This window comes from Ambystoma mexicanum, chromosome 10 (genome assembly GCF_040938575.1).
Source record: "Ambystoma mexicanum isolate Mex_15411 chromosome 10, UKY_AmexF1_1, whole genome shotgun sequence".
NCBI classification, from domain to species: Eukaryota; Metazoa; Chordata; class Amphibia; order Caudata; family Ambystomatidae; genus Ambystoma; species Ambystoma mexicanum.
In genome coordinates this window covers 1,371,283,935-1,371,428,113 of record NC_090932.1, presented here as the reverse complement: position 1 = coordinate 1,371,428,113, position 144,179 = coordinate 1,371,283,935, and the positions used below count along the sequence as shown (strand labels likewise).

General features: G+C 45.3%; 1 protein-coding gene across 2 annotated transcripts; it reads left to right on the top strand.

The window, feature by feature from the left end:
- The first annotated feature begins 67,826 nt into the window (after window positions 1-67,826).
- Window positions 67,827-115,000, top strand: CRYBB2 (crystallin beta B2). Of its 2 annotated transcripts, none has more exons than XM_069620403.1 (6): window positions 67,827-67,990; window positions 76,645-76,713; window positions 80,599-80,717; window positions 103,916-104,048; window positions 108,977-109,119; window positions 114,662-115,000. In XM_069620403.1, the coding sequence occupies exons 2-6, from the start codon at window positions 76,660-76,662 to the stop codon at window positions 114,828-114,830; spliced, it is 618 nt and encodes a 205-aa protein (XP_069476504.1). In that variant the 5' UTR covers window positions 67,827-67,990; window positions 76,645-76,659; the 3' UTR covers window positions 114,831-115,000. The 2 variants fall into 2 exon arrangements, with proteins under 2 accessions (XP_069476504.1, XP_069476503.1); XM_069620402.1 differs by having other exon boundaries at window positions 67,828-67,990; window positions 76,642-76,713.
- The last annotated feature ends 29,179 nt before the right edge of the window (window positions 115,001-144,179 follow it).

The following is a 144,179-nucleotide window of genomic DNA, read 5'->3' as shown; positions in this document are numbered from 1 at the left end:
CAGAAGCAGCATGTAATCAGGAGTAAGAAACAGAAAATCTGACCTTCCCTCCCCAAATAAGAGAGAAAAACAGATTTTAAACCCCTTGCAATGTTATGAAATGACACTCAGAAATGGACAAATAAATAATGAATGTGTGTTAAAAACCTTGAAGCAGATATAATTCCCCACTAAAGCAACAATGCAAAGACACTAATAATCACAAAGAATGGATTACCAAAAGCATACAGTTCGAAAAAGAGTGGACAGTTAAAAACAGATTGCAGCAAAATGACATGTTGGAAACTTTGCAATTTTTTTTAATTCCCACCTGAAATTACCCAAACGGTTTTTAATAAAAACGGGTGAGATACACTGATTTGGAGAACGGTTGGGGTGTAGAGGTATATCACAGGAACAATGAATATGGAAGTGAAATTAAGACTCTTGCTGGTAAATTGGTTGAGTTATGCAAGGTATAAAAAGGTGCACTTTGAGTAAAATGGAGCTGTGAAATAGGAAAGGAAATCAGTTTTGACAAGAACAGTTTTACTTTAAACTAGAGTTTTCAGACTAGCCCACCAAAGAGGACAGTAAGAGCCAGGGTTGATTTGCGACTTCAACCCCGTCACCCCAGCGCCCAACCCTGGCGGAAACCATTCCGATCACTCGAAATAGGACTAATGGCTTAGGATTACACAAGACAAAATTACTATAGAGGTGGCGCTAGCACTAGAAATCAAGGGCAGAGTTTCAAGAAGGATTCTGACAGTTTTAAAAAGTTAGCAGGGTAAGAATAGGATGACTTAGAGAGTAGGATAAGGACAAATGCAAGACAAGATAGGCAGGGGTTTATATGGGGTGGCGATTATACTTACAGTCCACTTTTTAGTTTTGGGAATTTTGGACCGTCAACGGTTCTGGTCACTACACGGCAGCACGCCTGGCAAACAGCTGGCCAGTTCTGGTCACCGGATGGCACTTCTGCACAGTCAATTCTGGTCACTGGATAGTAAAGGTCAGCTCGATGGCAGGATAGCAACGAGCATGCAGTTAGTGGTATCAGGATGCGTCCCAAAAACACCACAGCTTTCCCCTTTTTAATGGGAGATTAGTGGGTTTTCAGACTGAGGCCTTGCTGGGATAGGTTCAGCACTGCTTTGGCCTGGTAGTTGGGATCTGGAATCTGGATGGATGGAACAGGAATGCAGCGCATGAACGTTAGGACGAGTGTTTGTCTAGAGTCTTGTCAAGGACTCTTATTTATAATACATAGTGACATCATAGACTATATTGCTGGGCCGGCTTAGCTAAGCCCGCTCTAAACAACTGGATTGGACAATCAATGTTGGTTTTCTAGCCTGGGATGTGACTCAGTTCAGGAGGTTGCATTTTATGATGTAAAAAGTCTTCCCACAGACCTTTTTGCCAAGAATCTGTCATACCAGAATTTACACATTTGTAAAGTTGTGGCACCTTAATAAATGACATAGGGCCTCATTACGCGTTCGGTGGCAGCCATGCCGCTATTTGCGGCATGGCTGCTGCCGAAATCACGTCAGTATCCGGGTCCTCGGAATGAGGACTTACCGGGCCATTCCGAGTTCGGATGGCCCGGTAATTCCTCCCTCCAAGGACCCGGACACAGTCCTTCCCCATTCCCATTTCAGCCCCTATTGGGCTGAATGGAAATGGGAGAGGGAGCAAACAATGGGCCATTACGAGATGGCCCATTGTTTGCTCCCTCTTCCCCTCGCGGGACCCAGTAAGCATGGCTGGTTTTCCCAGGCGTGCTTACTGTGTCCCGCGAGGGGACCTCGTAATGTGTCGGAACGGGTTGAACGGCGCCAGCACCTTTTACGGCACCGTTTAACCCGTTCCGCCAGGGTCGTAATGAGGCCCATAGTCTGGTTACATATTTTATGTAGAGCACAGACGTCCAATCCTGCAATCTCTGAGACATTGGGCCTCATTACACGGATGGCGGAGAACCATGGCGCTATTAGCGCCATGGTTCATGCCGGTAAAATACCGGCACCGCCTTGGCAGAAAGGGGAATTACCGCCCCATTCCAAGGTTGGCGGGGCGGTAATTACCCCTTCCACCATTGCCCTTCCCCATTCCCATTTTTGCCCCATAGGGCATAATGGGAATGGGGAAGGTGCTAATTACGGTACCGCAAATTGCGGTACCATAATTATCTCCCTGGGTCCCTTTGCGGGTTTGTTTTTTAACGCCTGCAAAAAGCAGGCGTTAAATTCCCAAACCCGCAAAGGGACCTCGTAGTAAGGCGGTAAGGATTTACCGGTACCGGTAAAATACCGGTACCGGTAAATCCTTACCGCCATCCGTGTAACGAGGCCCATTGTTTTGTCCTTTTAAAATTTTTGGTCATTTTCAGTGTGAAATATTTGTCCTATAATTCCATAACTTTATACATGGGTGTGGATGATAATAAGGGATGTCTGTACAAAACTTTGCATTTGTAAGATGGATGCTTTTCTTGTAATCTGTAATACTTTGCCATTTCTGTCCCCAAAGTGTCAGTGAATTCTACCATGTCTTCAATGAAAGCCCATAAAATCATATTTAAACTATAACGTTTTCACATTTTTACAAATTATTGCTGCAGAGATAAAAGTCTTTAAAGTTTATTTATAAAATAGTCTTTGGAAGCAAATGGCAGTCCTTTGTCTGTCACTGGACCATTGTTTTTTCTTAAACTGTCACCAACTGTCACTTCGCCCTGTGTGGGGTGGAGGTTCTCAGTTTGATTGAAGGTTTTATGGCCCTCTCCACTCCTCTCCCAGGCTGGAGCACAGAGGAATGTCTGACGAGCGTGTGAACTATCTTTGTCTTGGTCCATTCAAAGTTTTTTCAAGCTAGCAATTATCACGTTCGTGTCCTGGAAGTTTATGGTGTGACTCCCTTCCTGGGGAAAACTTTAACTCTGCCAACCGGAATAACCTGTTTTTGACAGTTTACAAATCCAGCCAAGGCGGTTTAAACCTTTATTTTCTGATATTTGGTCCTGAATTAAAACAAATCTGTGGAATAAAATAGCCCATGTATGTATTTTCACCAGCCACAAACCCCTTCACTTTGCTAGGTAATGGCAGGCTTTACTTCAACAGTTTACATTTAAACAGGCATTTTCTCCTTTAGTTTTGCAAAAGCCCATTTTTACACATGTGTTGAAAACTGCTAGCATTTCCTTTCAAATTCGATTTTGCCACCTGACTTCCCAATATTGCCTCGCAGCCATAGTTATTTTCTTCTAGGCAGTAGTTTATTTGGAGCACAGATGCATTGAAACTGACATGGCTCAGATAGCTGGAGTCTCTTTTGAACTACTGAGCTTTGATACAGTTGTAAAGAAATGAACGAGTTTTCCTGTGCGAGTAAAAGTGAAGTTCCTTGTTTATTTCTCTCAAAGTTGGTTTGATAGAGCCTGTCATTCAGAATTCATGCCTTGTTTTGCTGAGGCACAATGAGATACTGGGCATGGCAGGGCCTTATTAATCACAGTGATTTAAGGAAGAACAGATGAAAGTAGCGTCAGCAGCATTATTTCAAAGGTGAAATGTTTCCTTTATAATGGAGATCTTGGGCTTTCAGCAAAGCATTGCTCCTTTTTCACTCCATTTCTTTTGTACAGGTAAGAACACATTGGCACACTCCCTTAGTGTGTCCCCTTGTTCCATCCTTCCCCTGTGTGATTGGCAAGAAGGTGCAGCCATCTTTTTGTTGCTACAAAATGCAGTTTTGAGGCCATAGCGCACACAGGAGCCAGCGCAGCCATTTTGCTGTTTCTGCGCACACGCAGCTTGGTGATGTAGGGGAATACTGTTGAGTGTGTATATATTTCTCACAAGGGCAGCCCTCAGCATTCCCAAGAGAGAGCACATCTCCCAAGCAAGACGAATTGCCCACTGGCTCCCAGTGAAAGAGTGCATTCTTTTCAAATCACTCTCCATCACACACGCATGCCTATCTCAATCGGCCCACCTTAACTGTCTGAAGTTATCCATAGAGATACCTCAACCAGACCTAAATGCACCCAACACTGAGACCAACTCATGGTCCCTACCTACAGAAGACTCAAAGCAGGAGGATCCAGCTTTGCCATCCTAGCACCCAAGAACTGGAATGTGCTACAACCCTCTCTCAGGAAAGAACCCTCAATCTCCTCCTTCCGTAAGGCATTCAAAACACAACTCCTTCAGTAGCCCTCATGATGCTCAGCCTAAGTTGCAACCGGCTTACTAACATCAAATAAGCCTGCTACTTCTCGCTTTGCTAACTGTTATTATGTAACTAGGCCTGACTATACGTACATACTGTAATGTTTACATTGATGTAAATGTAAACTTATCTCCTGCACAAGATTAGTATCCGTGTAACTACATGTACATACTATAATGTATATATTGATGTAAATGTAAACCTATCTGTAATGTATATATTGATGTAAATGTAAACCTATCTCCTGCACAAGCTAAGTATCCTTGTAACAGCTCCACAATGCCCTCGGGCTGCTGGCGCTTTATAAATCCAAATAAATAAAAGTAAAAATAAATAAAATAAATAAATAAATAGATAGTTTCTTGGGGACGGGGCAGGTCCGCCACCTGACAGGCGAGGACCAGTAGAATTACCTCTATAGGGGATCTCTATATGGGTTACCAGTCTAAGCACCCAATCAGTACCGGGGACAGGTTACTTGGGAAGGGCCCAGGTGTTGATGACATACCACAATGAAAAAGGGGGAGCACGCATTGTAAAGTTGAGATGTACTGGAGAATCCTGATTGTCTTTTAAGAACCCCGTTGGTTTTTTGCAATAAACAACAGTTCTAACTTGCCGTTGGCTCAGTCCTCCGTTTATTCTGGGGAAGGGTGTTGGGCCCTTTGGAGTCAGTCCTCCGTTTATTCTGGGGAAGGGTGTTGGGCCCTTTGGAGTCGGACAGACCCCCAGATGACCTCTTCAATACCAGGGAACCATCCCAACAGAAAACTGGCTATATGAGGGGGTGAGACCCCTCTATAATAGAATCAACTTTTGATCACCAGAAGATAATAATGTAACCTGGAACTTTATTGGGTTACAGTCTGACCAAGATCCTCTGCTGTAGAGGTCAAGATAAAGATTTCAAAGGAAGGAACAAGACACTCCCTTCACCAACTTCAGAGGACCGTTTGACATGACCTACTGCTTTGAAAAGGCCTGTCTGCCTGTCTGGACACTGGTACCCAGGACACTTTGAACTGGAAGTGGCAGCCCCTGTAAGTGTTCTCTGAAAACCATCCTTGCTTAGAAGGGCACATACAGACTTATCTTATATTCTGAGCCCCTGGGGAGGGTCTCATACCAACCCAGAAGCAATAGAGTAGCATGGGCTCTGTTTTCTGCATCAAACTGATTTCTAGCAGACTGAACCGCTTTCAAGTAATTCTAAAGCCATTGAAGGATTCATGAACCTGCCTTTCACACTCGCAACTTTTTTACTGCTCCAGTCATCTTTGAGTCAATTGCCACTGCAGCACTGCATCACATCACTGGTCTTCATCGAACTGACTCGACCATTTTGAATTTCTGACTCATTCCAATGAAAGCACCTTGCTTGACCATCTCAAACTCAACTCGACCATTGGAGAACACCAAGAAGCCCAGCACAATGATGTTGAGCCCCGCCCCTCAAGAAGAAGATAATGGTATTCACAGTGGTTCTAGTCTATCCTCGGCCTGGTTTTAAGGTCCCTAGTGACAAATGAATACCCCACTCCTAACCTTTTAAAAACATATTCATAAACTTGAACATTGTTTCCGAAGCTGTTGCCTGTCAGTCCTGTCCTCAAAGGTCTTCCTATTCCAATATAGGATGTCCTTAATCTATGTATGTCCACTTATGGATTTTCTCTGGTGACTGTTCTATTTACTCCCCTCCACAACTTGGTCAGAATGTCCCTCAAACTCACCCGATTGTAAGAAGCTCACTGCTTCCCTCCAAATCTGCTTTCTTATCTTTTGCATGTTCTTTATTGTTCCTCCTATATATGAATAAATAATGATGAATAAATACATGTTCTGTTTCTTCCTTTACAGGTGTCTGTTATTAGTGCTTTCAGTCTAGTCTTTGTTTTTGTAGTATAGTTTAAGAATCCAATTTTTTTTTATCAAATCTTAATTGGACATTTCTTTTATTTTGGTACCACAATATTATTGCTGTTTTGGATGCTTCATTGCTGGCTCAAACCACTCTTGAAAAGTATAGTCTGCCCTCAGGCCATGCTATCTTAAAGTGGTGAAGGAGGTATAGCATTGCAGTTGTGCCTATTTGATCTTTATAATTGGGATCAGTGCTGCTTTAGTAGTAGTGTGAGGCTGATTAGGAGTTTAGAGACCACTACTCATCCTGTATTCTTGCAGAGCAGTAGTCACAATATGGGTAATAACCAGAAAACCTCACCTGTTTTCCCACACTAAGGAAGGGCACATTTACAGGAAGGTCGTGTGGTGGGGAGGGATAGTCGCAGGGTCTGATACCCTTCCCTTATTCCCCCTGCCCTCAACATTGACGACGACATGGAAATAGGAATAAAAAGACTTCCCCAGACTCTTCAAGATAATCCGCACCACAAGATGAATGCTTGTGGAGAGCCATTCATGCTCCCTAGCCAGACCCAAAACTCCAGTTTTGGAGAGGAAGCATCTTGTGTGAAAGAATCCATGTAACAACTCTAGGCAAACCCAGACGAGTGGGGAGAGATCATTCTTTCTGCAGCACAGGTTCTGGCAACTCAGCTCCTATTATGATTCATGATCAAGCACACTGAGAAAATCCTGTGGTTACAACATTGTGCTGAAACAATACGAGGTTCATAACCGCTGAACACGTGGCAAAAGAGATAACAACTCAGCCCTTACTCCACTCTGCAAGCTACACATCTGCAGGTAGCCCATAACAAAATTGAAACAGATGTAGCAAACAACCTCCCCTGCTTATTGAGTGACATCCTGAATATAAAATCACATGCTGGAAGAACAGAGGGACCAGAGTCACACAAGGAATAACACCACGGCAGGCAAGGGATGAGAGGGACACTCCAGATCTGCCCAAATCTATCTAGAATCTAAGACTGCAGCAGGCCTTCATGTACCGTGGGCCAGCTCCCTTACAAGATACACACCCCTCAAACCGGGGTCTAACCAGGATCAAGCATAGCACTTGGGACACTGGTAACCCTAATACCAGCAAGCAGTGGCGGAGATTAATTATCAGCACAAAAGAGAAAGACAAGACCCAATGGGGTCAATGCTCGTTCTGGATCAGAGGTGGGGAATATTTTATTATTCATTATACTCATTTGAAGACGTTTAAACCTAGCCTAAGGGCATATGATGACATACACAGATATAAGCAGATACAGGGAGAATTCATAAAACACTCAATACAGCAGTGATACCTACAGCAAATAAACAATATGATGCAACAGATGAGGAGGTTCACAAGAGTTTGCTCTCTACCTGGTTTACTTTAACACCCACATGGCCTACCTAATTCCCATGTGTGGATGCTGAAAGGCGTTAACAGGTCGTGGGGCATGTTATGGGGTGCATCAACAAGCTCTGCCTTATGTGACAAGATCAGAACCATGTCAAGACAATACGGGATACAATCTCCTCTCAGCATGGGGTGGGAGGCCTACCATGGCAGAATCCAGTGCCAGTTCTACCCTAGATGTGGATGGTGGCAGTTGAGAGGGCCCCAAATCCTGCCCTTCCCAAATGCCAGTACCCAATTGCATCACCCCATACTTCTAAAACAGAATGCACTCTAGTGTTTTTCTTTGTTTCCCAAGCATGGCAGGAAACACTCGTCAAGTGAGAGGAATTATAAAAGAACCAACATCATGTCAATGCTCCACACCAATCGCACACCATTGCCAGACCTCATGAAATGGCAACCAGAGAGAGAGGCAGAGAAGAGAGAGTGGCAGACCCTATGTTGTCACGGAACATGCTGCACTTGGCTCTAGAGAGCATATGTGCTCTGCAACCACTGCGCAATTGAACCCCTAGACCACCAAACAGGATGCTCGAGCATATAAATCCAGAGTGAAACCTCAGTTACATTGGGGGAAACCATACAAAAGCCCTACAGCAACAAACTAGGACATTGTGCGAACTGAGCTACCATTACCAAAATGCGCCAGACACGTGCAGGGAAAATTGGTGGGGCTTAGACCTACTATGTCCATCCCTAGTCTGTTCAAAGGCTGCTCGACCACTGGTAGTGAAATTAAGGGGCCTTTGTTGCCCTGTCTGACCCACCAGACTCTTGGCAACTGTGGCAGAGGCACAATTCTTTCTTGATTATAACACCCAGCTGAGGCCAATAAAAATGGACAGACAACCTGTTAGCTGTCTTGGTCACTCCTATGTGACATGCCAAAGGAATGTTGTGGATCACGTCCAGTATGAACCTCCTGGGGCATTGGAGATCAACCAATGTCTGGCCACCCCTTGATCAGAACTGTTTGGCTCACTGGCCTCACACTGAACCTGTTCCTCACTATGTAACTTCCATGTTGCCAAACCTCAAAGCAGTTGCTGAGAGGTGTCAGTAGACAAGCTCAGCAGAACTACATGTTTGCACTATACTTTGCAGCATGGACCATTATGAAAACATATGATTAGCAGACCTCATATTCAGAGATCCATTTAACTGCATCATTATATATTAAAAATCAAAAAAGTCCAGGCTATTCCACCCTCACAAATGGGATTCTGCCATATGCACACTCACATGCACACCCATTTTCAAAGTTTACTTTTCTGCCATTGTATGTTACTTTTTTGTATTTTGGTGAAACATAGCAATGAAATGATGTAGCATTGTCCATGCCATGTAGGGTAACATAAGTGACATGGGTTGTTTTGGTCATGGGGGTATTGTGTGATGCAGGAAGGCAAGGAGCCCACATGGGATCTTGGTATTGACTGAAGGGTAAAGTATTGAGTTCCTTTCTGTACCACAAGGGCGTTGGGGTTGTCCATATTGCCACTGGGATTGTGATCCAGTAGGCAAGGGCATAGTAGGAGAGACCTGTTTGTTGTTTTGTCATGATCCTGGCTCCTGGAGGAATTCATCCCACAGACATTTGCAGCTAGATAGGCTGGTGTGCTAGTAGGGTTGCCTTGTATGTAATAAGGGCAATCTTTAAGACTATTCTGGCTAGTATGAGAAGCCAGAACAACTTCCTCAAGATATGAATGCTCATGTTTATCTAGTATATTATCCGATGTTTCGTCATTTCTTCCTATTATCCCCATCTCTTGTGTTCCAAAAGCCATTAGACAACACATCTTGGCTTAATTATTTATAATGTGATATTTTGTGTTTGCTCAAATTGATGGAATTGAAACAATTTGCAAAGTGCAAACCCACTTGATTTCTGTCATACAGATCATTGGTGGATATGGGAGTGTTGAATCCGCTGAACTCATTAACAGCAAGGTTAACATAAAAAATGGAAAATCTTTACAACCTGATCAAGCATTTTTTACCTTTCTCTGGACACCCTGACAATACTAAGTCATCTAACAATACATCTCTTTGTGTGTGTATAGACATGCGATTTATGCGTTGTAGTGATAAATTATCCAACACCACAATTCCTCAATGAGACTATTCCTCTTCACGAGTCTGACGGTAACCCTTAAGAGCGGCGGTAGCGCTATTACTGCCGCATTTAAGGGTCCGCCAGATCATGGCCTTGGCGGATTTCTCCCCAGCTCTGAGCTGGGGGGAAATCCGCCGAAAATTCGCGCTCATACCGCCGGCGGGAAATGCGCCAGCGGTATGAGCGCGAAATTTCCCCATTGAGCCCAATGGGGAATAGGGCATTCCCAAATGGGCTCAATGGGGAATGGGGATTTCCAAATCCGCCAAACCCGTGATCCGGGGCTAATAGCGCCGGTGGGATTGGCGGTAGGGCAGATAGCGCCAGCGCTATTAGCGCCGGCGTTACCGCCCAACTCGTAATGAGGCCCTATGTTCGAATTGTTAGCTTAGTTCTTACACACCTTTCACCAGATGCTTTCATTTCCCTCCCCCTATTATTTTGCATATGGGATAGTGTTATTGGTTAGCTTTCGAAATTCTAACAAGTACTCAACTAAATAAATGAAAGGAAAAAGTGGTATTTGTTCTTATTGCCATTTCATTGGATAGTTGGTAGACTGCAACAATCTCCTCTGTGTGACAAGGTCAGTCATCTGGCCTTGACTATAGGGGATGGGATCCCCTCTCTGCCGGGGGGTTGGAGGCCTACCAGGGAGCAATCCAGAGCTAGTCTTACTCCTGAGGTGAATGGTGGCAGTTGAGAGGGCCCCAATTCCTGCCCACCCCTTGTTCCATAATGATACTATGGAGACCACTGTTATCTTCAGCCTCTCCTCCCAGGCCAGGTTATTTCCAGTATCCTTCTGGTGTTTTCAGTGCTCCAGCATCTAAAGCAGAAGGCAAGAAAAACGAGTGAAATGAAGAAACAGAAGTGAGACTTGACCGTTTAAGTCACACTTCTGTTCCTTCATTTCCAGACTGCCAGTCTGTTTCATTGATTGGCTGCAGATGAAGAGAGAGCCGGCAACAATAATTGAAGCAAAGACCCTGATGCTCCACAGTAGGGTGAGATAAAGATGCACGGGGAAGTCACCCCTCTATTTGGTGGACCAGGAGGAGCTCGCAGAGCAACCAAACAACACTGGCAAGCCTGCACAACAGCCTTGAGGCCTCCTAGATCAAAGGGGACAGAACAGGAGCCATACCCACCCTCCTCCAAAGAACTTACGTTGATACCACTCATAACTTGGGACCGGAACACAAGGTAGGGAAGCCAGGGCTAGATTGTAATGGGAAAGGGACCCAATCCTGGTAAAGAAGTGAGGATTTATTCAGTGGTCAAGGAGGGCGGGAGCGGTTGAGAGCAATGCTGCTCTACTTTAAAAAAAGTTTCCTATACTTTTATTTTAAAAAGATACCATTCTGGAATGATTTTGTTTAAAAAAAAAGTGTAGGAAGAAGTTGATGCTTGTACTGAACATTGCCTTAAACAGCAGGTGGGCTTGTTTGGGGCTTTGGATTGTGCGTGGGTGGGGCGTGGCAATGGGGTTTGTGGGGAGCAGGGGCAGACCAGCAGGGAACATAGTTCCACTATTTCTGTGCGACCACTTCGACCACTGGATATGATCAGGAAAAAGGAAGAAGGAAGTGTGTGTTATTTGGGTGAGGCCAGAGGTAGAGGAGGATGACCAAGAAGCCAGCAGGAAGGAGGAAGGAGCAACAGACTGTGGAGGCAATTTGTGGAGCAGGTGAGGTATTGGATGGAGAGTTGAAGTGGTATTCCAATGTTAGCGTGCATGTTTGTGTGGCGAGTGTGAAGAGAGGTTAGTGTAAGGAGTGATTGTGAAGCGAATGTTACTTGATGACAGGAGGATGTTTGAGTAGGCTGAAGGGAGGAGCAGTGGGAGGAGGGAGTAGCAGTGAGGATGGAGTAGTTGTCTGGAAGAGGAAGTAGCAGTGTGGAGGATGGAGTAGTAATGTGGAGGATGGTATAATAGTGCGGAGGAGAGAGTATTCTTGGGAGGAGGGAGTAGTAGTGAGGAGGAGGGAGACGTAGTGTAGTGGAAGGAGTAACATCAAAGGGTGAAGGTGAGATCTGGGGGGGCTGAGAAAATCGAAGGGATAGAAGATTGGGGGAGTGAGATGGCATGAAAAGAAGAATGATTAGGAAAGGCAGAGGTGAAAGTGGGCCTGTAAGGAGGACCTCAATCAAACAGGGTATTTACAAGGCACCATCCCAACTCCCATTATAACAGCAAACACTGGATAGTGTAGGAAGAGTTAGGAAGTCCCTGGGGAAGTTTGCTGAGATAGAATATACCACCTTTAGGGCCTCACCTGTAGCAGTTGATAGAACTAGACAGCAGGGGTCAATTTCTCTATCTACTAACCTGTGTCAGGGATGCCTGGGTTAGGCTGGAGGTTCTACACTAGATGAGTGACAGAGGGGCAGTCATAGACCCCACACAATCTTCAATAAAAGCCCCTGAACTCTCTGAGACTGGGAGGGATTCTTGAGCCATGTGTGACATTTGCTTTTGTTTGTTTTCATGTAAGGCTCTCTTCTTGAATTTAGATGAATATCGAGATATCTATTCTTCATAGGGCCAGCTGAAACCTCTAATTAGTTAAGGCAGATGTTTCATCCTCTTTAGCTCATTGTGTAGTATGTGTCACTCTTGGCTGGTCTTCTTGCATTGCTGTTGCTAGGCCTTGTTTCCCCTGCCTCTTTCTCATGAGTCATTGGTACTTCCTTTTCAGTAGGTCGCACCTTACATGGAGATCATGTACACCTTGAAGGCTGCAATATTGATGTATCAGTCCATTTCATCTTCCTTTCATATGGGGCCTATGTTATAGCCACTGATGTTAGACGTGGGCTAGATGCAAGCTTCCTCTGTGCTAATCCTAGAATCGGAATGGGAGATGTGGGATTAGTTTGCCTCCATATGTAGGTCAGGATCTCAGTCTTGGGGTTCCAGTGACTCCCTCTCAATTCAGGATCAGAGCCTTTGAGTTTCACTATATGCTGTGTAGCTTCAGACTTGATTGTTGAGATATAAACATCCCCTACCTTCCCTACATGGTGTCCTCCATCATTTTCAAGTTGCAGTTTCTCTTTCACTTGCTGCCGGTTTAAGGGAATATTCTCCGGTGCAGAGATATATTTCTGGGAATCCTTACTTCTCTTTCATATTCATGGAAAATTAGATAATGAGTTTTACCTGAGTTCTACTAACTTCTACTTGCCATTCGTTAGGTCTTTTGTCTTCCTCCGTGATATGAGGTCAACCTCCTTTTGTGTTTAACTTTCACGTAAATACCTGTGACTGTGCATGAATCAGCCTTTTCTTAAGTGTTCAATGTACAATCACCAAATCACTCTTTTTCTTTCTTCTCGAACACTTCTGTCATTCGATGTGCATGTTAACTCTCCTTCCCTATATTTAGTTATGGCTGCTGAAGCTTATGCCAACTTTGCCAACTTGTGAGTAGCTGGGGCTGCTAATGCTTTCAATGGCTCTGACTTCCAGTGCTTGACTGCTGCATACCAATTATTTTCGGCTCCAACTGAGGAATCCCTTGCAATCCTCCTTATGTTATTTTTGTTTAAAATCCTGCCAAAAAATAGCAAACTGAGTGGTTTATAAATACAAACCAACACAAATTCATGGTGATAGTTGTAGCCAAGGATCCACAGAAATCTTGAAAACATGAATCTGTGAATGTAGAGGACCTGTGGGCTTGATGGGGATGAAGAAATTAGGTGGGTACCCTTTGGCTTCAAGGCTTTCATTATGATCTTGAATAAGCACAAAAAAAAAGAATAATCAAAATTATGATCTTACCAGTGATGGTTTATGTGGGTTTTTATTGGGAATATGTGGAACCTTATGGTCTTCCTTTGAGGCCGATTGGGAGTGGCTCTATTTGAAAGAAGTTCTTCTCGCTCCTTACACCTTCTCTGACTGAAAATGTACAGTAAGCATCATAAGGTTGATCTTTTGTTGAAGGCCTCAATGCCTCCAAACACTCCATCCAAATGTTCTTCCTCCAGCCTGATCATTGCTTTGACCCTTAGGTTACTCTGAAACCTGTTTGTCCATAGAATTTCCTCCACCATTATCAAGATGGCTAACAGGTTATAAATGCCCACATAAAAACAAACCCCTCATAAAGGTTGCAGGCTCAACCTACTCTACATGTTTTCCTTTTCTGCTTCCCTGCCTAAGGCTTGCCCTCTACCTTTGTGTGAACTCCTTCTGACATAATACTGTTAGTCAGGCATCTTCATAGTCTACATTGCTGCTCTCTAGGTACCACTGGCAGCCTCTCACCCTTCATTGACAGCTTCGTCAATTAAGTCTCCCACCTTTTCCATTGGTACTCCAATCTCCTCTTTTGTGGTGTCGTTGACATATGGGTGCCAAACACTACTGCCCCATAGCAGGGCCACTCTCTCTTTGTAACTTTGAGACTCTTGGTGTGCAACCGCTCATCTCTGCACACAGAAAGGCTTATACCATTGACATGATTCTTGTTCTGCATGACTTCTGTTTTGAAATGATTTCTGCTCTGCATGAGTACAAGAGTGAGTAGTAGCAAAGCCACTTAGCCTTTACACTTATACAAACCAACAGTAATCCCAATCCTAAAGGTAAAACAGACACAGTTAAGACATATACCTGCGTTGTCTTTTGTGGTAATATGGGCCAAGGGATGGTCTAAACTTTCTAGAGGGGTGTGAATGTGATTCTATATCATGTTACGGTTGAATTTATCATCTGCATCAGCTCCCAATGCGGTTTGTGGAGCCATTTGGCATTTGTTGTTTGTGCTCGTTTGGACTGCTGGAACCATGTATGTGAAGAACATCTCTGTTCTGCTGAACAGCCTGTGCTCTGGTGGTATTACATCCAGGGTCTCCTCTATCTTTGATGATGCATAGTTCCCTCTTTTCACTTTGGTCAACCCTACAGATCTCTTCATTCTTTGGCAAGTATCCATTTTGGGTAATCCGTCTGCTTGTATGTTCTCCCGGGGCACTACCAATGCTGGTGTGTTCAACTGTATGATTGAGCATATTCCTCCCCAGTTGGGTGGCAGTTGCAGGTATGCCCTTGACCCTCAGGCCCATGTCACGACCCATATAAAAAAAACCTGGCCACCCCATGGGCCAGGAGGGGTCTTGGATCGGGTCTCAAACAAACTCAGGCATCCTTTGCTGAGGCCCTCTTGGGGCCAGTCCTGGCGCTGTTGGCGCCAGGCTCATACTTCGTGAGGCTTGTGTTTTGGGACTACTTTATTTCCAGTGCCAGCCAACATGGAGGCACCCACATAGCTTGGTTCCCTTGGAGCAAAGCTATGTGGTATAGTGTTTTGGGTGTGGTAGCCTAGGAACTTCTTTACCTGGTCTACTTTTCTGAGGCTATTTAAACCACACCCGACTTGAAGGACACGCTTCGGCTTACTTTGCAATCCTGCAACGTGACGCTCATCGTGTTCAGCTGCCCCTGCGAACCTCGGGAGAACTGCATCTGAAAAACAAAAGGACATCGTTAATAGCAGCAGCTTACCTGTGATTCCACCGCTAGCTGCCTTCCGCTCCTGCAAACAGCATCCAAGGAACAGCGAGCCTCCCGGACCGACGGATCTGCAAAAAGGAGAGAAAGCGGACATCAGACATTTTACAATTGTGCCGGCAGCTTACCTCACGAGTCGCCCATCGACCAGCATCACCTTGGGCCTTCTTGCTCCGGGTGAGCACCGCAACAACAAGTAAGCAAAGGCAAGGCATCATAGCGCTGCGCATAGCACCTACTTACCGCAGTCCCAACTCAGCCAACGTTCCACAGCGAACATCCGCGCACCTAAGGAGAGAGAAAAAACATTACTTAAACCCAAGAAAGGCATACAAGTACAACAGTAATAAGACCTACCTGAAAGACTCTAAAGGGCCTGCATCAGTGAAGTAACTAGATCGCACTGGCTCACAGAGGACAACGCGCCCCTGCCAAGAAGGCAGGATGGAGAGCACACCAATACCCATAACAAGGTGAGGAAAGGCCCGGGGAGCGGCTGTTGGCATACGGGGTGTTGGGAGGCTCTTACCCCAGTTACCCAGTCTTGAACATTGCCCACCTGTATTCCAGGCAGAACTTTTCCGCTGCTCATACCTGGGAGTGCCTGAGAAGGATACCAGAGTCCCCACAGCTGGGTGGCGTCCCCGTGGATACCAGATGAGCGTTACAGCCCAGTAGTTGTCCATAAGCACTGAAGTTCCTACCCTCATGTCTGGTATCTCTCTGATCTACTTACATCCCTTTTTCTCTCCAACCTTTACTGGACCATCATTCTGAAAAAATAAAGAAGCGCTTTCCAGTGGTATAATAGGCACGGGCCTTCCTTCATTTTCCATCCATGTGAGCAGTTTTTCACTTGATTCCCATTCCTTGAGGCAATTGTCATTTTCTTTTTGCACTACTTCCATTGGAACTGTTAGGAGCATGTGTGCTTTGTTCCCAACCACTCCTTTCTTCCACCCATATGCTGTATACACTTGTCCATACCCTGCATCTGCGGTCGTTGCCAGCATCCTGGCATCTCTCCTACCTCCCTTGCTCCTGTCTTGGGGCACTGTAACTCCTTTTGTGTCAGTACGTTTGTTTCTCCTTTTTGCGGACATTCCGTGACATATTATATGGCCTTGTCTGTACTCCAGTAATAGTCCATAATTTCTTGAGTCTTGATGTATCTATCTTCATAGGAGAATGATTTTCTAGACATCAACCTTAGTGTGGCTTGGCTCCCTTGGAATCGTCCTCTTGTGGTGCAGAGTGATAAATGCATGAGGCATTGTGCTCTGGCCTTTGGAATTTCAGTTGCTACGAATGTCCTGGATGCACTCATGCCACAGGGGATGAGAGAACAGATAGAACAGCTCTATCCAGTGATTTCTTTCCCCACATTGGCCATGTGTTTATACCACATGTTTTTTTAAATACTCGAACAGTCTGTTCTTTCACATTGAATACATATTGTAAAGAAAAGATAATGTGCCTAATCAGGGTGTGTGTTTTGTCCTTCCCTAACTCTTTGGCTCTGGACTGAGTTAGCCGCGGGTATGGTGCTTTTTCTTTGTCTTGTTTTTCTTCTTGCATCAAATTGTCTTCATTTAGGCAGGAAGAGGTCACAACTCGGCAAGGCTTAATGTCTCCAAATTAGTTCCAAATCTTGTTACTGCTCAGTCTAACTGCACAATCTGTGGCCTTCTCTACAACATACGGCCCTTCGGACCAGGGCTTATACCAAGGACAGACAAAGTTTCTGAACAAGACAGTGTCCCCCGGGTAAATTAGTGGTGGATTTAGTAGTCCTTCGTTCATTTCTGGGCTGTTATCGTCCTCGCTCTTCTTCAACCTCTCTTACTGTGCCTGCTGTTGGTGAGAAATAAAAGAGGCTATAGTCATCAAAGAAGCAACATTTTAATGCATTTCCTTTTCAAATATGTCAGAGGTGGCACAGGCATATGTCAATGCCCTAGTGGGAGGAGCCAGGGGGATTTGTATGTGCCATCCGGTTACCACCTCGTGGGGCGTTAAGTGGCGGTCGGATTCAGGCTGGTTGCGCAGTGTGAACAGGACTAAGGACAAACAATGGAGCCATAGGGTGGATTTTATTTTTGTACCTTTTCTTTGTGCAGGCCGTTGAGGCCCTCATACAGCGCGTTTGCTTGCAGGTGATAAGCACAGGAGAATTTGTGCTGTATCCGCAATAGATTTGTGATACACTCAAAAGTCTCATTTACAAAATGAGGTCCATTGTCAGAACGCAGGAACTCACACACCCCCCATTGTGGGAACACCTCTCTAATGAGGGATTTTGCATCTCTGAGAGCGTCAGGGTGTGAGTAGGAACCGGCTTTGATCCATTGGGAAAATGGGCACACAACCACTATCATGTAGCCGTAGCCCTGGCATACCATGTATACTTAGTCTATATGGAAGTGATGGAAAGGCTCGATTGAGCGGGGTATGGCTCCTCTCACTTCAAGTAAAGTATGCTCAGCTGTAAACCTCTTACAGGTAACATTGTTTTGCATGATTTAGGCTATATGCACCACCATATTTGGACAGAACCAGATAAGTAGGATAGTGCAATTGCGTGATTGCAATCTGTAATAGTGCTGTTGGAAATACTAGCTTGCCTGTGCTGTCCTGTCACCACAAAGCGTCTGTGGGGGATACTGAACATCCCCTTCCCAACCATTATTCTTTCTGCTCTACTGGTGCCTTTCCCTGAAATTCCATTATCTGTGTGGCTGGCAAGGTATTATGTCCTTCCTTTAGGATCATATTACGAACATGGATATGTGTGTTCAATGGGGTATCAAAATCAGTTACTTCAGGAAAGTATGCTGCATGCTTAACTTCTGAATCTGTGGATTTGTTGCCTCGGGAGACTAGATCCTCCCTCTCGTGTGGGCCTGCCACTTCATGACCGCTTTGGCTGATGGGGGTTGAAGCATGTCTGTGAACCTGCCCAATAGGGGCACGTGCTGCACCAGTGTGCCGTCAGCCCCTCCTCTGCTATTGTGACAGCCCAGAGTGTACAGTAGATGTACTGTAGATGTCACATAGGCCGAATCGGAATACACCGTCACTTCCCGATCCCTGCATGCTTCTAATGCCATTATGAGAGTCACTAATTCTGCTGTTTGCGCTGAAAAATGTGACAGCAATCTCGCACTTGCTACTACTTTGGTTGTCCCATCCATCTTTATTCTCATCACTGCCATCCACATATGTCATTCTTCCATTGTCTGGTCTATTGTTGTAGACCCATCAATATAAATCACTTCTCCACCTCAAGTGGCTTCTGCCCCACATTTGGAGGGTCATCATACTGATCCATGTACGTAGTACAGTCATGTAAATAGTCTTCCTCCTCCATTGGTTCAGCTAGAAATGTCGCCAGGTTTACAGTTCTGCACCTCACCACCTTTATTGCTGGATATTGACCTCATATCCAGAAGTTCTCTGTGTGGTCAGAGTACTCTTGGGTCTTTCGAGGATTGCAAAGAGGGCATGCAGGCTTCACATAAAGCGTGGTGCTGCACCCCATCGTAATGCTCGCTGACTTTTCTACCATGAATGCGGCAGCAGCCAGAGCTTGTTCGCATGGATAATGTCTTCTCATTACCGGGTCTAAACGTCCACTGTAATGGGCCGGTGGCTTGTGCCCGAGGGTCGTCTTCTGTGTGAGTACCACAGTCTTCACTACTCCATTGGAGTGTGAGAACAAATAGAATTTGTCATGGTAGTCTGGAATGCCTAACACTGGAGCTGCGCATGTTGCTTTCTTCAGCTCCTCCTGTTGCATTTGATATCAAAAACCTCTTCCCCGAGGTGACCCTCATCAACTCCAATGGCCAATAGTTCATATCCCCTCGCCCTGCAGAGTTTCCCTCTGCTATTGGCGGTCTATTGTGTGCATGCTGAGTAACTGCTCCTTCAACACTCATTAGCATTGCCCCTTCCATTATGTACTTGAATAATTTCTTCTGCACTAACTTTGCTTCTTCCTGTTTCCACTCCTCACACTTCTTCCTCACGTTCTCTTGCATTAGCCTACAATAGTGCACTATGGTTAGTTGAATTTCTGACCACGGTTTACCTTCCATCCCCACTATCTTCTTATGCTATTTTTATATCTGCTTGGGAAATCCTTGATATAATATGTGGTAAAATAACTCCACTGCGGCAGCTGAGTTGGCAGACAACGCAGACTGGGACCTTGTGCAGTTTTTCTATGAGCTCTATTGTTGTGAAGTCAGATGTTAGGACTTCAAAACCTCTAGGCGGCCGCGGAGTGGGCCACGGAGTGCGGCAGCTGAGTGGGCAGACAACACAGACTGCGCGAGACAGTTCGGCATGTGGAAGTTACCTTCCTGCGCCTCGCCTCACGGCGGGGACTATATTTCAAAACTGAAAATGGACGATTTGCAACGTGCTACCGAAGAATGAGAATTAAACCTGAACGGTTCTTCGATACCTTCGATACCCGGGTGTAAAGACTGGAGGCGGGTGTCTGTACTTTTGCTCTCTATATGGTAGAGGAGAGGCACAGAGGACCCCAGCCAAGATTCTCTATTGTGGTAGCAATGGACAAGCAATCAAGGCCTAGCTTCTCAGGAGGTGATGCAGGCTGGTTCTTAAGTACAGTGTAGTCCCCAAGCACCCACAAAGGAATGTCCGCGCACTGTATCGGTTAAAACACAGTCTTTATATAATTAATATTCAAGGTTATGTACAATATCGCGATAACTCACTTTGTGCTCAAAAAATCAATAATGGTAAATATATACAGTTTATACAGTTCTAAAGTGGTACCACAAATATGATCAGATCTCATTAAAGTGCATCAACCATACTGTCAAAATGCCACACAGATCAATAAAGAGGAAACCAACAGTAGAGAGGGGAAGGAAAGCAAGATGTTTAAACAATTGGCAGAATACTGGCCTTTACCAACTAGGCACAATTCTGTGTGGAGATCCCCCCACCTGGCAACCTGTAAAGCAAAGATGTATCACAATCCCAGTCCATATATTGTTCTACGAGTCTTATTTCCCTCTACAATAGTTCTACAGCCCCAATGTACCTGGAATTGTAGCGTTCGTTGTCGGGGAATCGACGGCCCTTCTTGAGTGCCCTCCCTTTAAGGCAGGAGTCACGGGTCGTCGAACGTCAGATGGAGAACAGGGTGAACTACGGCTGTGAATTGGCAGCTTCATTCCTAGCAGTGATCGTCGTCAATGGAGCGTTGGCGTCCTGCAAGGAAGAGGCGTGCGGGGCACCTCGGTGATGGTAGTTCTGGACCGCAAAGAGATGTTGAAGAACTATGGCCCAGCAAGGGCGTCAAGTCATCGGCGTCTCTGTGGTCTTTAGGTGGCGGGAAACCCACCGGCGGATGCTCCTCGGCGCGGCAACGGCCGGGCCATTTCCAGCGGGTTAAAGCGGGCGGCAATGCGGACGAGAGCATCCTCGGACCAAATTAAGTTCTTAGGCAAACGGGAGCTTGGCAGCTCCAGTCGGCGACGGCGGTCGTCGACAGTGGCGGACAACAGTTGGGCGCTTCTCTTTGGGGTTCCGTGGCAGTCCCCGTCTCCGGTCGGCAGCCTGTCGTAGGTCTGTCTATCAGGGAGCTTTGGCAAAGATCAGCTGGTGCACGATGGTCCCTCGTAGCTCGGGAAGAGGGCGCCTTACCAGGTCCTCTCTGGGTCAGTTCTTGGAGAAACAGCAGCTTTCAGATTGTGAAGGAGAGCAACAGCAATTCTTCTCTTCCAGCAGGGCTTCAAGGTTAAGCTTCAGTTTCACTCCAGTTACTCTTTAGCTTCTGAACACAAATTCTAGCAGTGAGAGGCCCCCAGATATACTAGTTGATCTCCCATTCAATCTGCTGGGTCACACTCAGGCAACCAATCGGTCAGAAGGGCATTCATGCAGGCAGACAGCCAATCAGGTGCATAGTGCATTCAGGCCATTCACTTCTCTCCAGACACTCACAACAAGTTATGTGTATTGGGACAAGTACCCAGCCATTCAACACTCCACACTGCATTCATACCAGTTTCGGGCAGGGCTGTCTCAGTCATTGTGTCAAACACCAGATACTAGACACCCACAACACAGAATGCGTATTCGTCACACGCTCCATTCACCCAGGTCCCACCCACAGGGCGTACCCACAACATACAGTCACTGGGAAGGCTCTAGCCAGTCTGGCTTGGACTTCACAACAACATCATATATGGAACTTCCACCCAACAGCCGGTCAGGGGGAAGGGAACAGAGTCAGGGCTTCCCAGGACTTTGGGAAAACAAGGTAACAGGCAATAGAAAGCCATCGTGTTTCCTATCAGGAATCAACTGATTCCAATGCCAGGGCCTCAGTATTCCAAAATGGAGGATACTCAGAGCACCTGTCAATTTCAGCATGGAGCTGCCACCAGCCCATACCCTGCTCTGTGGGCTACACACAGGTGCCCAAAAACATACAATAGGGGCACAAGGGTGCCATAAGGGTATCCCATGGGTATGTACACAAAACCAAATAGAGAGCTGCACCGCCAGGAGTCCCACATGAACTCCTGCATGTAACACATGACAGAACACACAATAAAAAGCAGTAAAGGACAAGGATACAGAGGCCCTGTTCCTCCAATGCATTTCCAGCATCCCAGTCGCCCCCCCAGACTGAGGTTAGCGTGCCTAATCTCCCACGAGATAGACACCCTCATCCAGACGGTCAACATACCTTCTGGAGAGGCCATCTGCGTTATCGTGACTCTTCTCTGGTCTATGCTTTATGGTGAAGTCTAGCCCTTGCAGGCTAATGGACCACCTGAGCAGTTTCGGGTTTTCACCCTTTATCTGCATAAGCCACTTCAGGGGCTTATGATCTGTTTGGACCTTGAAGGTAGACCCTGTAAGGTAGGGCCTAAAACACCTAAGGCTCCAGACTATGCTAAAACATTCCTTTTCAATAGTAGCCCACCTAAGTTCTCTACCATGAGTCGTCTACTGATGAATATGATAGGATGTTCCCTCCCTTTGTCATCTAATTGGGACAAGACAGCTCCAATTCTGGTGTCGCAGGGATCCGTATGGACGATAAATCGTCGGCTGTAGTCAGGCGCACACAACACAGGTGCCCTACACAGACTTTTTTTCAAGCCATCTGACAGTCTTCAGTCCAATTAACCTTCCGAGGCTGTTTGGGTGAAGTCAGAGCTGTCAGGGGTGCAGCTATGGTTCCATAGTCTGCCATGAAATTGCGATAATACCCAGTGAGGCCCAGTAGTGAGTAGTGGGAGTCTCCCAGTCTCGTACATTCTGTACTTTACCGGGGAGAGGTTGGATGTGACCCCTTCCTAGCTCATGACCAAGATACGTGACTTTCCCCTGAGCTATCTGGCACTTGGTGGCCTTGATAGTGAGGTTAGCCCTTTTCAAGGCCTGCAACACCTTATCTAGATGTGTCAAATGCTCTTCCCAGATGGAACTGTAGACGGCAATGTTGTCTAAGTAAGCCACACAAAGGCTTCCAGCCCACTGAGTGCATGATTGACCAATCTCTGGAAGGTGGCAGGCGCGTTCTTCAACCCAAAAGGCATGACCCTAAACTGGTACAGTCCCTCAGGTGTTGAGAATGCTATCTTTTCCTTGGCATGATCCGTCAGAGCTATTTGCCAATATTGCCAATTTCTGGGACATTGTTTTGTCCTTTTAAACTTTTTTGGTCATTTTCAGTGTGAAATATTTGTCCTAAAATTCCATAACTTTATACATGGGTGTGGATGATAATAAGGGATTTCTGTACAAAACTTCGCATTTGTAACATGGATGCTTTTCTTGTAATCCGCAATACTTTGCCATTTCTGTCCCTAAAGTGTCACTGAATTCTACCATGTCTTCAATGAAAGCCCATAAAATCATACTTAAACTATAACATTTTCACATTTTTACAAATTCTTGCTGCAGAGATAAAGGTCTTTAATGTTTATTTATAAAATATTCTTTGGAAGCAAATGGCAGTCCTTTGTCTGTGTGAGAAGGGGCCCGGAGTGGAGGGGGTGCCGGGAGGGGTAGCGGGACTCCGCGGGATCGCGGCATGGGGCCGCGATCCAGAGAACGCAGCCCCGTCCCGCCCGCTATCCCCGGGACTCTACGGGATCGCGGCAACGAGCCGCGACACGAAAGGAGCGGCCCCCTCCCGTCCAACCTTACCTGAACCCGTCAAGGGTAACGCAGCCGCGGCCTGCAGCCCGGGAGACGGGTTGGTGACGGCGAACCCGCGGGAGGTGCGGGCGGTCGCGGGGAGCCGGCCCACACGGCCCGCCGAGCGTCTCTCCCCACCAGGAAGGGAGAGAAGGGAGAGACGGCTTGCTCGGCGGGGCGGGCCGCTCTGGGGCGGCCACAGAGACAGACACACATGGCGAGAGGGAGAGACTTCAAAGGGGGGGAGGGACTCGCAGGATAGAGTGGCCTGGGAGCGGGACTCTTCGGGCAGGCAGCAGAAGCAGCCACTCTGGGAAACCACGGCAGCCTTTAAAGGAGGCGGGACATGGCAACACCAGCCAATGAGAAGTCTGATTGACAGGGAAGCTTTCCATTGGGGGGGAAGCAAGTCACTCACATCCTATAAAAGCTCGGGAACTAATCCAGCGTTTGTTGTTGAGTTTCCTAGTCATACGAAGAGGACGAGGAGAGAAGGAACAACTGGTGGGCCTATCCGGACAACAAGGAGACTTAGGAGGGCTTAATCTTAGACCTGGAAGACTGCCTAAGAGTGGAGTAACTCTCAAGGAGTTCATGGACTATATTTTCATTAGTTTAAAATCACCTGAATAAAGTATTATTTCAGCAACCCAACCCTGGTCCGGGTCTTGATTGCTACATTGGCGACGAAGGTGGGATTAGCGACAACGCGATGGATACCCTAATTAAAACCCTGACGGATGGCCAACAGCAGCTGCAGCAATTAATACAGCTACAAACACAACAGGCAGAGGCTGATCGCCAGGCGTTCCAGCAAGCCATCCAGTTACAGGGCGCCCTTCAGACCACGGCCCAGGACAAACAGCATGAGAACATTATCAGGCTCACAGATGCAGTAACCAGCACGAGGAACCAACCCATGGTACCGTCCACCCTGCTCCAGAAGTATAAGGAGGGAGAGGATCCAGCCTTTTTCTTCACAAGTTTTGAGAGGATTGCAAGAAATGCGCAATGGCCGCCTGAACGCTGGGGACAGTATGTGGCTCCCTTGTTATCTGGGGTAATGCAGGGTGCATATCAGGCTGTGAACCCCAATGGTATCACTCCGTATGGGGAAATTAAAGCAGCTGTACTGGACCGTCTAGGCCTGGATGAGGAGGCCTATCGCCTTCAGCTAAGGGACACCAAGTTGAAAAACGGGGAGAGTCCCAGGCAGTTATATTACCGCATTAAAGACCTGACGGAGAAGTGGATGCAATCCCCTAACCCAGCCAACCAACCCCTCCTAGATAAAATAATCCTGGAACAGTTTGTAGAAGCCTTGCCGAGCCCAATGCAAAGATGGGTTAGGCAACACCACAGGCCTACATTGGCGGAAGCCGTGGACATTGCATCGGCTTATCAAAAGGCCGGGTACAGTCGCTTCCCCTCAACAAGTATGCCAGGAAGGATAACATCGCTGAACTTTGAACATCAGATACAAAAGGGCCCAAAAGTGGCACATAACAGATGGAGGCAACCGGAGGAGGTCTTCAGGAAACTAGAAGAAAGGAAGACTGGATATGAGGAGAGACAGCCACCCATAATCCCGGGAGTTCGACAACCCCAGTGCTTTGAGTGTGGTGAATGGGGTCACATTGCCCGGTTTTGCCCCAGAAGGAAGACCACAGAACCTATGGAAATCGGCTACATGAAGCCACACCCGGAAGTACGTAACCCTGGTCCATACATCGTGGATATAAGAGTGGATGGACGACCGACCCGGGCGCTGCTGGATAGCGGAAGTCGACAAACAGCCATATCTCCCACCGTGAGTAATAACCCTGATTTACCTAACCTTTCTGTACCGATAAAGTGTATACATGGGGACATTAAAACATACCCGATGAGAGAGGTACAGATAGAGGTGAACCATGAAACCACTCAATTAAAGGCTGCCGTCCTTCCTACTTTACCCACCCCAGTGGTCCTGGGAACTGACCTACCCCACTTTAGTAAAGCACTGGATGAAGAAAGAGCAAAGAGCAACAGACCCTCGAACATAGGTGACTCTAGAAACCCCCCCGGACATAAAAGAGGGAACAGGCTAGAGTGGTGCCAAGCCAGTTACATGACCCGACCCATTAACTGGCAACCCGAGGATCATGAGGACTCCCTGAGGGGGGAAACCCTAACTGATCCCACCCTTCGGGTAGCCCGTGAGAGAGCAGCCAATGAGAAAGATCCAGACGTAACAAAAGGATCTGGCTTCCTTTTCCGTCATGGACTATTGTACAGAAAATATAAAGCGGACGATGGGACTGTAAAGGAACAATTGATATTACCAAAATCCCATAGAATGGTCATAATGCAACTGGCACACAACCACCCCTAGGGCGGACATATGGCCTCCCTGAAAACGCAGCAGAACATACTGAGACGGTTCTACTGGCCAGGCATATACGGTGAAGTATCCCAGTTCTGTAAGGCGTGTCCCACTTGCCAGCTTACAAGTGGTGTCTTACCAGCAAAAGCCCCTTTGCAGAAAATGCCCCTTATTAACGTTCCTTTCCAGCGGATAGGCATGGACATCGTTGGACCTATAGAACCCGCATCCCGTGGTTACAAGTATCTACTAGTCATTGTTGACTATGCTACGCGGTATCCAGAGGCTTTTCCCTTGAAGGGAACATCAGCCCGACAACTATGCGACCAGCTCATTCCCTTCTTCGCAAGAGTGGGCTTACCCTCGGAAGTTATCACAGACCAAGGGACCAATTTTATGTCCACCTTGCTTCGGCAGGTATGCGAAAGACTGCAGATACATCAGTTACGCACCTCGGTATACCATCCCCAGACCGATGGCCTTGTCGAAAGGTATAACAAAACGATCAAGAAAATGATACGGAGAGTGACCGGGTCCGATGGGAAGAACTGGGACCGTATATTACCCTTGGTCTTGATGGTATTACGCGACACCCCACAGTCGTCTACTGGTTTTTCTCCATTCGAGCTCCTTTTCGGAAGACAACCCCGAACCATCTTGGACCTTGTAAAAGAAGAATGGGAGTCTTCGGATGAGATTTCTTTAACAGAGTACACTGAAGAGTTGAAGGAACATTTGACAGCACTCCGCTCGATGGCCGAGACGAATCTGGGACACGCACAGACAAACCAGGAGAAAAACTATAACAGAGGAAGTCGGATGAGAACTTTCCGAATAGGAGACCAAGTACTAATCCTACTACCCACCAGTACTAACAAGCTATTGGCCAGATGGAGAGGTCCTTATGAGGTTAAGGAGGTACTTAGCCCTGTGACGTATCGGATCCACCAACCCGATCGTGCCACACCAGACAAGGTATACCATGTGAACCTGCTAAAAGCATGGAACGCGCCTGTATTGGTAGCCACAAGGGATACTGGTGAGGATACCTCAGAACAAAACGTGAATCATGAACGGGGCAAGCTAGAAGACGTGCAATGGGGAACCATCTTGACTCCTTCCATGAGGTCAGAACTTTTGAACAGGCTGTCTCCCTTTGGAGAAGCATTCTCGGCCTTACCAGGGAGGACCTATTTAATCGAACACGAGATCAAAACCGATCCCGGACGGATTGTTAGACTAAGACCCTATCGTATTCCAGAAGCACGAAGGATGGTTATCCGAAACGAAGTAGAAGAGATGCTCCGTATGGACATAATTGAACCCTCAACCAGCCCGTGGTCATCCCCGATAGTGTTGGTACCAAAGCCCGATGGTACTGTTAGATTTTGTATGGACTACCGACAGTTAAATACGATCTCCAATTATGAAGCCTATCCTATGCCACGAATGGACGAGCTGTTGGAAAGGCTAGGATCCGCCAACTTCCTAAGCACGCTTGACCTAACTAAGGGTTATTGGCAGATTCCCTTGAAATCCACGGACCGGGAAAAGACTGCCTTTACTACTCCCCAAGGTCTATACCAATTCAAAGTTTTGCCATTCGGGCTACACGGAGCACCAGCCACCTTCCAGAGACTGATGGATGTCATACTACATCCCCATGAGTGTTATGCTGCGGCTTACTTAGACGACATTGTCGTGTATAGCACGACCTGGACAGAACATGTACGCCACTTGGAACAGGTGGTGTCTGAGTTGTTTAAGGCAGGCCTACACATTAATCCGAAGAAAACAGTGATAGGGGCACACGAGACGAAATATCTGGGACACTTGGTAGGCGGAGGCACGATACGACCGCAATTCTCGAAAATCCAGGCCATCCACGAGATACCTACCCCATCCACGAAGAACCAGATCCGTGCCTTTTTGGGTTTCATAGGCTACTACCGTAAATTTATCCCAGATTTCTCCTCGGTGGCAGCTCCACTAACTGACGCTTTAAGGATCAAAGGGTCTCCCGATTTGACCAAAAACACCGCTGCTTTGGAAGCCATCGATGTCCTGAAGCAGAGGATCACCTCAAATCCAATACTTCGATGCCCCGACTTCCATAGACAATTTTTCCTTCAGACGGACGCGTCAAATCAGGGGCTGGGAGCAGTTCTTTCACAGGAACAAGGGGGCGAACTTCAGTCCATCTGTTTCGTGAGCAGGAAGCTCGTACCTCACGAGGAGGCCTATTCCACTATTGAGAAGGAGTGTTTGGCCATCAAATGGGCGGTAGAGACCCTCAGGTATTATCTCTTGGGTCGCTGCTTTACGTTGTATACTGACCATGCCCCCTTACAGTGGCTCGCAAGGCATAAAGATACCAACCAGCGGGTACTCAGATGGTTCCTGTCTCTTCAACCGTTCGATTTCGTTACCTTGCACAGACCTGCGGGTTTCCAGCTGGTGGCCGACTATCTGTCCCGGAATCCTCCCTTGCCCGATCGGCCAGGGTTTGTGATGGGGAGATGTGAGAAGGGGCCCGGAGTGGAGGGGGTGCCGGGAGGGGTAGCGGGACTCCGCGGGATCGCGGCATGGGGCCGCGATCCAGAGAACGCAGCCCCGTCCCGCCCGCTATCCCCGGGACTCTACGGGATCGCGGCAACGAGCCGCGACACGAAAGGAGCGGCCCCCTCCCGTCCAACCTTACCTGAACCCGCCAAGGGTAACGCAGCCGCGGCCTGGAGCCCGGGAGACGGGTTGGTGACGGCAAACCCGCGGGAGGTGCGGGCGGTCGCGGGGAGCCGGCCCACACGGCCCGCCGAGCGTCTCTCCCCACCAGGAAGGGAGAGAAGGGAGAGACGGCTTGCTCGGCGGGGCGGGCCGCTCTGGGGCGGCCACAGAGACAGACACACATGGCGAGAGGGAGAGACTTCAAAGGGGGGGAGGGACTCGCAGGATAGAGTGGCCTGGGAGCGGGACTCTTCGGGCAGGCAGCAGAAGCAGCCACTCTGGGAAACCACGGCAGCCTTTAAAGGAGGCGGGACATGGCAACACCAGCCAATGAGAAGTCTGATTGACAGGGAAGCTTTCCATTGGGGGGGAAGCAAGTCACTCACATCCTATAAAAGCCCGGGAACTAATCCAGCGTTTGTTGTTGATTTTCCTAGTCATACGAAGAGGACGAGGAGAGAAGGAACAACTGGTGGGCCTATCCGGACAACAAGGAGACTTAGGAGGGCTTAATCTTAGACCTGGAAGACTGCCTAAGAGTGGAGTAACTCTCAAGGAGTTCATGGACTATATTTTCATTAGTTTAAAATCACCTGAATAAAGTATTATTTCAGCAACCCAACCCTGGTCCGGGTCTTGATTGCTACAGTCTGTCACTGGACTATTGTTTTTTTTCTTAAGCTGCCACCAACTCTCACTTCGCCCTGTGTGGGGTGGGGGTTCCCAGTTTGATTGAAGGTTTTATGGCCCCCTGCACTTCACAGGTTAGCGTCCCATGACTTATATTGTCCCATGCTGGAGCACAGACGAATGTCTGACGAGCGTGTGAACTTTCTTTGTCTTGGTCCATTGAAAGTTTTTTCAAGCTAGCAATTATCACTTTCGTGTCCTGGAAGTTTATGGTGTGACTCCCTTCCTAGGGGAAAGCTTTAACTCTGCCAACCGGAATAACCTGTTTTTGACAGCTTACAAATCCAGCCAAGGCGGTTTAAACCTTTATTTTCTGATATTTGGTCCTGAATTAAAACAAACCTGTGGAATAAAATAGCCCATGTATGTATTTTCACCAGCCACAAACCCCTTCACATTGCTAGGTAATGGCAGGCTTTCCTTCAACAGTTTACTTTTTAAACAGGCATTTTTCACCTTTAGTTTTGCAAAAGCCCATTTTTACACATGTGTTGAAAACTGCTAGCATTTCCTTTCAAATTTCGATTTTGCCACCTGACTTCCCAATACTGCCTCGCAGCCATAGTTATTTTCTTCTCGGCAGTAGTTTATTTGAAGCACAGATGCATTGAAACTGACATGTCTCAGATAGCTAGAGTCTCTTTTGAACTACTGAGCTTTGATACAGTTGTAAAAAAATGAACGCGTTTTCCTGTGCGAGTAAAAATGAAGTTCCTTGTTGATTTCTCTCAGAGTTGGTTTGACAGGGCCTGTCATTCAGAATTCATGCCTGGTTTTGCTGAGACACAATGAGATACTGGGCATGGCAGGGCCTTATTAATCACAGTGATTTAAGGAAGAACAGATGGAAATAGCGTCAGCAGCATTATTTTAAAGGTGAAATGTTTCCTTTATAATGGAGATCTTTGGCTTTCAGCAAAGCAGTGTTGCCTTTTCACTCTATTTCATTTGTACAGGTAAGAACACACTGGCACACTCCCTTAGTGTGTCCCATTGTTCCATCCTGCCCGTGTGCTTGGCAAGAAGGTGCATCCATCTTTTTGTTGCTACAAAACTGCAGTTTTGAGGCCATAGCGCACACAGGAGCCAGCGCAGCCATTTTGCTATTTCTGTGCACATGCAGCTTGGTGATGTGGGGAAATACTGTTGAGTGGGTCAATATTTCCCACAAGGGCAGCCCTCAGAATTCCCAAGACAGAGCACATTTCCCAAGCAAGACAAATTGCCCACTGGCTCTTAGTGAAAGAGTGCATTCTTTTCAAATCGCTCTCCATCACACATGCATGCCTATCTCAAATGGTTCGCCTTACCTATCTGAAGTTATCCATAGAGATACCTCAACCAGACCTAAATGCACCCAACACTGAGACCAACTCATGGTCCCTACCTACAAAAGACTCAAAGCAGGAGGATCCAGCTTTGCCATCCTAGCCACCAAGAACTGTAATGTGCTACCACCCTCTCTCAGGAAAGAACCCTCAATCTCCTCCTGCCATAAGGCATTCAAAACACAACTCCTTCAGTGGCCCTCACGATGCTCAGCCTAAGTTGCAACCGGCTCACTAACATCAAATAAGCCTGCTACTTCTCGCTTTGCTAACTGTTATGATGTACTAGGCCTGACTATACGTACATACTGTAATGTTTACATAGATGTAAATGTAAACTTATCTCCTGCACAAGATTAGTATCCGTGTAACTACATGTATGTACTATAATGTATATATTGATGTAAATGTAAACCTATCTGTAATGTATATATTGATGTAAATGTAAACCTATCTCCTGCACAAGCTAAGTATCCTTGTAACAGCGCCACAATGCCCTCGGACTGCTGGCGCTTTATAAATCCAAATAAATAGAAGTAAAAATAAATAAAATAAATAAATAAATAGATAGTTTCTTGGGGACGGGGCAGGTCCGCCACCTGACATTCGAGGACCAGTAGAATAACCTCTATAGGCGATCTCTATGTGGGTTACCAGTCTAAGCCCCCAATCAGTACCGGGGATAGGTTACTTGGGAAGGGCCCAGGTGTTGATGACATACCACAATAAAACTGGGGAGCACGCATTGTAAAGTTGAAATGTACTGGAGAATCCTGATTGTCTTGTAAGAACCCTGTTGGTCTTTTGCAATAAACCACAGTTCTAACTTGCCGTTGGCTCAGTCCACCGTTTATTCTGGGGAAGGGTGTTGGGCCCTTTGAAGTCGGGCAGACCCCCAGATGACCTCTTGAACACCAGGGAACCATCCCAACAGCAAACTGGCTATATGAGGGGGTGAGACCCCTCTTTAATAGAATCAACTTTTGATCACCAGAAGATAATAATGTAACCTGGGACTTTATTGGGTTACAGTCTGACCAAGATCCTCTGCTGCAGAGGTCAAGATACATACTTCAAAGGAAGGAACAAGATACTCCCTTCACCAACTTCAGAGGACCGTTTGACATGACCTGCTGCTTTGGAAAGGCCTGTCTGGACACTGGTACCCAGGACACTTTTAACTGGAAGTGGCAGCCCCTGTAAGTGTTCTCTGACAACTCTCCTGGCTTGGAAGGGCACATACAGACTTATCTTATATTCTGAGCCCCTGGGCAGGGTCTCATACCAACCCAGAAGCAATGGAGTAGCATGGGCTCTGTTTAATGCATCAAACTGATTTCTAGCAGACTGAACCACTTTCAAGTAATTTTAAAGCCATTGAAGGATGCATGAACCTGCCTTTCGCACTCACAACTTTTTTACTGCTCCAGTCATCTTTGAGTCAATTGCCACTGCAGCACTGCATCACATTACTGTTCTTCATCGAACTGACTCGACCATTTTGAATTGCTGACTCATTCCAATGGGAGCACCTTGCTTGACCATCTCAAACTCAACTCGACCCATTGGAGAGCACCAAGAAGCCCAGCACAATGATGTTGAGCCCCGCCCCCCAAGAAGAAGATAATGGTATTCACAGTGGTTCTAGTCTATCTTCGGCCTGGTTTTAAGGTCCCTAGTGATAAATGAAGACCCCACTCCTAACCTTTTAAAAACATATTCATAAACTTGAACATTGTTGCCGAAGCTGTTGCCTGTCAGTCCTGTCATCAAAGGTCTTCCTATTCCAATGTTGGATGTCCTTAATCTATGTATGTCCACTTATGTATTTTCTCCGGTGACTGTTCTATTTACTCCCCTCCACAACTTGGTCAGAATGTCCCTCAAACTCACCCCATTGTAAGAAGCTCACTGATTCCCTCCAAATCTGATTTCCTATCTTTTGTATGTTCTTTTGTCATCAAAAGAGCATTGTTCCTCCTATATATGAATAAATAATGATGAATAAATAAATAAATACATATTCTGTTTCTTCCTTTACAGGTGTCGGTTACTAGTGCTTTCAGTCTAGTCTTTGTTTTTGTAGTATAGCTTAAGAATCCTATTTTTATATAAAATCTTAATTGGACATTTCTTTTATTTTGGTACCACAATATTATTTCTGTTTTGGATGATTCATTGCCGGCTCAAGCCACTCTTGAAAAGTATAGTCTGCCCTCAGGCCATGCTATCTTAAAGAGGTGAAGGAGGTATAGCATTGCAGTTGTGCCTATTTGATCTTTGTAATTGGGATCAGTGTTTTAGTAGTAGTGTGAGGCTGATTAGGAGTTTAGAAACCACTACTCATCCTGTATTCTTGCAGAGCAGTAGTCATTTTGTCACAATATGGTTAATACTCAGACAACCTCACCTGTTTTCCCACACTAAGGGAGGGCACATTTACAGGAAGGTCGTGTGGTGGGGAGGGATAGTCACAGGGTCTGATACCCTTCCCTTATTCCGCCTGCCCTCACCATTGATGAGGACATGGAAATAGGAATAAAACGACTTCCCCAGACTCTTCAAGATAATCCTCACCACAAGATGAATGCTTGTGGAGAGCCATTCATGCTCCCTAGCCAGACCCAAAACTCCAGTTTTGGAGAGGAAGCCTCTTGTGTGAAAGAATCAATTTTATAACTCTAGGCACACCCAGACGAGTGGGGAGAGATCATTCTTTCTGCAGCACAGGTTCTGTCAACTCAGCTCCTTTTATGATTCATGATCAAGTAAACTGAGAATATCCTGTGGTTACAACATTGTGCTGAAACAATACGAGGTTCATAACCACTGAACACGTGGCAAAAGAGATAACAACTCAGCCCTTACTCCACTCTGCAAGCTACACATCTGCAGGTAGCCCATAACAAAATTGAAACAGATGTAGCAAACAACCTCCCCTGCTTATTGAGTGACATCCTGAATATAAAATCACATGCTGGAAGAACAGAGGGACCAGAGTCACACAAGGAATAACACCACGGCAGGCAAGGGATGAGAGGGACACTCCAGATCTGCCCAAATCCATCTAGAATCTAAGACTGCAGCAGGCCTTCATGTACAGTGGGCCAGCTCCCTTACAAGATACACAAACCTCAAACCGGGGTCTAACCAGGATCAAGCATAGCACTTGGGACACTGGTAACCCTAATACCAGCAAGCAGTGGAGGAGATTAATTATCAGCACAAAAGAGAAAGACAAGACCCAATGGGGTCAATGCTCTTTCTGGATCAGAGGTGGGGAATATTTTATTACTCGTTATATTCATTTGAAGAAGTTTAAACCTAGCCTGAGGGCATATGATGACATACACAGATATAAGCAGATACAGGCAGAATTCATAAAACACTCAATACAGCAATGATAGCTACAGCAAATAAACAATATGATGCAACAGATGAGGAGGTTCACAAGATTTTGCTCTCTACCTGGTTTACTTTAACACCCACATGGCCTACCTAATTCCATGTTTGGATGCTGGAAGGCATTAACAGGTAGTGGGGCATTTCATGGGGTGCATCAACAAGCTCTGCCTCATGTGACAAGATCAGTACCCTGTCAAGACAAGACAGGATCCAATCTCCTCTCAGCATGGGGTGTCAGGCCTACCAGGGCAGAATGATGTGGATGGTGGCAGTTGAGAGTTCCCCAAATCCTGCCCTTCCCAAATGCCAGTACCCAATTGCACCACCCCATACTTCTAAAACAGAATGCACTCTAGTGTTTTTCTTTCTTTTCCAAACATGGCAGGAAACACTCGTTAAGTGAGAGGAATTATAAAAGAACCAACATCCTGTCAATGCTCCACACCAATCGCACACCATTGCCAGACCTCATGAAATGGCAACCAGAGAGAGAGGCAGAGAAGAGAGAGTGGCAGACCCTATGTTGTCACGGAACATGCTGCACTTGGCTCTACAGAGCATATGTGCTCTGAAACCTCTGCGCAATTGAACCCCTAGACCACCAAACAGGATGCTCGAGCATATAAATCCAGAGTGAAACCTCAGTTACATTGGGGGAAACCATACACAAGCCCTATAGCAACAAACTAGGACATTGTGCGAACTGAGCTACCATTACCAAAATGCGCCAGACACGTGCAGGGAAAATTGGTGGGGCTTAGACCTACTATATCCATCCGTAGTCTGTTGAAAGGCTGCTCGACCACTGGTAGTGAAATTAAGGAGCCTTTGTTGCCCTGTCTGACCCACCAGACTCTTAGCAACTGTGGTAGAGGCACAATTCTTTCTTGATTTTTACACCCCGCTGAGGCCAATAAAAAGGGACAGACAACCTGTTAGCTGTCTTGGTCACTCCTATGTGACATGCCTAAGGAATGTTGTGAGTCACGTTCAGTATGATCCTACTGAGGCATTGGAGATCAACCAATGTCTGGCCACCCCCTGATCAGAACTGTTTGGCTCACTGGCCTCACACTGAAACTGTTCCTCACTTTGTAACTTCCATGTTGCCAAACCGCAAAGCAGTTACTGAGAGGTGTCAGTAGACAAGCTCAGCAGAACTACATGTTTGCACTATATTTTGCAGCATGGACCATTATGAAAGCATATGATTAGCAGACCTCATATTCAGAGATCCATTTAACTGCATCATTATATATTCAAAATCAAAAAAGTCCAGGGTATTCCACCCTCACAAATGGCATTCTGCCATATGCACACTCACATGCACACCTCTTTTCAAAGTTTAAACTTACCAAATGTTTACTTTTCTGCCATTGTATGTTACTTTTTTATATTTTGGTGAAACATAGCTATGAAATGATGTAGCATTGTCCATGCCATGTAGGGTAACATATGTGACATGGGTTGTTTCGGCCATGGGGCTATTATGTGATGCAGGAAGGCAAGGAGCCCACATGGCATCTTGGTATTGACTGAAGGGTAAGGTATTGAGTTCCTTTCTGTACCACAAGGGCGTTGGGGTTGTCCATATTGCCACTGGGATTGTGATCCAGTAGGCAGGGGCATAGTAAGAGAGACCTGTTTGTTGTTTTGTCATGATCCTGGCTCCTGGAGGAATGTATCCCACAGACATTTGCAGCTAGATAGGCTGGTGTGCTAGTAGGGTTGCCTTGTATGTAATAAGGGCAATCTTCAAGACTATTCTGGCTAGTAACGGAAGCCAGAACAACTTCCTCAAGATATGAATGCTCATGTTTATCTAGTATGTTATCTGATGTTTCGTAATTTCTTCCTATTATCCCCATCTATTGTGTTCCAAAAGCCATTAGACAACACATCTTGGCTTAATTATTTATAATGTGATATTTTGTGTTTGCTCAAATTGATTTGATTTCTGTCATACAGATCATTGGTGGATATGGGAGTGTTGAATCCGCTGAACTCATTAACAGCAAGGTAAAAAAATGGAAAATCTTTACAACCTTATCAAGCACTTTTTACCTTTCTCTGGACACCATGGCAATACTAAGTCATCTAATAATACATCTCTTTGTGTATATAGACATGCGATTTATGCGTTGTAGTGATAAATTACCCAACACCACAATTTCTCAACGAGACTATGGGCCCCATCATGAGTCTGGCGGTAACCCTTAAATGCGGTGGTAGCGCTAGATCATGGCCTTGGCGGATTTCTCCCCAGCTCTGAGCTGGGGACAATCCGCAGAAAATTCGCGCTCATACCGCCTGCGGGAATCTGCTGGCCGTATGAGCGCGAAAATTTCCCTATTGAGCCCAATGGGGAATGGGGCATTCTCGAATGAGCTCAATGGGGAATGGGGATTTCCAAATCCGCCAAACCCGTGATAGCGCCAGTGGGTTTGGCGGTAGGGCAGATAGCACCAGTGCTATTAGCGCCGGCGTTACCGCCCAACTCGTGATGAGGCCCATGTCCGAACTGTTGGCTTGGTTCTTACACACCTTTCACCAGATGCTTTCATTTCCCTCCCACTATTATTTTGCATATGGGAGTGTGTTATTGGTTAGTTTTCGAAATTCTAACAAGTACTCAACTAAATAAATGAAAGGAAAAAGTGGTATTTGTTCTTATTGCCATTTCATTGGATAGTTGGTAGACTGCAACAATCTCCTCTGTGTGACAAGGTCAGTAATCTGGCCTTGACTATAGGGTATGGGATCCCCTCTCTGCCGGGGGGTTGGAGGCCTACCAGGGAGAAATCCAGAGCTAGTCATACTCCTGAGGTGAATGGTGGCAGTTGAGAGGGCCCCAATTCCTGCCCACTCCTTGTGCTATAATGATACTATGGAGACCACTGTTATCTTCAACCTCTCCTCCCAGGCCAGGTTATTTCCAGTATCTTTCTGGTGTTTTCCGTGCTCCAGCATCTAAAGCAGAAGGCAAGAAAAACGAGTGAAATGAAGAAACAGAAGTGAGACTTGACCGTTTAAGTCTCACTTCTGTTTCTTCATTTCCAGACTGCCAGTCTGTTTCATTAATTGGCTGCCGACGTAGAGAGAGCCGGCAACAATAATTGAAGCAAAGACCCTGATGCTCCACAGCAGGGTGAGATAAAGATGCACAAGGAAGTCACCCCTGTATTTGGTGGACCAGGAGGAGCTCACAGAGCAACCAAACAACACTGACAAGCCTGCACAATAGCCTTGAGGCCTCCTAGATCAAAGGGGACAGAACAGGAGCCATACCCACCCTCCTCCAAAGGACTTACGTTGATACCACTCATAACTTGGGACCGGAACACAAGGTAGGGAAGCCAGGGCTAGATTGTAATGGGAAAGGGACCCAATCCTGGTAAAGAAGTGAGGATTTATTAATTGGTCAAGGAGGGCGGGAGCGGTTGAGAGCAGTGCTGCTCTACTTTAAAAAAAGTTTACTATTCCTATACTTTTATTTTAAAAAGATACCATTCTGGAATGATTTTGTTTAAAAAAAAAGTGTAGGAAGAAGTTGAAGCTTGTACTGAACATTGCCTTAAACAGCAGGTGTGCTTGTTTGGGGGTTTGGATTGTGCGTGGGTGGGGCGTGGCAATGGTGTTTGTGGGGAGTAGGGGCAGACCAGCAGGGAACATAGTTCCACTATTTATGTGGGACCACTTCGACCACTGGATATGATCAGGAAAAAGGAAGAAGGAAGTGCGGGTTATTTGGGTGAGGCCAGAGGTAGATGAGGTTGACCAAGAGGCCAGCAGGAAGGAGGAAGGAGCAACAGACTGTGGAGGCAATTTGTGGAGCAGGTGAGGTATTGGATGGAGAGTTGAAGTGGTATTCCAATGTTAGCGTGCATGTTTGTGTGGAAAGTGTGAAGAGAGGTTAGTGTAAGGAGTGATTGTGAAGCGAATGTTACTTGATGACAGGAAGATGTTTGAGTAGGCTGAAGGGAGGAGTAGTGGGAGGAGGGAGTAGCAGTGAGGATGGAGTAGTTGTCTGGAAGAGGAAGTAGCAGTGTGGAGGATGGAGTAGGAATGTGGAGGATGGTATAATACTGCGGAGGAGAGAGTATTCTTGGGAGGAGGGAGTAGTAGTGTGGAAGAGGGAGACGTAGTGTAGTGGAAGGAGTAACATCAAAGAGTGAAGGTGAGATCTGGGGAGCTGACAAAATCGAAGGGGCAGAAGATTGGGGGAGTGAGATGGCATGACAAGAAGAATGATTAGGAAAGGAAGAGGTGAAAGTGGGCCTGTTAGGAGGACCTCAATCAAACAGGGTATTTACAAGGCACCATCCCAACTCCCATTATAACAGTAACCACTGGATAGTGTAGAAAGAGTTAGGAAGTCCCTGGGGAAGTTAACTGAGATAGAATATACCGCCTTTAGGGCCTCACCTGTAGTAGTTGATAGAACTAGACAGTAGGAGTCAATCTTCTATATCTACTACTCTGTGTCAGGGATGCCTGGGTTAGGCTGGAGGTTCTACACTAGACGAGTGACAGAGGGGCATTTATACACCCCACACAATCTTCAATAAAAGCCCTTGAACGCTCTCTGAGACTGGGAGGGATTCTTGAGCCATGTGTGACATTTGCTTTTGTTTGCTTTCATGTTAGGCTCTCTTCTTGAACTTAGATGAATATCGAGATATCTATTCTTCATAGGGCCAACTGAAACCTCTAACTAGTTAAGGCAGATGTTTCATCCTCTTTAGCTCATTTGAGTAGTATGTGTCACTCCTGGCTGGTCTTCTTGCATTGCTGTTGCTAGGCCTTGTTTCCCCTGCCTCTTTCTCATGAGTCATTGGTTCTTCCTTTTCAGTAGGTTGCACCTTACATGGAGATCATGTACACCTTGAAGGCTGCAATATTGATGTATCAGTCCATTTCATCTTCCTTTCATATGGGGCCTATGTTATAGCCACTGATGTTAGACGTGGGCTAGATGCAAGCTTCCTCTGTGCTAATCCTAGAATCGGAATGGGAGATGTGGGATTAGTTTGCCTTCATATGTTGGTCAGGATCTAAGTCTTGGGGTTCCAGTGACTCCCCCTCAATTCAGGATGAGAGCCTTTGAGTTTCACTATATGCTGTGTAGCTTCAGACTTGATTGGTGATATATAAACATCCCCTACCTTCCCTACATGGTGTCCTCCATCATTTTCTAGTTGCACTTTCTCTTCCACTTGCTGCCGGTTTAAGGGAATATTCTCCAGAGCAGAGATATATTTCTGGGAATCCTTACTTCTCTTTCATATTCATGGAAAATTAGATAATGAGTTTTTCCTGAGTTCTACTAACTTCTACTTGCCATTCGTTAGGTCTTTTGTCTTCCTCCGTGATATGAGGTCAACCTCCTTTTGTGTTTAACTTTCAAGTAAATACCTGTGACTGTGCATGAATCAGCCTTTTCTTAAGTGTTCAATGTACAATCTCCAAATCACTCTCTTTTTCTTTCTTCTCGAACACTTCTGTCATTCGATGTGCATGTTAACTCTCCTTCCCTATATTTAGCTATGGCTGCTGAAGCTTATGCCAACTTTGCCAAATTGTGAGTAGCTGGGGCTGCTAATGCTTTCAATGGCTCTGACTTCCAGTGCTTGACTGCTGCATACCAATTATTTTCGGCTCCAACTGAGGAATCCCTTGCAATCCTCCTTATGTTATTTTTGTTTAAAATCCTGCCAAAAAATAGCAAACTGAGTGGTTTATAAATACAAACCAACACAAATCCATGGTGATAGTTGTAGCCAAGGATCCACAGAAATCTTGAAAACATATGAATCTGTGAATGTAGAGGACCTGTGGGCTTGAGGGGGATGAAGAGATTAGGTGGGTACCCTTTGGCTTCAAAGCTTTCATTATGATCTTGAATAAGCAAAAAAAAAGAATAATCAAAATTATGATCTTACCAGTGATGGCTTATGTGGGGTTTTATTGGGAATATGTGGAACCTTATGGTTTTCCTTTGAGGCCGATTGGGAGTGGCTCTATTTGAAAGACGTTCTTCTTGTTCCTTACACCTTCTCTGACTGAAAATGTACAGTAAGCATCATGAGGTTGATGTTTTGCTGAAGGCCTCAATGCCTCCAAACGTTCCATCCAAATGTTCTTCCTCCAGCCTGATCATTCCTTTGGCCCTTAGGTTACTCTGAAACCTGTTTGTCTATAGAATTTCCTCCACCATTATCAAGATGGCTACATAAAAACAAACCCCTCATAAAGGTTGCAGGCTCAACCTACTCTACATGTTTTCCTTTTCTGCTTCCCTGCCTAAGGTTTGCCCTCTACCTTTGTGTGAACTCCTTCTGACATAATACTGTTAGTCAGGCATCTTCATAGTCTACACTGCTGCTCTCTAGGCACCACTGGCAGCCTCTCACCCTTCATTGACAGCTTCGTCAATTAAGTCTCCCACCTTTGCCATTGGTACTCCAATCTCCTCTTTTGTGGTGCGTTGACATATGGGTGGCAAACACTACTGCCCCATTGCAGGGCCACTCTCTCTTTCTAACTTTGAGACTCTTGGTGTGCAACCACTCATCTCTGCACACAGAAAGGCTTATACCCTTGACATGATTCTTGTTCTGCATGACTTCTGTTTTGAAATGATTTCTGCTCTGCATGAGTACAAGGGTGAGTAGTAGTAAAGCCACTTAGCCTTTACACTTATACAAACCAACAGTGATCCCAATCCTAAAGGTAAAACAGACACAGTTAAGACATATACCTGCGTTGTCTTTTGTGGTAATGTCGGCCAAGGGATGGTCTAGACTTTCTAGAGGGGTGTGAATGGGATTCTATATCATGTTACGGTTGAATTTATCATCTGCATCAGCTCCCATGCGGTATTTGGAGCCATTTGGCATTTGTTGTTTGTGCTTGTTTGGACTGCTGGAACCATGTATGCGAAGAACATGCTGAACAGCCTGTGCTCTGGTGGTATTACATCCAGGTCCTCTTCTATCTTTGATGATGCATAGTTCCCTCTTTTCACTTTGGTCAACCCTACAGATCTCTTCATTCTTTGGCAAGTATCCATTTTGGGTAATCCGTCTGCTTGTATGTTCTCCCGGGGCACTACCAATGCTGGTGTGTTCAACTGTATGAATGAGCATATTCCTCCCCAGTTGGGCAGTTGGGTGGCAGTTGCAGGTATGCCCCTGACCCTCAGGCCCAATACTGGTCCATAAGCACTGAATTTCCTAACCTCATACCTGGTATCTCTGTGATCTACTTACATCCATTTTTCCTCTCCAACCTTTACTGGACCATCATTCTGAAAAATAAAGAAGCACCCTCGAGTGGTACAATAGGCACAGGCCCTCCTTAATTTTCCATCCATGTGAGCAGTTTTTCACTTGATTCCCATTCCTTGAGGCAATTGTCATTTTCCTTTTGCACTACTTCCATTGGAACTGTTAGGAGCACATGTGCTTTGCTCCCAACCAATCCTTTCTTCCACCCATATGCTGTATACACTTGTCCATTCCCTGCATCTGCGGTCATTTCAAGGATCCTGGCATCCCTCCTACGTCCCTTGCTCCTGTCTTGGGGCACTGTAACTCCTTTTGTGTCAGTACGTTTGTTTCTCCTTTTTGCGGACATTCCGTGACATATTCTATGGCCTCGTCTGTAGTCCAGTAATAGTCCTTAATTTCTTGTGTCTTGATGTATCTATCTTCATGGGAGAACAATTTTCTAAACATCAACCTTGGTGTGGCTTGGCTCACTTGGAATCGTCCTCTTGTGGTGCAGAGTGATAAATGCATGAGGCATTGTGCTTTGGCCTTTGAAATTTCAATTGCTACGAATGTCCTGGATGCACTCATGGCACAGGGCGTGAGAGAACAGATAGAACAGCTCTATACAGTGGTTTCTTTCCCCACCTTGGCCATGTGTTTATACCACATGTTTTTTTAAATACTCGGACAGTCTGTACTTTCACGTTGAATACATATTGTAAAGAAAAGATAATGTGCCTAATCAAGGTGTGCGTTTTGTCATAGCTCTCAACTCACACGCTTTTGGCGGGTGTCACCCGCCTTGTAAAAGGCTGACTCACCCGCCAAGCCTCCAGCACTCCCATTCATTTCAATGGGTGTCTCACCCGCCAAAAACAAAATCGGGTGATTTCACCCGCCTTTGCAACACAAATGGTTGAGAGCTATGGTTTTGTCCTTCCCTAACTCTTTGGTTCTGGACCGAGTTATCTGTGGGTATGGTGCTTCTTCTTTGTCTTGTTTTTCTTCTTGCATCAAATTGTCTTCGTTTGGGCAGGAGGAGGTAACACCTCGGCAAGGCTTAATGTCTCCAATGTAGTTCCAAACCTTCTTACTGCTCAGTCTAACTGCACAATCTGTGGCCTTCTCTACAACATACAGCCCTTTGGACCAGGGCTTCTACCAAGGTCGGACAAAGTTTCTCAACAAGACAGTGTCCCCCGGGTAAATTAGTGGTGGATTTAGGAGTCCTTCGTTCATTTCTGGGCTGTTCTTCAACCTCTCCTACTGTGCCTGCTTTTGGTGAGAAATAAAAAAAAAAGAGGCTATAGTCATCAAAGAAGCAACATTTTAATGCATTTCCTTTGCAAATATGTCAGTGGTGGCACAAGCATCTGTCAATGCCCTAGTGGGAGGAGCCTGGGGATTTGTATGTGCCATCCGGTTACCACCTCGTGGGTCGTTAAGTGGCGGTCGGATTTAGGCTGGTTGCGCAGTGTGAACAGGACTAAGGACAAACAATGGAGCCATCCCTTTTTTAGGGTGGATTTTATTTTTGTATATTTTCTTTGAGCAGGCCGTTGAGGCCCTCGCAGATCGCGTTCGCGGGTGATAAGCACAGGAGAATTTGTGCTGTATCCCCAATAGATTTGTGATGCACTCAAAAGTCTCATTTACAAAATGAGGTCCATTGTCAGAACGCAGGAACTCACACACCCCCCATTGTGGGAACACCTCTCTAATGATGGATTTTGCATCTCTGAGAGCATCGGGGTGTGAGCAGGAACCGGCTTCGATCCATTGGGAAAATGGGCTCACAACCACTATCATGTAGCCGTAGCCCTGGCACACCATGTATATATGGAAGTGTTGGAAAGGCTCGATTGAGCGGGGTATGGCTCCTCTCACTGCACGTAAAGTATGTTCAGCTGTAAACCTCTTACAGGTAACATCGTTTTCCATGATTTAGGCTATATGCGGCACCATATTTGGACAGAACCACTCTTCCTCAATTTGTTTGGCAAGTATGTCCTTACCCAGATAAGTAGGATAGTGCAATTGAGTGATTGCAATCTGTAATAGTGCTGTTGGAAATACTAGCTTGCCTGTGCTGTCCTGTCACCACAAAGCGTCTGTGGGGGATTACTGAACATCCCCTTCCCAACCATAATTCTTTCTCCTCTACTGGTGCCTTTCCCTGAAATTCCATTATCTGTGTGGCTGGCAAGGTATTATGTCCTTCCTTTAGGATCATATTGCGAACATGGATATGTGTGTTCAATGGGGTATCAAAATCAGTTACTTAAGGAAAGTATGCTGCACGCTTAGCTTCTGCATCTGCGCATTGATTGCCTTGGGAGACTAGATCCTCCCCCTCGTGTGGGCCTGGCACTTCATGACCGCTTTGGCTGATGGGGGTTGAAGCATGTCTGTGGGCCTGCCCAATAGGGGCGCGTGCTACACCAGTGTGTCATCAGCCCCTCCTCTGCTATTGTGACAGCCCAGAGTGTACAGTAGATGTACTATAGATGTCACATAGGCTGAATCGGAATACACTGGCACTTCCTGGTCCCAGCATGCTTCTAATGCCATTATGAGAGTCACTAATTATGCTGTTTGTGCTGAAAAATGTGACAGCAATCTCGCACTTGCTATTGCTTTGGTTGTCCCATCCATCTTTATTCTCATCACTGCCATCCACGTATGTCTTTCTCCCGTTGTCTGGTCTATTGTTGTAGACCCGTCAATATAAATCACTTCTCCACCTCAAGTGGCTTCTACCCCACGTTGGAAGGATCATCATACAGATCCATGTTCGTAGTACAGTCATGTACATAGTCTTCCTCCTCCATTGGTTCAGATACAAAATGTCGCCAGGTTTACAGTTCTGCACCTCACCCCCTTTATTGCTGGATAATGACCTCATATCCAGAAGCTCTCTGTGTGGACAGCGTACTCTTGGGTCTTTCGAGGATTGCAAAGAGGGCATGCATGCTTCACATAAAGTGTGGTGCTGCACCCCGTCGTAATACTCGCTGACCTTTCTACCGTGAATGCGGCAGCAGTCAGAGCTTGTTCGCATGGATAATGTCTTCACATTACCGGGTCTAAACTTCCATTGTAATAGGCCTGTGGCTTGTGCCCTAGGGTCGTCTTCTGTGTGAGTACCACAGTCATCACTACTGCATTTGAGTGTGAGAACAAATAGAATTTGTCATGGTAGTCTGGGATGCCTAACACTGGAGCTGTGCATGTTGCTTTCTTCAGCTCCCCCGGTTGCATTTGATATCAAAGCCCTTTTCCCTGAGGTGACCCTCATCAACTCCAATGGCCACTGATTCATATCCACTCGCCCTGCACAGTTTCCCTCTGCTATTTGCGGTCTATTGTGTGCATGCTGAGTAACTGTTCCTTCCCCACTCATTAGCATTGCCCCTTCCATTGTGTACTTGAATAATTTCTTCTGCACTAACTTTGCTTCTTCCTGTTTTCTCTCTCACGCTTCTTTCTCACGTTCTCTTGCATTAGCCTACAATAGTGCACTATGGTTAGTTGAATTTCTGGGCACGGCTTACCTTCCATCCCCACTACCTTCTTATGCTGTTTTTGTATCTGCTCAGGCAACCCTTGACATAATATGTGTTAAAATAACCCCACTGCGGCAGCTGAGTGGGCAGACAACGCAGACTGGGACCTTGTGCAGTTTTTCTACGAGCTCTATTGTTGTGAAGTCAGCTGTCAGGACTTCAAAACCTCTAGGCGGCCACGGAGTGGGCCGCGGAGTGCGGCAGCTGAGTGGGCAGACAACACAGACTGCGCGAGACAGTGCAGCATGTGGAAGTCACCTTCCTGTGCCTCGCCTCACGGCGGGGACTATATTTCAAAACTGAAAATGGATGATTTGCAACGTGCTACCGAAGAATTAGAATTAAACCTGAACGGTTCTTCAATACCTTCGATACCTTCTCCACCGGAGGTCAACGGCCCGGGTGTAAAGACTGGAGGGGGGTGTCTGAACTTCTGCTCTCTATATGGTAGAGGAGAGGCACAGAGGACCCCAGCCAAGATTCTCTATTGTGGCAGCAATGAGCAATCAATGCCTAGCTTCTCAGGAGGTGATGCGGGCTGGTTCTTAAGTACACTGTAGTCCCAAAGCACCCACAAAGGAATGTCCGCACACTGTATCGGTTAAAACACAGTCTTTATATAATTGACATTCAAGGTTATGTACAATATCGCGATAACTCACTTTGTGCTCAGAAAATCAATAATGGTAAATATATACAGTTCTATAGTGGTACCGCAAATATTATCAGATCTCATTAAAGTGCATCAACTATACTGTCAAAATGCCACACAGATCAATGAAGAGGAAATCAGCAGTATAGAGGGGAAGGAAAGCAAGATGGTTGAACAATTGGCAGAATACTGGCCTTTACCAACTAGGCACAATTCTGTGTGGCGATCCCCCCACCTGGGCAACCTGTAAAGCAAAGATGTATCACAAGCCCAGTCCATATATTGTTCTACAAGTCTTATTTCCCTCTACAATAGTTCTACAGCCCAATGTATCTGGAATTGTAGCGTTCGTCCTCGGGGAATCGACAGCCCTTCTTCAGTGCCCTCCCTTTAAGGCAGGAGTCACGGGCCGTCGAACATCCGATGGAGAACAGGGTGAACTACAGCAGTGAAGTGGCAGCTGCGTTCCTAGCGGTGGTTGTCGACAACGGAGCGTTGGCGTCCTGCAAGGAAGAGGCGTGCGGGGCACCTCGGTGATGGTAGTTCTGGACCGCAAAGAGATGTTGAAGAACTGTGGCCCAGCAAGGGTGTCAAGTCATTGGCGTCTCTTTGATCTTTAGGTGGCAGGAAACCCACCAGCGGATGCTCCTCGGCGCGTCGACGGTCGGGCCGTCTCCAGCGGGATAAAGTGGGCGGCGATGCGAATGAGAGCGTCCTCGGATCAAATTAAGTTCTTAGGCAAATGGGAGCACAGCAGCTCCAGTCGGCGACGGCGGTCGTTGATAGTGGCGGACAACAGTCCAGGTGCTTCTCTTTGGGGTTCGGCAGCAGTCCCCGTCTCCGGTCGGCACCCTGTCGTAGGTCTGTATACCAGGGAGCTTTGGCAAAGATCAGCTGGTGCACGATGGTCCCTCGTAGCTCGGGAAGAGGGCTCCTTCCAGGTCCTTTCTAGGTCAGTTCTTGGAGAAACAGCAGCTTTCAGATTGTGAAGGAGAGCAACAGAAATTCTTCTCTTCCAGCAGGGCTTCAAGGTTAAGCTTCAGTTTCACTCCAGTTACTCTTCTGCTTCTGACCACGAATTCTAGCAGTGAGAGGCCCCCGGATATACTAGTTGATCTCCCATTCATTCTGCTGGGTCACACTCAGGCAACCAATCGGTCAGAAGGCCATTCATGCAGGCAGGCAGCCAATCAGGTGCATAGTGCATTCAGGCCATTCACTTCTCTCCAGACACTCACAACAAGTTATGTGTATTGGGAAAAGTACCCAGCCATTCAACACTCCACACTGCATTCATACCAGTTTCGGGCAGGGCTGTCTCAGGTATTGTGTCAAAAACCATATACTAGACACCCACAACACAGAATGCGTATTCGTCACACACTCCATTCACCCAGGTCCCAACCACAGGGCATACCCACAACATGCAGTCACTGGGAAGGCTCCAGCTAGTCTGGCCTGGACTTCACAACAACACCATATATGGAACTTCCACCCAACAGCCGGCCAGGGGGAAGGTAACAGAGTCAAGGTAAAACAAGGTAACAGGCAATAGAAAGCAAGAGGCCACAGGGGCCATCTTGTTTCCTATCAGGAATCAACTGATTCCAATACCAGGGCATGGGTATCCCAAAATGGAGGATACTCAGAGCACCTGTTAAATTCAGCTTGGAGCTGCCACAGCCCATACCCTGCTCTGTGGGCCACACACAGGTGCCCAAAAACATACACTAAGGGCACAGGGTTGTACCCCCACCCATGGGTGCCATAAGCGTATCCCATGGGTCTGTACACCAAACCAAAAGAGAGAGCTGCACCGCCAGGAGCCCCACATGAACTCCTGTGTGGAAAACACGTCAGAACACACGATAAAAAGCAGTAAAGGACAAGGATACGGAGGCCCTGTCCCTCCGATGCATTTCCAGCATCACACCGGGCCTGGGTGCCTTGCCCGCTGACAGAAAGTCGGCGCCGCCAGCAAGGAGCCAGATAGAAGACGTGGAAGATACGGAAGGTAAGAGCTCTTTTGGCACCCCTGTGTCGGACATATCACTACACACTCCAGTTGAACTTTTAGATAAGAGTGTGGACCCTTGCAAGCGAGTGCTCCGATCATTAAAGGAGCTGCTCCAAAGTAAACTAAAATGGGCTGCCACGAAACGATCTGCTTGACTCCCGGCCTCCAAATCCCCCATAGACAGGCCCTTGTATACGGCCCAAGTGAAAAACTCAGAGGCGTGGGGGCAGGGGGACGAAGGGGAACCTAGAACAGTGCCTCCGTGTGGCCCAAAAAGAGGCCCGAAGCAGCGAGAACACGTTGGCAGGGCTGCTTGGAATTAGGAAACCTTCTTTCTGAGCAACCCAACATAGGAAATAAAGGGGCCAGCGGGGAAAAGGAACAGCCAACGGCCACTTCAACCACCTCCCCTCTGATCCACGACCAGTTGGGCGACGTGGGTGGTGGTTCCCATGAAGGCGGTGGCAGTGTCAGTGAGCGCCTTCCTCCCCCGGGATTTGACATGGTCTATTATGAGCTCTCAGAGTCACGTTTGCCCTGTGGGGAGACAGGGTCTGAGGGACGCGAGCGGCTGGGGGGAGGCACGCTCCGGGCTCGCCCAGGGACAGGATCGATTTGAGTTTCAACCATGGAGCGGACTGCCGCATGGGGAGAGAGTAGAGGGGGTTCTCGCGTACATGCGGAGAAGACGGTCATACAGGAAATCCACTCGACCACCAACCAGGAGTTTCTATCAAATGTGTTATTTTGTTATCTCATAATGGATGATCCCAGAGGCAACCCTGTTGCTTTAAAAAAAAGTCACAAGTGAAGAAGAAGCTGATGGAAAGTCAAATCTGCCCTGACCGGCGACATTGAACATCTTATACACAATACACCCAGGGCAGGACTAGGGAAGATGAACTCAGTTCCAAATAACGCGGAAGACGAGCTGCACAATCAGCAAGTCAAGATAAGAGCACCTCACAATATTCCATTCAAGTGGTGGATCTCAATGAGAGGGACCTAAGCCCTAAGCACCAGATAACCAAGATAAAGACAATCTCTAAGGCTAATAAGGGCCATAACACCAAATCCAGATCTAAAGTAAACAAGGCTCACATCGGAAAAGTTGCATAAGTGACCACAGGGAAACTCGAAGGATTAAAAAAATAGTTTTACAAAACAGCATTTACAAACTTGGCAAAGGTGGACTCTATGAACAAACTCTTTGGTCTAATTGACACAACTAAGAGACAAAGACTAGAAGAAATCCTTGACACTGATCTATTAGACAGTGTCCTGCAAGTTGGGGACTTGAATATAGCATCGCCCAAAGATAGCCTGAAAGCTTTGTCTACGCCCCTGGCACTGTCAGCAATAATGAAGGATATCAGCTCAACGCCCATTAGATGGCACTTGCCCAACGCCCCGAATTTACCTAGGGTAGCAAGCGGGAAACAAATATCACCTATTGCCCATAGAGGCCACCAAACCTCACAGTGTGAGAATCACAAAGATCAGACCACTAAACCTCAAAACACAAGGACTAACGACGTGATTTCAAAACATAAAGAGGATGGAGCAGTGCCAAGGGTTGAAACAAGTACAGACCGGAGAGGAGTAGAAAGACTATCTTGAAACAAACCTGTTCAACTGGCACCCAGACAACACAGCATCAATCTGGGTTGCATCTAACAAAAACATTGTCAGTGGATATACAAACAGATGAAATAACAACAAATTATGAAAATAAGGACCAGACTCCTATAAAAACGAACAAAAGTAACATGATGCCTTTGGCTTAAACTTCATCAATTCTTAATACACCAGCAGCAAACAGAAGAATGAGTGAGGCCATGTCAGCGGCGCACAAAGAAACACCACAAAAGAAAACAGACCTAATGTCCATCATGTCTACCGTAACTATAGCTCTAGCTCCATTCAATAAACTTTACGAGGCATTGAACGATACAATGAGGGATCAGACCTCGCTGATTGCGCTGATGCACACAAAGCTAACCCATGTGGAGGGCTACATATTAGCTAAAGAAGAAAACATCACGAAGAACAAAGTGACGCCAATAGAAGATACAGACACAGACTTTCTGTGTTTAAACTGTGAAACAAGCTTGGACAAAGACACTAACAGTCCTCTCACCTACACAGAAGAAAAGAGAGAATAACACATTGGAAACTTGTACACAAACACAAAGGGAACAGCCAAATGAACGAGCAAAGTCAGTAAAAGAAAAAGGCCCAAAACAGCTGATTGACAACAAAAAAAAAAGGTGTGGAAAGCAGTAACGTCTTCACATTCGGCATATTCAATCACCAGAAATCTCTTCTGGATAAACAACCTATACCTTTAAATGTCAAGGCTGCTAGAGAGTTCCCGAAGCTAATAAAGAAAAAAGCCTCAATAGAACCAGACAAGAATTCCACTCAGAAGAAAATAATCAATAACAACTGCAGTCAACCAGCGGACGAATCAATGAATTCAACAGTAGAAACAATGGAGTGGAGTGTATACACATTCGAAGAGTCCGACTCTAAGACTAACCTAACTCGAAGGTACAAAAGAAAAGCAGTGACTTTAAATGGAACGAACCCGGGGATTGAACCAAAGAAGAAGATCCAAATTATGGAGTGTGAACACTCCCCTGATACCCTGCTGCAAATCAACCACATTAATCAAAATGAAAAGACAAGTAAAAGGGGAGGAATCAAGAAGTCCGATGAGAGGAACCCAGTCTGCTGGGGAAACAAAGGGGCTGCCAAGTATGACTCAGTAGAAAGAGGAGATTCCTCGAAAGAACATAAACATTAGGTGAATGTGGCCCATGTCTCACCTAAAAATAAGAACAAGAAAGGGTCAATCAGATAACCACCGTTGAGATGCCGTAGAACACTAAAGAATAAATTGACAGAACTTTCTCCCTGAAGGAAGGAACAAAGAAAGCTCTTGGTACCGAAAATAAAATGTACATGCATTTTCAGACTTCAGTGTAATCATGGGGGTAATGATGACCTGATCTTAAACAGGAACACTATCATAAACTTATTTAAACAGATACCGAGGCTACGTTATATACAGAGCAACGATTTATGGATAGTAGACCCTTGTGACACAGGACGGAAGGATGACAGAAATTCAGCAATCTATAGAGTCATAGAAAGACAAGTTGAAACCCAACTCTAAAAACTTAGAGAGAACATTGAGAGACGTCAACACTCACAGACCAGAGACCATCAGGGAAGAATGAGACCACAAGGGACAAACAATGTTCGGTAAAGCAAAGGAAAACCCAGTAAGACGTAGGTCCGGAGAAGAACAGGAAACCAACCAAGTGCATTGGTCACATTACCCGCAGGGTAACCCCAGAGTCCATAAAAAGAATGGTGCTAGAGATTTAGAGGACGAAAGGATGGAGGCACAATCCAATGTAGACCGACAACCAGAGTGCTTAGCTGAAAAAAGGAAAACTAGTTTGGAACAACAGGCCCTTCTAGGCAAAGACAAGAACCAGTCAGCGCCACGTCTCAATCACCTAGCACCACCATATCTAGCTAATAAATTCACCCTGAAACCTGCCACCAGAACCTCCAACACTCTTTGCTTATCAGTGCCCAGGTTCCACCTAAAAAGAGCTGGAGGGGTAAGCTTCACAGTGCTTGCCCCCCAACTCTGGAACTCCCTACCGCTCAACATCAAAACTGTCGAATCCTTCCAGATCTTTAGGAAGCAGGTCATCAGCTGGCTTCTAAACAAAGAATAACGCCATTAACACCAGACCTGTGCGGTAACTGGCCTAGTCACTGTATTTATATTGAAAACTGTATATTGTACGTACTGCATTTGCTCTTGTTTACTGATCACTGTATATATATATGTATATATTATAAACTTGTACGAAGTATGCAACACTAAGATACTTCTTAACGCTGTAACCAAATTCTGAAGCGCCCTTCTACCTCTGGGTTTGGAGCGCCATACAAATAAAATAAACAAACAAACAAACAAACAAACAAACGTAAAAAGGATAACAGCAAAAGATCGCCAGAGAAGTGGACTTGGAAATATTCCACACTGCATTTAAGGAAGAAGAATTAGCAACCACAAAGGATGGAACGGGACCCCCGGGAGGACTCCACATTAAAATTACGTGCACTGCTGATAATTCAGAAGAACTATATTGATATGGCCTCATGGAATACTAGAGATTTTGGCCACTTAACAGTGAAGAGCGACGTCAACCTTGGCCGATGGGATATCCTCTGCCTCCAGGAGACATGGTTGCTCACTAAACCGGAGATGGATGGATATATGATATATAACACACCAGCTAAGAGGGGACTGGCTGGCCATCCCTCGGCGGGTCTATTGACAGAAATACGCTCAGGTAGTGGTCTGAAAGTGATGGAACAGCTCCATTCAACCTATCTATTCCAGGCTTTTATAATCACCTGGAAGCATTTAGACCTAATATCATTCACGGAAAAGGAAGAGCGGATACTCTTGATGAATACATACTGGAACACCGAAGCCATCTCTGACGAAGCTTATTTAGAATCTGTGGACAATATCCTAAACGAAGCCAGTTTAAACTATTGGTACAACCATACAATAATAACCGGAGACTTTAATGCCATCTGTCCAGATATCGGAAACCAGAGGTCTCACCTGGTTAAAACCTCACCAATTTTGGAGCGAGGAAGGATCCTGGAAAAAACACTGGTGGCAAGAGACCTTCATAACCTGCACTTGCTTAGATCAAAAGCAAACTCTGAGATTCTGTCATGGCAAAGGGGAGATCAAACAGGCAATATTGATCACACATATGTGTCAAAAGAACTCCTAGGGTTGACGGTCAGCATTACAGTAGAAATGACTCTAAATAGCAATCATAATTTGTTACATACAAGATGGGCTGCTCTTTAGAAGCCTCAACAACGTCTAGCTCATGAACTAGAAGTTAACGGGTGGGGCAATTGCCTAAAGCTCATGGAGAACGCTATCGAACAAATCTCAAAAAACTACGCCACAATCAGCAAAAAGAAAACAAACATCTTCGAAAGCAGTGACGGGGGTGTGGACTACATCCCTCTGCTAAATAAAATACATGCAGATAAAATGAAAGATCAAAAATACGCACACCAATCATCAGCATAACTACAACTGCGAAGTAGTAGCACGAAGACGAATACTGAGAAAAATAAAAAGATTGTCAACAACATCAGGCATTCCTGCAAACAAGGCAAGATGGAACCAAGCGCAAAAATAATACAAGTCCTGGATGCTACAAAAAAGACGTCACCTATACCAAATGGACTCAGAAATAATGTTGAAAACATTATGCGGGAGGAAAACTAAAGAATTTTGGTCCCTGATAAAAGGGACAACATCTTCTACTAACAACACACTACAAAACAGCGTTGGTGAAGCTAGGTGGGTGACTGACGTTACGAAACTCTATGGTCCAGTCCACAACGAAAAGTGCAGGAGTATTCCATTGGGTGTACAAAGAGCTTGGAGTGTACAAACTTGGAACATCTCACATAACAAAGACGAGATCCTGGTCAGAATCACAAAACTTAACAACTCAAGGGCTCCCGACCCAGACGGGATTTCTAATAGTTACTTGAAATTACATCCTGAACTATGGTCATTTCTCATCAGTAAAATCTTCAAGAACTGTAACCAGGAACAAATCATACCAGCATCCTGGAGGATGGCCATAGTTGTCCCAATTTATAAGTGAGGAGACAGAGAGGACCCATGTCACTACCGCCCTATATCACTCCTTGACGTCATCAGGAAAATCTTTGGGGGTTTTGCCATGGAAGCATTTAAAAATGGACTGAAATTGGAAAATCACAGCGACCCCTTCCAGACGGGTTTTGTTAAGAACACAGGAAGAACTACGAACATAGTGATGCTCAGCACAATTAAAGCCAAGGTTTTCCAGGGCGGTCAAACAGTTCATATGGCTTATGGTGACCTGGTCCAAGCCTTCAACCAGGTCAACAGACACTTTTTATGGCAAAAAGTGGAACTTATGAATTTCCCTGAACCAGTCTTAGCTCCGATCCAAGCTTTATACAGGTAAACAACGATGAAGGTAAGGCTTGGTCAAGACGTCCTTCTGTCTAAAGAAATCTATATGGCTAGGGGAGTCAAACAGGGCTGCCGTTAGCCCCTGTACTATACAACGCTTACATTGCTGATTACTCAGACTCAGAGGCCGATGTTAGAAGTTTTCTCCCAAAGATTGGAGGAGTAATGGTATCGTGTCTTCTATATGCAGATTATAATATCCTGTTGGATTTGATGCCAATTGGCCTCCAGAGGCAGTTGACGGATTTGGTCACGTACCTGAAGAGCAATAACATGCATTTGAACATAACAAAAACCTAGGTGATGTCATGGGAAGCATCATTGAGAAAGAAACAAAATAAATCAAGTTGGTTTGTAGAAGGTTTGAAACTAGAAAACATCAGCACCTTCAAATACTTGGGAATTATGATGAGCAACAGTCCCGCCGAGACCTCAATGCAGGACTTGTTATGGTAAAAAATGAAGTCTCTAACCAAGCATGGATAGTTAACAAAAATATGGCAGATTTTCTCTTGTCACGGTAATCAATTTTTACAAATCAAAGGTGGTGCCAGCGATTCTATATGGGACGGAGGCTATGTTTTTTCTCCCGGATAGGATCTAGATGAAACTCGAGAGTTTTTTTTTGGAGGAGAGTATTGGGATTGGCAAATACTACACCCATGCCGCTCATTAGACATGAATTATGTCTCTCATCATTCAAGGCTATAAAAGAGAGAAATACGTTGATGTACCGAAAACTTCTCCTGGATGTTAAACCAAAAGCATTGGAACTTGTTAGTACAGAGATGGGCGCTGATAACATCCATGCATTTACTGACTGGAAGAATCAGAACATCAGTCTAATGAAAGAGCTTGACGCCTTGGTTGATCTACTTCTAACAAATCCTGAAACTTAGTTAGACTGGATAACCATGGGCGAGACGCCAACAAGTACAGCCTGACTGAACAGTTTCCCACGTCACCTATGAAAGTAAATGAAATGAGAAGCTATCTGGAAAACTATCCAGACAAGAGCCTCAGCAGGATTCTTTTGAGATTTCGCTTAAATCAACTCAAAACAAATGAAATACTCTTTATAAAAAATAATTCATCAACAGACAAGTGCAGGTTCTGCAATAAAATGGACCAAGTAGAAACATGCAGACACCTCCTGCTTGATTGTGAAGGGACGCAACAAGCCAGATCAATATGTCTAGGCAAAATCATGAAATCTTTCACAACATTAACAGAAGACGACTGGTGGACGGTGCTGACAAGCGGCGATGACAATCGCTGTGTGATTGGCGTAACGACTTTCTTTAAAATCATTGATCTGGAGCAACACGGCAGATGAAAATGGGAAAAATGGGAAGGAATCTGATATACGGAGTAGTACACCTCAGAAGCTAAAGCAAGACTCTACTTTCACTAACCTCCCATCATTCACTTTGAACTGATTGTTTTTGGAGCCTCTTCTTTCTTCTTCTTTTTTTTAATAAAAACGAATAATTAGTCAGGAAAGGAACCTTGTGGATTCTTTCACTTTTGAAAAAATTGTTTAATCAATTAAATCAAATAAAAAATAAAAATAAAAAATATAAAATAATTAAAAAAAATAACCCCACTGTTTTGTCCCACGGCTCTCTTGTCTCGAGAAGCCGTTCCTCTTGAATTTCTTGAATATATTGAAGTGGGTCTTCATCCACACAAATTTATGTTGTGCCATAATCACGTTTATATTTGAGGTGTCTGGATATTACACCTTTAGAGCTTGCCATAAGGCTGCTCTGTAGTTATTGAATGGCACATCATTGTGTGCCGTGTTCTGTGCAGTCATTCAGGATACCCTGCTCTTTTACATACTCTGCTACCATCCAAGAATGGCTGAGAGTAAACTGTTCATTTTGCCCGCTGCTGTCATCCCTGCTGTCAGTCTTTCGAGCTCATGAATCCATTTCCCAGCCCCAGCAGTCAACAAAGGTAGCTTGCATCTTAAATTGTCCTTATCCATTTTCTTCCACAGAATATACTGAGTCCACCCACCACCCTTCTCCAACAATGGGAACTGTGTCAGTCTCGTCCCTCCTTTCTGTCTCCCCATGTCTTTAGTGGTGGTGAACACCCTTGCCATTTCTGTACATTTCCATCCTGGTGGGGCCCTGAGCCTCTGAACATTTGGAGTAATATTGTCTGCACTGTGCGGTCCACCCCTAGGATGGCGCAGTCGCCCTTCGATGTCCTCCTCTCCTCTTTCCATGTCTTCTTTGCCTCCCGATACTGTGTTTCTATCAGGTCTTGCTTCCCTGGTGCAGTGAGAGGGTCTTGCCTCATCGTCGTTCTCACGCCCCTGTGGATCCTCATCTGACCCCATTGTGCCAATACTATTGTCACTGTCCCCTTCTCTCTCATCCTCAAAGCTAAGCCTCCTTAACTTTGGGTCTTCTGGCTGCTTTCCCTTGGCTCGATCTGTAATCCCATGTTCCCCCCTCACCGAGGGCCCAGTAGCACTCCTATCTGCCTGTGGGGCAGCCATGCTGTTTCTCCTACTCCTGTAAAGTTCCCCTAACCTTCTACGTATTCCTTCCCCATCCTTATCATCTAAACATGCCAAGTCCATCTTAATCTCCGCTGCCCTTAAAGAGCATCTGCCCTCATCTCTGTCTCACTCTCATCTCAGCTCGTCTTCTACCCTGTGTCAGTGTGCTTTGACGAGCCGCTCGACTTCTAACCTCCTTTTCTCTTTCTTTATTGGCAATTGCTTTTCCCACTCTTCTTCTGCTATCTTCCTTGCTATGTACTCTAGCGCTCTCTGTTTTCTCTTGTCCTTTTCTTCTCTTTCTTGTGCTTCTGCTCACTCTCTCTCCTTTTGCAACCTTTGCTTTCCTCCCTCTCTTCCCTTTCCCTTCTATGTACTTCCTCCATGATCTCCCCCCATTCTTTAGCTTCCTCCTCTGCATCTTTACAACTCAGTAGTTCCTTCCCCACTTGCCCATTCATTTTGAGCGATATATGTCCGCCTACCCATTCATTCGGAACTATCAATTCTCGGCCCTCACTAAGCCCTCTCTTCCCCACGTCATTCTCCTTTAGCTTTGCTTGCAGTTCGCTGCGCTCCTTACATTTGCTGCTGATATCTTGCATTTCTTTACCTGCTTGCTTTGTACCACTAAGTGCACCTCCGCCACTATACGCTGGAAGTGCGGAAGTGGGACTGGTTTATCCCGCCACTGCTTTTAACTCCTTGGGCCTCATTACGACCCTGGCGCTAAGCGTAAAACGATGGCGGTAAACGATTACCGCCATCGTTTTCCGCTAGGGCCGATTACGACCCCTGACCGTTAACTACGATGCCATTAGCGGCATCGTAGTCAACGCTGCCGCTAACTGCGCCAAGGGCGCGTGCACGCGACCTCCCACACCGTAACTAGCGCCATGGCGGTAAGGTACGCGAATGCCGACCCAAGCGGACATGCACCTTACGCCATCACCCAGCCCGTAAAGTACCTTACCGCCATGGCGCTAACAACGCCATCGCGAATCAACCGCAAAGGGACATGTTAAGTGAATGCAGCTGCCACAGGTGCACAGAAACAGCACAGGTGAAGGCAATACAGACACAGGAAGCACAAAAAGAGCACACCCCACCCCTGCCCACACCCAGCCACACACCACAATGCTACCGATAGGACTAGCAATGTTGGGGCTGGAGGACCTGATAGCAATGCGAGTGCTACAACAGCAACTACAGCAACAACAACAACAACTACAACAACAACAACAACAACAACAACAACAGGCTGCACAGAGGAGACGCAGGAGGAGAAGGAGGGCAAGGCAGGCCCAGCATGCCCCACCAGCACAGCCAGTGCTACCACGCAGGCAGCCCCCAATCCCACGCGTCAGACCCAACCCATTCAACCTCACCGCTGAGCAGATCCACACCCTGTATCGACTGGACCGGGACACCATCACCACCATCGTGGACATGATACACAACGACATCGCCAGCATGATTGAAACACCCACCGCCACCCCCCCCCCCTACTGAAGGTAGTGTCCGTGCTCCACTTCCTGGCCACAGGCACCTACCAGCACACAGTAGGGCACTTGCATGGCATATCACAACCATCGTTTTCGCGTACACTGACGCAAGTGCTGGATGCACTCCTCAAGCACACAGATGACCACATCTCACTACCACGGACTGCCCAGGAGATTGCCAACACCAAAGTGGGTTTCCATGCACTAGCTGGCATACCTGGTTGCATCGGTGCCATCGACTGCACCCATGTGGAATTGACGGTCCCACGTGCCCAGGAGGTACCGTACCGGAACCGCAAACAATTTCACTCAATCAACGTGCAAATGGTCTGTGACTCCAACAGTATCTTCACACATTGTTGTGCCCGATTCCCCGGATCAACCCATGATTCAATGGTCCTGAGGAACTCAACATTACCACGCTACATGGAGCAACATGCAGGGCCCAGAACCTGGCTACTCGGTGAGTCCAATGTCATGGGCATTGAAATGTGAAGTGGGTGGGTAATTGACATACCAATGCAGGGGGGGGAATGATGCATACTCCAACTGGCGGGAAGGGGGGGGGGAATGATGCATGCTCCATCAGGCTGCGACTAGCATTAGCCACAACACACCCTGAGGCAGCACTCACGTCACCTGACACCTGCATACATGAGGCCTGACCTAAGAAGACCTGACATGTCAATGAAGGTGTCACCCAACCCTGACACAACCACCTACAAGTGCATTGACCATACCGTGACCACATACACTCCAAAGAAATGTACGTCCATGCACGTCACCAACAGCTCCTACTGAAAGGTCTGTTCCCCATGACTGTGCCCAAAGGAGGCACATGATGGACTGGAACAACAATGCACCAAAACACAGACAGCAAGGCCCACAGACTGTCCCCATGGGCAACAGTCTTGTTCACTGGGGTAATGATGAGCCAGACTGCATTCCCGCTATCATGTGAATGCAACCCTCACGGGACAAGTGCCAGGTCACCTACAGAAACAGCCTGAACGGACACAGTGGATCGGCACTCACAAGGCACATGTCACCCCTGCATACCTCGTGCCTTGGAATTCAAAAGCGGCACATGTGAGACATGTGGCACACTCTGTGAAAGTCGATTATAGAGGTATATCCAATAGACGCTCCATAAAGTTGCACCTAGAAATGTACCCAATAGCCTCTAGATAACTGAATTTAGAAATGCTCCCAATAGCCTTTCTGGAATATTGATATTACAAGTGCGACCAGTTGCCTCTCTGTGGAAAACTCAATTTAGAAGTGTGCCCAATAGCCTCTCTATGGAAAATAGTATTTAGAAAACCGCCCATTAGCCTCTCGTGGGAAAATGAATTTTGTAGTTTGCCCGGTACCCTCTCTGGGAAAAGTTGCATTTATAAATGTGCACATTGAAAGAGCATATAACCCATCAAATCACACCACCACGCTTACTCTCTCCTTTACATCACCACTCAACTAGAACACAGAGATACTATGACACCATTCGGTATAACTGTTCCCATACTAACACCGCTTACTCCACATCAATCTATGTAAACACTGCTGGTTTCACACCCCCAGCCAGGCGTTTTCCTCAGGCCTAACGCAGCCACATCCGTCCTGGATAAATCCTGCCAGAACGAACACATTATCCTGATCTCTCAACCACCACATCTACCGCTAAGAAGCAGCTATTACACAAGTACCGCACGAGCTGCACACATACCCGGTGCTCACACGCACCTTTTGACTCTCCCTACTCTCTCTACTGATCTGAACTTCGGTTCCCAAGGACGTTCAACCTACCAGCGCCTTCAGACCATACCAATGGTATATAAGGCGCTATATAAGTGCAAAATAACAATAACAATATAGCGGTTGCACGGTGTGAAACCAGTAGCACAGAAGAAACTGGTGCAAAATCAATGTTCAATGCAATTCATGGTGGCATTTCATGTACATCACTCAAGCTCATCCCTGACGCATACATTCTTGCCCACATACAGGTGATGCAGGCTATCCCCTGAAGAGGTGGCTCCTTACACCAGTCCGAAACCCACAGAACCAGCATGAGGAGGACTTCAACCGTGCCCATTCCCGTACGCGTGTAGTGATCGAGCAAGCTTTTGGCCTACTGAAGGCACGTTTCCGCTGCATCAGCAGGTCTGGCGGGGCACTCCTGTACCGGCATGAGAAGGTTGCAAAGGTCGTCATGGCATGTGTCATGCTACACAATATGTGCGTCAGAAGAAATGTGCCCCTGCCCCCTGACGTAGAATTGCTACCACCTGACGATGAGGATGATGAGGGTGGGGATGGGGAACCACCTCAAGGAGGCAGCGATGCACAGGAGGGGCGTGTCATGCGTCAGACTCTCATTGACCAATGCTTCTAGCACACACAGCGTATGCGTGTCACATGGAGACGGCACTCGGCGCACTGTGTGTGTGTGGGACATGCACACTGTGGACTCTACAACAATGTAGCACATGGACGCAATAAAGATGTCAACACATTTGGTTTGTGGTAATGATAAATGTGTATTGCAACAGTGAAATCTTGTGACACACCCCCTCCCCCCTCCCACCTCCCCCCTGAACACCCCAACAATGGTGCAGTAGTGTCCGTGCTACAAGGTGCGGAGTAGTCCTGCTGAACAGGCAAGTCAAGGATGTGTATCCCCTCCCATGGCCCCTGGGGCACCCCTGGCCGTGCTGCGGAGAGTGCGCCCAGATCTACGGACGGGGCTGCTCTGTGCTGAGCTGGTGGTTGATGAGGCTCCACGCCCCACATCCGGTCGCATGTCCCTGATGGTGTGCACAAGTTCACTGAGTTCATTGCGCACAGCCGCTAGCTCAGTGCATATACTCCTTGTGGAGTTCTCTATGGCAGCTGTGACACGGTCAGCTGACCGCTCCATGGCATCCCTTGCCCCACCACACTGTGCCACATGTGCATTGAGGAGGTCAGTTAGTTGTTGCTGCCGTGTTGCAATGTCCTGTAGTGCCTGCTGGTTCTGCTGGCCTATGGCCAGTGCCATTTGCATCTCCGGTGCGATGCCCACCTCAGGCTGGGGGGATGGGGTGGCTGGCCATTCGTCGGAGTCGGACTGCCCCTGTGTGGCATCCGCCTGCAGGGGGCTTAGGGAAATTGCGGGGGAATGTGGATGGGCAGTGGGCCCTTCAACATCAATGTCCTCAATGCTGCCTGGCCCGCTGTCAGAGTCTGCCGCTATGGCTGCACTCTCCCCAAGGGTGCTGCTTGCGGCAGAGGCTGTCCCCTCAGTGGCCACAACTAGTGGCATGGCTGCTGCTGCTGCTGTGTCTGTGTCAGCAGTAGTGGGGGCTGGCACTTGCCTGTCCTCTACCCCAGGCAGGGTTGGTGGCTGCCGGTGGGTTCCCTTCCGGACGGCTGGGGTGGATGCCTGCGGCCTGGCCATTCTGGAGGAACAGGATGCGGTGTTGCCCTCTTCCTGGGGCTCTGTGTCGGAATCTGTGGTGGAGCAAAGGAGGGATGTGTTATTGATGGGTCCGCGGACATTGGACATGCATTAGGGGATGACATCTATACAGTCGGTGCATGCAGCGCATTTCATACAGGTTTGGTGGCTTTTGTGTGGAGGTAGCATGGTGCTATGTGTGTTCCAGCAGTTAGGGTGTGCATGCTGCTTGTTTGCAGGGTGGTGTTGGGATGTGTCTGTGCACGTTCACCTGTCGATGTGTTGCATGAGCACTATGGGGCGACTGGGTACTTCGCACAGTGGGGCTTTGTTGAGTGTGGCATGCATAGCTCTGGCCACCTACCTGCGTCTCCTGGGGTCGGCACTCCTCTCTCCATGGCTCCGACACCTTCAATGCTCTCCATCCCTATGGTGGATGCGCATATTTCCTCCCACGCCTGGAGCTTGATAGGTGATTCTGAGCCTCCGCCAGTTGACATGGCTAGGTTGCGGTTAGCCGAAATGATGCTACGGACACGGAGCCTCAGATCGTCCCAGCGCTTCCGGCACTGCTGGCCTGTGCGGGGTGCGGCCCCCACTGCACTCACTCGCTGTGCCACTAGGGCCCATATCGCCTTCTTTTTCATGATAGCCGCCCTTGTCATCTGTGTCGAGAATACGACTTCCGCATTCTCTTGCAGGGTCTCTGCCAGCATGTTAAGTTCCTCCTTGGTGAAGCGGTCTTGGCGCTGCCTGTCACATGCCTTTTTTACAACTTTGGGCATGTTGGATGTGGTTTTGGGGTGGGTGATGGGTGTGGATGGTTATGGGGGCCGGATGAGGTATGGTAGTGGAGCATGGCGATGGATTGTGTTTTTAAAGATGGCCGCCATGCCATTTCCCGTTCCTGCGCGATGGCGCTATTTCCGCTTCCGCCTATTTACGGTGACCGCTAACTGCGGTGACCGCTAAGTACGGTGACCGCTATGGTGTGCGTGGCGGTAGTGCTCCATGGACGGTGTGCGATGGCGGTAAGGGCCGTTTTTGGCCCATTAGCGCCATGGCGTACTTTACATTACCGCCATGGCGTAAAGCACGTGCCCGATGGGTCGGAATTAGGTGCTATTTACGTCTTCGCTACTCGGCGTTAACGTAATTTACGCCATGGCGGTAATTTACGGAACTTACCGCCAGGGTCGTAATGAGGCCCCTTTACTGGGTAAGATCATTTACTTTCTGCTGCTGCATCTACGTCCACAGTTTGAGGAGGAGGAGTGGGAGCCGATGGCCATTCGCCATCCTTTTCCCGTTGACTCAGCATCCAATGCCACTGGATCGAGTCCTTGCTTGTTCCCTTTTAGGCTGCATGTAAATAAATAGTCAATTGTTGCTGCACACATTTGGAACATCTCCTGTCTTTGGGCCATGGCTTTGCCAACTTGCCCTCAGCATCACATGTCCATTCTGCGCTATACTTGCGTATTTTGTCTTGATACCGCGGGAGGGACTTGCATAAGTGTTGAAGAGGTATAGCCCTCATTTCGTCACTTGTCAATACTTACTTGATCTCAAACCGAGATTTCGACACATCCAATTTTATCTGTCAATTTTGTAATTCACAATGTCAATACTGTATCTCAAATAACATGTCTCCAAATAATGATGTTGTAATAAAATATTTTCCTTAGCCTCTCCGGCTCACCACCATTAACGCGGTTGGGCTCCATGCACCGCCTCACCGTGGCTCCTCGTCCTGAAGGCTCAAATCACAACTCCACTTGTGCGCTCCTCAAGCTCTGCCCCATGGCACAATACTCGTTCTTAAACCCAATTAACTATTTAACCACTGAAATCCACCACTTCCAGTGGACCTCAAGTCCTTTTAAACAACCTCGCTGGTGACATCACCAATACCCTAGAGGAGAAATTCTCAATACCTGACCCTTCAGCATATATGCCTGCTTATTAATTACCCAAACACAATGACAAACATGACGTAACACACACACAGCCGTATTCCTGCCTCACTATCAGGGTAAACCATCTCCCACTAGCACCTATACACAGGTAAACCATACATAATCATTCATGAACCAAGCTAAATAGCCTAACTCACAGGTAAACCATTATTGTTTTTTATCAACGTTTTTTCATCCACAAGTTAAGTTGACCGTCTAAACTGACTGCCCAAATTTGCCACCTAACGAACAGGTAATCCTTGCAAGGGACAGAAACCGCAACACAAACCATCCCCCCACATTTTCCATATAGTTGAATCTATACTTACACTTTGTGGTTCACTGAAGCCCCAACGACACTGACTCTCCCACAACCTGCCACCTGCCCTTGGACTCTGGATGGTTACCAGGATGGGGGTACCTTCTCAAGGCAATGAGAATGAACAAGGAGAGTGTTCCCTAATGCAGCCATGTCTGATCACCTAAGCCTGGGAGAGGGCATTCAGTTGGCAGTTAATGAGCAACACTTGTGTCTTTCCACCTTTGATTTGGTGGGAACAGCTTCTCTTTGTCTACCCTGATTGAATGGGTATTGTCTTACTCTACTGGGTCACGTGTGTTGAGACCACAAAATGGATCTCTATTGCCTGTAATTATGAGGATTGTAGCCTGAATTTCTTGCAGGTGGCTTAACGTCTTGGTAACCAGGAACTTTCCTGTCTCTACTTGTCCTTGGCTTGGTGCATTTCTTCTGCTTGCCTACGGCTGCAGCGCAGCAATCATGCCAGCCCTTACATGTACTTGAAGCTTGTCTCTCCTTCCTCATTCATTTCAGTGGGCCTATAGCTTCCACATTTGTCCTTATGTTTTTTTTAATGTTAGTGGCAGAAAGCGTGTGCAAGCTATGTATACAAATACTTTGGCATATTGTGGTTCAGCCTTGGTGAAGAATGTGAATATATATATTTAGAGATATGCATGTGTGTCTGTCATCTACCTGCGTAAGTCATAAGCATGTGTTTCATGTCTATATGCAATATACAAATGCATGTTCGTGTAACTTCGTCAATGGATGGCTATGTAGTTCATGACTAAGTGTGGCTGTCGTGATGTCAGTGATGATGTCATTGATTTCTTGATTTGTAGTCAGTGGACTTATTTGATGTATTGCATCTCCATCTCCTCCAGATCATCGATTGGGTATTAACTGAATGGTTGCCTAAGAGAGTAACATTCTCACAACTGTGATACATTGATGATGGCGGTGAAGGACCTAAGAGTGAGGGGCATCTATCATGTCTCTGTCTTCGGGCTGAGAGTCGTGTGGGGGTCATGAGGGCCATGCCTGGACCTCCGTCTTCACTACTCCTTTTGTGAATGGGTGTGTCCTTTAATTCCTGTTCCCAGGACCGTTTTCTGTGGAGTGGCTGTCTCTATGACGAGAAAATGTTACCTGCCCTCAGAAAAGAAAACAGAGAGGTAACCCACAGGGCTACAATCTTTCTGGCAGCAGGAAAGACAGCCTGGCTGCGGAGTGGGGAATATACATAACTCTTTCACAGCTGAGCTAGGTGCAAAGGGTGGACACCTGTGTGATATCAATTGGATCCTGCTGTGATAATCATTAGAAATAACACCAACCATTCCCTAACTCATGTAAGGCTTATATTTAAATTTTAACATGCCAGTAAAGTAATCATTATGGGGGTTTGGAACAGAGGTTCATATCTTAAATTCAACCCCCTGTGCTTCAGTAACTTGGCTCTCACTGCAGCTGTGCTCTGTGCAACGGGAGAGCAGGGGCTGCAGATTGTGCTACTGATGCAGCCAGGCACAGGTACGTACTGTGCTTAGGTATTGAGTTATTGAGATTGTGGAGAGGGGTGTCTGGTCAGCAGGCTAACCTCGCAGAGAGAGTACTACCTGCATCATTTTATGTTTAAATAAAGGTAAAAGACGGTAGGGATTCTACACCATTGCCAGATGGCCATCCTTCACAACTTCATCAAAACCTTTGTTCCCATCCCTGGTGCTTGGTCTGACAACCTCACTTACCTCTTTAGCAATAACATGCATCTACGCACTTTCTACATCATCCCAGACACAACATGTCAAGATACTCACTACGTTCAGTCCTGATGCCCCTTCTTAAACCTGAAACATTTGTGTCTCTGAATGGCTATACCTCATCCCACTATGGCGTTATTTACATTGCTCCTCCCTGATCAGCCTGAAAGAAACACATCACTAAGTGCCTCTCCTTTTGCTCTCAGTCCATATCCAAACTTAGATATTTGCAATGTTCTTAGCAATCAACCTATTCCTCTACCCAACAATCTTCCACTTAACTCACCTACATCAACTGTTTCTCAGACAAGCCATCCACAATCTGCCAAGTTTGCTGCTCCTTTACTACGACCTACTTTTCCACGCCTCATTCTCCCCCATGACCTACCTTTTCAGGCCTCATTCTCCATTGCACATTTCCTTCCCACTCATTTACTCCTAGTTCCATGACATCCATTGGATAGCTTGATAATCCAGTCTGCTCATAACCCTTTACCACAATATAGGTCTAAAAGCTTGCCTCTGTGCTAAAACTCCCGTCTTTACTTAATCAACCAGTGCTTCAGTTCTGGATTGGTTGCATCGCACAAGCCATCATAACTGCTTTACTCAAGAACTTAATGTATTACTTATACTGATTACAGAAATGATCAGTCCATCCTGCTTTACCTTACCAAATGTCTTGAAACTGTGGTCTCTTTCCAGTTACCTTGTTTATCTAAGACTGGAACCTACTCAACTGCCTTCAGCTGGGATACTGCCCTTCAAGTGGCACGGACTCAGTCCTGGTTTCTGTTCTCCATCATGTCTGCATGCACTGCAATCAACACAGTGGATCAAGGCACTCTCTTAGCATGTCTTAGTCTGGTGTTAGTGACTGAGCACTTGTTTGGTTCTCCCTCTTTCTCTTGCACAAGGCTGCCTTGCATATTTCCTGCTGAGTTCATCCTTGTTTCCCACTATGCGCCTCATTTGTACATTTACATCTGCCCCACCTTGCTCATTAGATTCTCATGATGCTCTTTCTACTCGTATGCCAATGACAGTCTGTATGGGACCTCTGCGCTGAAGCCATTCACTTGTGGATGTAATCAAGCTGTATAAAGATCAATAGAGGCAACACTTACATTCCAATTCCCAAATATCGAAATACTCCTTTATTACTCTAGCCACTTTAGGTACAATGTCAGAATGCAAGGGAGTGGACCCCTTAGAGGAGACTAGCCTCGTGACATTTTGCCTTTAAAAGGAAGGGCTCTCCCACTCCTTCCTTTACTTCATCGTTGGAGACCAGGAAGAAGAACATACTTTTGGACCTCTGTTGGGCATGCAGTCCATTCCAGCATTCTCTGCCAAAGAGGTGAAGACAGAAGGCATCTCCTAACCATCCTTTGGGAACAGTGGGGGTGAAGTGCTGTGGACCAGGGCCTCAACTGTCTGCTACACTGGAACCATAGTCCTGCTCACTGTAAGTGAAGGATCCTCTGTTGGTGCCAGCCAAGCTCCCTGCAGTTGGAGTGCAACAGAAGGACTTACCTTGTCCCGAGGCCAATGGATTGGGACTCCCCAGGACCTGCAGATCAAAAGAAGTGACCACTGTCTCTCCCTACATCTCTGAACCACATTGATCTGAGCACCTTATACAATTGCCACACTCCTGCACAGGAACCACCAGACCCTCTTCGTCATTAACACTCAAACGGTTCCAGAACTCTGAGCTAGCTTGATGCAGATGCTGAAGCTCTGTCGTCTCGCACATCTGATACCTCGAGAGTCTTCCAAAATCCCCAACTCGATACCACTGCCTTGGGACCAGTTTCTTCAAGCTCCAAACCAATGCTGCTCCAGTGCCCCGATGCTGTGCTGAGCCAGCTGTGCCTGCTCGCTGCCAAAGGCAACTCTATGCTTCTCCATCCTCGAGTTCACAGAGCCCCTCATTTACATCATCTTTGACCTGCAAGTCAATCCCGCTGTTGATCGTTGGGACCTGTCACCGCCACTCCATGACTCGACCCAAGCCCGGCGCGTTATAAATACCATATCATATCATATCATATCATATCATATCATATCAAAAGAAAGAAATAAGGTGCTGTGGTCTTGGTCCACTTTCTGGGGCCATGATGACTTTTAAGCCCCTCTTTCTCTGCCTTTTCCTCACACACATTTTCTTGAACACTGGCATTATTCCAGGTGAGAGCCTGAACCCCCTGATCTACCCAGAATGCTATTCCACAACGGCATGCATTCTCTCTGTTTCTTTACAGAGGTGGGTCTTTTGCTGGTGTTTTCAGTTAATTATTTGCATCCTTATGGTTTAATTGAAAGTCTATATTTTTATAGAACCTTGATTGAACATTCTTTTATTTTGTACTATTTTACTTAAGTTGTTTGGGTTGCTGCTGCTATCCCCTCACAACCCTCCTGAAGATATAGCCCACCCTTGGCCTGCGCTACCACGTAGAGCTAAGGAGCTATACCGTTGTGGATGTGTCTCTTTCACCTTTATGATTGGGATCACTGCTGGTTTAGTAGTAGTGTGTGGCACTGACTAGGTGGTTCAGCCACTGCGCATCCCTGTACTCCTGCAGTGCAGTAGTCATTTCGTCACATTATAGCACTGATAAGTACTTGCTGGGACAGCACTGAAGCAGGCCCCGGCCAGGGCACTGTTTGAGAGAGGTGTTCAGGTCTTGGCAGCCGGAGGGCTGATGCATGCAAACTGCAAATCCCCAGGCCTGGCGACCACACAAAAGCCCTCACGCTGAATGTGAAAGCTAATGAAATAATTCGGCCACTTGGTGTTTCGCGAAACAATGCACCCCGCGTGCATCAGCTGAACAGGGTTTTCACCGAGGTTTAGTCCAGCATTATCGCTTTGCATCATGCTGTCAGTAATTTGTAAATCAATTTGGCACAACTTCGATTGAGGTTTGTATAAATGCACCCGGTCCACCCCAGGCCATTCACTGGAACAAGCGGGTACTTGTGCAGCTGGTAAGAGCTTCCTGCATTCTATTTTCTATATATGAATGTCTCCTTTTTTCAGCATCTAGAGGTTCAGATGTTTTTGGCTACATTTCTTCACTTTTAGCCTTAATTGAAATTGGACACGCCCATGGTGGGGTGTGTGTCAGGATAGCTCAGTAATAACCAATTAAAGTAATGAGATTACTGGCCTGATCTCGTGTGATCTGTTTCTGCAGCCAACTATTTAGGCAGCATCTATTTTAAGGGTGGCAAAAGGAGCAGGGTTGTCAGTTCTAATTGGGGTAACAGTCAGTGAGGGAGTCATTATGTAACTGCACTTTTGACTCTGGTATTAAAGGCTTACAACGAATGAACTTCCAGTCCAGTGTGCACACCTGTTGTGGAATTCTGACTGATGCAATACCAGCTTGTTGCCTTTAAATCTCATCATGGTATTTATTCGAATGACATATAATGCGTGTATGTATGCTGGGTGGGTTTATAAAGGTGTCTATTTGATCGAAAAAAGTGGGCCTTTTTCAGATTTGACCGAATTTCTTTTGTTCTTTTTTTGTTCGAAGAAGCAGGGTGAGACCCTCCACTTCCCCCACCTTAACCCATTCCCATACCCCACCCCTCATCTATATTTAATTCAAATTGACCGAAATGCCAAAAAAATTCGAACAAAAAAATGCAGTCAATTTGGAAATGGTCAATTGGGCCACGTTCAAGTATGCCAATACCTTCATAAATAGCAAACCTAGCTGGGAAGCAACAGAGCGCTGTATAACAAAGATACATAGCCTACATGACGCTGAGTCTATTGCAGCTCCTTGTGAGGTTGATGAGGTGTTATCTGAATAGTGGGTTTTTCAGTTCTTTCTTGGAGTGTGTGATGTAGGGCTATTGCCTGGCACAGGTTGGCAGGCTGCGCCTGTTCTTGGGTGCACTACAGAAGGCAGCCTGTTTTCTGTTTGCTTTGTTCCTTCCGTTTTTGGTTGCAAGCATGGAGGGGTCTTGGCTTTAGGTGACGTGTAGGCCTCCTGAAATCTTGATTTTCTCAACCAGCTATAATGGGGTACTGGACATGGTTGCCTTGAAGGTGGGGCAGTCTCTCTGGATGCGATTCATGCTTCAAATGCGAGCCAGTATAGCACTCGCAAGATAGGTAAAGTGAGCAAACCATACCCCATTTCTTGGACTAGACTCCTTTCAAAGACCTGCAAGTGTAGTGACAACCATGAATTTGTTTGTTCCAAATTCAAGGGTTAAAATGTCTAATTGCAAGATGAAAAATATTATTTGTGATGCTTTGATCATGCCAAAATGCGCTCTTATTGTGATTGAAATGCATGCCTTTTCAACTAAATGTAGTCAATTTAATGGTGTTAAATTCAAGCCAGCCAACACGTAATTGGTGCGATAGTACGGTTTGTTATTGCAGTTGCTGCAGACATCTGCATGCAACTATCAGATCAACCCGTTCTTTCACCCCCCTCAGCTTTGTAAAAGGAGCCCTGCTGATTTCGTAATTAGAAACATCTGCACATTTGCATCCAGAATGATAAACCACAGTCTTCCATGGTTTCACCCCAAACACTAAAAACGTGGCTCTTTCAACAATATCTGCTGGATGTATACAAATCCATCTCTCCTGCCACCAACAGGACTGTGCTACTGTGTAAAATGCCTAATCCAATTCTGGCACCTCCTGGTTGTAAAGCGCAACGCTTCTCTTGAGCTAGGTGTGCGCTATAAGCAATACAATGAACACTCAAGGGCCACGTTGGCACAATCTTATCATGTACTATACAATTATTTTCCTTAGCGCTGTCACTTACAACACAACAAAGCTGCAAGCCTGTGGCAGCGAGTTTTGCATAAAACAAGTCATTATTATGTCAATGCAGCTGTACAGTTTGTGTTTACAAGTCATTATTATGTCAATGCAGCTGTACATTTTGTGTTTGGAGGTATTACCATGGACATACAAAAACACATTTAGCACTGCAAATCAAATGAGTCTTTATTGCAAGACAACCAGGCCATCTTTCCATATATTCCTATGAGTAAAGGGAAGCAACTTGTCATGTGTCTGGAAAGAGAGAGGTCAAGGCTTCCGAAGTCAGGCAGATATTTTTAATGTCACGGCTCGGTTTCAGCTTGTGGTCAGTTTCAGAAAGAAGACAAGAAGAATAACAGCTGGGATACAGATCCACTGGTATGAAGGGTGGTCAGCTTTTTTGGGTCGAATATGTTATATTTTTTCTTTAGTGCCAGTATGCCTCCTTGTGGCCTCTTCCTAACGCTGATTTAAACTGATCTACCAGAGAAGTTGTACCGGATCCACTGTGGGGTTTCTGGTAATGCATTTGTCTGATTGCCTCCTTGTATCAATCCCTCCCGAATTTCCAATCAGCATGATTCTGTATGCCGCCCCTGAGCAGAAAAGAAAGGGCCCGTCACAGAAAGGATTGGGAGCCAATCAAAGGTTTCCATGAACAGCAATGCCTTTAGACCAGGAGTCTGCAACCTTTGGCTCTCCAAATGTTTCGGAAACATCTGGAGATCCAGAGGTTGCAGACCAGTGCTTAGACAATCAGAGGCTTCAATTAACAGCAATGTCTTTAGACAATCAAAGGTTTCCATGAACTTAAATGTAACGAGGCGATGAAAGGCTTCCATAAAATTAAAGGTCGGGAGGCGACTAAAGGCTTCCATAAAGCTAAATGTCATGAGGAGATCAAAGGTTTCGATAAAGTTTAATGTCATGAGGCGATCAAAGGCTTCCATAAAGTTAAAGGTCATGAGGCGACCAAAGGTTTCCATAAAGTTAAATGTCATGAGGCTATCAAAGGCTTCAATAAAATGAAATGTCATGAGGCAACAACCAAAGACTTCCATAAAGCTAAATGTCATGAGGAGATCAAAGGTTTCGATAAAGTTTAATGTCATGAGGCGATCAAAGGCTTCCATAAAGTTAAAGGTCATGAGGCGGCCAAAGGCTTCTATAGAGTTAAATGTCACGAGGCGACCGAAGGCTTCCATAAAGTTAAATATCATGAGGCTATCAAAGGCTTCATTAAAATGAAATGTCATGAGGCGACCAAAGGCTTCCATAAAGTTAAATGTCACAAGACGATCAAAGGCTTCCATAAAGTGAAATGTCATGAGGTGACCAAAGGCTTCCATAAAGTTAAATGTCTCCAAAGAATTACAGGATTCCACATGAATACATTTGCAAGATTTCATTAAATTAACTCTTTCAGTAGTAGCACATCCTAACTCAAGCCCAGCACATTCTTCTTGACCCCATTCAGAGGTTGCATGGCCTGAACTCTGAGCCCTTTTCCAGGTGAGGTGCTCATTGTATTCAGTTTTTTTTTTTTAATGGGGCAACGGGCTGCTGGAATGATTTGTCATGAGTGATAACAGTTTTTCCCGTGCCAAGCAATCATTTGTGATGAGAACAGGGCAAGAGAAGTCAGCCTCATAACCATCTTGTTGCCTTTTGGTGGCTTTACTAAAATGATCTCACGTCGGAAATGAAATCTTAGCGGTGTTGGCGCTGGTGTAATTCTTCCACCCCCGTCGTTTCCTGACGTCGATGGCATGGGGCTTTGTGTAAAGCTTGAGTGCTGTTTCTCTCACACAGATAGTCATTAATGACAACCAACGAGGCAGCGCATTGCTGGAGGAGCTTGAGCTGCCATTGCTTGCCAGGGGCATCGAATCATCCACATATGAACCAGCATGCAACCAGCATGCAAATGGGCACAATATGGGGCATGATTTATGAATGGGGAGGTGCTATGGGACTGCCTCTTTTCCCTGAAATATCCAAGCCTGGAGCTAACATGTAATCTTCCCCATCTTTTACACTCCATGATGTGCCTCTCAACCTGTTATAGTTTAATTTTTAAATGAATTTTAGAGCATCTATTTAACATCCGTAATATCAATGTGACACGACAGTGCAAACGATACATACATGAGACATTAAAATCCTACATATTTTGACACTTTTCAAATGTTTTAAGAAGGCATAAGCATACATTTATAAATATTTTGTTGTGTACAGTCTTGGAAAACTTCAGTGTTCGCTTATATCGATTGGCCAGCTTTGCAAATCACAAGCAGGATCAAAACAAGGCATTCTGAGCTTTCGTGCACCTTTGCACTTAACTGCCGCGGAACATGTTCCTAATGGTGTTCCCCAGGGGAGTTGCTAGGTCTGGAAAAGACCCGGGGCTACGCTGATGTCGGAACTGTTGGGACTGGGGGCTAGCTAGTCTTTTGGCTGTAGCTCCTGAGATTCTATCCGGGGCTACAACCAAAAGATCAGGGGCTATAGCCCCCTTAGCCCCCCCCTAGCGACGCCCCTGGTGTTCCCCATGCACCTAGGAAGAGCAATCTCGTCCTTGGCACTTAAGGGGTCAATAACAGTACCTGCCAATGGTTTGACTACCTATTGAAATTGGTAAATGGTGTACCTAGGGATTGGTGGCAAGCCATGCCATGCAGTTTAAAGAGCTGTGCATTTTATGGCAATTCATGGCACATGGTGCTCTTTGAGTCCTAACGAGTCTCTATTAAAAGATCACTGAGGCGACGTGTTAGAGCGAACGATATTCTACCCATTCATTTAAGGAAACCCATAATCAGGTAGAGGTTACTAAGTAAGAAACCACTCTGCGTGGCTTCCCTGACTCCTTGCATGCTGGATTTGTGACTGGCTCTCATAACCCCTCGGTTTCTCATTGTAGGGTGTAACAGCGATGCAGTGGGTACAGATAGCAGAAATCTATCTTCTTATCTTCTCGTGAGGCCTGTGAATCTGTGCGTGCAATATACAGTGGTCTTGTTTAGTGCCTTTTGGTGGCCTCTTGGCACTAGCGCAATAACCAACTATCCTGGAGTCACATGTCATTATGTATCCAACCAAATGTTTACCTTTGTGTCCCTCTACTTAATGGTAATGCCTGGTGGTGGACACGTCATAACGATTTAGCTAGACCAGGTTATTTGGCCATGTTGGTTCTCGGTAGAGAGGCTCCCAGATGTGAGCAGAGGCGGGGCCATGCGTTGCTTTACCAATAAGGCTATGATGAGCAGCACGCCGCCCACCCGACCCGGCTAAAACTTTTACCTTCTTAGGTGGCCAGTGCAGCACAAACAGCCATGATATTCCCATACTAGAAATCATAAAGTGCAAAATGGAAGACAGCAGAAGACAAGCAGTCTCAAGTGCTGCACCCTGAAAATGGGGCAATATGCCCTCACTCATCATGCCCATCTCATCACTCCTGCATTTCTGAAAGGAGCTGAAAGGGCATCTTTTCAAGGGGGCTGCTTGCCTGCCCGTAAAAGGGAATATTCATTGGCAATACCAATAGTTTGAGATTTTGTGTAGGCATGGGGAACACACTTGCCAGGCACAGTCGTAGTGGTATTAAATGACCATTGATGGCAGCAGGTGCAAAATAGTGTGAGTAACTGGGCATCTAATAGCAGTGCCTGGGAAATGCATAATACTTATAAGCAAGCAAAAAGTGTTGGCTTTGCCAATGCTTGTTTTTAACAGGACTTCAGTGAAGGAGAGCATACTGCTTATAAATCGAGTGGCTGGAGGCAGATCTGGTTAAGACATTTTTATCACACCAATAGTGGGTTCACAGCTCCAATTAGGTCATTAACGCTCACAAGACTTCTTCGAGAAAACACTGAAAGACACTTCAAGTCCAATGTTTGATGGTGAGGCTTGACTAAAGCAAGCTCAAAGAGTTCCCATAAAGAGGTGTGTTGGTCAGGGAGTGGCAGGAACTGGGTGGGAATCGCCGTAGGGACCCGCATGACCATCGCCAGTAAATGGGTGGGCAAATAGCCAACCAACACCTACAAGCTGTGTGTCCCTCATATGTAATTTCTACCTACCTGTTCCCTAATGCAATATGTTTGGCTAATGTGTGTCACTAAAGCGTTAATACAGGGCATCATCCTGGGGCATGTATAATGTGAGTTTAGTTTGTGGCATCTTTGGACAGGTGTGGGGCTATTGCACGTATTGCAAAGTGAATGAGTGTGGTCCCATTACCCCATCAGTATACTGAGCATGTGTCTACAGAATACAAAGTGCTCTATTACCCTTTTGCACCTCTGAATCCTGAGTGACAGCATGCTAAGCCCCCGCCCCCCTTCAGGATAGCGGCCATATGATGATTTCAGCAACGGCATCAGCTCGTCTCCTGGGCACTACCCAACTGAGGCCATATAGCTACCAGTACACCATACTTTGCTTGCACTTCACACCCAGCAGCACAAATGATGATCCCAGGATTCATCACAACTCAATGTGTGCTACCTGCTCCATTTTCCATTCCCGCTACTCACAAAGAAGCCTTGTACCCAGATACTTTACGCACTGCACCACAGTATTGCTCTTCTTCATGCAATCCTTATCCTACCTCCTCCAATGTCTTCTTCCTACCAGCGTCTGAAATGCAGTCTCTGTTATAGCCGTGAATGCCCCCTGGAACCTCCCCTTTTCCTTTGCCCCACTATTGCCTCCCCATCTTCTGACTTCTGAGGTCTGGAATACTGCCTCTGGGCTTAACTGTGAATGCCCCCTGGCACCTCCCCTTTTCCTTTGCCCCACTGGCACCTCCCCTTTTACTTTGCCCCACTATTTCCTCCCCATCTCCTGTCTTCTGAGGTCTGGAATGCTGCCTCAGGGCTTAACTGTGAATGCCCCCCGGCACCTCCCCTTTTCCTTTGCCCCACTGGCACCTCCCCTTTTCCTTTGCCCCACTATTGCCTCCCCATCTTCTGTCTTCTGAGGTCTGGAATGCTGCCTCTGGCTTAACTGGGAATTCCCCCTGGCACCTCCCTCTTTTCCTTTGCCCCACTGGCACCGCCCCTTTTCCTTTGCCCCACTATTGCCTCCCCATCTTCTGAGGTCTGGAATGCTGCCTCTGGGCTTAACTGGGAATGCCCCCTGGCTCCTCCCTGTTTCCTTTACCCCACTATTGCCTCCCCATCTTCTGTCTTTTGAGGTCTCGAATGTTGCCTCGGGGCTTAACTGTGAATGCCCCTGGCACCTCCCCTTTTCCTTTGCCCCACTATTGCCTTCGCATCTTCTGAGGTCTGGAATGCTGCCTCCGGGCTTAACTGTGAATGCCCCCTGGGACCTCCCCTTTTCCTTTACCCCACTATTGCCTCCCCATCTTCTGTCTTCTGAGGTCTGGAATGCTGCCTGCGGGCTTAACTGTGAATGCCCCCTGGCACCTACCCTTTTCCTTTGCCCCACTGGCAACTCCCCTTTTCCTTTGCCCCACGATTGCCTTCCCATCTTCTGAAGTCTGGAATGCTGCCTGCGGGCGTAAATGGGAATGCCCCCTGTCACCACCCCTTTTCCTTTACCCCACTATTGCCTCCCCATCTTCTGTCTTTTGAGGTCTGGAATGCTGCCTGCGGGCTTAACTGTGAATGCCCCCTGGCACCTACCCTTTTCCTTTGCCCCACTGGCAACTCCCCTTTTCCTTTGCCCCACTATTGCCTTCCCATCTTCTGAGGTCTGGAATGCTGCCCCTGCGCTAAACTGTGAAAGCCCCCTGGAACTTCCCCTTTTCCTTTGCCCAACTATTTCCTCTCCATCTTCTGAGGTCTGGAATGCTGCCTCTGGGCTTAACTGGGAATGCCCCCTGGCTCCTCCCTGTTTCCTTTACCCCACTATTGCCTCCCCATCTTCTGTCTTTTGAGGTCTCGAATGCTGCCTCCGGGCATAACTGTGAATGCACCTGGCACCTCCCCTTTTCCTTTGCCCCACTGGCAACTCCCCTTTTCCTTTGCCGCACTATTGCCTTCCCATCTTCTGAGGTCTGGAATGCTGCATCTGGGCTTAACTGTGAATGCCCCCTGGAACCTCCCCTTTTCCTTTATCCCACTATTGCGTCCCCATCTTCTGTCTTCTGAGGTCTGGAATGCTGCCTGCGGGCGTAACTGGGAATGCTCCCTGGCTACACCCCTTTTCCTTTACCCCACTATTGCCTCCCCATCTTCTGTCTTCTGAGGTCTGGAATGCTGCCTGCGGGTTTAACTGTGAATGCCCCCTGGCACCTCCCCTTTTCCTTTGCCCCACTGGCAACTCCCCTTTTCCTTTGCCCCACTATTGCCTTCACATCTTCTGAGGTCTGGAATGCTGCATCCGGGCTTAACTGTGAATGCCCCCTGGAACCTCCCCTTTTCCTTTACCCCACTATTTCCTCCACATCTTCTGAGGTCTGGAATGCTGCCTCGGGGCTTAGATGAAAATATCCTAGTCATCTCCCTTTATCACTGTTTGCTTCTAGGTATATCCTTCACTGTTGCCAAGTTTTCACTTTTGCTTTGATGTGATTTTTAATTGCAATCCACCAATAAAATGACTGACGAAATTATTGGTGATTTCGGCAAAATTCGTTCCTCTGCACACATTACACCTGCTCATTCTTCTAGTAAACTGACCTTTCAGGCAGACCTATACGCCTGTCCAAATGATTGTGCAAAGGAGCTCTGGGTTTATGAAGGTTGGTAATTTTCTGTTTTGTGACTTATTCTATCATCGTATAAACTGAATAAGACATATAACTCACCATGAGGATGACATAACAAGTGCTTTTCTTGTATTTGTTTTTCTGAAGCAGACCATCTATTTCACAATGGCTTCTGACCATCAAACCCCAGCCTCCAAGCAACAGCAGCTGGCCTCTAAGGTTAGTACACTCTTGAGTTCTGCTCTGGTACAGGTTCCAAAATAATAATGAACTATTGAATGCCTTGTGTCCGTTTGCAGGTGATTAGATGTTATCTAGTGGCTAACTTGCTTTAATCCTGGAGTAGGCACTTGACCAAAGAACTAGTCTATCTGGTCGAATTACGGCATCTCGAATCCCACCCCCATTCCTCATGCCCATCACAACCTCTTATTTGTAATCTGGTCTCGACTGGACTCTGGTGGCCATATTGTTTCTTTTGCACATCACGTATGAGCGGTTCTATATGATTTACTCGAGGGGATTTGGTGGAATCCAAATCCATCTCATTTTTTTTCTTTTAGGCCATTTGGCCGTAAATACATGTGGGAAGAAGACCCCCTGCAGCCTCCTCTTACGCCCCATCACATGAATTATTATCCGTACCCATCCCCACATATATATGCAGCCAAATTAGGCTGAAAAAAGTAGATGGATTTGGCTTTGGCCAAATCTCCTTCGATGAAACCTCCCTATCCCTGTATGAGCGACTCTGTCCTGTATCAAGTGATGTCAAGTCATAATTTTGATCCCACAAATATCGCCAACACACATTAAACACCACTAGAGCTACAGCTATAGTCGAGACATAAGCTTAATATCTGCATATCATTAGCCTGCCATATGCTACCACTGGAAGTGGAATAGACTGTGTACCCACTCCTAGAATAAGTGGGGTGCGACCTTTGCAATGATGGACAAATTAATACACGTGTCAATAATAAGGTATGAAGATAGTATGTGAGCTCTTGTGTTACATATGAGTTATTAATTTTGCAAATTAAAACACAATTCATTAACATGTATTGATGGAGCAAACTACATTGCGCTTTGATGCGCCTGAAACCCTCAAGATTGGAGAAAAAGTTGCATAAAGCAGGCGTGCTTCTAAAAAAGACAGCACTCTAAGGAAGAAATATGAAATGCTGTATAAATAAGCAGATCTGTAGGGCGCGCTTGAGCTTGAGCACCTCTCAAGTCCATCACGCTGCCACACACCACCCCTATTTAGCACCATCCACCGTCTGGTCTAGATGCTGCCCTCAAAGTAGTATTTGTATTTTGTATTTTATTGAATTTATATAGCCCTTTAATCCAAAGTGCTTTACATGAGAACAAGTAACATACAGCAAGCATAAGATGACAATTGAATCACAACTCGAAAACAGTATAAAGAACAATTTACAATATTGCAGAGGTGAGGAAAGAGTAGGGAAGGGCAGAGGTGTGCAAGGGAATAGTAGATGTTAGTGGAGGTACGAGCGGGAGTACGAGGGAATGCATGAACTTGTGAGGAAGAAGAGAGGAAAAAGTAAGACTAGATGAGAGCAGGGGGTAGGGAGGAAGGAGGTAGCTAGGATGGAGAGGGTAAGGAAGAGCAGGAGTAAGAGTGAGAAGAGGGGTAGGGAGAAGAAGGAGAGGAAACGTAGGGTGTTAGGGAGGTGAGTGAAAGAGATAAGATTTTAGAGAAGAGCGAAAGGAAGGGTAGGAGGGAGAGAGCAGATGTGAAGGGGGAGGCAGTTCCAGTGGAATGGAGCAAGGAGTTGGAAAGAGCGGAAGTGGGAGGGGGCACAGGGTGGTGGAGGAGAGAGTAGGAAAATAGCAGAGCGGAGTGGGCGAGAAGGGGTATAGAAAGTAAGAAGGAAGGGGAGGTAGTGGGGGGGCAAGACCATAGAGGGATTTGAAGACAAGACAGAGGAACTTGAATTTGAGCTGGGAATGAAAGGAGAGCCAACCTAGAGAGGTGAGAGAAGAGGAGGTGGAATCAAGAGGTGAGAGAAGGCATAGGGAGCGGATGGCAGAGTTAAGTTTTGCTTCTAAAATGTGCTGCACATTCCTGAAACTTTCCCTCACGCTGACCAATAACTAATCACACTCATTCTACATAACACGATTTCTCAGCATCATATTACCAAATTGAATACTGCCAGGGTCTGTAATGTACAGCTCTCCTGGTGTTTTGGACTACAACTCCCATGATCCTTCTTCTTTTATATGCACAGACCAAAGCCTGGCGACACCCTGGCGGGGTCACAATATGTAACTTCTCTGATAAGTTTAGGTGCCACTGTGGTGCGGATGGGTGTAGTCTAAATACTAAAAATAATAACATAACACTTATACTCAAATTGTTCAATGATCCCAGAGCGTATGATTTATTTGCCTAGTTGCCCCGTGTGTATGATTTATTTGCCTAGTTGCCCCGTGCATTTAAAAAATGCATTTTTCAGAAACTAATTGCCATCAGAGCTCTCAAAGTTGTGTCTGGTCATCCATGCATGTGTTTTTTTCCTTTGGATTCTGGTACTTGTTATTTGTTTTTCCCATTTTAACTATCCAACTTCAAGTCCCAGAATGCCAAGGAAAGGATCAAGACTTGCTACTCTGTTCATGCTGATATGAGATACATTGAGAATGCTATTTATTGTGCGTGGGTCTGCAATGTGTTGCTCTCCAGATGCTTTGGACTACGACTCCTATTATCCCTCACCATTGTATATTGAGGCAAGAGCTGATGTGGGTTGGAGTCAAAAACATCTGGAAAACCAAAGGTTGCATCACTTGCTGTGGTGTATGTAAACATAACACACTGGGCTTGACTCTCGCAAATTTGTAATGGAGCCAATGAGATGTCCGCGAGTATCCCCTATTTGCACCTGCTATTTTATACCGGATTTCTCAAAACTTAGATCCTTGCTGGGAAAAATAGATAGAGCAAATTTGGGCAGGAGCATTTGCCGATTCGCGCCAGTGCAAAATCTTTGAGAATCAGGCCCAGTGTATAGACCTTAGCTATACCATCCTTCATCTGTAGGGCAAATTTACTGAAACAGTCATTCTTTCCTTTTACCTGTGATTATCACTCACCTCCATTCCCCCATTCCTTGTTTGGATCGGGGCAAACACGACCCCTTTTTGCTCAGATTACCTCGGCGCCTGAGGAACATGCTGAGCATACTCAATTGGTGTCACGTGTGGTGCCACAGAGGGCTGCCACACTGATTATGTGTAACACCTGTCCCAGCCTTGATGCCCTCTGTGTGCATTGAATGCATACTTGCCAACATTCTGTGATCAAAAATATGTAGGATTTTTCAAGTTTCAAAAATAATAATTTGCATAACAATGACATCACAGGAAAATACAAATCATACATTTTTGGCACCATTGACGCATTCTAAAATACACAACCTATCAAACAGCACAACGTGGAAAGGTGTTCACATGTTAAAAATGTAAAATTCTGAATGGTAAGTTAACACCAAATCCAATTACATAAAAGGTAATCACACAGAGCTGGTATACAACATTTGCAACTGCTCTGTAGCAGCAGCTTGGCCAATACATATGTATTCCTGCAGTGCAAGTTGAACACTGAATGACATGGAGACTTAGGTAGATGCTCTGTGATGATGTTACGCTCTGCCACTTGCCTTCACTAAAGGGTTGTACTGGCATGAGCGCAGGAGAGAGTCACGTAGCTGACAGGTCAGTGGATTGGTCTGAGCCCAAGCAAAGTATTCACCTACCAGCCCACTGTACAGACAGGCTAATTAATGGGTTGCATGCTTTGTCCTACAGCCTGTCTTAGAGTCACATACATTATCTGCCACTGTAAAAAGCAGTAGGATCTGTCACCCAAATCTGTAGGTGGTAGGACTACTTAAAAAGCAGTAGCCTACTGCCTAAATCTGTAGGGTTGGCAAGTATGCCAGCGAGATGAAAAACGGAAAGAAAGCTGCTGACGTTCCCATTTCCCTCTGTGAAGCCCTGCAGTGAGGGCACGGCGCGATGGAGGGACACTACGTCGACTAAGGGAGCTCTTTTCCTTTTTTTCCTCTTCAGATTGCCATCTTCGAGCAGGAGAATTTCCAGGGCCGCTGCCATGAACTGAATGCCCCCTGTGCGAGCTTGAAGGAGGCTGGGATGGAGAAGATTGGCTCCATTCTTGTGCACTCTGGACCGTAAGTATCTGGCGATTGCATGCATGGGCAAAAAAGAAAACATTATTGTGCAGAAGGGAACAGAAACATGTCCTGCATTGTCTGCTCATCTCTGGTTACTATTGGGTCTCATCACAGAAGAAATGCCACCGATGGTAAAAATTCCACTGAGAAATTCCACACCGGTTAGTGGTAAAATTTCCAGTGTTAACATGGTGCGCTACGGTTGGGCCCATGGCTCCACTGCAGTACAGTGTAACCACATGCAGTAATTACCTGTTACAAAATTATAGCACATGCCTATTGTTACTTTATATCAGTACCACCAGGGTAAAAAAATAATGCAAGTAGTAAAAAACACTAGAGGTCCTAAACTATAAACTGCAAGAGAAGATAATGTAAGGTTTTTATATAGTGTTTTTTGCTGTCTTTTCCCAATTTTAATTCTTTGTCATAGCCAGGGTATTTTGTGAACACACCTAACAATCTGTAAGAGCATAGCAGCAAATCTTAATTGTGTAGCGGAGGCCCTTTATGTATTATATTGTATCAAACCCAAAGAATGGCTGATGTGTTTCAGGCACAATTGCTTCTTCAGGACAATCAACGAGATTAGTTTAAGGAGTCAACTATGGAAAAGCACCTTATTGCGCAAAGGATTACAATGATGATACAAAACAACTCTGAAAAATCTTTAGCTTTATTACTTTGTTACAATGCCTGTTTATGTATGAAGGTTTACATATGTAATACTAATTTAGGACCCGGGCCAGGTGTGGGAGCCCATCAGCTCACTCCAAATGCATGCATGTGCGTAATTTTAGGGATGGACAAAGGTGTTTGTCCCCCCAACTTTCGTGGTGCACCATTTTGTCCTCATTCATTTGGAAGGGGCACCTTTCCTTTAGATGTCATGTCCCCCCCAACATTTTCAGCAAATGTACTCCACTGAATTATTTGTGACATAGCGCTCCATGCACCAACCCCCAACCATCATCCTCAATCCAGGGATCTCCCAATTATATCTTCCGCTTAAAGTTCTCCTGCTCCCTACGTGCACTGAATCTGACTGTCCATCTCTTCCCAGCGCACTGCTGGTCTACTCTGTGTCATGACCTTTCAGCCATGAAGATGGAAACGCAGCTTCATTCCGCCCGTGCGCTGCCATTTCCTATGCAGCGATATCTAAACGACCTGCGTGTTTGCTGTGGGTCGTTGTTTTTACTTTTAAACACGCTATTAGCACCACAAGGTTTGCTCTGTGGTACTAATAAGCGATAATACTCCCAGCAGTGAGCTTGATAGGTTGATGATAATACAGAGGCCAGACATTAAGGCCCTTCTCTCGGGCCTAGGACGTGGGACCCGGACGTTATCGGTGATCAAAACCACCACCACAGTTATTGTTGCTTAAATACAACACATGACATTTTTCATTATCACTATACATCCTGGTAGGGAATTCGAGTTGTTTAGAGCTCACCAGCAGTAAGTAATGGATCATCAAGGCTTGAGTAAAGTGCTGGAGACCTTTCTGTTCTCCTGGTTATTGATGTGCTATGCTGACTGTGAATTGCATTTTTAGTGCCAAGAAGCCACAATCTTATCAGCTGTTTGTGATTGGTAGGGAGAATTCTCCAGAAGGGCTAATTTCCCTTACCTACTGAGTCCCTCAGCAACTTTGCTGGATTTCTAGGATTTATTTTTTCCACCTGGTAAGAGTGTGAGCCTTTTTCTTCTCACTCTTACATGTGTTTTGTTGTGTGTTGTACATTTTTGTGCTCATGGAGTATGTCAAGGGTTTTGACCCATGTTCAATCAATAGACTGGGTAGATGTGGGGATGAGCTGTCGCCGGCCATTATTCTATCCCAGAACAAACTAAATCAATAGACTGGGTGGATGTGGGGATGAGCTATCGCCGCCCACATTCACGCCAGAATAGGAGAACTGCGCAGTTGGCACGAGACCACTCCAAAGATACAACCTTCTTGTGGGGGGTTCCACATCACCACTCTACTGTAAGGATGCCATCAAAACAATGTTAAGCAAGGGCCCTATGCTATCAAGCAAAAGACCACTCTATTGAAATGCAGTGATTCAAGACAACTCAAAAATGGGTGCAGTACCGACAAATTCCCCAAGGTGGCCCTAGCGGTCTAAACTCTGACAGGGAAACTGTATTTAGGAGTTGCAAGAGGGGCAGGGACTTCAAAGCTTGTGGGTTAATTGAAAATCTAGCCACCTGCTGTTCCCAGAGGCCAAGAGGCTGGGAAACCTTAACACCTCAAAGATTCCCACACTAGGAGGCAGGATATCACATGACCCTGTTGATTGATTGAGGAGAGACTTCCAGGCAGCCTGCTGGAGCCCACACAAAAGGCTCTTTCTGTTGAATGGGGTATGTTAATTTTGAGTGTTTCCTGTCAACAGCCCTCTGCCAGCAAGGAGAGACATGTGATCACTGACCCACCCAGACTTCTGGAGGCGGACCCAAACACTTGGGGGTTGAATTGCAACAAATATATATTTTATAGAAACAGTGATAATTTATTGTAACCAAATGACAGGAATGTACAACTTTGAGAGTCTTAGTTTGAAAAATGCCCTCACGATTTGAGTTCAAACTCCAATTTGTACCATGTTCTGGGGCAAAACCCCACTAAGTATGATTATTGTAGATAATGTGTTTAAGCTAGAGACATGGAAAGTTACTGAGATATATGTGGAAGGGAAATGTACCTTTGTATAATTTTTGATGAAAAACCAATGTTGCAAAACCCACTAAAATCGAAATTTTTTTAATGCAAGCTCCTAGAAACGCCAGAGTCGGGACAGGGACTATCTTTAGTAATATATGATGTGTGTATGTGATGTCAAACAACTGTGTACCTCTGAAATATGTATTTGGATCAGGAATAGGTTGGTGTGCACATTGACCAGGGAGTGTCATTTCTGCAGGTCATAAAAATGACATCACTCTGACACACTATCCATTCCCAAATCAGGGACCAAAGAATCTATTGACCTATCAAATCAAGAGAGGGCAGGCTTAGGGATTCTAGTCTCTCCACCCACTTTTTAAAACACATAAAAAGAGACTGCTGGGACAGGTAGAGACATTCAATTCCATTTGCTGCGGAGCATGCTGACCGACGACTTCACATCCAGAGATCCAGACTTCAAATCCATCAATCTCCAGAACCTGTAGCAGAAATTAACTCCAGAATTTGTAGCAGAGAGGCCTGAATCCACCAGCTGAATCCTCTTCAGCAGGCCTCAAAACCAACCAAACTATTCAACAGCCGGGCGACCTGTTTGAATTTTTGGCAAGAATTTTTGCAAGAACCTGTAGCAGTATCCAGAAAGCAGTGCTGTATCCGGAACCCGAGAGAACCACAAACCAGACCGTTGTGAGCAGATCCGGTGCTTGACAGATCCAGAGAGCAGAGCTGACCCAGATAGCCGGGACTTCAGAACCACCCGCCGGAAGTCCCGTCCAACCTGACCAGACCGTGACGAGGCCTATTTCAAATTGATATTGTGAGTACCTAGCAGAACTGTGCAGAACCAATCTCTTAGTTAAAATAATCTAATCCAAACTATTTTAACCTAAGTAGAACAGCCTCCTAGAAATCGTGTCATCTGTCATTTTTAAAGCTGCACAACTGTCACCTGTCAATTCTGCAGCTGCAAGCTGTCACCTGTCATTTTGAGTTTACTTTAAATCCGAAAAACTACCTTTATTAAATTGTCTGTATCTCTGGAACCGTTTGGGCTAGGAACGAGATTTAACTTTCCTCTGAAAGCAGACCGACTTCCTACTCCTTATACTTTTACCGCAATCGCGATTCACGCACTCGCGAAATTTACCGCGGTTTGCGATTTTGGCTCAATTTCTCCACTTGTCAAAATAGCAGCTCCATCATTTCTTTTGTTAAAATCCGTTGCAACTTGGTAATAACTGATAGAGCATTGCTAAAGTGAGCCTGAACTAATACCAACACACATCTCCCACTCACCCTGAATCTCTAGAGGGAATTAAAATCAGTTGGCACATTTTCCTGTTCATTGCCATCACATTTAAAAAGCATTTTGGGCCTGTGTTTCAAACTCCTACCTGTTTCCTCTAAGCTTGCTGGGGGGGAACTGAATTTCGTATTGTATTTGATTGCATTCCTGAGAACTGTGTGCTCCTCTTTCCATCTCCTTCCATTTCTTACATTGCATAGGGGATGGGGGTGAATTGCCAGAGAAAAAGTGATTATCTTATCTTTTGCTAAAATCATATCAAGTATTTCTGTACTGCATTTTATTCCTCATTGCTTTTCCCTTGAAACCATAAAAGTATTTTTGCTACTTTATCCATCCTATACTAACTCCTCATTGATTGTAAAGAAGTGTGCTAGTGCCAGATTACCCATTGTTGATCAACATCATATGTCTAAGTGTACTATCAGATATTAATTTATTATAAAGTGTGATATATATATATATTGTTTACATTTTCAAATAAACCTTTTAATTTGCAAAACACACCTACTTCTTGGCTCAGTGGGGTCAGGGGGATTCTAAGAGGGGGGTGTTATACAAGGGTTGTCATCCAGAGTACTGAACTGGACATAAAAATACATCAATAAGGGTTTTCCTCAGCATCCCAGACTAGGCATTGACTTAGCTGTAGTGTTGATTGAATATCGCTTACAAGTATAGAGTCTCACCTACTCCATAGGCATCATCTTTTTACTGTGTGTCACACAGCACCTTTAGTACAGTGACACAGGGTTGTCTTCCCACTTCAAACTCCATTTTCTGGGACTGACTACTGTTACCCAGAACATGTAAAGTTGCCATTGACTTTACTAGTCTTTTTAAATTTACAGACCCAGTACAAGCTATCTTCCCATAGAGTACTGGAAGGGTTAATAGTTATCCCTTTTTGTCTGATTCTCTTGGAACATTGTTTCCATCCCCCTTTTCTAAGATTTGGCTGGTGGCAGTGGTATCTACCATTTTTATTTTACTGTGAGCTATGAAAATAGCCTTGGTATTGTTAGAGGCTATGGTGGTAGCCTCAAACTTTAATCCGCAGGACCCCTTTTAATTTTATTTGGTTCCGGTCGGGTTTATTCGCCATTTCTTGTTGCAAGGTCTTTCTCGTGTTTTACTCTGCGCGCCAAACCAGGTTTGGTTCCTTTGTTTGCCGTCCTTTGGCGGGCTTCTACACAGAAGACCTCCTTAGGCGCCTGAGTGTCTGGGTGGACAGGATGTGAGGGAGGGGTTTGAGCCCCACTGCACAGGGTCTCCTTGGAGACCCAAGTCACACTCTAGTTTGATTGGGTAGGTGGCTGTCCTGCCATGACAGCCAACCTGCTGTGTGATTGACAGCCAGGCTGTGTGAATGGGGGAAAACTGCTTAAAAGCAGGCCTCTGGGACTTGGAAGGCAGAGTCGCCACTGGAGCGAGAGGACCAACGAGGAGCTGAAGGAAGAGGACTGCTGCAACTACTGGACATCCCAGTGAAGCCCTGCTGCAGGTCCCAATCGCCCGAAACTCTGACGACAGAGAAGATCTGCAAGGAATCTTCTTTCCTCGAGCTTGGTGGGACCAACCAGCTCACCAAACACCTAACGCCGGCCTTCCTCTCCTGGTTGAATTTGCATCACTGCAGTGAACCGGATAGCCAGGAGGAATGGAACCTGTTTGGGATTTAAGGAGCGCACCTTTTATTCAACGCTTTGCTCTGCTGCTGGCTTCTTCCCTGGGCAGTGCAGGACCCTCCAGTCTTCCTCCTTCTTGTCACCACGACAGTCACTTCAGGAACCGTGAGCCTGCAGGAACTGCCAGGAACAACCGCCTCAGCTACAGCATTCTTCTTCATTTAAGGTACTGTGCAAATCCGGTCGTTTTTTCCATCCGACCGCGGTGAAAGTGTTTGAAATCTTTCGCCTATCCAAAGGCTTGTCCTTCTCTTCTCTTTTGAACAACTTTTCTTCCGACTAACTTCGTTTTGAAGTCTTGGCAAAGACTTAACCGCGAACTACTCTGAACTGTGTGATCCTCTGCAAAGACTCTGAACCATTAACATTGGCCCAGGCCTATTGATTTGAATCCTAGTTGTAGTAAGCCTTTTCTAGATTGACCTGCCTATTACTTGTTGGTGCTGCTTGATTGTTGATAACCTTGTCTTTTCCTCCCTTTAAATTGCTGGAGTGCCATTTTGCTCACACTTCATTTTGAGCCTAACTTGTGCAGAATTGATTGGGGGTTATTGTAGTTTATTAAGATTGTGATTTTCTGCTACTTTACATTAGTGGACTGTTTTATAACTGATGGTGTAAATAAATGTATATTCTTTTACTCAGAAACCTTGAATCAGTGTTTGCTTGAACCATAGTAATTGTTGTCCTTTGTGTAACTTCTGATGCTGCTCACTTTACTCTTGAGATAAGTCTGGCTGCTCAGCCATCGCTACCGCTTTACTGTGTAGTATGGGCTTGTACCAAAGGTGAATTCTTACTTACACTTGTAGTCTTAATTGTGAGTGGTGTTCCCAAAGGGTAGTGCATATGATTCTGCCTAACAGTGATCAATTACTATAATATAACACAGATATATACATATGTATCTAATATCCCATATTTTAACCCGAAAATGTGCCATGCAATTGATGTGCAACCTTTTTCAAATTGTCTTGAAAAAAATGTATGTTAAGAATGATTAGAGGCCCAGCTTTATCGAGGTGGAAGGCGGGCGATTCTCAGTATATCTGCAGCTGCTATTGTTACGTCAGTCCCCTAAAAAGTATTTTTTAGCTTCAGAAAAGTAATTTGCAAAACCAACTAATTATTTTAATAAATCAGTCGTTCGTCGGGAAAGATTGACTTTTAAAATCCATCTAGGATAGAACTAAGCAATAATGCTGCATTCTGAGGCTATTCACACAGGGTGTGGCTGCCCTCAGCCCAAGTTATTAGGAACAAGAGCAGCAAGTGCCATTAACGACGAGCAGTGGCTCAGCACAAAATTTGGGGGTCCCCCTGCGAGCCATGCTGAGGGCCCCCCCACCCCAGCTTGGGAACAAATCATGGGTCGCGCCACACTCTGGCCCGGCCTAGATTACCACACTTGTAAATACACACAAATAGGCTGCTGCAGGGGTACGCCACACACTGCAGTATGAGCAAGATATATACATATGTTTTAATGCATTATACAGCACACTTTGAGAAAATTTACTAAAAAGCCAGAGCGTTTGCAATTGTTTTGAAGGGTAACACCAATTCCAAAAATCCAATACATGCACGTCACCAACAGCAAGGAAAACGTGTCCAATCGGCTGCACAATTTAGACCAATCTTGCCATGTAATAAGATATTACAGTAAAGCATGGAAGGCAACATTTAGACATACCTAGACTCTTTGCACCAACATTCTATTGGAAGCAATGACACTTATCATGGTTGTTTTATCACAGATGCCCAGAAAAATATACAATGCCACAGTAAGAAACGCCTAGACTGGCAGCATCTAAATGTCAGTTTAGCCAGGTAATTAAACTTATCAGGACTGCTTTATCAGAGATGCCAAGTTAAAAAAAGAAAAGAGCCAAACTAAGACATGACTGGTTGCACCAAAATGCTGCTCTGCCCACTAATACCACATATCATGCCTGCTTAGCCTTGACATGGATGACCATTACGATTTATTGCGCAAACCTCCACCCCACACACAGTGATGAATACTCCAGGACCATCAGTGTTAAGCTGGAGTGTCCCGGGTTCTCAGCATGGTGGGTGCGAGAAAGGCAGTTCTGGCACAAGATGGATAGCCTTTAGCTAGAGACAGCAATGCCTGCAGGTGTGCCCTCAGTGAGACAATGGCAGAGGAGGGTGCCAGTAGGAGGAGAATGTGGAGGTCTAGCATTCGTGACTGTATAGAAGGTGCACATCGAAAGCCTGTGCTCTCTCAGTGTGCAGACATGTTTGTCTTTCCAAATCGTAGTTCTCTGTTTCCCGCTTTTCATTGTGGAGGGAAGTGGCAGACAAGCTAGTGAGCGGGGATGGCACTGGAGTATGGCGACAGTGCAGGCCTGCTGAGGGACTAAAGAAGCATAGTGAGTGGAGACTGTGGGGAAGCTGGTGACGATGGTGGAACTCTGAGCATTCCCACAGGTGAAGCTCAGAGCTCCACCAATCGGTGAGATACATGCTCCAGCCTGATACCAACAGTAATGGTAGCCCTCTGCCACTTCATTGAATGCCATGGAATTGTCAACACTTTAATGTTCTAATATAGTGTCGGGGGGAAATTCTGCCGGGGTCGGCCAGGCCGTCCGCAGACCTCCGGGCAGGGAGGCCCCAACTCCTCCAGTGTATTTCCCAAAAGAGATAGAGTATGAGACACACGCAAGAAGCAAGGTGACTCTGCTGTTTATTAGACAAAACGGCAGGGATGGGTCAAGGATCGTACGCGTCCGTCCTGACACACACACAATCGTGGGGCTCGCAGGCCCTTTTTACCTTAGTATGACGCGCTACTTGCGTCACCTTAGAAAGTTTAGCAAAAAACCTATTTCCACTCTGGATTGGTTACTCGAGTGGTAGGGTTAGTATAGCATACATATAGAGAACGATGTTAGTGGTTGAGGGTTAGTCAGGTTATATACTTGGGCTGTCCCTTCAATTTGATACATGAAAATTGTTACATGAAGACCTCTGAGGCTTGGTCAATGTTAATGGCGTCAGTGATAAGAGCCCCATGTTCTGATTGGTCCGCTCGCGAGCCCCCCAGTCTGAGACTATCGCTGTTCTCAGCTCGCGGTGCACCTGTCATTTGCAACAATGTTTTACTATGGGTAGGTGTAAACAATGTGAGGATTTATTCATATGTTGGGAGGTCGACTACTCCCACTGCTGCAGATGTCCAATGAGTCTTTTAATTGTATCTGCCTGTGTCTTGAAACGTGGGATTCAGGCGTCTCCTTCCTCCTGGGCTTGGCATCCTGTCAGGTTTGGCTTTGTCACGTGAGGTGGGACCGTGTTTGAGGCAAAATTTAGCACAATTAATATTGTTTTTCCCACTGTGTGCCTGGTTTATCTTGCAGGTGCGACCTTGGCGTTGGCTTGCGGCGTGCGAGATTGCAACATCGTGCCCTTGGCGGTGTGCTTTCGCCGGGCTCATTCTGCAGGGTCAGCAACCGAGCTCTTGCTCATTCAATGTTCATGGAAGCTTTTGCTTGCGGCCTACTTGGGCCTGATGCATAGGTGGAACCGTTTGATGCAGAGCGCTTTAGGTTACGGTATCATATTGCTCTATCCTCAGTATCGTGTCTCCGTTATATTCTTCATTATGGTACATGGTTCTTAGAAGAAGCGTGAGCAAGCCTTTTTAGATAAGTTCATTATGCGTCTTGCGTTTCTGCATTTTGAGAGCCTATGTGGAAAATAATAAAGATGCACGTCCGTGGGTATGTCTGTCGCCTACGTCATAGCACTGAGTATATTCTTCGTGTGGATTGGTGTGGGAGTGTCCGGTGTGCATGTTTGCACAGGTGTGCTAACCGTTAGCTAGGTCGTCATGGCATCTCTAACGACGTGTTGATTAGTGCTGGATGGTTCAGTCGAGTCCATCCATGCCGCAGGTGTCGGCATGTGCAGGGCAGGCTGGTGGGCACATCCGTATGTTCCTGTACCAGGGTATTTGGTCGTCTGGTAGATGGGCAAACTCCTCTCGTGGCGGGTGTCTGGGCCGTGATCCTCTAGGCCAAGCGCGAGAGGGGAAGGGCGGGAGCCTGTTCTTCCATTCTCCCACTTCAGTCCCCCCTCTGGTCGACTTGTCGACCACAAACATATCCTTTTCTTTATCTCCTCTTACTCTCCATATTTTAGGTATTCCTCCCAAATGTCCATAGTGGTTAACATGGTCTTCAAATGACCAATACATATATTCACAGGTTCCTCCAGGAGTGCAGTATACCCATTTCCCTATGTAGCTCTTTGGGTTTCTTGGGTTTTCGAGCTTCACAGATGGTGGGTCCAGGTGGTTGGTGATGATCTGGTTGCGCAACTTCTCTCTCTCTTTTATGATTGTGCCTGTGTGTTTGCCGTCATCTGTTGGCATCAAGAGGTGCATACCAACCATTTCGATCATCTCGTCTGTGGTGCGTGCCTTCCGGGCCTTCCAAAATCTTATTATGATCAGTGTAGCTCCAGCCAAAATAGTACATCCAACTATAATCTTCAGTCCATCTGACAGCCAAGATGGCATCCATGACCATAATATTGAAAACCAGCTCTCATCCTTTTTCACACCTTTACTTTCATCCATCATTTTTGAGTGCATCTGGGTCAATTGTAAAACTGCTTCTGTCAGTGTACCATTGTCAGCATCGTTGGCAGGGATGAATGTGCAGCATGATTGTCCTATCTTAGGCAAACTCCTCCTTCCATTGCTGTGAGGAGGTCCAGTACATATCTGTTCTGAAGCGCTACCATCCTCACAACTCGCAGTTCCTCTTTTATTGCGTTGAATCCATTCACTGTAGAGTTAATTGTCATCATTAGTTCCCACCTAGTTATCTGGAGCCATTTTGCGTTTGCGTAAGCCTGTAGTCCCGGATGTATTATTGAGGAGAAGAACATTGCTGCTCTGCTGAATAGTCTGTGTTCTGGCGGAATTGAAGTGAGTGCTGTTTCCGACCTTCCCCACAGGTAATTTCCTGTCAGAGGTTCTCCTTGTCTTTTCTTCCTATTCAGGACGGTGTTGTTGCCGTTGTTCCTGCTCTCTTGCCCCTTCTGAAGCTGTGCAGATCTCTTCTTCCTCTTGTTTCCTTCATCCATTTTGGGGAAATTCGCCATATTCACATGTTTCTGGGGCACCACTAGTGATGGTACATTAACGTGTACTATTGTGCATACACCATTCCACAGAGGGGGCAGTGTGTGGTATGCCTTGTCTCCACAGGCCCAGTAATGGTCCATTACTACTGCTGTTCCTGCTCCCCCCTCAGGCAACTCCATCACGCTTTCACAGTTGGTGTTGTATCCTACGTCCACTTCTCCTTTATGTTGGTAGCATACCTTAGGCGCAGTTAGCGGCAGTATTGTTATTGGGTCTTCATCCTTCTCCATCCACGTGAGCATGGGTACGTACTTGACCCAAGTCATCCAACATCTATGGTTGTGTCCATCAATAGTTGAAATATTTTCTCTTGTTACCATGTTGCTGCCAACCACTCCTATGTCCCATTTGTTGTTCATGTACACCTTCCCTGTTATTATCACCAGTGGTCTTTCCCAACATCCGTTTTTACCAGGGACTTCAGTGGCGTATCAATCACATGGTAGGTACTGCAGTGTTACTTTCTTTGTTTCTCCTTTTTCAGGACCACTTGTTATGTATTTGAATCCTTCAGCATGTAAACTGCTCTTGTGGTAACTCAAATAAGTCTTGAGGAAGTTGTTTTCATATGGATATGTATCTCGTGTTTTCCACACCAGATGCACCACTGTCCCTTGAAATCTTCCTTTCGTCTGGAACAGTGCCAGGTATATTATACATCGTGCTATTTTTTCATCTATCTCCGTGGCAACAAATGTTCGAGAAGCGCTCATGGCGTATGGAATTAATGAGCAAACGTAGCAGCTGTCTTCTGTTGTCTGTTTACCTATGTGGGTCATGTGTTGGTACCATATGTTGTTTGAGATGTGTGCTGAATCTTGTATGTAGTTGTCAATACCTTTATTATCTGAGTATGTGCTGCGTTTAACTCTATTTTCCTTGTGTGGGTTTTTACTAGTACCACCTGACGTAACACCTGTTGCAGCTGGGGATGGGGGTGCATTAGGTTTGGGTTCAGCAATAATATCGATAGCATAGCTGTACTGCCATACAGAGGCAGCCAAGAACCCGGTGATCATTAAAATCCCCATCAATTTTATTACAGATGCTTATTTCACCGGCATTTTGCTCTTACCTTGCTACAGTCCGGCAGCTTATTCTTGCGACGTTACAGTTGCCCGCCTGAAAATTCTTAATATGCTTGTTATTAGTGTTAGTTGTCGTTTTTAAGCTCTCCCTATCAAGTAGTCATTCAGTGCCCAGGCGAAGAGCTGTTCCCACGCCAATCTAAGCGATCTATCTCTTAGGGCAGGCAAGTATGGTTGGAGGTGGGGCATTGAATGTTCTATGGCCAAGAGGAATGCTGTGTAGTAGACACGTACCCTCCTTCTTTTCAGGTACGTTGGCCGTTTTATTTCATATACAAATTGGTGTGACAATTCTTCCAGGTAATTATCGTCTGAGGGTACCATCTACTCCTGGGCAGTGAATTGGTTAGTTATCTACTTTCTTAGTAGTACAATAATACGCTGTACCTGCATGTGCGAGAGAAAAGAAAGAGAACATTCAGGTGTTTACATGTGTATATGTGCAAGACAATGTCCTTCAGTTCAGTTATTACTACAGTGGGTAGGGGGTCAATGGGCAGAGGGTTTGGGGCTCAACTGGCGGAAGTCTCTTTACTCTTTGAACCATGGGGTGGGCGGTATGGGGATCACCCCTTTCTTGTCCAGTAGTTGTCTCTGGGGAATCTGGGGGGTGGCAGGGTATGGGGACACTTAGGCCGTTAGCTGCGGTAGAAGTCTCTTCCTCCGTTGGTGACGCTGTTGTTGTTCTTTCAGTGGCCCTGTCGGTGGCGCTGGGGTGGGTCTGGAGTTTGTAGATCTTTATGTTGTGTAGGTGGTTCCAGGCACGTTTGTCCTGTAGCTTTACTGCTCTCGTTGATACCTCCTCTACCAGATGGGGGCCAGTGAAGCGTGGGCTGTTCCACTTTCTGTTGAAATTGCGAAGTAGTACGTGGTCACCTTTAGCAACTTTGCACAGTCTTTCCTTTTCCAATTCTTTATCCGCGTCTTCTTGTTGATCGCTGTTAGACCCGCCCCGCGTGCGCTCGAGCTGTTGAGACACAAACACTACACTAGTAATCAAAGAAGACACATATTGGTACATTTCATCACCAAGGACATTTGCAGTACTCTCGTGGTCGGTAAATGCTCTTGATGTTGGCGTTAGGGGAAGGCGCATTTGACGTCCGGTAACCACCTCGTGAGGGGTGAGGTGGTGGTCGGAACCTGGTCTATTCCTTAGCTCAAATAGGGCTAATGGAAGGCAATACAACCAACTCTTCTTTGTTGTTTGCTGTATTTTTGCAATTGCTCCTTTAATAGGCCATTCAGACGTTCACATATACCGTTGGCCTGTGGGTAGTATGCACATGCAAATTTATGCTTGATGTTCAGTAAGGATGTGATGTGCTGGAACATTTCGTTTGCGAAATGTGGGCCATTATCTGACCGCAGTACCTCGCACACTCCCCACCTGGGGAAGACCTCCCTCACTAGGAATTTAGCTGCTCTGAATGCATCTGGGTGTGAACAGGGCCCTGCTTCAATCCACCTCGAGAATGGGCATACTACTACAATCATATACCTATTTCCTTGACATACGTTGATCATATCAACATAGTCAATATGGAGATGTCGGAAGGGTCCCTCTGGCCGGGGTATAGTACCTCTTATCACCTTCAGAGTGTGACCGGCCGTAAACTGTTGACATGTGAGACAATTGCTGATAAAATTTGACACATGAGAATTTAACTCGGGGCAGAACCAGTCTTCCCTAATTCGTGCTGCAATTACTTCCTTGCCTGTGTGGGCTGGGTGGTGTAGTTGGCTCAGGGCGGTGTTCAATAGTGCCAGTGGTATTACAATCTTCCCAGTGTCACTCTGGCGCCATAGTGCGTCGGTTGGTGACATTGTGCATCCTCTTTTTAGCCATATTTCTTTTTCGGCCATTGGTGCAGCCGCTTGTAGCTCCATTATCTTTGTGGCTGGGAGATGGGTGTACCCTTCTCTTATCAACATCTCCTTAGCCATTCCCCTCCCTCTCCCTCTCTCTGACTCTGGGGGGTTCCATATCTCACCAAAATATGCAGCATACTTCGCATGTGCGTCTGCTGCTGCATTCCCTTTTGAAATGTGGTCTTCACCATTGGTGTGTGCGGTGCATTTGACCAAAGCTAATTCTTGGGGGTCATTTATTGCTTCAATTAGTTCAGCCAATAGGAGGGCATGTTGCACTGGAGTGCCATCAGCTCTCCTAAACCCTCTTCTTCTCCATTTCGATAGCCCTGAGTGGACAGTGGACGTAACATATGCGCTGTCGGAATATATGGTCACTCGTTTGTCAAAGCTTTCCTTCAACGCCAAAATTAGTGCAATTAATTCTGCTGCTTGAGCGGAATAATGCTGTGGTAGTTGTACACATTTCATTGCCACACACACCGGTACCTCCATCATTTTTACCACTGCTGCCCCAGTCCTCCTTATACCATCCCTTTGGTCGATAGTTGATGACCCATCAATGAACAGGAGCTCACCTCCCTCTAGTGCGTTTTCTTCAATCTTTCTAGTACATGAGTACATTTCAGTTATTTGCGTACAATCGTGGGCATAATCTCCTTCCTCAAGTACTTCTGCTAGGAACCTTGCAGGGTTGACCGTGCTACATCTAACAATTGATAGTTCAGCTCTGGATAAGATGATCTCATAACCTGATGCCCTTTGCGTGGTTAGGGTGGATTTAGGTTTATTCAATATTGCAAATAGTGCATGTTCCACAAACAGTGTAGTTGGGCACCCCATGGTGATTGCTGATGCTTTTTCTACCGCAAAAGCAGCTGCGGCGAGACCTTGTTCGCAAGGGAAATGACCTAACATCACAGGATCTAAGTGGCTGCTGTAAAATGCTACTGGTTTGTAGCCCATGCTTGTTTTTTGAGCCAACACTGCTTTCATTACTGCTGAGTCGCAATGTGAAAATATAAAGAATTGTCGCTCATAGTCTGGGGTTGCCAGTACCGGAGCAGTTGATATCGCATCTTTCAGTTCATCAAAAGCCTCTTTCATTTCCATTGTCCACCCCAACTTTTTCTCCCCTTTATTAGCTTCCTTTAACGCCTCAAGCAGGGGTCCTATGTATGAGCTGTAATCAAATACCCCTGCTCTACAGTAGTTGCACAGACCCAGGAACTGCTGTAGTTCCCTCACTGTTTGTGGTATTGGCGTTTTTGAAATGGCCTGTGCCCTTTGTGGTGCAATCTTTCTTCCATATTGGGATATGAGCTGACCAATGTAAAGTACCTGTTCCTGACAGTACTGTAACTTTTCCATGTCTACCTTGTAACCTTTTTCAGCCAATATTGTCAGCCAATATTGTCAGCATCTTTAATGAGTCCTCTCTGCATGTTCTTTCGTTTGTACTGCAAATTATTATGTCGTCGACATATTGCAACACTGTGCTTTCCACTTCAATGTTACCCAAATCCATCTGTATTACTCTGTTGAATATTGAGGGTGATTCGCAGTACCCTTGTGGCAATCTGGTGTGTTTCCACTTTGTGTTTCTGTAAGTGAAGCTTGTCAGATCTTGTGAGTCTGGGTGCAATGGTATTGAGAAAAAAGCATTTTTAAGGTCGATCACTGTAAATCGTGATGCTTCTGCTGGAATGCCACACAATATTGTGGCCGGGTTTGCGGCTATGGGGTATTCTGCTTCTACTATGTTGTTCAAGGGCCTGAGCTCCTGTATGAAGCGCCAAGACCCCCCTCTAGCCTTGCGCACTGGGTATACAGCCGTGTTACATGGTGATTCTGAGGGGACCAATATGCCATTATCTATAAGGGCCGTTATGGTTTCATATATGCCCTCATCTGCCTCTTTTGATAGTGGGTACTGTTTCACTCTGGGGAGTATTGCACCTTTTTTCAATTTTATCCTTACTCCCCCTATACTTTTTATGCACCCCACGTCATAGGGGCTAGTAGTCCATAATGATGTGGGTACTTTTGTCATATCCTCCTTAAAGAAGGGAACTGGGGTGGATGTGGGTGCCTCAAGTGCCATTGCCATTTTCTGTGCCACTTGTTTGTACGCCACTCTTAGCCATATTTCCACACTCATCATAAACACCATTTCACCTTCCTCCTTTTCTTCTGAGAACAGCTCCTCATCTGACACCTGGGTGAGTCTATCACTGCCCTCCATGCTCTTCCTTCTCTGTCTTGGGCATGTACAGCAATGTAATCAGCTGTTGCTATAATGCTCTCAATGTCCACTGGAATCACCTTTCCTTCTTGTTCATTGACTGGTGTTTCTGGTCTGAACAAATAGGCTGCTGGCCTCCTCCAGATCTTTCCCTCTATCCCTGGCATCCATGCAAATGCCATGTCTGTCCCGTACTGGAAGAGTTCGCCATCTACTGGCTCAGCCCTAATCGCTGTCTGTCCGCAGTATGCTTGCATAATCTGTCGTGCTGTGAGCATGTTAATTCCTGGAGTAGAGCAAATTATGCCGTCCTCCGTAAAGAGATCATCATATTCAACCTGTTCATGATGTCTCTCCCCAGTATATTTACTGGTGAGGCACTATAATATAAAAGTGGGACTGACATGTCATAATCTCCTATAGATAAGGGAATGTTATCAGTAAAAGGAACCAACCCTCTAGCCCCAGAGAATCCTTGGGTGTTCATGGCTTCGCCCGACATCTTAAATTTACCTTCCCTTATGCAAGACCGGGTCGCCCCGGTGTCAACAAGGAATGATAATTTTTTGTCACCTATCGTTACCTCTATGCGTGGTTCCTCCGCACTATTAGGTGTTACCGACAGGATGGGACACACCAAGGCCGTCTGTGGGCTGTCCTATTGAGGGTACAACGATTGACCATTTCCTGTGTAAGGGTTGTGTCCCAGGACCGTCACCCTACCCAGTTGTGTTTGTTGTGCTTGGGGTTGTTGTGTTATCGCTACCTGTTGTTGTGGCAGTGAATATGTCTGTGGCTGTTGTTGTGTTATTAGTTGTTGCTGTTCATTTCCCTGTTGCAACGTCTGCTGTTGCTGTATGCCCTGCTGTTCCTGTGTGGGCCTTGGTTGTCCCTGTTCGCTCCATGATGGTGTACCTGGTCTTACTCTACACGTGCGTGACATGTGCCCTACTAATCCACAACTCCAACACACCGGTGGTTCCCTACTCTGCCATGGAAAGCTTCCTGTGTTGTCCTGGTATACTGGTTGCCCGGTGGGGTAGGAATTTCTAAGTCCTCCCACCTGCTGTTGTGTGTTATATCCGTATCCTCTCCCTCTCATAATTCCTCCTCTTCTCCTGTTGTAATTATAATACCCAGCTCCTGGCATTGAGTATCCTCCTCCCATGTTGGTCGTGTATGGTTGGAGTGGCGGCACCTGTTGTGTTATTGTCTGTGAGGGTGGTATTTGGGAGGGATCTTGTGCAGCCACTACTTGTGTGGGGCTTTGGGTCATTGTTGTAGGTGCAGTTATCAGTGCCCCTTCCATTGTGTATTTAGTACGTTTTCCTGTCCTCTTCCTTTTGTTTCATTTTTCCTTGCCATGCCCTACAATGATGCACTATTGTCAGTTGTATTTCTGGCCATGCTTTTGCTTCCATTCCCACTACTTTCTTCAGTTGTTTCTGAACTCCTTCTGGGAGCCCTTGTACTAGTATATGATAAAATATTGCGGGTGTTTTGTCCCATTGTTCTCTAGTTTCCATGCGCCACTTCTCTTGGATTTCCTGGATATAATCAACAGGATCTTCGTTCTCACGCATCTTGCGTGAGGTAATTGCTCCTATGTCTGATGTGTCTGGGTACTGTACCCTCAATGCCTGCCATAGTGCATGTCTGCAGTTTGCGAATGGTGCCCCATCATGCAATGTGTTTGCTATTGTTACCCCAGGGAATCCCGCTCTCTTCCAAATGTCATCCGCTGCATCCCCTAATATCGATATTAGAAGGCCCTTTACATCTCCCACTGCCAGTTTCTGTCCTGCGGTGTGTTTTTCCATTTCATATATCCATTTACCCGCACCTCCACTTAATGATGGGAGCCTGCACTTTATTCACTCTTTGTCTGTATGCTTCCAAGGGAAGTACTGTGGTCTAACTCCTCCCCTCTCCAGAAGTGGCATTAAGTTGTGTCTCGTTTTACCCCTTGGGTTCCATAAAATCAAGTCCTCACACCCCTCCTCTTCTTCCCTCTCTCCTACATCGTCAATTTCGTCCGTATTTCCCCTGCTCGTAACTCTTTCTTCTCCATCTTTTCCCCTTCTTCCATCATTTCCTGTATTTAATGTGGGCGTGTGTATTCGTCCTTCCTGCCTGCGTCTAGGGAGGTCTCTAAGCCGACATGCATAGGGTGTCAGTTCGTTTGTGAAGGGCGCAAGTTTTATTGTACGTAATGAGCGTGAGGTGGTTGAGCATGTAGGGTGGGATGGGAGAGGGTGTGATGGTGACGGTGTGGTTTCATGTGTCTGTCTTTCCGCTATTCCTTGCTCTTCCTCCTCACTTCTCTCCAGTTCATCCTTTCTCCTACAGATCCATGGTGAGTCTGTATTGGTCCGGGTGGTGTATAGTTTATCTAGGCTTTCCCTTTCACTGTTTCTTCCTTCCTTCTCCATTCCTTCTTCTTCCTCACTACAAAAGTCATTCATAAACGGCACCCCCCACTCTGTCTTTTTCCCCTTGATTGTTACTGTTTTTAAGTCTATTAGGTCCGGTTCTCCCTTTTCTCCTTTATCAACTGCTCCCCTTTGCGCTGATGTTGTTGCTACTTCTGTGTCTCTATATACATCACCCCTAACCTCACTCTCCCTTCTCCTATCTTCTCTTTCCCCTTCATTTCTCTCCTCCATCTCTCTACCAATTTCCTCCCTTTTCCTTTTTAATTCCTCCATTACTTCACTACTCATCTTTTCCAATATCCTTTCATCCTCTTTCTTCCTTTCCCCTCTCACCCTCTCCCTTTCTAATATACTCTCTATCACCCTCCCTTCTTGGTATTTCTTAGTCGTTTCTGATAGTAATCTCTTCTTCCACATTGCCATTTCTTTTTCTTTCTCTTCTTCTTCCCTTTTCCTCTCTCGTAGCACTGCTCTTGATACCCTTTCTGCTGCTGCTTTTACCCTGTCAGCTTCTTTCCTTTGCTCCTCAGTTCGTTCCCTTATTTTTTCCAATTTGTTCTTACCTTCTTTCCTTTCCCTCGCTCTCTCTCTTTCCTCCCTCTCGAGCTGTTTGATCAGTTCATTCTGCTCATCCCTTAACTCTGCTAGTCGTTCCCCCAAAATCTCTTCCTTTTGACGTAACAGCTCTTCCCCTGTCATTCCACTCTCCCTAGTATTATCCTCATCTATTTTCCTTACTACCTCCTTCTCTTCTCCTGTTAATGAACCTCGTAATTTTAATAATATCTGCGCGGCTACCCACTCATCATGTCCTATTTCCACAGTTTGTTCTTCTCCAGTCCTCCCCTCCCCTGCTGGCATCTTCTTATGAGCCACATATGGTGGCGGGCTGTATGCCGGGTTTGAGTACCCCTCAGCCGCCCTTAACTGTCCTCTTTCTATTTCTCCTAATTCTCTTAAAGGGTACAACCCCCCTCCCTCTGTTTTCACTACCTTTGCTAGGGGTATATCGTTGCTCTGTTCCTTTTTTATTTCATTTTCTTTTGAGTTATTATTCTTTTCTCCTCCCTCTTGTCCGTTCCCCGTGTTCTTTGGGTCTTCACTCCCCTTTTTCCCATTCTCTCCTTCCTCCTTAATCTCTTTTTCTTCCGGTATTTCCCCCACAGTGAACATTCCATTGGTCCTGGTCGGGACCCCTGGAACATCCTCCATAAGTTAAACACCTCCACGTGGTTTGTCAACTTCTTCCCTTTGTATGTATTATGCAAATGGTTTAATAGTGAATGATGGGTATATGGATCGAAGCTACCATTAGGTGGCCATGGTGTTATCATTTTGTTGTCCGTCCCCTGTGTCCATTCTATGCTATACTTGATCAGTTTCTCCCTATGGGGTGACAGTGTTGTACATATGTGTTGTAGTGGGGTAGTGAGGGTGTTCCCCCACCCTCCCGATCCTGTCCCGTGTGACATAGTAGCGCTCCACTTGTTACCCTTCCCCTATTTGGTAGCGGTTATCTCACTAGCAGTTTACAATATACAGCCTTATATCTTTACCTGGCCCCGTAAGTTTGGGGACTTGCGATAGTCCGCTAAGGAAAATTATTAAAATATAGTATTTACATTTGTATATTTTCTTCCTTTACACAACACCCTTACGGCCCCCTGCGGCCGAGGCGCACGCAGCCCCCTGCGGCTGCGTACCCCTTGTGACGTTCTTATACAGTCGTCCTATTTTCACTTGCTCCTCCTCCTTCTTCTACACTTGCCGTGGCCGGCGTTCTCCGTGCGCCGCCACGTCCCCCGTTTCGCCTTTCCTTGATCAACTCATTACCGTTTATCTCCGTTTCCACTCCCTTACCACAGTTCTCTTCCCCACCACTCTCAGAAAGAAAGATGCCTTGTGCTCGGGATATCCTATGAAAGCCCTACTGGTGACGTCACCGATCTCTTCGAACTACTGGTAAGTTCTTCATATATTCTTTAAGTCCAAAATACACTTGCAATCTACCTCCGTTAATCCTCACAGCTGTCTTCCTGTCACTCCTGGAACAAGGTAATCAATAATATAATCGGACTGCGCACGCTGCGTCGCCTCGTGTGTGATACGCCCCTCGACAGGAGGGCTTAACCAGCCAATTATCTTCCGTATTGGGCAACTAACTAGCTACCGTCTACAGGGAAACGTCATCTACCTATCGAGTTTCTTGTTCGAACAATAGGGATCCTCATCTACTCATTGATCAATAAATGCCAAATCGTAGGAAACCACACACACACACACCCTTACACGTAGTCGCGACCTAGGCCAATCAGTGTTTATGAGCGGCCGCACGTGATGTTTTCGTGCTCCACCTCCCTTTCTCGCGTAACGTAGCCGACTGCTCTCGCACTCGTTCGGCTACCATTCATTTCATTACCTACACTAAATTGTCAAACCTTCGCCGCGCACCTGTGCAAAACCTCCCACCTCCCGTATTTAATTCCTCCCCCCTCCCTCACAATTTCACATTGCTTGTTGTGCGTGGCATGCTCACCAAGTTCTCTTGATGCGGGGCCGCTCGACTGCGTGCACCCCTCCAAGCGGCTCGCCACCTCCCCTCCTCTGGACCACATCTGGACACTCGTCAACCGCGGGCGGGATACTTCTCAACCGGCTCCCGAAGGCCAATATCCGGATTGCGCTGTCCGGTCTTCTCGCAGTTCCGCGATGGTCCTGTAGTCATCAGAAGGGGGCAACGGCAGAGGGGGCCGTGCCGCCGGGCCTCCTCGCAACGGGAGTACCTGGAAAAAAGTAAAAAATAAAAAAGCAGATCTTAAACAGATCTCAGCAGTGCCTCCAACTTGTCGGGGGGAAATTCTGCCGGGGTCGGCCGGGCCGTCCGCAGACCTCCGGGCAGGGAGGCCCCAACTCCTCCCGTATATCCCAAAAGAGATAGAGTATGAGACACACGCAAGAAGCAAGGTGACTCTGCTGTTTATTAGACAAAACGGCAGGGATGGGTCAAGGATCGTACGCGTCCGTCCTGACACACACACAATCGTGGGGCTCGCAGGCCCTTTTTACCTTAGTGTGACGCGCTACTTGTGTCACCTCAGAAAGTTTAGCAAAAAACCTATTTCCACTCTGGATTGGTTACTCGAGTGGTAGGGTTAGTATAGCATACATATAGAGAACGATGTTAGTGGTTGAGGGTTAGTCAGGTGATATACTTGGGCTGTCCCTTCAATTTGATACATGAAAATTGTTACATGAAGACCTCTGAGGATTGGTCAATGTTAATGGCGTCAGTGATAAGAGCCCCATGTTCTGATTGGTCCGCTCGCGAGCCCCCCAGTCTGAGACTATCGCTGTTCTCAGCTCGCGGTGCACCTGTCATTTGCAACAATGTTTTACTATGGGTAGGTGTAAACAATGTGAGGATTTATTCATATGTTGGGAGGTCGACTACTCCCACTGCTGCAGATGTCCAATGAGTCTTTTAATTGTATCTGCCTGTGTCTTGAAACGTGGGATTCAGGTGTCTCCTTCCTCCTGGGCTTGGCATCCTGTCAGGTTTGGCTTTGTCACGTGAGGTGGGACCGTGTTTGAGGCAAAATTTAGCACAATTAATATTGTTTTTCCCACTGTGTGCCTGGTTTATCTTGCAGGTGCGACCTTGGCGTTGGCTTGCGGCGTGCGAGATTGCAACATCGTGCCCTTGGCGGGTTGCTTTCGCCGGGCTCATTCTGCAGGGTCAGCAACCAAGCTCTTGCTCATTCAATGTTCATGGAAGCTTTTGCTTGCGGCCTACTTGGGCCTGGTGCATAGGTGGAACCGTTTGATGCAGAGCGCTTTAGGTTACAGTATCATATTGCTCTATCCTCAGTATCGTGTCTCCGTTATATTCTTCATTATGGTACATGGTTCTTAGAAGAAGCGTGAGCAAGCCTTTTTAGATAAGTTCATTATGCGTCTTGCGTTTCTGCATTTTGAGAGCCTATGTGGAAAATAATAAAGATGCACGTCCGTGGGTATGTCTGTCGCCTACGTCATAGCACTGAGTATATTCTTCGTGTGGATTGGTGTGGGAGTGTCCGGTGTGCATGTTTGCACAGGTGTGCTAACCGTTGGCTAGGTCGTCATGGCATCTCTAACGACGTGTTGATTTAGTGCTGGATGGTTCAGTCGAGTCCATCCATGCCGCAGGTGTCGGCATGTGCAGGGCAGGCTGGTGGGCACATCCGTATGTTCCTGTACCAGGGTATTTGGTCATCTGGTAGATGGGCAAACTCCTCTCGTGGCGGGTGTCTGGGCCGTGATCCTCTAGGCCAAGCGCGAGAGGGGAAGGGCGGGAGCCTGTTCTTCCATTCTCCCACTTCAATAGGCTTTTATGCATATTGTTAAATAACCTTTAGAATTCCCCTTGTTTATGTTTGTTAAATAACCTCTAGAATTCCCCTTGTTTATGTTTAGCTGGGCAAATATATCCAATGTCCACCAGCCCCAAATTACCAACTGGAAATGGTTAAAAACATATGCAAGTGGTCATCTTGAATTTCCACCAGAGGCTCACAGATTTCCACCGAACACTGATTAGCACTGTCGAGGTCGAAAAAACATTTGCCGCTTCTTTGATGGAGACAGTTCTCAGATTTTCAAAACATGTTCATTGACCTTCATTTCTGTCTCTTCGCAGTTGGGTAGGATATGAACAACCGAACTGCAAAGGGGAGCAGTTTGTGTTTGAGAAGGGAGAGTACCCTCGCTGGGATTCCTGGACCAACAGCAGACGAAGCGACAGTATATCCTCTCTCAGACCCATCAAAGTGGTAAGTAATTTCATGGGCGTGGGTTAAAATAGTACACTCTGGCTCCTGGGATCTTCAAATTTCGACAGTATATAATTCAGTTTTCTGAAGTTAAAACCTTTGAAAAAAACACCCCTTTTCTGCCCTCAGAATCTCGAGCCACAGTAGTGGAGGCATCTATTTTAGGACCCACAGACTATTGTAATGGTATTTACTTAGGCCAACCAGGATTTTTAATTCAGCGATTGCAGCCACTTCAAAATACTGTATCTTGGCTGGCTCTGGGAGCTAATCGTCTCTCTCAATCTCAGCATCTTCGTCAGCAGCTTCATTGGCTACTGGTGAGCAGTCGCATCAAATTTAAGATCTTCTGTATTGCTCACTGTCCAATTCATCAATCCGGTGCAGAGTAGCTCAGGCTAACCTAACCCCATATGTACCATTTAGGGTTCTTCGGTCGGCTTCTCAGACACTTCTGATAGTCCCAAAATTCTGCAGAATATGGGCAGGAGGCCGAGCTTTCTCGACTCTTCCACCTGCCATGTGGAACTCCCTCCCGGTTCATTTACCGGAGGTGAGTGACCATCTGGGCTTTTGGAAAGCTCTGCAAATCTACCTTCTTGAAATATTTATTTTTCATTTTTTAGTCTGCTTATCTATATAGGTTCTATCCCACTTGCGGGTTCTTAGATGCCTCCGGGTCATAGCCAGTGCTTTACAAGTCCTGTTACATTACATTACATCTCTGGTGGACATTTCAGTTGATCATGTATTATGGTTTCTATTGGAACCATCTACTTGCATGTGTGTATTTTGTTAATTGGTAATTTAATGGACCCCAGGGGACCAACCCGGCTTTTAACTCCCGCTGTCCAATTGAACATGTGTGACAGTGCCGTTACAGGCTGTCCCACCTCTGAGGTGTGCTATATCTTCATTAGTACCCACAAATTCAAAATGTGGGTGCTAAAACCTTTTCACTGCAAAACTTGAACAATTTTTTTATTTATGAACATACTACACTTAAAAAATAACAATAAAAAAACAAGGAAATACACTTACCTAAGGCATCAGCATTGCCGTGGGTCTTGGCTGTAGTCCCTTTTCAGTGTTCAATAACAAAATGGAAAAAGGGCTACAGTCGAGAGTGCCTGCTTTGCTGACGCCTGAGGGACGTTTATTTTGTTTAATATACAATGCATTCTCCTTGTTTTGGCAGCAGAGCTGCAGGTCTTGTATGGCTCTGCTCATGCATTATTTGTGTGTGCTTGACAGGAACTTTCCACTTCGAAATCTCGACGATGATTTGTAGCATTCGTGACTGTATAGAAGGTGCACATCGAAAGCCTGTGCTCTCCCAGTGTGCAGACATGTTTGTCTTTCCAAATCGTAGTTCTCTGTTTCCCGCTTTTCAGTAGTTCACTCAGCAACATGTGGCCATTTGGTGAAACATCTGTGGCACCTTCTCAATACTGAATAGGAAAGGCTCTAAGATGAGGCAAGGGCTGAAGTGGAAATTCAATAACTAATCGAGACTATGTTCAACAGCATTTCATTATGATTTGGATGCCAGTAAGACTGCTAAAAACTGTACATACTAATTAAGCTATGTTTTTATTCACATGTTCACCATTTTAGTATTGCTCATAAAGACTGGCATATGTCTGTACATAATAGTCATATTTTAACAACCAAAGTCACGTACTTTGACATTTTCATATATATATATATATATATATATATATATATATATATATATATATATATAGTGAAAAAACAATGTTAAAGGGACTTTATGGTTACGAGTAAAACTGAAACCCCCAGAAATTTGACAGTTATGGTAAGCTAAGCAACCATAACTTGTGCCACCACCGTACACTACTAACGCTAACACCCAGGACATCAAAGATGACATCACAAATGTCACTGATACATCACTGAAGACATCACATATTAAATTAATTGTGATAAGTTCCTACAGGGGGTTGCATTGACAATGTTGGTTGCAAGATGTCAGAGGTGATTAGGAAGTACTTCATGTATTAAAGAATGTATTCATCTAAACAAAATATAATATTGCAGTGTTGTTAATACAGGAACCTAATCATACATACACATAGGCAATGGCTGCAGCATGCACCCGAAAAGTACAATATTTTTAATCTGGCAATTTTGGATAGTAAAATAATGAATGGTACTTTATCAGAGTTTTGAGTAATGTTAAACATGGAATAAATAGCTAACAATTCAAGTCTTACTACACACTTGTGTTAGTACAAACAATACATATCAATATCCACAATGCATACACATCAGAGGCACATACAGGAAAACTAAAGTAAGGAAGAAAGAACCAACATCACCAGAAAATGTCAATAACATTAAAGTTCATCTTCATCTACACAAATGAATTGTGTGTTTCTTAAGGAGAAAGATTGTTTTTGTAAAAACCTAATGGTTAACACAATAAATAAAAAAAATAAAAAATAAAAAAAAAAATTGTGTGTTTGAGGCCTGCTTATTACCCTGTGTATGTGCACCATGAGCTGAAACCAAACCCTAAGGAAAGTAATTTAAGAACATACAGCAAGGTTAACGTCTAGATATATAGCACCATTTGAATTTTCATATTCTGAATGTCAGTGAACACAAACACCTGGCAGATATGTCAGTGAATAAAAATAAGTGGCCTAGATATGTGATGTCATCAGTGACATTTGTTATATCATCTTTGATGTTCTGGGTGTTTGTGTTAGCAGTGCATGGTGGTGGCGCAAGTTATGGTTGCTTATTTTACCATAAATGGCAAATTACTTTTTTTCCGGTTTTTCTTGTAACCATAACATACCTTTAACAACATTTTTGCACTGAATATAAAAAACATATAGGCACACACATATGCATATCATGCCCTGGTTATGTTTCTTGCACAACCAGCAGTAGCATCAAAACCCATAATCCATGAGGATGTCGTCACCAACTATGAATAATTTTCAATAACTGTTTGGATTTACATAGTTTAACTATAAAGGGAATCTCAGAATATCAACCTGATCGATTAGATACATTTTTCTCCTGTCTTGACAATGATAATCAATATTCACAAGCGTAAGTGATCAGATGTCCATCCACATAACTGTATGCTGCTGCACAAAGTGAGAAAAACATTCAGGGAGCAGTGTGAACCAAAGTATTCAATTCCCTTTGTTTGATCAGCAGCCTGCCTTCACAGCACATGTGAACAAGCTGGTCAGTACAAATATTAAAAGTGTTAGCAGCACGCTGCGTCAAACAGCTGGGCAAACCCAGCGCCTCTACAGTGCTAAATGCTTTTCAAGTAATCTGTTGGTAAATGAAGAAACGTCTTAAAAAATCTTCTACCTACTGAGTAACATAAATACGGTGTAGTTTCTATTTTCTTATTGGAATCTCCCAAATAGGATACACCAGTTTTCAATGTCTTGCTTCCAGTTTTTGCTGCTTAAAAACACATTTTCTTATCATACTAACCTAAACTTAACTTTATGCTAGCGGAAGTAAATTCCAAATCCGTGATTGGATTTCCTAGTCCATGTTAGCAGTGGGGTTGTGTCCAAGATGCAATTTAACACGCAGTGCTAGTAATCTGCTTGTGTTTGAGCAGAGCATATTGAAGGAACCTTGAATTACTGTTGGCCAAACCAATGTGCATTACTTTTACTGGCGGTAGGAAGCATGCTACGAGATGTGAAGGATGTTGAGTCTTGTCCTTCTGTAGACACACTTTTAACCTCAGTCACTTACCCCAATCTTTAACGTTCATGTGCTTCTGTCCTGATTGTTCTTTCTTTGTGACAAGCCAGTGATTTGGCTTCCAACACAATGCACCAATTTACAGATATGCCATGGCGCTCCAAAACCAGTAGGGTTGCAGTATACATTCTTAGTAGCATAACATGATACAGTTAGAATGTTGTGAGTGATTTATTCCATATGACCACTAAGCATCGTACAGATTTAAGGTATCCCGCCATTAATTTCAGCTGGTAACCTGAAAGCTGCCCTACTGTTTCCACTGCCTGATATCCCGCTATTACTGGGATATAACAAGCGACAGAAAGGGTAGTAAATTCCCATTCCATGGAGTCCAATAGGACTCTCCAGAGGTAATTACAGCATGTATTTGCCAGTGGAGCCTGATTTACCTCCTGCTCTTGGCTGGTGGTAAATCAGTGACCCCCACTGGTAAAGTTGTAGTGCTGGTGCGGGAATTACCCACAGTTTCTACCTGCATTTCCCTGTAAGGCATTCATCAATGAAATCAGAGGCATTTGTACAAGCAATACCACTATCCCGACATATATAGAAGGTACTGGTGATATTATTAGCATATGTAATGGACTGCAGTGTAACACATCCATGTACACTATCATGTTAATGTACTTGTATAAAGCGCTAGTCAAAACCAGAAGTACCCGAAGGTATTTGTCAAAAGATTTCTCTAACATAAAAGGATAGGATTTTTCCTGATATCTGTGGATACACAGACATCCTGGTTAGACCATGCTGCCCCAGTGAGTCTATGAGCTGTCATTATACTGGTGCCAAGGCACTGCTATGTATATTTAGGTGCACAAAAGTAACATTTTGAAAGACATGTGTATTTATTTTGCAGACAGAAAAAAATGTAAGGGGGGATAAAAAGTAACAGGTGGGGGAGAATGGAATGTTTCTCCTGTGACGCAGAGAAGATCCCTTAAAAAGGATTTATGTTTGTGCTGATAAAATGACTACAAGCACATTCACTGCCGAAATAATAACATAGAATAGCTCACCTGGTCTAGCTCACCTGGTCTTGAGCCATGGCCCTGCTCTGCACTTGTAGACAATGTTGATATTCTAATCAAGTTCTCAAGTATCCTTCATGTTCTCTGAACCTTATCTTCCAAACTGTGCACTTACTGTTTCAGGACAGCCAAGAGCATAAGATTGTGCTATACGAAAACCCCAACTTCACTGGGAAGAAAATTGAAATCATAGACGATGATGTGCCCAGTTTCCATGCCCATGGCTACCAAGAGAAAGTGTCTTCCGTACGAGTTCAAAGTGGAACGTAAGTACGCTGCACCCATAGACATGGCGGAACCTCAAATATAGACTCCCAACTAGACAGAGCATACCCTTTTTACATAGTATTTAGATGATGCATCTGGCAGGAAAGAATTTGTGCTGTGTTATGATCATATTTTGACATCTGAAACCCAGAACAGATGACTGGTGATTATTAGATACTAAGGTATTGAATAAAAAAGAGGTTGCTTTGGCTCACACTTGAATTAAACCTGCAGAGGACTATTGGGTTCACAAAGGGATTACTATGAATGATTTGACTTGCTCCTGATTTACAATTAGTAATTCAGGAGTAAATCCGAGTTACTCGTATTTGCTAATTTGTGAATTGAATAGCACTTTATTTTATTTTTTATTGTTTGCTTGTTAGGCGCTTATACAGCAAGTAAAATACAATTTCAAAGCACCCACAGGTCAAGGGGGTGGGGACAAGGGAGTGAAATACATTACATAACAAAATAATTTATAAGAGCAGTGGATGGGAAAGGAGGAAGGACAAACCTTCTTGCCTTGTGAGTATTCAGAACGTGCAAGTGCAGGGAGGAAAAGGGCATAGGGAGTAAGTGCTAGGGAGTTCAGGCTCAAGGGTGAGCTGCAGATGAAGTGCTTGGGTTGTTGAGTGCTACATGTCCAAGGGCCATGTTAGGAGAAAGTGTGTTCCTCCAGGGTGGAGGGTGTGCCAAGGCAATTGCTGTTGGGAAGACAGGAGCTGGGCTGATTGAGTGTGGGAGGTCAGGGGCCCGAGGATGCATAAGGGCCCCTGCTACCAATCACAGTAACTGTGGGATTAGCAGAGACGGGAAGGAGGATGTGAAGAGGAATGTTTTGAGGAGCTTCTGGAATTTAAGAAAGTCCTGGTCAAGGTGCAGAGGCAGGGGGAGGCTGTTCCATAGGAGGGAGCCGCTGAGGAGCGCGATTGACCACCTACCCTCTGTTTACTGGTTTAAGTCAAGGCTAAATCTGAGCTACTCTTAGTAACTTTTCTGTAAATCAGCCCCAATAGTACTTTATGCTTACCAACTTTTCAACGTTATAAAAGTATGTGTAATGTCAAGTAAAATATTAGTTAAACGTTTTCATGAAAGCTAGCCACTTTACAATAACGCTATGCAAACCATCAATAAAATCATGAACCAAGTAAAAGGATATTTCCAAAAATAATAGCAAAACACTCATGACTCAAAGCTCCCAGTCACATGCGCTGTCAAGGATTCATCAATTACCTGAAAGGAATTTCACTAGTCTAGATGTAAAGCCTTATGTGGTGTTGTGACTAATTTAAAGGTGAATAAGGCTACTGGTATCATCTGTAGCTCACTGTTTTAGACAACAATTGGGCCATCGTAAGTGTCAGCATTTACTTATGGCCGGGCAGATAGCCCAGCGAGTAGAGTGCTCGCTTTAGCATCTGTGCAGAGCCTTCTGATGCAGGTTTGAATCTCAGCAGTGCCAAACTCAAACTTTCATCCTTCCAACATCGATAGATGAGCACCAAACACAGTTGATAATAATAAGCAGCATTCAGATGCCAGAGTGTTTGTAGCGCTATATAAATGCAAATTATCATTATGATTACTTTAAAGTAAACATCGCCACCCCTTAAGATCAGGGCTGTGCATGCACCAGCCCATAGTTCAATGTATTCAATTTTGCAGGCTATCCAGAGAGAATATCTAATAGGAAAGGGTAGTTTTCTTGAAATTCTGTGAAGGTTATATGCATTCTTTTTATCAATATGAAAGTGAATTGCATTTTACAGTGCTTAATTTGTAATAAAATATATGCCAGGGCCAAAATATTTTCGAGCATGGCTGCGACACATCAGGGCGGGTAACTCCAGGCCCACTGTTGACCCACCCACGGCTCCTCCATGCAGTGTCAACATATTTGGGGTTAAAGCTGCAACTTCCACCAGCTCATTGAGGGTAATGGATGCACTGTCTGATTTATAGATACCAGTCAACACAACATATTAGTTGTGTCTTGAAATACAATTAATATTAAGAGTTTCTTTAAGTGACACCGTCATTAACATTTGGATCTGATCCTATCGGAGTTACTTTGCTGAAAATATTGGGTGGGGACCTGACATCTCAATGAAAGGGGTGCCTGCCAAATGAGTGGGACAACATAGTGTGCCACAAAAACTGGGTTGGGGGGCAACACCCTTGTCCGCCCCCCCTCCTTAAAATTATGCCCATGCTCCTATGGTAAATAGATGTGCAAATGCAGGCAAAACCATTGGTGAACCGATGATCTAACCTGTCAGATACTGCAGCAAGATCTTCTTTTATAGGTTGACAATCATGACAGGCACTCCTCTTCGATAATGGCCTTTTCACTGAACTTGCCCTTGTGTTGGGGCAGTTTGCTGGTAACTGTCCTGTTGCTGTCAACCCGCCCTGCTGGTTGTAACAGTAGAGACTATGTAGCAGTGTCATGCAGCCTGAGTGGAGCAGTTTATGGGCATGGATAGGATCAGTGCCCTGAATTGTCACCTTACAACTCGCTGTTATTCATGAAAATGGATACATACCCCTAGCCTACTAACCAGAACCATTAGGCTTATGAATAACAATGAACCAGCCCAGGATGCAGATGCCCTGGCCATTGCACACGGTTATTGGTTGTTTTATCACTATAACTGACTGACAGTTAAAAAAATAAAGTTGCCAAAATACCACAACATAACCAAGCTAGGATCACACAGAAGCGCCAGGGCTCAGAAATAAGTGCTGGGGCTGAGCCCTGGCAAGCCCCCCCCCCCACCGCCTAATTAAGCACTGGGATATTATTCAGGGAGGGATCGATAAGCCCTGTTCTACTTAAATCTTGAAGTGCCAAGGGCATGTATTTTCATCCTGAATTACCTAAAATCACTGGTCGCTCCTCCCACTCCTGTGTGTAAAACATCCTAAGTTTTCATATAATATACTGATTGACTTCCGCTATCAAATATCTACCACATTATTGACATATGTGTAATATTATTTGCTATTATATGTTCAGTTCTAGTCTCGGCTCCAGGAATGCTATTCTCCATTTATGGCATTGTAGGTACCATTTGATCCCATTTATTTGGAATGCCTCATCTCAGTGTGATAGGTCACAAGAATCACCCGACCACTCGCCGTTATGTTCTATGGGATGGAGGGACAAGGTTGTGCCAATTGAGTTAGAGCTGCACAAGCAGGTGTCTTCAATTAGAGCTATCTCTCCAGGGTTAAACATGCCCAACATAGGCTGCTTAAACCTACTGTTTCCAACCATGAGAAAAATACAAACCCACATTTCATTAAATGCACATTGTGTCTGGCTAATCCCCGGAGGACCAGACAGTCGCTATCTGATCATCCACCATGCAGCCTACCTCCACAGCATCATCATGTATGAAGTCACTCATACCTTGAGTAGCTCTCCATGAACACCTGGCTAGGATCGAGCTTCATAAAAACGTACCCACACATACATGCAGTCACTGCAGACTATTAAAATAAGTGCATGTGTATATGGGATGTTTAGTGTAAAAAACAAGTGCTTCATGCAATAGTTTCTCTTTAGGACACTGGCCCTGTTAATTAAGGCACATGAGCTCATTGAAGTATGTGCTATGATTGATATGTCAACTTTTTATTTCCAAGCTTGAGCCTATACATAAATATATAATGCCCAATAATTGCAGGTTTACTGGCCCCATTGTCTCATCCATCAGTGCCACTCATGTATAATGTAGGGCATTGCTTCTCCTTGGGAATGGACGTGTCCCATTAACCAATTATTCCAAATTAATGTCAGAGGATGGCATTGTGAAGCAGCAGGTCCCTGCAGATGACATAAGGAGAATGGACACAGACTCACTTTCAGAGACAAAGCAGCTCTTGAATATTTAGAGGATAAGACAGAGAGGGAACGCTTTCTGACCTCACTGATTTAAACATTAAATCAAATGCTTTGAACTCACAGAGGAAGGAAAGAACACATAATTCTACCAACATTTCAAGATCATTTCTATAATTATTGGCTTGAGTTCAGAAACGGTGGTGTGTTCAGCTGCTGGTGACTTTTTTTTAGAAAAGGTATTTTTAGGCGTCTGATCAGGTTTCAGCAAAACCTTTGATGAGAATATTCCCTTAAAAGCGCATCCCTCTATGCGTAAGTCATCATCATGCAGCCCTCCATATGTTGTAGTCTACAGTTCCCATGTTCTCTTACCATTGACTTTGCTGGCGAGGCCTCATGGTAGTTGTAGTCCAAAGCATGTAGAGAGCCAAGGGTTGCAAACCCTTTTCCTAAAGGGAATGATGTCACTGATTTCAACATTTTGTGCAGGAAAATCGGAGCATTGCAGCAGAAAACTGTACATTTTGTGGCATGTATGCTGAATGAAATTAGGCATATGTGGCGACTACATTTACAGAATTCTATTCCTGATGTCCTCATTGTGCTCTACTGATTGCAAACAAGCTATTCCCGTGGCGTTTACTACATTAAAGTAGGCGATATTAACAAGCTCGCTGTTGCTCATCCCCAACAGCTCCCTGACTACTTTTCTGCCTAACGTCTTTCCTGTTTCCATGCCCCACCCCCTTCATAGGCCGATCCTCACCGGTTTTGACCCATGTATCCTCAGTTGCTCCGTGGCCGTCCTCACCACTTTTTTGTTAAGTGGTACTAAAGGACCTGAGGCTGCTTCATCCTATCCACTCACTCCTCTTCTCTGTCCCTCTACTTCAGTCACTCCTTATCCCCTTTCCTGCCAGCCCACCTTTTATTTCCCTCACAAATGCCCTTCAATATTTGTACCGCCCTTGAATCCCCCACTCGTACTACTCTTGCCTTCCCTCTTTACGCTGTCATTCGTTTCCCCATTGCAACTCTCTGGATGGTATTATATTTCTAAATTCCTTCTGCCAGTTGCGCTTCCTCGTGCCCTCCTGATGGCGGCAGTGTCACTAAACTGGAAACAAGCTTTACTGCACAGCCACGAGCAGTGTTCTGAGCAATGCTTTGTTCTACGGTGCCATTTTAAATCAATCGGAGAGCAGCTGAAATTGTGATAAAACATTTTTTTAAGAGTGACAATGCTATTAGTAGAAAACATTGGCGGACTGGGTGATACAATTGTCTTGGGCACCAATGAAAAAGAGGCCTAGATTTGCAAATGGCCATTCATTCCTTTTGTGACAGACTGTTTGAATAGTACCCAAGTGAGAGTTTTTTGATAAAATGTAATGCAAATTGTGCAATTTAAAACAAATTTACTCTGCAACAATGGTCAAAACTACTAGCCGCGTAGTGGAATAACTCAAACTGGCACACATTGGCCAAAAAGTGGCCCAGTTTGACCAAAAAAACAGGCCCACACTAGCATTTTGTGTTTTTAGTTCAAGAATTGCCCTATTGCCCTGTAGGCCAATCCGAGCCTGACAGAAAAGTAAACACGTATTTCGCTGCTTGTAATAGCAGCACCTGCTTCAACACGCTTAGAACATATTTTTAATAATGTTCCTCTTCTGTCTTCTCAGGTGGGTTGGGTATCAATACCCAGGCTACAGAGGGTACCAGTACCTGTTTGAAAAAGGGGACTACAAGGACAGTTCAGATTTTGGCGCCCAGCACCCCCACATCCAGTCTGTGAGGCGCATCCGTGACATGCAGTGGCACCAGAGGGGGACCTTCCATCCCACCAACTAAGACGCACACCTCCTACTCCCCTGAGTGCCTCTGAGGCGAGCAAAACATGAAGATGCTTCCAAGTGATCTGCTGCTGCTGCTGCTTTCTCACGCCATGATAACCTGCCATGCTGGTGTTGTGTGACTGCCTCTGCTCAAGCAATTCAATAAAGCTTTGCATTTAAAAGTTAGCACATCGTTGTCCTTCATGTTGCAAACTTGGTTTCACAAATGTTGCTGTGAGTTGCCTTTACCCTGAATACTCAGCATTCGAGAAAAAGGCAGAGGGGGAAGTGTGACACAAGGTTCTCGATGAGCTCCTTGGTGTTGGAGAACGCAAACACAAGATGACTTAAGGAAAAGACTCTGCTTGAAAGAATCCCAAAAAAGATTATTTACTCATACCCAAAAAACTGAACAACACGGTGAATTAAAATATTGTAAACTGTAGGAAAGACCTTTTTTTGTGCCGTGTTCATACTTTAAATTGGATGACCTGTGATATGTCTGTAACACCATGACCACAGCAAACTAACCTGTAACCATATCCTTAAGCTAAGTGCCCAGATGCCTCAGGGCTTGGTTGTGCTCTACAAATGTACACATAAATAAATAAATAAATAAAGAAATAAATAAAGAAATAAATGAGGCAAAGCCAGGGTTGGCTTTGGAGGAATGGAGGTCACTTTTCGGTGGATCGCGATCTGCCCCTCTGCTTCACCCACTTTTCACCCTCAAGTAAGCCCCTTTTCCCTCATCCCATTAGCCAAAAAATGTGGGCGCAGGATCCACGTATTGAGTCTGTGAAGAACATGATTTAAAGGATTGTGGCAGACCCTAGTCATTCTGAGATAATCAAGTCAAGGTCAGTGGGAGTAGCAGAGCAGGAAGGGAGGCTGTGCCTCGGCATGGGGTCATGTTGTAGATGAGAGGTCTGCAACCTTTCGGCAAAGGGTGAGCATCTTTATGGTGCTGATGGTCCTTACATGCTTGTACTTGGCCAGCAGCTCCATCATCAGATTGAGGCCGAAGCTGCTGGCCCAGGCCCCTCAAACTCACACCTGCCAGACACCTGGTATTGTGCTGATGTCCAGGTAGGGTAGGCAAGGACTTTTTACGCCCCGCCCTCCTAGTTTAAAAGTGATTAGTTAGTGCCCGAAATTGAGAATAGTCGGGTTGTGATGATATCTGCTACTGGCCAGAAGTTGTACGAGGGACAGCAAAGGCTTGTCTGAATGTTTATGTTATGTTGATTTATACCATGTACCGTTGCCGTTTGCATGGTCTCACAGTGCTCCCGTGGCTTTGTAAGAAAAGTGGGTAGGGATTGTTAGAGAGGGAGAAGGGATAGGACAGAGGTTGTGCTCATCTGTTGATGCATGCAGAAGCTGGAGAAACTGGCATCTGTGCATGTGAGCTTTCTTGGTGTGCATTGTTATGTGCACTGGGTGTGTTGTGTACAGAAGCGTGGTGTCCAGTGTCTGAGTTGTTTGTTGTCTACAGATATTGGGTTTTAGCATGATTAGAGAGAGGTGTGTGGTCTACGTGTTTTGCTGGTTGTTTCATTAGCCCTCTGGGCGTGTGTAGTATACGTGCAAGTTGTGCAGGTGTGGAAAAGAGAAGGGAGGTTGGTTAGTTGGCTTCGGGTGATCTTTTGGTGTTGAACAGTTTTATTGTTGGTTTTGTCCCCTGTTTTCTTTGGTCCAGGAGTATTGTGTGTAGGGGTGCGCATCTTTGTTTATCTCAGTCAGTGGAATGGCCATGTGAGTGGTATGCTTCCTTTGCCTCTAAATTGATATTCTAATTATTAGGATATGTATTGAGTGTGAACTTATGTTACGTGGTACATCTGGAATATTACAGATATGACACGCTGTCCGTAGTTCAGATGTACACTTCGTTTAATTATGTTGTTATGTTGTAAGTACAGCAGTGCAGATCAAAGGGTAAGTATCATCCACCGGTCTGGTAACAACCACAGCAAGCCCCCAACTGATCTAAAAAGAACGTTCCCTCCAAACATTAATAAACATTCTAAAAGAATATTCCACAAGGAACTGAGCTCACCTGCATTTCATTTACATAGAACCTTACAATTTAGCTTCTGGAAAAACAGAGTGCTTTATAAATCATAGGGGGAAGTACACAGTGAGTGAAGCAGAGATACAAGGGAGCGGGGAGGGGAGCGCAGGCAATTTGGCATCTACAGATCTATAAGCAAACATGGGAGGAAACATTGGGGAGCAGATCACCCAGTGTCAGGCAGGGTGGGTAGTGGAGTGTGTGAACCTAAGTGTTAGGGACAAGCCATTCCTTGAATAGGAGAGTCTTGTGCCCCTTCCCGAAATGTAAAAGTGAGGGGGCAAGTCTGATGTTGAAGGGGATGAGATTCCATATTTTGGGGATTGTAGACAGAGAAGATCTTTCTTCTGGTCCCTGCCTTCCTGCACCAGCAGAGTACAAGTCTGTACATGTCCCTACTTATGGTGGACCGTAGTCCTCCAGAGATGCTGAGCTTCTCAATGAGGTAGCTTGGGGATTTCAGGGTGACAGCCTTGTAGATAATGCTGCAGGATTTGATGATGATGATATGTGCTTACAGCGGGAGCCAGTGCAGTTTCATGAGGGTTGGGGTCATGTGGTCTAATTACCTATGAGTCAAGAGCAGGCTATATTCTTTAAAGATGTGAGTCAGCAGTGGAAGCATACAAACAACACTAGTATCCTAAATAGCAAACTAAAAGCAATGTCCACACTAAGTTCTATACAAATGTGTATTTACTCAAACACAGATAACAATAACAAAACTCTAAATCCCACACCCCCATGAAGAGAAAATGCAGAGTTAATTTAAGGTCTGGATGTGGTTCATTGTCTCATTAATGTCTTGAATTCATCTTGGTGAAGTGCTAAGCCACAGAAGTGCCAGTGGCAATGCATCTGGGCTTTAAAGAGTGCAGGGAGTCAAGTAAAGGGGCCCAAACTGAAGCTCTCATCTGCACTTGCCACACAAGCAGTAAACAAAGTAATCTAAATGAACACTGCCCCTTTTCAGGGTGCTTGGGTATACTGTTCAAAGGGACCTTAAAGTAGGCAACCTTCCGGGTTGTTGCATCACTGTCTCGCTGTTTTGCAGAGACCATTAAGGAGAGGATAACTCCCTCCCTCCGTTGACAGACGTCTTCACTCGCACTAGAAGTGGACGTTTAACTGTTGACAGTTCCGACAAGAATCAACAGAGTGGTGGGTAACCATTCCATTTATAGCAAAATACTAGCAGATGATCAGTGCATGTTTAATCCCTCTGCTAGAATTCTTGAGGAAGTGCCTCATTTCCCAGGTAGTCTCTCTTTGGGGTACAGTAAGCTATGCAGGGAATTGTCCAAAATATTCAAAACTAGCTTTCATGAATCCTAAATCCCTGGCTGCCTTTGCTACAGCCATGACCTACCATCTAGAGAACAAAGAGTCTGTGGGCCTGATTTACAAAACGTGTTCAAAGCGATTTTCCCATTGCAAAACGCTTTTGTACATCAGGTCTTCCGTAATTACCTTTCCCTTGCTGGTCCACACCATTCTGTAAGGTTCCTATTGCTATTTTCTATGGTACAGCCCCTACACATGAACGCGAGATGAGGCTTTCAAAGAGTTTGTAGTTCGGAGTGAACCTGTAACGATTAGCCCTTCACCAGAGGAATGCATTCACGCAGATGTCTCTTGCATTAAATGAGCCGATGAGTGATGTGCAAGATTTTGGATACTTTAAACTGTACATTTGGAATTGCCTACAACTTTTATTTATTTGCACATCACTATATTCTCCTGAAACAGAATATATCTTAATCTTTACTTCTGTTCAGCATCCAGTCTGTATACACTGTCAGGCACTAAATACACTGTCAGAAGACGTGAGAGAGAACTGGAAAAGAGATTAAGTTAACCTTGTGCTGTAATAATTGAATTATAGTCACTGGGCTGCTAGGTATATGGTATTAATGATCTAATTGTATCATTTTAGCGGTAACAGAGTTTGGTGTACAAATAGATGTTGTGATATGAGAAACTCTTCCTAGTGCCAAATGAGATCTTTAAGGAAGACAACATGAGAAACGGGTACACATTTTCTATATACGCATGTTTGAATCACTATGATAATTTTGTATCTGAAATGTAGACATATCACATTTGAGCTGGGGGTGTGATGGGGGACTATGTAGGGGAGACATGGAATCGCAATCAGAGACTGCGCAAGAGAAATACGTTTTCAAAACCTTTATTTAATATTTGTGGGGTTGGAGAAACTCCTAACCTGCCCTAATACTAAGATGGGAGTAGTCTCTACCATCAAAACAAAGATACTACAGTCCTAGTCAGTCTTTAAGTCAAAATAAAGATGGCCTGCACTAAAAAACCTAATGCGTGGCCTTAGACTTATAGAATAACTGAAAAGGGATATGTATATAAAAAGAAAAACTAGTGTTAAAGAAAATAGCTGAGCAACTTCTCTTCCCCACGTTTACATAGCACGGGGTAAGGTAGCACACTCTGGATGGGTGACGCGCTTTGGCTCTGGTTGCAAGGATACAGTTCTATATGTGGTTCAATTCTTAGTTAGCCTTCCAAATCAATGTTTCTTGTTCTGCAGTTCAAACACAACTCAGTTTCTTCTGGTTTCACAGTTCAACAAAGTTCCCAATATTAAGGATCACATTACAATTCTCGGTAGGTCTCCCTCTGTCGTGCTCAGTCCTCTCAACCACAATGCTTTGGGGCTCGCTTCCCCAAGCTTTTATCATTAGCAAAAGTTTCTTTACACTTTGTTTCCTGTCGAAGACTTTCGAATGTGCGTAGCTTTGCCAAATACCTCTGCAGGACCACTTCGACTTTTGTTCCCTTTTTACTTTTAGCTCCTCTCCCAATGCCTCTTGGTTCTTGTAGTTTCAAGCATAAAAGTTACATTTAATCTTGTACTCCTTTGGTTTCCTGTTGTCGCGATCACTTCTTCAATTTAGCGCTACAAAGTTCATTTCACATATCTCAAGTTTCTTTCACTCACTTTGCTGCATTTATGAGATCAAGACACCTCACAGAGACTTTCAACTGGGTAATCTTTCTCTTCCAGACCACTCTGTTACTCTGTATCTTTCTTTTCCCAACTGGACTACAAGTCCCATAAGGCCTTGCTTTGCCTCTTTATCTTTGGTGTCTTTAACCAACCTAACTCTTGTTTCATTCACTCACTCACCGGTAGGGTTCAGGGTTTGCACTTCATCCTGTTGATTTGTGGGCAAGTCCTTCAGCATCAGCCCCTCTGCTCCTCTCCAACACTCTTTTTTTTAACCCAAGATGAGAATGGCCCATTTCCTGACACAAAAAGGGATGCTTTCTCCAGCTCCTTGGTTCCATGTCACAAACTCTTCTAGATTCACAAAAGCACATTCCTTCCGCCTGGCTTTCTTTTGCAGCTGAACAGCACATCGACCTTCCGTGCTTTGTTGCCTGGTCCTTGTCAGCCCCTGCTGAGCTGCTCCTTCTCGTGTCAAGCCTTGCCCTTGAGTGCTTGGGATTTTGGTAGGGATCCACTGCCAGAATCAGCCTCCCCCTCTCTTCCCAAGAGCAGCTGATTTCTCCTCCCCTGCAGGCTCCTTTAAATACCTGTGAGAAGTTAATGTGCTGCAGGTGTGTGGTCAGGGTTGGGCCTGCTTGACCTTGCCTGTCCTCGTTAACCAGACAGCATGTTGTCAAAATGTGAGAGCCTGTCCTCTGTGTTTTAGTGTGTGGTTTCTCAGTACTCCTCATCCACTGTCCCTCTCTTCCTTGTCCCAGTGTTTGTGTAAAAAAGGGAGGGAAGTTGGGAATTCGGAGTATCCTAAAAAATAGGATGGGGAAGGGGTGTTGAAAAGGGGTAATGCTGTGTTTCCCCATTGGGTGTTCTGTCCCCAGTCCCAGAGGACCCCTCACCCATGTGATCCTCCCACATTGGTTCACCCCCAGGGACCGGTTCCAAAGGCGATGCCGTGCCCTGGTCACCTGGGCAAGAACTCCCCAGGGACTAGACAGTGAGACACCCTCTGGTTTCTCACAACTATGCAAAGCAGAAGTATACATGTATTCGCTATAGGAAAGACAGTGATTATGTTACACACTCACTAACCCTGATGTCAGATCAGGTTTAACGATTGCCATTACCTTTAGCAACAGAGCATATGTGAAAAGTGTACCTGTTTAACAAAGCACAATTTCCTGTAGAGAAACTACCTTCAATTTCATTTAAAAAATAAAAAATACAAAGAAATCTCTGGACAATAAACCCTTGCAAATCAAATTCTGCTTGTGGTTCAGGACTATGGGGGAAAGCTAGGAATAATAATTATAGATCACACAATATATGACAATTTGTTTAGTGCATAGTGCAAGCCTACTCGTTTCTTGAGAGGAATTCTGTTTTTTGGAGCTGGTTTTGACAGAAAAAATAGATATGCAGTCTTAGAGGGAGCCCTTCAGGTTGGGCATAACAGACAAGTTTATCTGGTTCTGATGGATGATGACAATCTAGCCCAGCAACAGATCACTCAGTGGCACTGTGTAGATATTATTAAATAACATGGTGGCAGGATTGACCCCTGAAGCACCACCCTACAAGATAGTGGTAGGGATCCAACCTGGAAAGGCCTACCTCTGTGAAATGTAACTGTCAGTTCAGAAAGGATGACATACATTTGAGGACACTGGCTTCCGTTCACTAATAGGTGGAACAAATTGAAGCACGTGACCCAAGAGCAATGTTATCATCAGCTGCTTACTAATTTAGACGCACAAGAAAACAATCACTACCATCATACAGTTTACACATGGGATCACAAAGGACCTGGGTGATAGCTGTCCCAGTATCACACCCTGGATAAAAACTGTATTTATTGGAACAGAGAAAGTGATGAGAAATGAGGGGATGTTGAATGTGTGTTGTAGATGCCTGTTACCAGATGCTTGTTAATTAACACATCTCTCTTCTCACTTGGTAAGATATTACCATGCATCTTAGCTATCTCTCTCATGTGCATAGTTGTCTTCTACACCAAACATCACAACACATTTCTTGGAATAAGCAGAATCATTTACAGATATTACTAAAACACAGTTGATTGTAACTCTCAGCTGAGCCCAATATTGTGGGCTATGAATGTGGCTAGTAATCCAACAGTCAGCCAGCCCTCTGGAAAGACTCATGCAAGTCCCAGTTCAGCTCTAGACTCAAAACATTAATTAGCAGCATACATTGACCTTCTCATTGTTTCCACATTCATATTCACCTTCTAATGTTTGTGGGTAATCCTGGTCACACACTGTGCTCTAATATTGCTAAGTCAATACTGACATTGAAAATATGTAGCCACCTGAACAATATATATGCACAGTCTCTGCATAAATGCCAATAATCAAATAAAGCCTGTATTGATTGGGCCATCAAACAATCAGCGATGGCAATTCCCTATACAACAATGTTATTGAAACATGTGAGGATTAATATGAATCCTTTCATAAATGCTGTCACTTAGCTATAGGATTATTTGATTCATTCGTTGTCATAAAAGAGGGTGACAAATCTGGGAGAGCACCTATTGAATTCTATTGTTGCTGTGGTTCTCAGCTATGCGACTAAAACATTGCCATTGTATTTCTTCATATACTTTGTAGCCATTCTTAAGTAAGTTTCACCTATAGCTTTAATTATTAATTGATCAGTTTCCTTACTCTTCAACATAGAACCAATGCAGTATTTTCTTACCACCATAATACCTTTGGGTTAAAATCAAATACACAGCTTGGTCTGATAATTGGGTAATCATTATGTACATTAATGCCTCTACAATGTATGTTTATATAGTTCACGAGAACTTTTAGCTTTAAGTATGCATGTAGAAATACCAGAAATCATAACCTTTTACATAGCAGGACATACGCAAGAGCAAAGGACAGAGTCAACAGGTTGCCCTTCTACATGTCCAATGTCCCCAAATATTTCTAAATAGCTATTTTTGCTTTTAATAAAATAAAATCAGCTAAGGTACTTATCCCAATACCCACATCATTGAAAAATGTCCACGCTAGAGTAGACAAAATCCACATGAAACTATAAACAGCTGCATCTACTTAAACCATTTAATATCTAAAAGCGGAACCAGTACCACATATAGGAACATTGAATATACACAATAAACAAATAAAATGTCTCTACTGGGAATATTCCGTATTAATTCCCATCATTTCCAAAATCAATGGTAACTAAGGTATGTTAACCAATTTAACCTTTGAACAACAAATGAAATACATCTGGTAATACCAAATTCATACGTGTTCAAACACTTACCTATGACTGCAATTAATGAAAAATCCTCTTTGATAATATTTCAAAACCTATTGATTACAAAGAAAGGCACATAGAAAATATATATTAGAAAAATGAAATACATTAAACAGTTCCAAGTTGAACATGAATAAAGAAATTAATAAAATCATTAGCTAGCAGTCATATAAATGTGCTATAAATGTGCAAACTCAAAATGTTATTACAAATTCTCAACTGTAATAAACAAAAATAATTGTTAATTAACCTTTAATAGCCAATTGTAGTCCTTAATTTGAATCACCCAGTATTTTGTCAAATTCTTTGATGAAACTATTTTACCAATTCAGTTTGTGTATTACAGTGCATACTTTGTAGTAACATGATGTTTTAGCACATTTATGCCATTTAGATCTCAGCCCATGAGTACTTTAAAGGCAAATCCTAGTAACTTTGCTGTAGTTTCATTTTCACAACCAAAGTATTAGAAGGCAACTCATATGGGCAATCCCCGCTAAGCAGACAGGGCATGGGCCATTTCAAGCTATGTAATCAGGGAGATGACCATTCCATGATTTGGACACTGGTTGCAGACAAGGCAAGGGAACACAATGTAGTAAAAGGATCTAAACCACATACAATAATCAGGCTCAGTTAAGAATTGTTCAGCAGTCTACTATGGGGTAGTACTGACCTTGGAATAATTAATTCTTTGGTTAGACAGTCTAGTAAAGACATGTATAAGTAAGCCTTCACACCTAATCGGGATTTGTTCTGTTTTTGAGGGAGATGCATGGGCATAAAAGCCCAGGTCCTGACATGTGTCCAGTGGGTATATACACATTTTATGTTGCCATTTGGGCTCCTGAAATATCTATTGTTTTTAATACCATATGTCATTTTCATTTGATCTTCATTAGCTGGAAAACTTTCTATAACGGTATCCATATTCGAAAAACGCGATTGGGGAATCCAACCTGCTATCTTGCAAAATCTCTTTTGGATATTGCTTCCTAATTGTTTGGCAGGTTATCGCGAACGAGAATTAGGAGTTAGTCTAAGGTGCAATATCGAATATCCTGTATTAAAGTTGTTATTTGTAATGGATTAAATACTACTGAGAAGTCTCTAATCTTTTCCCTGTTCACCAGTAAATATAGCACTCGATAGAAGACTGGAGTGCCTTTTGCCTTCAAGGATTTATCCTGCGGCTTTTGACCGTCTATATAGGAGTTTGTTATGAGCTTGAGTTAGCCTTAAAGTACATTACATCAGCAATATTGACTGTTCTGTGTAAGATCTTTTTATAAAATGTTCATCAAAATATAACTCCATCACCTAGGTTATAATAAATTATACTAACAAAAACTAATACAACTATATCATAGCAATGACACTATTCAATCTATATGTATAATCTCAGTATATCCTTGCCTATATGTACCAATACCCTATCATCCTATGCAACTAACATAGAGAGAACAATTACAAAAAATTCACACTTACATACAAAATACATCACAAAAAAACAGAGAGGAAAAATGCGGATCAAATGAAAATATTGACTGTTCTGAGGAGCGAGGCATGGATTTGAGGGCATCTGTAAGCTATAGCACAGACAGGGATCTTTTATTACTTTTTCATTGAGCAGAGGTATCTGACAGAGGTGCGCTCTTGCACCCCTGTTGTGCAACCTCTATAATAATGACCTCCAGCAAGAATTAGGAACTATTACTGACATGCCCCTCATTTATTGTAACCCATACTCAGTTTAACATTTATGCAGATGATGCAGTAGCCTGATCACCAGAAGCACTACAGGCATTAATTTGTAGATACACATTGATTATGGACTGAGGGTGGTTATTTGTAAACATCTCTAAGTCTATGTCGATGGCTGCGGGACCAAGAAAGGCCCTGCATTATTCAATTTTCTGTAAGAAATGTAAACTAGAATGCGTAGCCTCCTATGAATACCTGAGTATTTCTTTTTCAAGCACAGTGTGTTGGTTCACTCATGTGCAAAAGCAAACTGTTTGTATAAAGCAGACCAATGGTGCTCCTTTCCGCTTTGCTCAGAAAACAGGGGGTCTTTTCCCTGTTACAGTCATGTTGAAGGCCTACTAGAGTCAGATTGTGGAAATTCCCGCTTCTGGTGCAGGCATTTCGGAGTATGACAATATACAGTTAATGGTAACTGAATGATTTTCTCTGAGTTGTATTGAGGAGTCATCACTGATATACGCTTTCATGCTGATGTTGGGGTGCCCTTCGTATCTGATTATATTAGTCAACACCTCTCATGTTCTACCCCCTTTGGGGTGGGACCAAGCCTGATTTACATTTGGTCTTTTCCCTTTCTGTAATGGCTTAGTAGATGATGAATGATGGTCTGGAGGGTGGCCCAGAATGATGCCACAGGTTGGAATAATTCAAAATCTTCCAACATCGCCACTTTTGTTTTGTGTATTCACCCCGAGTGGGACAGGTATGCTCAGACGTGGGTCCTGTGCCTGCTGGGCCTAGAGACCCGAACTACACCTCACTGATGATACCTAATCCAAAAGATCTGGAGAGCAACAGGTTGCAGACCCCTTTTCTATGACATATTGGTAAATCCATCCCTACAAGATGATTTTCTAAGAATGCAAGCTTTGTTTGTAGTTGGTGTCTTCCATTCAAATGTCCGCACTGTCACTATCCGTCATCTGCACTGAGGATGTGGGCATTGGGCACCCAGTGTCCTTGGCAACTGCCAGCATCACAGCCCCCAACGTCCGCACCCTCAGTGCAGATGATAGATTATGACACCAATGAACAGTCAGATGCTCAGCTTTCCCCATCCCTTTAAACACACCCCATAGGTAGTGACACCATCAAAAGGAGAACTTTGTTGATATAACTCAGCTGTTTAATAAGCATGGTTTGCAAACATTGTATCCCTCTCTTAATAGCAATTCAATCAGACATCAGAGGTTTAAAGAAACATGATTCCGGTGTTCGTGGAGTATAGAGAAAGTAATATTTCAAATTTTTCTTTGGATGCAAAAACTCACTTGCATCTGTATGTAACTAATATTTTCAGATAGGCAACTATTGTTCCACACAGACTGAACCCCGAGAGGCACTCTATGTGAGAATCATACATGCAGCCATTATACAACCGAGATAAGTTAGAACTGTACATAAGTGGGACTCGATCGGAATGGTGACTGGGCTGTTTGGACTTGGTGGAAATGGGCAAATTTATTTTTTGGGGTTTGCCTATACGCCAGAGCGAGCACGTGTCTGTCTGTGATGAAATCAGGGTTCGGTACAGACCTTAGGGGAATAGGACTGGGACATTTATTCACTTATCTATATACTCATCCACTAATTTTCTTTCTTTTGTATGTGTACATGAAATCAATGTGTATATTTATGTATTTTTAAAATACAATGTATAGTAGAAAATTATTTTCTTTTATTAATGTTATTCGGTTAAATCACAATAAAGATTATTATTATGAGACGTTCATTGTTAAAAAATAAAGGCCTTTTCAGAAGCACACATGAATTCCGTCCCAGAGCCATGTTTAGAGTAGAACAAAAGTCTCTGGTGGCTGCCCCATGCAATTCATTGTTGGGCCTAGAAGCAGTATTCAAAGAGAAGGACCATGTTCCCATTTATTGCTCTAAGGTCCAGGTAATTCTGCAAGAAATAACCTCACTAGGGTTGATACTTCACCAGACATTGAGCAAGCAGACTTCATAAATCAAAATAGAGTGGACCTAGTAGTGCTATATATGAAATCTAAAATAACTTTCTGTATGATCCTAAATGAAGTGTAATCTTCCCTCTGTCTTCGTTATAACATCTTTCAATTGTCTAACGTACAAACCCCCAGTCAAAAGAGGAAATATCAACTTAAAGATAACGAGAGATAACGAGAAACAGAAAGCGGACCTAGAAATGACCTGTTTTGAAGATTCCCAACAAAAGTGTCTAGTTAAACTTGAGCAGAGGCACAGGCATATATGAGGGGAAGGTATTGACGATTGGGCCTGGCTTCTCACCACTCTACAAACTAAACCAGTGTTTTGCCCACAAGATAAAATTACTTCCCTCTCACATCTCGCCTGGAATGCAAGAGCTAATAATAGCTTTTTGGAGCAATAACCATAACCTTAATCATCTTTGAAAGCCTGATATTGGGTCTCAGCAGGAGTTGGGTGGTAGCCCTTAAATCCAGCGGTAACGGAATTAGCGTAGCCAATACCGCTCCACCAGATCACGAGTCAGCACAAATACCGCCGGTGCTATTACAGCCGCCCCTATTACAGCTGGCGTTAATAGCGCCGCCAACACAAAGCGCAATTACAGCCATATCACAAGTCCATGTTTGACGGATTAGCGCCGAAAACTAGTGCTAATAGAGTTGAAATTTACCTCCAGCTGCCAGGTAAATAAACACAGGTGCCAGAAATGAAGCCACAGGGGACTCCAAAGCAATCCAGAGGGCTACATAAGGTACACCCTTACCCGAAACACTGTTACCAACACCATGCTGCCATTATTTGCTGCAAGCTGGAACATGCTGCACCTGGATCTTGAGATGTAGGACAAACAGGTCATGGCCCAGGGAGCGCAGGGGAGGGATAGGAGGAGGAAAACTGTCCAAGCAAGGCAAGCACCCCTCCTCAGGGTTAGGCCATCACCCTGGGCCCTCATTGATATTAATTTGCTCACCCTGCACTGTCGAACGGGAAATCATATTGTGCCTTCTTTATTGTTTATATTGGCCTAAGCCCAGTCGCTCTGCGAAGAAATCCGCGTTGCAAGGTCCTGACCTTAGATCAGTTTTAATCGCCATTTTAAGTTAATCCGCCATTTTGATTCTCACACCAAAGTCACCCTGTGTTCTAAGATGGTGGACAGTGTTGTTCTGCTTGTAACATGGTCGTCTTGACCTCTGCATACAAGTTAATGCTTAAACTGCCCGCAGGCCAAATTTTAGGGTCGTGTAATGAGACCTGTGGATAGAGGATTACCTGTGCCAACAATACTAATCCATGAACATATATTATGCACAATACTGTTCGAGCATTTAATGTGAACACTTGTTTGACTATATTGTATAAGAATATGTACGAAGGCTTAATAGGCTTAATGTAGAATCCAAAGACACACTGTTGCTATTGTAACCTATTGGAGTATGTATTAAGGATAATCCATAAATGTATAGATGCATAAATTAGGAACGAACTCGGCATGAACCCCTAGCCCGGGAAATGGTTAGCCTGCAAATGGCTGGACATCAGATTACATATTGTATAAAAGGCACAACCATTCTGATGTACAGCCCCAATCACTTCATACACCGAACAGGGCTGGTATTCGCTGTGTTGTACTGAGGGCCTGATAGCTATCTGTTGTTTTGTCCTTTGAAAACTGTTCAGTTGTAGAATAAAGATCTGCGTATCTTTTGAACCCGCGTTTGGTGTATTTCCTTTTGAGGTACTCAGCCTCAATATTCTCTTTTTGCTTTTACAGATGGTGCCCGAATAGGGACCCTCAAGATTGATGCCAGCTCGTTGAAGGTTGACGCGGCTATCGGACCAGGATTGGACAGTGTAAAGGCGGCCCCTTTCCTGAATGTGAAGTGACACCTCAGCAGCGCTGCACGGCCCGATCCGTGGACGGTGAGCACGCGGTCCGAGTCGGCATCTTGACGAGGGTCTGCATATCGAGGCGGGCAGATTTGCCGAAATCACCAAACACGAGGTAAACTTTGGTAGAAAACTTTTAAATCTGATCGGACCTCTTTACGATTTGATCAGGTGAGTCATGACCCGATTCTTAAGTATCCTGATAATTTGTTTTGGCGTATTGCACTTGCGAGTACAATTATTGACCAGGTAACACCAGTATTCTGATATGTCTGGCAAATTGTCTGCCCGCTTCAGGGCATTATTCTGCAAGGACAGACAATCTTTGGAATTTGGCCGACCGGCGCCAATGGAGGGGTTGCCGGTTTGTACTATATACTGTAAGCACGGCATTGGTAGTGTAGTGTTTAATGATATTTGGCACCGACAAACTAGAGATGCTTCCGAACTTCAGTGGCCAATCAATGGCAGTTTTGAAACCCCCCTATTGAGTACTTAGAATCTATATTATTGAAGAAAAAGGCTAGACCTGCAGCATTTGACGTATTACAGAATTGGAAGAAAGAAGCTTTACAGCAGCTCAAGAGTAGGGAAAAACATGCGCGCCGTCATAAGATGAACGCTGAAAAGGTGTTGTTATATGACCAAAATAAACAGTTTCAGCCATCTAGGAATATGGATAGGGCTTTCTCACTTGGTATCCAGAAAATCTATCCTTCTAAAGACTTACATGTTTCCGACAAACTTATTGATAAATTGTTGAATGAACGATGGCCTGGTGCCACAGCGCCACCTCTGTATGTTCCTCTTCCTGCTGGTTTGCCTCCCCCTGCTCCTCCTGCTCCTCCTATTGTTCCTCTTCCTCCAGTTGTTGGTCCTCCTTTTGTCGCTGCTCCTCTACCTGCTCCTCCACATCTGCCTGTTGTACCAGTGATAGCACCTCCGTTGAACTTGCCTACTCTCCCTCTTCCAAGCGGTTCTACACCGCTTGTAGTAGATCGGTGAGCGGGATTGAGGGTTGTCACTCGCAATACTGTACCTCCAGAGAAAAAACGTGAGTTAACTGCATGGGCTAGACATTGCATGGAGAAGGGTGATCAAGCTAATGTTTTTGCCACACTTTCTTTCCTGAGAAAAATGTTTTTATTGAGGGATTAGGGATTCATTTGTGTGTAATGTGGGACCTGTTAAATGATACAGATCTGCCGCAAGGGTTGAGGGATCTGAATACTTTAGCGTTCTCTAGAGACACTGCGGAGAAAGGGCAAGAGCATGTTGAGAGGGTATTTGAGTATAGGAAGGAGTTGGAAAGGTTACAGAATGAAGATGAAGATAGAGATAGTTTGGACGTTATGTATGTACAGAAACGGTTCCTTCCTTGTCGTAAATCGATATCTGAGGAAACGTGAATTTGCACGAACGACGCGATTAGATGGATTTCAGACACATCGATAACTCTTGTTGAAGTATATGATACGTATAGTCAGTATACGCCAGAAATGCAGAGGAAAGTGATACAGGTAAAGGTAGTATACCTACAGGATGAGTGTGTAAAAAGAAAGATTTGTTGTCCCGCAGAGTTACTGAGTATTTACAAGAGAGCTTTTTTGTTTGACACTTCTTCGGCTGCTTTAGCGCTCGATTTGGTTCTGTTGCTTAGTAAGTGTTCGGAGTTGCCTACTTCTCAGTTGCCTATGAGAGAGGTTCCTCCGACATTTCTCCCAAAAGTTGAGATTCCCGCTAATGTTGCAGCAGATACAGCTGCTCAAGAGATCCCTGCACATTATGTGTCACAGTTTGTGCACATCCCGTTCTCGAGACAGGAAGTGAACACCATTAGACAATCTATTCACAACATTATGAAGAATCCGACAGGGTTTGGTGTATTTCCTTTTGGGGTACTCAGCCTCGATATTCTCTTTTTGCTTTTACAGTACCGCCTGAACAGGGAGACCATCACTCAGCTGGTGGCCACAATCCAGGAAGACATAGGTAGCAGGATCAACATCTGCATAGCTGTACCCCCACTGGTCAAGCTGGTGTCAGTCTTGCAGTTCCTGGGAACAGGCACCTTTCAGCAATTTGTGGCCATAATGCACGGCATGGCACAGCCCACATTATGTAAAGTCCTGGCTTAAGTGCTAGATGCCATCCTGCGGCATGTGAACAATCATATTGCACAGCCCACCACCTCCACCCAACTCAACGAAAATGAAGGCACGTTTTTTTGCCACCGCCCAACTGCCCAATATCATTGCAGCCATTGACTGCACCCATGTGGCGTTCGTGGCACCCCAGGCCGATGAGGCTGTACAGGAACCAGAAGCACTACCACTCACTCAGCATGCAGGTAACCTGCGACCCTGATCTCAAAATAACCCACTGCTGGGCATGCTACCCAGGTTCAACCCATGACTTTATGGTACCACGCAACAGCATACTGCCGGGACACATGGAGAGACACAGAGGACAAATGATGTGGATAGTGGGTGAATACAATTGTGGCCTCAAATACACAGTGAAGCACTGACCGAAATTTGGGGGGGAGGGGTTTAACACTGACACAAAGTATGGCATGACAAGTGAATGCACTAGCAGCACCTGCACCAATGTCAGGGGATAGCCAAGGGAGCGTGCACACGTTGGACACACCTGGATGCAGAAACTGACATACACATACTGCAGCAATTACAACACACATGACCACATGTACCATAATGCGTCATGAATGAGGCACAGTGAATAACCACAATGGCGCACCCAATAGCAGTCCAGCCAGTTCACAGCCATGTGCCCATGTGCATCCACCTGGGAATGTTGTCCCACTGCCCCCATAAGAGTAAGGTAGGACACTTGGCATCCCACTATGCCCGATGCATGAGAGCAGCACACAGCCGCAAGAAAGCCACCAGGGACACATCACTAAACAGCCGCCACAACCACACATAGTGCATGTGCAGGCAAAGGAACGCATGACACCATTAAGAAAGGCTGCACAGACATCACGCATACACAGCGTCATCCAGACATTATTATTATTCATTGTGGAGGGAACAGTTTAGGACATGTCTCTGGAATCTCCTTGCAATTTGCAATGAAAGAAGGACTTGGGAAAGTCATGGTCATGTTTCCAAACTCCCGAGTAATTTTTTCTCGTATTGCGCAGAGACAAATGTGGCTGCATTCTTCTTCATTTGGTCCACAAATGGAGAAAGCGAGGCGCAATGTCAACAAAGCTGTTTGTGCCTTTTTGAAAGATGTTGGCATGTCCTCTTTCCCCAATGAAAATATGATGTTTCGTAGTACACACATTTTTCGCAGAGATCGAGTACATCTTACTTATGCTGGCAATCAGATTTTTCTGCGAAATATACAAAATGAATTGCGACCCTTTTTGAAATTATAGCAATCCTTTTTCCAGTAGGTGTTGACCATTTGAAGTTTTTGAAGCACAACATAAAACACAAAAAGGCTATTTTCAGAGCCACCATTTCCTCCCAGAGAAGAGTGCAATGGGTTTGATAGCATAGCACCCCAAAAATGTTAAATGTCTGTGGACTGTCTGCTGACTTTTCAAAATGCACATTGCCGTGCAGCATTTCATTTGCATATCTATTTTTAAATTGTGAAAGGCGGCCCTGAAAATAGCCATTTTTTTATTTCTTTTTTGTTGTTTTGTATTTTCTTTTGTTTTTTTAACAAGACACACAAGGAAAGGAAGGGCAGGGAGGGTAAGAAAGGGGCACCAACCACGGGGATAAGAAAGGGTAGGTGGAGAGAAGAAGATTTAGGGTGGGACTTAATCAGGTAGTGAACAGTCCTTCTCATACTCCCAGACTGTAGCCTCGAAAGCACTTCAAAGGGTCTCCCCCCTGCAGAGTACTTGGCCGCTGTCACACCCTTCCCTCATTCTCACCTGTTTGTCCTTTATTGAGGTCTTCTTGGGTACTCCTTCCTTCTTCCTCACCGATCGGGACTTGTACAGGGAAGGACGCAAGTCTTCGGGTTCCAGTGTGAGGAGCGCCGACAGCCTAGGCAGGGTTGCGTTCAGTATCCAGGAAAGATGTCATGGAAAAATCCAGGAAGGAAAGGAAACTGAAGTCCAGTACTCAACGGGTGTTGGGGGTGGCCCACGGCACCTGGTACGAGATGGATTCCGGGCGTAAGGGGGAATGGCCTTTCCAAAGCGAGGTGGGAAAGAGAAGGGATTCCTAGAAGGAGCAAGAAAAGGTAACTGGAAGATCGACGGGAACGATACACACGCTGACCAACTCGGTTCAGTAGCGTTGAGACGCGCAGAGCCACGGGGGCATGTCTAATTTCTAGGAAGCTGCGAATAGCGCATAGACACTAGAGAGCAGTGTTCCCGTGCTGTCGGCCATATTGGAAGGATCGTCGACCTGATGTTACGGTGCATCATGGACCACGAAGTCCAGAAGGGCTGAAATCGGTGGTTCATGACAGACGCAGTATATACACAATACTGTGACCCTCAAAAGGTAAGGGTCTACTGTGTCGCCTATGGCCTGCAAGGCAGCTGAAGGGATGCACTGCCCCACAAGAGTGCCTCTTGTGGTGGCAGGAGCAGAAACGGAGGATGCCGCAGAGGAACTCAACCTACTACGTTTACTGCAGGGACAACCTGTCACAACCCTTGCCCAAAACCCCCTCTGGCAAACCCATTGGCCAGGTGGAGTCAGTACTCGGCCCTCTAGAGCTTGGCATCCTCTTCAAAAACCCTCATGGGGCCAGTCCTGGCGCCTATGGCGTCAGGCTCATACACCATGAAAAACAATGTGCTTGGGAACTACTTTATTGTATTGTCAGCCAACATGGAGGCATCCACATAGCTTGGTTCTTAAGAACCAAGCTATGCCGTCTAGTGTTTTGGGTGTGGTAGCCTAGGGACTACTTTACCTGGACTATTTTGTTGGGGCTATTTAAACCACACCCGAGCAAGACAACACGCTTCGCGTTACTTTGCAACTTACAACGTGACGCTCACCGTGTCCAGCTATTCCCTCGAACCTCAGAGAAGCAGAACCTGCAAGGAGACAAAAGGAACATCATTAGCAGCAGCATCTTACCTGCAGTCTTCATCTTTAACACTCGCAGCAACTGACAACAGCTTCCTCGAATCTGCACGCCTCCTGGACAGAACGACCTGAAAGAGGAAGATAGAGGCAACATTAAAGAATGCAGTAGAGACATTTACAAATTACGAACTGCTCAAAAGGCTTACCTGGCTGGTCGCCTCTCGGCTGGCACCACTCCGGACATTCCACTCGTGCTGAAGAACACCGCGACCTACAAGGAATGAAAACACAGGTTAGCAAAGGCAAGACTTTGCAGCGCTGCGCATAGCGCTTACTTACCATATCATAGCGCTCTTAATGTTCCATCATTTACCAGCGGGGCTCAACCAAGCCAGTTTGCAGCGCTGAAGCTCTGCATACCTAAGGGAGAAAAAAGAGACATTTTGAACAAAAAAAGGCATGCAGGATAGCAACAAAACTAACAAACAGCAATAAGACCTACCTGAACAATATCAAATGGGCCGGCATCAGTGAAGCAACTGGACTGCACTCGCCCATGAAAGACAAAGCGCCCCTGCAAAGAAGGCAGGACGGAGAGCATGCCTAATTCTACCACAAGGTGAGGAGAGAGCGCCAGAGGGACTGAAATCATTCGGGGGTGGAGGGAGGATACTTACCCCAGTCGGTCAGTCTTGAACAAAGTCCTCCTGTATTTTCAGGCAGAACCTTCACCACAGACCACATCAGGGCAAAGATGAGAAGCATACCAGCGAGTAACCCGGCTGGGTGGCGTCCCTGTGGATACCAGGCAAGCGAAGCCTACCATAACAAATCCACATGGGTGCAATGGCGACATCAGAAATAGACCAATTGGCCCAATTACTAAGAGAGCTTCGTGTTGAGGTTCATTCTGTCCGACAAGAGACTAATGCCCTCCGGAGAGACCTAATAGTGACCAAAGAACGCACTGAAGAGATTAGCAGGCAATACTTGCAATCACAGGCAGGACAGACGTCTCTACCTGGAAGTAATCCAACGATGAAAAACCCTGCCATACCACCCACTCCGGTACAGATCACATTACCTGTAACAGTGCCCTGGCACCACCAGAAAGGTTCTCAGGCGACCCACGGAAGTATGCAGCATTCATCAATCAGTGCTGCCTTCATTTTCTTTGTAGGCCTGGATCATTTCCAAACGACCCAGCTCAGGTAGCTTTTGTCTTATCATACCTGAGTGGTAGTGCAGTAGATTGGTCGGTGCCGTTGGTAACCCATGACGATCCTCTATTACATGACTTTGGGGGTTCCAGAGAGAAATGGAAAAACTTTTTGCTCGCCCCACCCAGGAACAATCAGTAGACAATTAACTCTTGTCCCTCCGACAGGGGAATCAGGACTTGTTAACGTACATTGCATTGCTACCTTCAAAAGACTGGTTGCCAAAGATAGGTGGCCAGAAAACAAAAGAACTACGTTATTTTATCGAGGCTTACGAGGCAAATTAAAGGACGTCTTAGCCCAGGTGGTTGATCCACCCAGAGACTGTGCAGAATTCATAAATCTGGTTGTGCAGCTAGACCACCGGTTGCAGGACCGAAAGGCAGACCAGTCTAAGACGGACCCTTGGACCGTGTATGTTCGACCAAGGGAAAACACACCCTGTCTACCTGAAAATGCTGTAGAACCCATGCAGATTGGAGGGAAACGGCCTCCATTAACAAAACAAGAGTGGGACAAAAGAAGACAACAAAAGCTTTGTTTGTATTGTGGGAAACCAGGACATTTCCTGAAGGACTGTCCAGTAAAACCCCCAAGAAGAACAGTCGGGCCACAGAGAAGGATGAAGCTAAGGAATCGGAAAACTACCAAGCTCGACAAACGTAGAGGTCAGTTTGTCGAGTGAGAAGAAAGAGTTGCTGACCTCGCACTTTGCAATACCAGTGATCTTAATTAACCACCAACAGTTGTCAAGAATGCATGCCGTTGAAGCATACATCGATAGCAGAGCATTTGGAAATTATATTGATAAAGAGATGGCAGCAGAGATGGGGCTTCCTTTGTGATCTAAGCCAACTATGGACAAGGCAACCACCATGGGTGGGACAGAAATCGCTTCCGGACCAGTAACCCAGTGCACAGCCAGGGTAACCTTGCTGTGCCAGGATGGACATCGGGAGTCTATTTCATTCAATCTCATCAAGGCACCTCAGTTCAGGCTAATACTAGGGATGCCATGGTTGGTTGCACACAACCCTTTGATAGACTGGCGTGCACAAAAATTAACCTTCCCCTGTGACTGCTCCCCTGCCTGCAATTACCAAGAGGAGAAACCCGAGGTCTGTATCACCATGACTCCCGGAGCGACAGTATCAACCCTGGGAGCAACTAATACCTTGCCAAGTGAATACCATGATTTCCAGGATGTTTTCCGAAAGGACCAAGCCAATACATTGCTGCTGCACAGGCCCTATGACTGTCAGATTGTCCTTGTTCCTGGTGCACAAATCCCTTGCGGCAGGATCTACGCTCTCACAGAACCAGAAAACCTTCATTTGAAATCCTATTTAGACCAGTACCTTGCAAACAGATTTATCCGTCCTTCGAAGTCCCCCGCAGCCAGTCCTTTGTTCTTTGTACGAAAAGGAAGGAGACTTGAGAACCTGTATTGACTACCGTGCATTGAACCAGATCACTGTGAAGAACCGCTACCCCTTGCCACTTATCCCTGAAATGCTAGGCCAAGTTAAAGATGCCCAGATTTTTACCAAATTGGACCTTCGAGGACCGTACCACCTGGTCCGAGTTAGAAAAGGAGATGAATGGAAAACCGCCTTCCGTACCAAGTACGGCTTGTTTGACTATCAAGTCATGCCCTTCAGGTTATGCAACACTCCTGCGGCATTCTAGTATTTCATGAATGATGTCTTAAGGGAGTTAATAGATGTGTGCGCCTTTGTGTACATAGACGACATCTTAGTATACTCAGCCTCGGAACAAGATCATGTCAGGCACGTTTGTTCAGTCCTCACCAAGCTCCGTCCACATCGCTTGTTTGCAAAGCTTGAAAAATGCTTTTTTCACGTCACCGAAGTAGAATTTCTTGGTTTTATTCTTACTACAGGAGGATTCAGAATGGACGTGCACAAGGTAGATGGCATTCTGAAATGGCCTTCACCGACGTCTCTGAAAGGGGTACAACGCATGCTGGGTTTTGCAAACTTCTACCGCCGGTTCATCCCAGACTTCTCTCATGTTGTGCACCCAATCACAGTACTATTACGAAAAAACAATAAAAAGTTTGCTTGGACCGAAGAAGCAGAAGAAGCCTTTCAGGAACTTAAACAAAGGTTTACCTCCGCTCCAATCCTGCGACATTCTCATCCAGACCTCCCTTATGTCGTTGAAACTAATGCGTCCAGTCTCGCAATGGGGGCTGTCCTTCCACAGAGAGACCTGGAAACTGGCCAGCTACATCCTGTGGCCTTCTGGTTGAAAAAGTTCTCACCTCCAGAGATTAATTATGCCATCACGTACAAGGAACCCCTGACTATCAAATCCGCCTTTAAAGCCTGGAGGCACTACCTTTTGGGGGCCATACACACCATTACAGTCATCACAGACCACCGAAAACTGCAATATCTCAAAACAGCCAAGGCCCAGTCCTCGCGCCAATTACAGTGGGCCCTTTTCTTCGCTGAATATGATTATGTAATGATTATATAATCACATTTTGACCAGGAGTCAGAAACGGAAAGGCGGATGCCTTATCTTGCATGGGCATAGATGAAATAGTATATACAACTCCAGACTCAGGACATATTTTACCTGAAGACACACTCTTGGGTATCACAACAGCCTTAACACAAGCAGAACTATGAAAAGAAATCCAACGGACAATGAATCCTGATGCCTACCTTCCATGGCAAACTCAAGGAGAACAATATACCATCAAGGACCATCTACCCTTTTTTAGGGATCACCTATATGTCCCCAAGAAGGAATTACAACAGCATATTATTTCAAACTATCACGATTCACTGATTGAAGGGCATCCTGGGATCGCCGAAACCCTAGCTAAGGTGAAAGAGAACTTTTGGTGGCCTACCTGGCAGAATGTACATCATTCAATATATTCAGTCCTGTGGTGTCTGCGCACAAAATAAATCACAGAAACAAAAACCATCTGGTCTCCTACAACCATTGGACATTCCTCCAGTTCCATGGCACACTCTTTCCCTTGACTTCATCACTTATCTACCTCCAAGCCAAGGGTTCAACACCATCCTTGTAGTTGTGGACTTATTCTCGAAGATTGCCCATTTTATTCCTCTCAAAGGCCTGCCAGACGCAGCCAATTTAGCAAATGTATTCCTGGAGGGTGTGGTTAAGCTACATGGCTTCCCTTCGGTTCTGGTCTCTGATCGAGGCAGCCAGTTTGTTTCAAACTTCTGGAAAAATGTTGTGCAATGGCGCAGATCGACGTTCGGCTATCTACCAGTCACCATCCCCAAATGGAGGGCGAAACTGAGAGAACCAATCAGACACTTGAGCAATATTTACGGTGCATGCTGCACCACGAACAAAGGAATTGGAAAGACCTACTATGGATAGCCGAATATGCATATAACAATTATTTGCATTCAAGCCTGGGACAAACACCCTTCTATACCCTTTATGGCAAACATCCACGTACCTCTGAAGTAGACCTTCCAGCCAGCTTGGAAATGCCAGCGGTAAAGACTCTACACACAACCAATACTCAGGCTTTCAAAATGGCAAAGGAACACCTTATTCATGCCAAAGAAAAACAAAAGAGATTTGCCAACCAACACCTGAAAAAGTACCCTGATTATCAAATAGGAGACAAAGTTTGGTTAGCCGCTAAATTCGTACCCATCAAGGGAACCCGGACCTTTCATCCCAGATTCTTAGGACCCTATACCATTAAGGCAATTATCAACCCAGCAGCTGTGAAACTGGATTTACCACCTAACCTACACATCCACCCGGTATTCGATGTGTCCCTCCTGAAACCAATGCAACCCGGCACACGGATTGGGACACCACCTAAGCCCATACTTGTTGACAGAGAACCAGAATTCAAAGTGAAAGATATCTTGGACTCTAAATACTCTAGAACAAAGCTATATCATCTTGTCGAGTGGAAAGGATTTGGATCACAAGATAGATCCTGGGAACCCAGTGAGAATATCCACGCACCACGTCTAATGAGGAAATTACGTCGGAACTTCCCAACCAAACCTGGGCCAGACAGAAGGAACACCATGGGAAGGGCCTTAGGGGGGAGTGCTGTCATGACCCTCGCCCAAAACCCCCTCTGGCAAACCCATTGGCCAGGTGGAGTCAGGACTCGGGCCTTTAGAGCCTGCCATCCTCTTCAAAAGCCCTCATGGGGCCAGTCGGCGCCAGGCTCATACACCATGAAAAAAATGTGCTTGGGAACTACTTTATTGTATTGTCAGCCAACATGGAGACATCCACATAGCTTCGTTCCTAAGAACCAAGCTATGCCGTCTAGTGTTTTGGGTGTGGTAGCCTAGCGACTACTTTACCTGGACTATTTTGTTGGGGCTATTTAAACCACACCCAAGCAAGACAACACGCTTTGCGTTACTTTGCAGCTTGCAACGTGACGCTCACCGTGTCCAGCTATTCCCTCGAACCTCTGAGAAAAAGAGACAAAAGGAACATCATTAGCAGCAGTATCTTACTTGCAGTCTTCATCTTTAAACACTCACAGCTACTGAGAACAGCTTCCTCGAATCTGCACGCCTCCTGGACAGAACGACCTGAAAGAGGAAGATAGAGGCAACATTAAAGAAGGCAGTAAAGACATTTACAAATTACGAACTGCTCAAAAGGCTTACCTGGCTGGTCGCCTCTCGGCTGGTACCACTCCGGACATTCCACTCACGCTGAAGAACACCAGGACCTATAAGGGAGGAAAACACAGGTTAGCAAAGGCAAGACTTTGAAGCGCTGCGCATAGCGCTTACTTACCACATCATAGGGCTCTTAATGCACCATCATTTACCAGCGGGGCTCAACCAAGCCAGTTTGCAGCGCTGAAGCTCTGCATACCAAAGGGAGAAAAAAGAGACATTTTAAACAAAGAAAGGCATGCAGGATAGCAACAAAACTAACAAACAGCAATAAGACCTACCTGAACAATATCAAACGGGCCGGCATCAGTGAAGTAACTGGACCGCACTCACCATGAAAGACAACGCGCCCCTGCAAAGAAGGCAGGACGGAGAGCATGCCTAATTCTACCACAAGGTGAGGAGAGGGCGCCAGAGGGACTGAAATCATACGGGGGTGGAGGGAGGATACTTACCCCAGTCGGTCAGTCTTGAACACAGTCCTCCTGCATTTTCAGGCAGAACCTTCCCCGCAGACCACATCAGGGCAAAGCTGAGAATCATACCAGCGAGTAACCCGGCTGGGTGGGTCCCTGTGGATACCAGGTGAGCATAACACAACCCTACAAATAGCGACAGCGTGGAATGACCTTAGGTGTCGCTTCATGGAGGTAGTACTGTAACTGTATAAACCTGGTTTGCCGCGACTGAGCACCATCTGGCACACAGTGCAGCACACCTTGTTTGCACGAGCCTTGGGTACTCCTTCAAGAGTGCCAAACAACCTCCACACCCAAGATTAATAAGGGCTGCTAGTATTAGGGACTTGCACTACCTCATTCTCATCATCCTCTTCATCCTCCTCTGTATCCTGACGCCTGTTCCACTGTCCAGGCCCTTGGGAAGGTGGTGGGGGTGGTGCTGAAGCTGAGGCAGTAATAGCAGGAGCAGCTTGGGATGCCATCAGAAAGATTATGCAACCATGAATCAGGAACAACTGAAACCTGCACCAATAGACAGCAATGACAGCGAATGTCAATATAAGCCAAAGAGGCAGTGCTCTGTCTTTGAAATCCAAAAGCAGAATAAGGAGGACCTCTGGGGTTTGGCCTTTTATAGAGGTTCTGGTGCACACTTCGCGGACACCCGCGCTGTAAGCGAACACTTCAAACACCAAAAAAGTGTTCCAAAAAAATGCATATCACCAGGGACATGGTCTGGGACATGTGCAAGGCTGAAGTGTCAGAGAAAAATACCTTTGATTGCTCAAAAAAGCACTTTTTGGGTGTCTGGGGGCCCGGACTTTGTTCGCGAACAGGGACCCATGCTTAGCGTGGGTGCAGTCACATGATGATGTCGCGGACACATTCGCGAATGGGACGGGCGTCCGTAGGACACCAAATGCACGGGGTCAGTTGTACGCATGCGTGTGGGTGTTTTACGGACAGTGTTCAGGTCCCCGGATTAATTAAAAGTGCTACACACGTGTGCAGGCAGTTAAGGACAGGCGCGATGTTCGTAGGACCCGAGGGTGGGATACGCATGCGTGCGGGTGTACTATGGACAGTGTTCAGGTCCCCAAACTTATTAAATGTGCGTCACAACTTTGCGGACATGAGGACGGGATATGTGTTCTACGGACATATTAACTCTGATTGAGGACAATGCGAACAGGGGGGATGTTCTTAGGGCATCTTATTTTGAATAATAGCGGATATGCAGACAGATTTTGTGTCCTGCGGACACCTCCATTTTGCTTGCAAACACTGCGGACAGGAATAGTAACCTTTTCGGTTAATTGCGGACATCCCGGACACCCGCGCTGTCCGCGGACACCCTAACGGCCTTTTTAAAAAAAACGAAAAACAAAAACACAGAGGAATATAGTAACAGCATACGTAATATTTTATTATTGTACAAAAATATAGAAATTATGCAAGAGAGGGGGAAGAGAGGTGGAAGGTGGAAGAGAAATTGAGACAAATAAGGGAATTAGGCTTTTCTGCATGTTGGATGGTAGGGGAGGAAGGGATTGAAGTGTCATCATAACGTTTTTGGTGATGGGGATTTTTTGGGGATGGTTGGCTGGGACATGGAGAAGGGGGACAGGTGCATGTGGGACAGTGTTATTTTTTTTTCCATGATATGGTTTTCTACAAAGTTCTTCAAAATAATGAAATTGGTCATTAATTGATCAATTTTTTGCTCTAAACGCTGTAGATGATTTTCCAAAGTGTCTGTTTTAGTATTATTCTTATTTTCTGTATGTTCTGTTAAAGAAAAATATATGTGCTAGGTACACACCAAATAATGTTTATTAATTGGCTTACTTAGAAAAGTGCAGTCTCTACCATCAGTATCACTGTTTTCACTCATTTCGTCCTGAGGAAAATTTTCTTCTAGCCATTCCAAAGTACTTGACATTTCTGTGTAAAAAAAGATACATTATTTTTTAGTGTATTGTACTACAGAAAGTTTATAAATATAGGAATTAATGTAGTGTGCTTACCAGTTTGTTTTTAGTTTTCCTCTTACTGCCATGTATGTGTGCTGTTGATATTTGTTGTGTAGTTTCTGAATAAAGCATTAGTGAGGTAATTGAGTTGGAGGTATATGACATTTCTTTTTGGTATGTCCCATTATGTTTATAAACTATGTAATTGGACTGTTGGTGTTTTACATATATGTAGTTTGCACTTTAAATTTCTTTTTGAATGTAATTCATTTATATGCTGGTGTTTGACCATGTTTAGTGTGTTTACTGCATGATACCACAATGTAAGATACCTCTGAGTTTTTGGAGAGTGTTGATGTTGGCCGAGTCCGTTCGCGGACATGGGCACGGTCGCGGCCGCCATCCACTAGCGTAGCACAGGGGTTCAATATGTTGTATGATACATGTTTATAAACTAAGGTAATCCTACTAAAAACCTATCAAACTCATTATATCTATATCTGTATTCAGTGAAAACATCTTTGTTAAGAGGATGTAATGGTTAATTTGCGGTACTAAAAACCTATGAAATTCAGTGAAAAAACTTTGTTAAAGGGATGTTATGGTTTAATAAAAACTGAAAAACCCCAGAAATTCGCCAGTTATGGTAAGGTAAGCAACCATAACTCACACCACCAAAATGCACTGCTAAGACTTATACCCATGACATCAAAGATGACATCACAAATGTCATTCATGACATCATCCTCATTACCATGCAGGCCTACTCCTCATTTGAATGCCTGGTCTGTAGGCTTTCTCTCTCTCCTGGCCACTCTTTCACAGTGGCTACTATCTACCGGCCACCTGGTCAGATCACCTCCTTCCTCTCCGAGTGGGCAGACCTCTCTTCCTCCCTCCTGGCCTCAACCACTCCACTCCTCCTCGTTGTTGACTTCAATATCCACCAGGATGCTTCCTGTCCCACCATGGGACTCTTTTGCGACCTGTGCGACTCTCTCTCTCTCTCTCCCTCTCTCTCGCTCTCTCTCAGTCTCTATTCTTCCTTCTGCCCCGATTTACTCTGCAGGGCACACTCTTGATGTTCTGATCTCCTCGACCTCCCCCTCTCTAACCATATCACCACTCTTCTCTTCTGGAGTGACCACTTTCTCCTCTCATCTCATCTCTCTCTCTATCCCTCAGGCCAAGCCTACCCCCACACTGCCACCCAGCTTCTCTTGAAGCATGTGTCAGTTGAGGCTTTCGCCATATCTTTCTCTCCCCTTCTTCACCTCTGGCTGACTCACACAGCCCTTTCCATGCTCCACTCTGCTATCTCTGATACTCTCCATGTACTTGCCGCTGTCATGAGGATCTGCATGAAGCCTACAATCAAGTGCAATTCCGGGTGTGACTCTTTAACAATGAGAAAATATTATTAAAGGGATGTTATGGTTACAAGTAAAACCGAAAAACCCTTGAAATTCGTCAGTTATGGTAAGCTAAGCAACCATAACTCACACCACCACCATGCACTGCTAAGACTAACACCTAGGACATCAACAATGACATCACAAGACATTTCAAGGGTTTTTTGGTTTTACTTGTAACAATAACGTCCCTTTAACAATGTTTTTTCATTGAATTTCATGGCTTTTTATTAGTGCAACCTAACCATAATGTCCCTTTAACAAAGTCTTTTCAGTGACTTTCATAGGTTTTTATTAGTGCAACTTAACCATAATGTCCCTTTTACAACATCTTTTCAGTACATTTCATGGGTTTTTACCAGTGCATGCTAATTTCCTCCAACTTAATAATATCATACTTACCCCAATATAGCAACATTTTTGTCCAATTTACCATTTCACCATAAACATCTGCCATTTCCCACCTTCCAGCATCATTTCTAACACTTCTATACACTTTTTGCAACTTTTTCCATTGCTTTTGCGTCCATTGACGTCCGCGAACATTAGACGTCATCACATACTTTTCAGACAATGTCACATGAATGCAC

What these genes read in the sequence shown, in the direction of transcription:
- CRYBB2 (XM_069620403.1), top strand. Translation starts at nt 76,660, where the DNA reads ATGGCTTCTGACCATCAAACCCCAGCCTCCAAGCAACAGCAGCTGGCC. An exon ending in AACAGCAGCTGGCCTCTAAG is followed by an intron (nt 76,714 to 80,598) that starts GTTAGTACACTC and finishes TTTCCTCTTCAG; the next exon opens with ATTGCCATCTTCGAGCAGGA. An exon ending in ATTCTTGTGCACTCTGGACC is followed by an intron (nt 80,718 to 103,915) that starts GTAAGTATCTGG and finishes GTCTCTTCGCAG; the next exon opens with TTGGGTAGGATATGAACAAC.